This window comes from Pinus tabuliformis, chromosome 8 (assembly GCF_031772625.1).
Source record: "Pinus tabuliformis cultivar Carrire ecotype Pingquan chromosome 8, CPIR1, whole genome shotgun sequence".
In the NCBI taxonomy this organism is placed as follows: Eukaryota; Viridiplantae; Streptophyta; class Pinopsida; order Pinales; family Pinaceae; genus Pinus; species Pinus tabuliformis.
In genome coordinates, this window is record NC_142294.1 from 605,848,341 (window position 1) to 605,992,519 (window position 144,179).

Genomic DNA, 144,179 nt, shown 5'->3' on the forward strand with positions numbered 1-144,179 from the left:
GTTCTTCCCTTCTTGAAGCTTTGAATGGATCTTTTCTCATATCCGATGGACCTCCTTTTCTCATTTCGAAAGCAGTTAATATTGCATGCAGCTGTGTCATAGTGATACTCTGAAGATCCTGCTTTTCTTCTATGGTAGAAACTTTTGATTCAAACTTAGTAGAAAAGGATCTTAAAACCTTTTCAACTAAAGTAACTTCTTTTATCTCTTCACCCAAGTTCTTCATGAAATTAACAATATCATATATACGTAAGAAGTAATTAGCTATACTTTCATCATTGTGCATTTTGAGAGTTTCATATTGAATTCTGAGAGATTGCAGTTTTGCACATTTTACCTGATTGTCTCCTTCATAGATTAGAACAATCTTGTCCCATATTTCTTTGGTGGTTTTGAGCTGCATAACTTTGATAAATTCTGATTGTGATAGACTCCCCAATAATGTATTGACAACCTTGGCATTAGTTTCATATAGCTTTTTACCTGCCGAATTTGTAGGAATTACTGATGGAAATGTATATCCTCCTTCCACAATTTCCCAGACATTTGTTCCAAGAGATTGAAGATAGTTTGTAGTTCTTATCTTCCAATAAATGAAGTTGCTCCCATCAAAGATTGGTTGTCTAATGGATCCCTCTCTTTCATAGTTACTCATGATCATAGATCTTCCTTCAAGCAATCAAGCTTCTTCTGAAGGACTTGCTCTGATACCAATTGTTGGAAATAATACTGAGAGGGGGTGGGGGGGAGTTAATCAGTGTTAGCAAGTCAATAATATTTCATTTCCATAATCAGATTCATATACGCTACTTCTGTTAATTAAACTTGTGTGTATATGCAACTATATGTAAGGCAACTAGCGTATACTCTTCAAACTTATAACTTAGTTAATTTATCATATGTTGATCTTTAATCTATGTATCATAACCATATAAATGGTAACCCGGTGCAGTAAAATAGAACATACAATCACACACATGAACACAAGATATAAGGTGGAAACCCAATGTGGGTGAATACCACCTGCTGCAATCGTCTCTATCTTCTTTTAATAAGAAACTTCTTTTTACAATTTTTGTACTGGTATAGACTTATAATAGTATGCAGGCTTCTACCTGCAGAAGGCTATAACCTTCTCTCGTTCTCCATCTTCTCCTAGAAGGGAGCTACAACCCCATAGCTCTTGTACTAGCTATTGTGTTTACTAGTACGTATGTGCAAGCCTACAAAAGGCTACAACTTTCTCTTTTCTTCCAGGGACCACGTTTCATAAATTTTCAGACTGGATCCATCAATAACATCAATCAACCATCAATTATATCTGCATCAACCAATCTCCTTTTCAGCAACCAAAACTGAATCAATTAATCACTTCTCAGAATGCTATAACCAGAATACATTAACAGTAACTGGAACCCAGGCCAGAACCCAAAACACTACAACAGTAAACAGAAGTAGCTAAAGCATATTTTATTAGGTATACGCTACTTCAATGTGTCGAACCTGCGTACATATGCCGTTTTCTCAAGGTGAACCTGTGTATACGCTGTTTTGATATGCAGAACCAACGTGTATACGCGCCTTTGCTAAAGTGAACCTGCGTACAGATCTGTAAATGATGATTTAAATTTTACAACAATTCTAGACATTAGTTATACCTAGATCATCATATTTACAGATTACAACATGCGCCAGTTATTTAGATAAAAGATCAAAACCACAAAAAGATACTTCTATTCAAGCCTTAAGGTCTTGACCCATCAATATAACTTATCCTTCATCAAATGCTCAGGTTCATCCTTTATTTAGATCTAGCTATGCACCATAACTCAATAACCTGTATTCTAGATCTTGCTCTTCATTAGATATTCAATTCATGACTGCCTTTGCCTAATGATCTTCTCCTCCTTTTATAGTCTTAGGCCTTACTCAATACCATGGTCCAAAACCACTTAGAACCAATACCTTGGACCAAATACCTAGGGTCAACACTTCGGACAAGATACCTTGGACCAATACCATGGATCAAAATACCATGAACCAAATACCACGGACCAAAACTAAGTTTTCCAACATGTACGCGCCTTTCCTTCTATGAAAGTGTGTGTGTATGCTATATGCACCTTTTGGTCTGCGAACCCGCGTGTACATGCGGCATGGTCAATGGGAAACTTGCGTATACCTCTCTTTCTTCATTTTGTGAGCCTGAACTGTGATTTGTCATTTGTGTGAGTTGCCATCAAGGAAAACACCTGCGTTATAGTGCCAAATCTATATCATAATGTGACCAAATAATGGACTGTATAGAGTCATAACTCACAATTTAGAAGCCTAACTTGGTCATGGGTGTGGTCATTAGAATTCTATATCAAAAGGAAACATTTTTTATGGTTAGCTCGTGGAGAAGTGATTTAGAATTCCTCAAAATATGAGAAGATGAAGAAAATGTTATAGACTTAGAATTGAGATGTATTTGACATTTTATTGGTATGTACACTTCTTACAGAGTCAAAGCTACAACAAGGATAAGTAAATAACAATTTTGAAGAATATTGTTAAATGGAAGACATGGAAGATGGGAAAACACCTAACATATATGAAGAAGTGATAGGCATGAATATCATGATGAAAGAGATAGATTTTGAAAATTATAGAGTGAGAATGGAATCAATGGAGTTGGTAGAAACTATAAGGAGCTTGAAAATTGATATGTAGAGCTGATAATGAGAGGATGTTGAAATATCAAGAGGAGAAAAATTGTATAAGAACTCAACTATTATATAGCGTAAATAATTGACAAAAATAAATTAATAATGGATTAAGTTCAAGGTATGAGGAAGGAGATAGATTCCATTTGAGAAGAGAAAACCATGGAAGATCATCACACATAAGAGGTTCTACAAGGAATCAAAATAATTATTACTCATTGGAACATTTAAATAGGAATCCATACGCATATAAAGAATCATAGAGAAATCCATAAGATGGGAGAAGATGATGATTCTTGGTTTCTAGGAATAAGGAAATACTTTATGTTGCATAACTACTCATAGAATCTAGAAGCAACAATTGTTATATACAATTGATAGGGGAAACATTATATTTTCTAGAATCAATCGGTGCATGTTAAGAAAATCAATGAGATGATAATTTCCTAGAAATGGCTCAATAAGCATTTCTAGTAGCAATATATTTCTAAGCATTACTATGAAAATAACATGAAAACATTTTTCAAGCTCAAGATGAGAAGTATGGCCATGAAAGAGTATGAAAAATGAGAAGGAAAAGATACATATATTGTTAAGTGGGTTTCCTTCACTTTACAAAAATAAAATTCAAATTGATGAACGTAATATTGTTGAAAAGACAATCAAGAAGACCAAATTCTTGTATCACTAGAGCAAAGGAAAAGAAGAATTTAAAATTCCTTAGAGAGATAAGAAAAAGGGAAATAAATATTACGGGAGAAAGGGATTCCATCCTCCATTCTTCAAGAATGATCCTAGTACATATTAATAGAGCTATCTAGCTCAAAATGAGTATATGATGGAAACTTTCTTGGGAAAATGGGGAAGGAAAACAATAAAATGTTAGGATGTGAAGGAAATATTGTGTACGAATATTTCATTCGAAAGGAAATGTAGAATTAGGAGCATGCACAACATACACGAGGAAACTATAGTGGAATATGTGGGTAAGAATATCCCAAGAATATATGACATCCTAGAAAAGTGACAATAAGACCATTAGCCACACATGATTGAGGTTAAAGGTAAGGTTACCAATCAACATATTACAATTTTAATAGATTTGGGAGGAATTCATAGTTAGATTTCCCTTGGTTTGGATAAAATATTTCATGGAAGTAAGCATGAGAAACCATGTTTAGATCGACCTTATGCTAGAATTAAAATTAAGGAAATTAATGAGATTGGGGTTTCCCATTAGATATGGATGGTGTCACTGATTATTACATAACTAAACATGATACCACTTTGTTCATATGGTGCTCTTATTAGAATGGATTGGTTAGTTGCTCATAATCTTATCCTAGATTGTCATAATAAGACTTTCACTTGTCTTGATCAAGAAATAAATTTGAGAATAGTGAAAGGAATTCATAGATAAATTTCTATAAGGGAAATTTAATCTTTACAAATGAATAAATGTTGGATTGTATGCAATTCACGTGGAAGAGAAAGTAAAATGTATAAGCCCAAACCTTGAGGGTTTTCCAATGGTAAAAGCTTGTGAAATTGTATTGGGGAGATGTTAGGTTTACCACAAAAAGAGATTGATTATTCTATTAATTTGCTACTTGAAGCTGCTTTAGAATATAAGCCTCCATACATAATTAGTGCAGCCAAATTGGAGTACAAAATACAGTTAAAAGAATTGTTAAAGAAGTGGTATATACACCTATGTGTCTCTCATTTGATATCACTAGGACTATTTGTAATGAAGAAATATGAGACTTTGAAACTATGCATGGATCTTAAATAGTTGAATAAGGTCAATGTGAGAAATAAATATCCTCCTATAATAATTGATGAACTATTTGATTAGTAAAGAGGATAAACACTCTTTTCAAAGATATATCTAAGGTTATACTACTATTAGATAATGAAAAATTATTAAGGCATCAATAAGATAACTTTTAGAACTAGGTATGGACACGATGAATTTGTAGTGGCACCATTTGGATTAACAAATGCACTAGTTACCTTAATGTGGTTAATGATTCGAATAATTAGAAATTATTTAGATATTTTTTTCATTTATTCCTAGATGAAATTCTTATTTAATCAAACTTGGGGGAGAACCATGAAGAGAACTTAAGGATAGTACTACAAGTACTAATAGAGCATCAACTATATGTAATGTTAAGCAAAAATTTCATTTTATAAGCCTCCATACATAATTAGTACAACCAAATTGAAGGAGTAAAAATTTAGTTGAAAGAATTGTTAAAGAAGGGACATATAAACCTAAGTGTCTCTCATTGGTGATTGCTAAGACTATTTGTGATGAAGGAAGACGAGACTTTGCAATTGTTCATTGATTTTAAATAGTTGAACAAGGTCAATGTGAGAAATAAATATTATCTACCAAGAATTGATGAGTTATTTTATTAGCCAAGAGGATCAAAGGTATTTTCAAAGATATATCTAAGGTTAGACTACAATTAGATAAGGATAAAGGATGAAGAAATCAATAAGATAACTTTCAAAACTAGATATGGACACCATGAATTTCTAGTGGCACCATTTGGATTGAAAAATGGACCAATTACCTTCATGTGGTTAATGAATGGAATAATTAGAAATTATTTAGATAAATTTTTCATTTATTCTAAGATACATTCTTATTTAATCAAAGTTGGAGGAGAAGAATGAAGAGTAGTTAAGGTTAGTATTGAAAGTACTAATAGAGCATTGACTATATGAAAAGTAAAGAAAAAGTTCATTTTATCAAAGGAGAACTTATTACTTGGGACACATTGTCTCTCAGAAAGAATATAGTAGATCCAAAGAAGATTAAATCTATTAAGAAATGGCCTACATCTAAGAATGTATCTGAGGTAAGGTCCTTGATGGGGTTTTCTAGATATTATAAAAGGTTCCTAGAAGGATTTTCCAAGATTGCTCATCGTAATATATATTTACAAAAGAACGGAATTAAATTGGAATGAACACAAAAGTGTGAAGAAATATTCCAATTGTCAATGAAATTAATTACGAGTGCATCCATTCTTAGGATTACTAACCCAGATGAAGATTTTGTGGTATGTACATGTGCTTACAAATCAGGACTTGGCATGGTTCTTCCTTAGAATGGGAATGTGATCTATTATAAATCCTAGAAGATTACGAAGAATGAAAAGAAAATATGGCACAAACGACTTAGAACTCATTGCAATATTTCATGTGCTAAAGATGTGGAAATATTACTTAACAGGGAGAAAGTTGAAGTCAAGAACATAGCATAGTGGTTTAAAATATTTATTTGAATAATAAACATTAAATTCCAAGGAAACAAGATGGACATAATTTCTAATTGAATGTAAAATTCATATTAAACATATTAAACAGATGGATAACAAGGTTACGGATGCACCCATTGTAGGAGTACATGTGTTGTGTTCTACAACCATCAATATATGCAAATTTCTTTTGAGGAATATAATTCTTAAGCCTCTTACCTCTAGTGAACATTATATTTAGACCAAAGAAGGCTTACAATAGAAGAATGCATGAAAAAAGAACCATGGTTATAATTTGGAAGAGAATGGAATTTGTATACATAAAGATACAGCGCATGTTCCTAATTCTTATGAATTATAGAAACTAGTTTTAAAATAAATCCATAATTTTTCATAGGTTGGACATGTTATTTACTACAAGAAAATTGAGAAATAAGAAGTCAATATTTTTTGGATATGAATGAAGAAGGATGTGACAAATTATGCATTCAAGTGCTTATAATGTAAAATACTAAAAAGTAAACATAAAAATCCAATATGTTTTTTGTGACGTCTTCGGCGTCCAGTCAGGAAACACCACTCAATAGTACTACACGATAATAATTAAATTAATGTGTAGAAGTGTATGCATTAAATTTAATCCATAATGTAACTTGTGTCTCGAAATTATAATTATTATAAAATATTGCACATCATTCCCTATATGTAGTACTTAATCACATATAAAATATAAATAAATAAACAGTGGAAACAACATCGAAGCGGAAGTAAAATATTCCTCAAAAACATATTAAATGAAATCCATAAACTAGGGTTTCAATATAAAAAGCAATAATTAATTATAACTCGTACTTAAGTAGATATAGAAAGAACTGAGGCACTTCGTAACGTCCTCAGCCGCCAACCATGCAACTCTACATCACCTCAACCAAAACTCTATTCATAACTCATCAACATTTGTACGGAAGCTTAATTAATCAAAAAAATTTATTGAGAGTCTCTATGCACATAATTATAATACAACTAACACATAATTATAAATTATTGCACAATGGAATATTAACATAAATTTGTACATAAATCTCCATTATTTATCATATAAATTTGTACATAAATCTCCATTATTTATCATATTAGATGCATAATTGTACTTGGGTGTAGAATTGTTAGAAAACAAGAATTAACATAAATAACAAAAGCTAATTACATATCCCAAAAGCAGGTTTTATGACCATTTCATCCAACTAAATACATTCTTAAATTAATCAATCTATCAGTTGAAGCACAATCTCGTAATTAGGGTTTCAAGCATTATAATACTACACATTAACACAACACATAAGCATGAATACTTATTTGTATAAATGGTCTAGTTGACTATTGGCTCTCCAAATTCCTCCCAGTTGTAGGGTATGTGGCTCATAATCTCAACCATTGGTCACCGCCAAGTTGGGGTAGTAACTCCAGGAAACAACTATAAATCAACAAACAAAAACCTAGGCCATGGAACCAACCCCAACAACCTACGTCTCTAACCACAAGTTCATCGCCCAATGATCAACACCTAAGTAATGCAACCTAAAACTCTTAGTGGTTCTTACCTTCCAAAATGACTTACAACTGACCAAGACAGTCCCTGCCTACAACTCCAAGATCCCTACTACTTCCAGGTGTCTAAGTTCCAAACAACTGAATCGAGATAAAAATCCCTCAATTGGTGCCAGGGTGCAAACCAAGACTCTTTTACCATCTACAAACCAAGCTCCCAATAGGAACTCCATGGCCACGAAGCCATAAATATAACCAACAAAACATCAAAGAGATAAGCTCCTGAAGGAAACATAGGGGCTCACATCATAAATCATATGTATCCATGCAACGCATTGAACATAATAACCAAACCCTCTCCAGTTCCAAAGTTTAACACTAGGACTCAGTGGCCATTAGTCACCAAGCCTAAATTTCCTCTCCATCCCACCATATTTGGCTGAATGAAATACCTGAATCTATGCATGAATAATAATCATTCACCCATGCCTTTATAGGAAAATCATAACCTCTTTAAATGTGTGCTCAATTCGCTAAGTGGAACTCACTAGAGCCACATTGATCCTAGTCACACTTTCCTAAAAAGAAACCCAATTGTTGCCCTTTTTTTCTCTGTAGTTTCTACCCCCCACACCCTTTTCGTGGAATGGCTCTATAGCCAGCCTTATTTTATTATTAATGATATTTAATTACAATATAATTACAATCTAGGCTCTAAAACCTCATAGCCTTTATAGGCATAACCATATGAGAACATTGGCCCCACAATCTATTTATCATCACTACATGGGCACATAGAACCCATAATGTCATTTCAAATAACCAACCTATTAGTCAAATACATCAGGCTCACTAGCCTAAATATCAATGTATATTTTATTACATAATAAATAGTGGGGGTATTACATTCCACCCCACTTTATTTATGCACTCTCCCCATTGCATGATAGTCCAAAACTGAATCTTCTACAATAGAATCTCAGAATCCATGTTCTCTTCCTCAACCTCCTCCTCGGCTTCCTCCATACTTTCGGTGCCCTCCGCACAACAACTGGATCGGTAGGTCCTTGCTACATTGATATGGTATTCCTCTAATACCAACATTACCCAATATCTTTTCTTTAGTTGATGTTATCAGAATTGCATGAAAGAGCATGTAAATACCATATATGCAAATACTTAAAGAATAAGAAACATAAAGGAGATCATGAGATAATGCACACAAAATTTTGGTAAGAGAGTTTGTCGAGTGTGGATTACATCTCCGAGCCTTGTTTTAGTACTGGGGAGATCACTTCATTAATATCATCAAATAAGACAAGTTCATGGAAAAATACATCATTATACCTCCATTCCTAGGAGTGACTTAAAATTCAGCTACCCAAATCGTAGTAATCACCCCACTAGCAGGTCTGCCTTGTCCTTCTGAGACTTTTGACTATAAACATGACCCATTTTTCGAAGGCACATTGTTGTCTCTAACTTCATGCCCAACAATTAATGATGAAAGCGGGTTTAGGCCATGACCCGTAAAGTTCACTTTTCATATGAAAAAAATGATTGTGCCATTGTGATGCTTGCAAAATTCTGGTTAAAATGAGTATAAACTTGACCCCATTATTCCATTGTCCATTCTGGGCTCCTCGAGAATCTTTACGATTCCTCATAACTTCTAAAAAGAATATACTAGGAATATTATAGGGAATTTTCCTTAGGAATATTCTCCTTGGAACCATACCTTTGGGGTTCCACATGGCCTAGTTCCACTCTCATCCGAGTTCTTCATTGCTCCATGTTACTCCTCCACGCTTGGTTCCTCTCCATGTGAATGAAAAAATGTGTGTATGGAAAAAGTAAACAAGGAGTTTGTTAGCCCACTTTGCTGGCATGGATTTGTGAAATCGTAGTGGTTGGGGAGGTCCTAAGGTCAAACCTCATGGACTCTCTCATTTTGGATTTATAATCAAACTCATACTTTAATAAAGCTTGACCATATGTTTTAATAAATTTTGTTGTTAACAAACCAAGCATACACATGAAACATGTTCAAAATTAGATAAATTTCTCATTGTGAATCCCAAGACCACTTGGCCTTTTTGGAGGTGCCATGTGGCAGCCTTTTATTAGCCATATTCTACCAATTGTGTCTATACAATGAGGACATGTGCCACACATTTGTGATGCCACATGGTGCATTTATGGAGATGCCATGTCACTTGTTGTGGATCCCACCTACTGACTGTGCTACCACATCATATCCATACAATGATGAGTGTCATCTATATGGATTGCGGTGTGGAAAATAGGTTTGACTTTCACTTTTACTTTTCCCCAATTTGACTGAAACTTCAAACTATAACAACTTTTGCATATGAACTTGGATTGAGCCATCATTCATGTCATTAGAAATATTGCATTGAGCTCTTCGATCTGGTTCTGGTTTCACTTCAATCCAAGGAATTTGATTTTTGAGGTTTTCCAAAGCCACCTAGATCATTCCTCCCCACTAAGGAGCTTTTGGTGCTCCAAAAGCATGAACATTACTACAATATTGATCTATTTAAAAAATCTCTTCGAAAGGCCACACTTTATTCTCCTTCACCTTTGTACTTTAGAGCCTTAAGTGTTGAAATCGACACATGTATCCATATGCAAATATGTGGCCACCAATAGATATCTAACTTGTAAGACCCAAACAAACCATACTTTCCAAGAGTTTATAACATGCTCATGGTCAAGTTTACATTAGAAACCATACCCCATGTTATCCAACTAAAGGCCAAAATATCACTATGTTGCATACACAAGTGATTCTATAAATTCATCACTTTTACAAGCAAATTTGGAACATGTGATTTACAATGGTGGCCATTCCAAACTACTCAAAAAGGATTCCAACTCTGGATGGATCTCCCAACAGGTAGCTCTATAGTGTCCTTTCTTGTTGCAATGGATGAAATGGCTCTTCTTCCTCCATACTTTCTTGACCTTCTTTCAACCCTGACATGGAGAATGATCCTCATGTCATGACTCATTGGTAGACTTAACATTCCTCGAAAGATTAGTTATGGTTCAAGTTTGAAGATGAGAGCTTACATTAGTTCTTCCTTTGGAATTCTCATTGAAAGGTGGTGATGTGTCCCCATTCTCTTTCACTATCTCAAACTTGTCACTTGAGGACTCTCTCGTCTCTTCCTTTCTACAATAGCCCAATCATGCATATCAAGGTAATCCCACCACTTGGATGGGATTCACAATGCCCTATCCATTAAAACCTAGGCCCTTTCCTTGATACCCATCTTCTTCTTGAGCTTCAAACCAATACCTACGGTGTGTCTTTGAAAGGCACTAAAATAATCATCGTAATGAAAACATGACACTGAAGAACCATTCTTTCCCTCAATTGTCAATTCTGAAGCTAGTGATGATGGTTTTTCTAAGCCTCTAGTACATTGCAACTCTTCCAAGGCCTCTTCCATGGCTCCTAATTAAAGATGCAAGCCCTGCTTTTCCTCGTCTTCTTCTCATAAAATTCTCCTTAGTTTAGCATTCTATACTTGAATTCTTTGATTTATCTCCTCAATTTCTCGAAGCCATGTTGTCTTTTGTTCTCTTCTCATGTTTGGTGCAACACCTGCTGCAATCTTTGTCTCATCGGCTAAACCAAAACCCAAGTCAATTTGTCCATCTCCTACAATCCCAATAGTTGTGATCTTCATCTCATCGTCTCAGTCAGAACCCAAGTCAATTGGTCCAACACCTACAAATCCAACATTTGTGACCTTCACCTCATCGTCTAAATTGGATTCATGGTCTTGTTACACAGTAGAAGTAATATTCTACTTCCTTTCTTTGTCATTCCTCTTGGCTTCAATTCTAGATGCAATATCGAGCAATGCTCCTCATCATGCCCTTCTTTCTCGCAATGAGTGCAAGAGGGATTTGCTTGTTTTTTTTCATCAATTTCTTTTTTGCATTATTTTCTTGCTCATACCTTCCCATGCTTTCAAGGTGAATGGATTTCAAACTAGCTGAATCGATAATAGTGGTTTCAAAAAATAACAAAGAATGCCAAATATAATTATGTTAGGAAGTAATATATTTCATCAAAGTGTCAGGTGAATCCAAAGGAATTCCCAATGCTAAAGCTTTCTTCCTAAAACATCTTAACCTTTTCCTTGCTTTAAATTTTTCCATTGCATCATGGCTTTCTGTTGGTATGCCAAAGGATAAAATTATCCTTTCAAATTATAAACAATTTTTTATGAGGAAGAAAGGATTTTACCCACATAATTGCTACCTTTCTGAAGTCTTCTCTCCCGCCATATGAGAGTGGTGCCTCGTGATTGAAGGGAATCTAACTAGATCTTGGACTCAACTTCTTCATTATGTTTAATATGACAATAAAGTTCAATGTATATAATCTAATTGTTTAACGTTTTTGCAATAGATTCTCCATTAAACATAGGAAAATCGATCTTTACATCAAACTTAAAAGAAGTATTTGGAAAATCATTTCTATGTTGTGTATTATAATGATGGGAATGAGATGATGAAGAATAAATTTCACTTAAAGATGGAGATGGAGGTTCAGGAGTTTCTCCTCCATTTTCATGTTTTTCTAAAGCACGATCCTGTTCTTTCTTTTTCTTCTTTTCCAATCTCCTCTCATAATTTTCAAACGATTTATCTACCTTATTTTCCATGATGTAGAAAGGTTTTAAAAATATTTCTCATTCTCAGTACGAGCATTGTCATCTATCATTTTCCTTCTTCATGTTGTATGTCGAATCTCTGGATCAAAGGAATTAAGTTTACCTTCACCCTTTCTAAGCTTGTTCCTGTTTATTGTTCACAATTTTAATTCATGTCAGCAGGAAGAACACTATGTTACCAAACATGCTATGGTATTCCTCTAATACCTACACTATACAAGATCTTTCTTTAGGTGATGTTAGTGGAACTGCATGAAAGGGCATGTAAAAACCATATGTGCAAATACTTGAAGACAAAGAAACATAAAGGAGATCATGAGACAATACACGCAAAAGTTTGATAATGGAGTTCATCTAGCATGGACTACATATCAATGCCTTGTTTTTATAGTGGGGAGGTCATTTCATTGATCTCATCAAAAGAAAGGAAAGTACATGGAAAAATACATCATTATACCTCAATTCTTGGGAATGAACTAAAATTTGGCTACTCAAATCGCAAAAATTACAACACCAACAGGTTCATCTCATCCTCCTAAGCTGTTTGATGGTAAACATGACCCAATTTTGGAAGGCACATTTATGTCTCAAACTTCATGCCCAAAAATTAATGATGAAGCTAGGTTTCTACCATGACCTTTAAAATTCGCTCCTTAGATGCAAAACTCACTACACCATTTTGATCCTTGTAAAACTCATGTTAAAATGAGTATAAACTTGACCCCATTCTGACACTGTCACATCTAGGCTCCTCCATAATCTTTATAATTCTTCACAACATCTCAAAGGAATATATTCAAAATATTCCAAGGAATATTCTCCTTAGAAAGCGCAGGGTCGAACCATGGACCACTTGAACCCATCATACATCCCCAGGGTGCGAAACCTGGTTCTAGCACCCTCCCATACTAGTTCAGGTGAGACCTTAGTCTGCGCTCCACGGACTGTTGCTGAAAGGGCCAGTAGTATTGGGATTTGTTTGGCTAAATCACCTCTGAACCTGGGTCAGGCCCCAACAAGCCAACAAATGGTTCTGTTGCCAAGACCAAGATCTGCATAAGGGATGTCTGATGTCGTGTCACTGGAATCCGATGAAGAAAGAAATTGAAGGGTGGTTAGATAGAAAGATTCACTAGTTTGCGGCACAGGAAAACAGGGATCCGTGAGTATCAAAGGAACAGTGGTTAGAGCGCTACTTAAATACTGAAATCCATGAAATTTTCTTTGCATCCTTCTCCTCTGAGTTGTATGAGTGGATCATGAAGTTAGCAGACAGTCAGGGAAGGTGTAGGCTTGACAAACCAATTGTGTGGACTCCAGAATTGGTGCACAGACTAGAAGCATCGGAAGATAAGATCGTGCGCATTATGGACCATTGGATCGATCGAATTATAGGAGGGTTTATCACCGAGTTCATGGTAGACATGACAGGCAGCTACAGTGAGGTGGAATGATGCTTCCTCAAAGGGCCGCGAGGTAAGTACATTAAATCTTTGAACACTTGGATTAAAATGCTACTGTGTGAAAATCAGGTTATGTGAATAAATTAATGTTTGGGGCTACGTGAAGTGGGAGGATCTATAGAAATGAAGGTAGCACAAAGATAGAAAAATATCCCCTTGATTTCACCTCGGTAGGAAAGCGAGGAAGATCTCGCGAAAGTTTCACCAAGAAGTGTGATTAGTCTGATAAGGCAGGGAATTCCGTGCATACAACCCCCACCTACACCGCCACTGGTTTCACAACTATCACCCCCATCTCCACCCACACCGCCTCTGCCAACGCCACAGCTCAATATGGCAAGCGCGATAAAATTTCTGGTGTTCAAAGGAGTAGGGAACGAAGATCCAAACCAATTTTGGTTCGAGGTAAAGGCCGTATGGGAAGCACAAGGATTCATTGATGACAATATAAAGAAGGAAATGCTGGTAAGCGCGTTGCAGGATCGTGCACTAACATGGTACATTAAGCATTCTAATTACCATCCAAACACGGGGATCGCAAATATCCAAGCTGCACTGAACAGATAATTTAGCAGGCCAAAGTCGGAGACACAATCTATTATCAGGTTTAAGGAAATCGCGATGCTTCTAGGTGAGACTCCATGGGATTTGGATCAGAGACTAAAGAGTATGATTCATGAAGCCAACATGACATTGATGGATGGATAGCACCGCACATGGTTTGTAGCATCACTAACGCCACATTTAAGGATGGTGTTGTCTCAGTAGAAGTTATCCACCCAGGCTGAAGCTTTGGAGATTATAATGAGACTGCACGAGACGCCAATATAATATCCTGGCCTGGGAGTCCAACAAATCCACGTGCAACTGCAAAATTTGTGTCTGGAAATGCAGATTTTGAAACAGGACAGGACAAATCACCTAGAAGCGCGTGAGGAAGTATGGTGCATAAAATGCAAAGGCTAGGGGCATGACAAGGACCATTTCCCAGTCTTCACGAATTACTTAGTGGGATGAGGGATGATGCCATTAAGACCAGAGGCACAAGCAAGATAGAGCGCGACACCTGCATTATGGTGCACAATTTGTCAGATAGGAGGAAAACACGCTACAGATAACTGTCACCTATTACAGAAGTATAGACAAACATCCCAACAATTGTTCTGCAATTTCTGTAGGTCGGTAGGCCATGATGAGCGCAGCTGCAGAAGTTACGAGTTGATTATGGATCAGACTCCTGCCTACAGAGTGCAGACCGAAATGCGAGCCCTCGGTCCAAATGTAGGGATGGCGCGTGCTGGATTTCAGGGACGCGGACGAGGTCGAGGTGGAACAAGACTAGGAAGGGGTTGCAGACAGTTGATCTGTTACAATTGTAGAGGGACAGGGAATTATGCCTGAAATTGTACAAATCCAATGAGAGCATCGTGTTTATATTGTACTCAATTTGATCATGACACAGAGGACTTCCCTACACTAATAGCAAGGTTGTACGATAAAGGGATACTCCAGCCTCCCCCGACTTAGAATTTGAAAATGATGAGGTTTGAGCAGAGTGGAGAGGACCTGAATGTAAACATCATGTTTCAAAGTGGTATCACGATAGGAGATGACAAAGGTAAGCAACCTAAAGAAATTGCATGGGTTCACAAGGCTCCTAGAAAGGAACCTGAATTTTATTTGGAGTGCATGAAGGAGACATTCATGGAAGCTAAGAAGAGCTTCACGGAGGCCTCCACTTCAGGTAGTAAGGATCAACAAGAGTCGGAGATGGATCCTCCATTGCTCACTACCTTTCTGGAGACATGTATGAAGTTGTTGTGCGACAACAAGGTTTTGAAAGGACTGCAGGAACTTATTACTAGGTGTGATGGGTCAGGAGAACTGCACGTAGTCTCGAAGCTCAAAAAGCACACATCGCGAACAGGAAGGGAAATTAGATTGACTGCACAAATCGGGGAGTATGAAATGGATCAAGTAATTCTAGATCTAGGATCAAACGCGAATGTGCTGCCAAAGGAGACATGGGAGAGCATAGGTAGGCCCAGGCTGCAATGGTCCCTTATTTAATTACGAATGGCGAACCAGCAGAAGATCTTACCGATGGGAAGATTGTAGGGGATAACAGTAGACATCAAAGGTGCGAGCGCGCTTGTAGATTTTGAAGTGATAAAGATTGTCGATGAAAGAAATCCCTATCCTATGCTACTGGGAATAGATTGGGCCACTGATATGAATGGAGTGGTAAATCTAAAGAAGCACAAAATGATTTTTGAGAAAAAGGCACTATGCGTAGTGGTACCTTTAGACCCTGCGGAAGGAGCGTCCTACACAGAGCCAGTGCACGACAATGAGAGAGATGATGAACTAGACTATATCTACAAGATAACCACTCGAGAATAGGATTGGGTTAATCCTATAGCAGATGGCTGGATTTCGTGGGAGTGCGAAAGCTCCTGCACATCAGATTCGGATGAGGAAATAGAATGATGGAAAAACTAGTTACACGAGGTAACCACGCTCAATTGCAACATGATGTTAAGATCACTGTGCCGCATGACAATAGAGGTAAGGGATCTGCCTATGTATGACAGGTTGACAATGGTAGATTAATTCCTGAACAAATTTGAAAGCGCAGTGCTAGAATAGCAGCGGTTCGATGCTCTGAAATGGGCACTGCGCGCTATGCTCGCAAGGTGGTGGGGTAAGCATCAGAAAAGCTTTGAGGACTGGTGCAGATGCAAAAGGATGATGTGCCTACAATTTGGGAAACCGTAGATGTGGCTAGCAGAAAAGTATGACGGGCGGGATGATCCACATACACAGCTCGTGAAATGGACCAAGGTCTACGGGAAGGAGCCACAACCAGAATGGGTGCATATGTTCTGTCATACTATGGATGTCATACCCATGAATCGGTATACTGAGACAGAGCTCCACCATGGCACGAGCGAATGGGATATCTTATGAGAAGGATTCGTGCTAACCTTCACGTTTAAAGATTGCTGATGGGATACTGTTGATGATGCGCTACAAGTAGTAAAAGTAGCTATCTTCAAAATACCCCAGGAGCCAATGGAAGTGCTTCTGTCAGAATGGGTGACACATCTGAGCTACGCGCTAGAGTGTCAGAATGTAAATGTTGAGGAAGACGATGAGGACCCACGAAATATTAACATCCCAGAAACGGAAGGCTATCGCGAGGTTCGAGGACCATTTGTTGAGGATCCCGACATCACCGCGTCGCTAAAAATGAAGCAGGTAAGCATTGGAATGGAGGCAGAACCAAAGTATGCAACACTTGGAGAGTACTGGGATGATGCGATAGTGGATAAGGTTGCTGAGTTACTCCGCGAATACCAAGACTTGTTCCTGACCAAAATTATGGATTTAAAAGGGATCGTTGGTGACTTAGGGATGATGAAGATCACCCTGCAACACGACCCGAAGCCGGTTAAGCAGAGGCCTGACTACTTGAATCCGAAATATAAGGAAAAGGTCCGCGAAGAATTAGACAAAATGCTCACAGCTGGAATTATTGATCTAGTGGAAGAATCCGACTAGGTGAGTCCTATGGTGGTGTAGGAGAAGAAGCAGAAGGGTGAAATAAGAATATGCGTGGACCTCAGGAAGCTGAATGACGCTTGTGTACACGACCCATTCCCAACACCGTTCACAGATGAAGTATTGGAAAATTTTGGTGGCCAAGAAGCATACTCGTTCACGGATGGGTTTTCAGGGTGCCATCAGATCAAGATCGTGCCGGAAGATAGGAGAAAAATGACCTTCGTAAAGGAATGTGGCTGCTTTTAATACACCATTATGTCGTTTGGATTGAAGAACGCGCTAGCCATCTTTTCGCGCATCATTGTTGCTGTGTTCAAAGAATACATCCACAAGTTCTTGGAGGTCTATCTGGATGATTGGACTATCTTTGGATTAGTTAAGCACCATGTAGCAAGCTTACGCTTGATGTTGGATACTTGCCGATGACACTAGATTGCGTTGAACCTTAAGAAGTGAACATTCCTCATTCCCTTTGGAAACCTGTTGGGACATGTGGTCTACAAACAAGGACTGATGGTGGACCCTGGGAAGATTGCTATTATTCTAAATTTAGAAGCACCATGAAGTGTTAAACAGTTGCACGCTACCTTGGGACACACCGGGTACTACAAAAATTTCATCAAAATCTATGCCTAAATCATCGCGCCGATGGAGAAACTATTGAAAAAGGATGTTACATTTTGTTGGAATGACTATTGCGTGGAAAGTTTGGATGTACTGAAGGGGAAACTGGCCTCCGTTCCAATCCTGGTCTTCCCAAAATGGGATGTGGAGTTTCATGTCCTTGTTGATGCATCATGTATCGTGCTGGGAGCAATACTCACATGGGAGGGCAGGGAAGGCTTGGATCACCCTATCACATTTGCAAGCCGGGGGTTGTCCAAAGTAGAGAAGAACTATTCCACCACTGAGCGGGAGGGGTTGGTGATGGTGTACGTGCTCCAAAAATACCGACACTATTTGCTCGGAGGACATTTCAATATGTATACCGACCATTCCGTGCTGAAATACCTGGTCAATAAGCCTGTGTTGGGGAGGTGCATATGCAGGTGGCTCTTCGTGTTCCAGGAATATGATTTTGAGGTCATAGTAAAGGTGGGATGCCTGAACGTAGGACCGGATCATCTATCACGCATTGAGATGGGTTACGAACCCACTAATCTGGAGGAATGATTACCTGATGCACAACTCCTTGTGGTGTGCATCGCGGATAGGAACTTCGAAGATATAATCCATTTTCTAACAACAGGGACTGTGCCAAAAGGAATACTTCATCCAATAGAAGAAGGAATTGGTGGTGCGTGTGACAGATTTTTTGGCGTCACAGGGAACCTATACAAAATGGGAAATGATGGGATATTGACAAGATATGTACCTGAATTTGAACAAAGTCAGATCCTTCTGAAAGCACATGGGGGTGCTGTAGGAGGACTCTATGTAGGATGAGCAAGTGCACAAAATATTCTCCGCACAGGGTTGTGGTGGCCAACCTTGCACTAGGATTTGAAAGCGCACTGTAAGGCCTGCGATATATGTCAAAGGACTGGAAAACCATTGCGAAGGGACGAGATGCCATTAAATCCACAAATGACACTACAACCATTCGAAAAATGGGCAATCGACTTTGTGGGACCCATAAAAGATCAGGGAAAGACAGGCACGCACTACATCATCACCATAATGGAGTATCTGACATGATGGACGGAAGCGCAGCCGGTCAAAGACTGCATGGCCACTATGGCTACGAATTTTTTGTTCGAAAACATGTTGACCCGATTTGGATGTCCAAAAATCTTAATGAGTGATCGCGGAACAAATTTCCTGAACGAAACTATTAGCGCGCTCACAGAAGAATTCGAGGTGTATCATCAGAAAAGTACACCACACCACCCATAAGCCAATGGGATTGTAGAAGATTTCAACAAAATATTGGAGACTGCGCTGACCAAAGTGTGCAATGCACAACAAAATGATTGGGACCTGTGTGTACCTGCCATGCTATGGGCTTCAAGAAAACGTGCAAGAAACTGACGGGACGGACACCTTTCCGGTTAGTTTATGTCATAGAAGTTGTCATGCTGATGTAATATATTGTACCTAGTCTGTGAATAGCAGTGCTCACAGGGATGATGGACCGTGAAGCTCTGGAGGAAAGGCTCGCGCAATTAGAAGAACTTGAGGAAGAATGGTTTTTGGCTGGATTTCATCAGCATGTACAAAAGCAGCATGAAAAAGCCTGGCACGACCGCCATATCAAGTTACGCACCTTCAAGGTAAATGACTTAGTGTTGTTGTATGATAGTAAGTTTGAAAAATTTCCGAGAAAATTCAGAATGCATTGCCTAGGACCATACATGGTTAAGGAGGTCACAGATGGAGGTGCGATCTAGCTAGTCAAACTAAATGGAGAACCTTTCCCAGGCAAAGTAAATGGCAGCTGCTTGAAGCCCTACACGGGTGGGCCGGCTATCTGACTAACCAGCCGAAGCACAGTCTTCGCGACCCGAGGAGCCAGACAAGGGCACGGGACTATAAACATACGCAGCAAATGCTGGTACAAATGTAAGGACACAATTCATACATGGAGGTCTCAGAAGAACAGGTGCAACAGGTTCAACAAGCAGTAGCTCAGTGCACTGTGGACATCAAGACCATTCGAGACCAGTTTGAGGGACTCCGTGCCATGATCACTGCACCAACTGAGTGACTCAAGGGTGAGTCACGATGTTTGTGTTGGTGACGTTTTGGGCATGGAATCCCCCCACAACATGTTTTGGGGCTCAAAGCCTAAGTTTTGAGTGATATTATTATATATCTCCGCAAATTGCGAGCGCGAAATGTATGTTAGAGTCATAGGGCTATCCGCCCTAAGTTGGAATGTAATGTCGGCCTACCCATGGTCCAAGAACCATGGGATTATATAAATAGAGCGAGGTTTTGAGTTGTAAAGACATAATGAGGAGAATAGAACCAAATAGATAGAATGAGATATCAAAGCATAGAATAAAATTCTAAGTGTGTCTTGGGTCGTAGAGTAGGAGAAGGCCCTGCAACTGAGTGTGAAGAGGCTGAGTTGTCCACAGCTGAGTGCGTAGACCCCTGCATCTGAGTGCAAAGGGCGAGATAGAGTCTGTAACCAAAGGAAGAGAATAATAAAGAGAAGTTTTATCTGAATTATGTGTATTTGTTCTTGAATTATTACATGTTTGATATCAGTTGCTAATGTATTGTTTATTTACTATTCACACTTGTATGAATGATTTATATTGCTAAGTATATGTTTCACATGTCAGTAAGCTAAGTTAATCAACTAATATCGGGTTACTAGTAAGGACTTGGGCAATAACACTGTTTGGCCCCCGAGTAGGGTTGTGGAAGGCAGCATCTCAGACTGTGAGGTACGGGTAAGTGAGCATAACAACATGCGCGTAGGGTTGAACCACGGACCACTTGAACCCATCAGACATCCCCAGGGTGCAAAAACCTAGTTCTAGCACCGTCCCATACTACTTTGGGTGAGACCTTAGTCTGTGCTCCACGAAATATTGCCGAAAAGGCTAGTAGTACTGGGATTTGTTTGGCTAAATCACCTCTGAACCTGGGTCAGGCCCCAACAAGCCAACAGTTCCACGCAACCCAGTTATGCTCTCATCAAGGTTTTTCCTTTCTCTACATTCCTCCTCCACTCTTGGTTCCTCTCCATGTGAATGACAAAGGGTTTTCATTATAATGTATGGGCAGAGTAAACAAGGAGTTTGTTAGCCCACTTTCTTGGCACGACTTTTTTGGCACAATTTTTTCCCTTGGCATACTGACATATTTTGCATCTCTTTACAAAATTATGCACATACAACCTAATTTTTGGCTAAAAATAATGTCTCTTAAACAAGTCAGAAGTCTTTCCCTATCCAAAATTTCTGCCAAGGTCTCCACTGTGTTTTTACTTAATCAAGTTCTCGCTCATGGAACAATTAAGAATGCACAACTAGTTTTTTTCAAAAAGTGGCCAATCTTGAATCATGTTGTTGGGTGTGGGATCCCCCCAAGGCAAGTTTTGGGGTTTAAAGCCCAAGTTTTTGCTAAGTCCATTGTAAAGACTCGACAATTTGTGGGCGTGGAGCGTGAAGTTGTAATAGAGTCATAGGGTTGTTCGCCCTTGTTTTTGAAATGTAATGTCGGTTTGAAAGATCTACCTATGGTCCGTGGACCATGGGATTGTATAAATAGAGCGAGGCTCTAAATGTAAAGAGATAATCTAAGGATAAAAGAAACAATGAAGAAATGAATCTATGAAGCATTGAGTCGAAGTGTAAGTTATGTCTTTGGGTCGTAGAGTAGGAGAAGGCTTTGCAACTAAGTGCGCATAGGCTTAGCAGTCCGCAGCTAACTGCGTGGACCCCTGCAGCTGAGTGTGCAGGGCAGGTTGAGTCTATAATCAAGTAAAGCATTAATAAAGAGAAGTTATACCATATTTTTGTGTATCTTTTATGTTTTATTGCATTGAAGTGTATTGGGCATGACTTGTAAGTTTACTGTTATTTTAGTGCATGAACTTATATGAATGTGCTAAAGCAAGTAACTATAATATAAGGCATTTGTTTACGTGAAGATAACTATTTTTTATAAGAAGATAAGTAATATTCGTGGCGGAACTTAGGGAAATAGCACAGACCGCTGCCCTAGTAGTGCAAAAGCCCCACAACCTCTGGTTAGGGCTGCCCAAAGGCCTCAAAACTTAGGAAAGTGGTGAAGTGACCTGCGTGAAGGTATTCACGGTTGGACTAAATTGACCCCTCAGACATCTTAAGGGTGCGGAAACCTATTTCCAGCATCCTCCCATACTTCTTCAGGTGAGACCTCAGTTTGGGCTCAGCAGACTGTTGTCGAAAGGGCCAGTAGTACAGGGATTTGTTTGGCTAATTAACTCCAAACATGGGTTAGGCCCCAACAAGCGAACAAATGGTTCCATTGACAGGACCAGAATCTACATAGAGATGTTTGATGTCGTATCACTACAATCCAACTAAGAAAGAAATTGAAGATTGGGTGGATAGGAAGATTCACGAATTCGCGGTGCAGGAGAACAAGAATCTGCGACTATCAAAGGAAACATGGTTAGACTACTACCTTTACATGGAAATCCATGAAATTTTCTTTGCATCATTCCCTACTAAGTTGTACGAGTGGATTGCAAAGCTATAAGATAGCCAAGGAAGGTGGAAACTCGATAATTCTATTGTGTGGACTCCAGAGTTGGTGCACAGATTGGAGGCATCAGAGGATAATATTGCGCGCGCTGTTGATCACTGGCTCGATTGGATTATAGGGGGATTCATTACTGATTTTGTGGTAGATACTTTAGTAAACTATAGCAAGGCAAAACGACACTTTCTCAAAGGACCGCAAGGTAAGTACATTAAGTCTCTAAGCACTTGGATTAAAATGCTACTGTGTGAAAAGCAGATTATGTGAATACATTGATGTTCGAGGCTACGCGAAGTGGGAGAATTTATAGAAACGAAAGTAGCACAAAACTAGAAACTGGCCCCTTGATTTCACCTCCACGAGGGGACGAGGAAGAGCTCGCGAAGGTCTCACCAAGAAGTGCAATCAATTTGATCAGACAGAGGATTCCGTGCATACCACCCCCACCCACAACACCACTAGTTTCACCACCTTCACCCCCATCTTCATTCATACCACCTCCACCACCACTGCGAGTTGATATAGAAAGCATGAGAAGGTTGCTAGTATTCAAGGGAATAGGAAATGAAGATCCAAACCAGTTTTGGTTCGTGATAAGGGCTGTATGAGAAGCACGGGGAGTTACAGATGATAATATAAAGAAATAAACGTTGGTCAATGTTAGGTCCCTACAATACTAGTGATTACTGCATTACTATTGTAGTTGTATCTCTTATTAATATTGTTGTGCCCCTATTGTCCCCATATTGTTATTACTGTGCCCCATAGAATCCCTCTGTTGTTATTTTTGTGCCTTTATATTATTATTGTTAGGTCGGATGGGTTATATTGTGACTCCTTAGACTCCTATATATAGAAAGGAGGTTTTTTCATTTGAATCATCAAAGAATCATTCATTTTTGTAATGTAAATGAGGTTTCCCCCTTGAAGAGGCTGAATTCTAAGGCGTTGATCTATCCTTTCTATCTTTTTGTGAGCTAGTTTCATAACATTTGGTATCAGAGCTTTGGATTCTAGGGTTTCGCTGCTCCAAATAGGTCATCGTGGAATTTTCGCTATAACTTTTTTTCTGTGGCGTTTCAGAAGTGAAAATAAGAACCCATTTGAGAGGAGATTACATGGAATCTCAGGTCTGAATTTCAGATATTTTCACGCTATATTTACGGAGATATGATCTGAGGAAGTTGGTCTTTTTGCAGACTTCTGAATTACATTCCAAACAGGTGACCTGGGGAAAATCGTCATAACTTTCTCTCTAAGCATCGGATTGAAATTTAGTAAGAAGGTCTAGCAATAGGATAGACTATAGTTTCTTGTATATAGTTTTCATATCCAAAGGTCGAAACAGGGACACGGGCATGTCATACAAGTTCACTCTACTGAACTAGTCTATAATCAGGTCACTGTGGGAGATTTGGCATAACTCTTCCTTGGAGAATCCAATTTGGATCAGACTGGTGGCATTGGAAAGAGGACACAGATGGCTACTGCAGGTCACAATTTCAGAACTGGATGATCCAAAATTATAGAGATACATCAGAGGCAATATCACGCTCCTACAAAGTGAAAAAAAGTGTGTAGATTTTTTTAAATTTTTGCTTAAGCTTGGTTTGAAAAATTATTTTGATGGAATTCAAAGGGCATATTAAAGCATTATTATCGATAACGGATGCCCCGAGTAAATAAAATGCAAACATCTAGTAAGCAACCTAAAAGCTCTAGCATGACTCATGAAGAAGAGGAAGAAATGCTACATAATATATCAAAATTACAAGACCAAGTGCAACAAATGTCACTCTCACAAAAGCTAACAGAAGCTAAGATAAATGGCGTGGAATCTAAGATAAAGGGCGTGGAAGCTAAGATGAATAGTGTGGAAGCTAAGATGGATGATTTGAAGATAGATTTGAAGACAGACATGACAGATTTGAAGACAGATTTGACAAATTTTCTACAAGAAATACTTACTAATGGTGAAAGGGTAGTAAAGGAAACTCATGATGCGAATAAAAGAAATTTTAATCATGATTTCATAGACTTTAATGTTGGATCGAAGATCCACCATATTCCAAAAATCGATATGAGGAAGCTTGATGGCAAGGATCTCGCAACATGGATATTACAGATGGAGCAAATTTTCGATCTCAAGTGCAAAACACACAAAAGGTACGTATTGCAACTTTATATTTGGAACCAAATCAGTTTGTATGATATCAATGGCTTTGCTCTCGTAAACTAATTATCACTTGGGCAATTTTTATGAAAGAATTGACAGCACATTATGAGGATACAAAAAGCAACACTTTTTTTAGCCAATTGATAAGTCTCAAACAAAAGGGTTCAATAATGGAGCACATTGAGGAGTTACAAAAATTGAACATAAGGGTAAAAAATATTCCAGAGGAGCATAGGATTGATGTGTTCATAGGGACTTTAAAGGATAATATCCAACATGATGTTTGCCTTTGGGAACCTGATTCATTAGAGAAGGCATTCAGGTTAGCAAGAAAAATGGAAAGCAAAATTATGGCAACCAGGAAGCATACCACTCACAACTATAAAGATGGAAGTGTTGTTGCCCCTAGTCTTCCACAACCTGTAAGGTTGACACCAAAAAAATTGGAAGAAAAAAGAGAAAAAGGGCTTTGTTACAGTTGTGATAGCCAATACACTAAAGGTCATAAGTGTGCTGAGAAGAAATTATTCTACATAGATTGTGAAGAGGAAGAAGAAAAGGAGCAAGAAAGGTCAAAAGAAGAGGATATACTCCAGGAACAAAGCCTAGATAAGGAAGAAATGAATCCTACCATATCTTGTAATGCATTGGCGGAAATTACCACTCCTCAAACCATCAAGATAGAAGGACAAGTCAAGAAGAAAAAGGTAATAATGTTGATTGATTCAAGAAGTACCCACAATATTATTCATTGTAAGGTAGCAAAAGAGTTGAATTGCTTCCTATATCCAGCACCAGAGTGTCAAGTGATGGTTGCAAATGGAGGAACAATAAATTGCTCTGGAAAGTGCCATAATATCAAGCTATCCATGGGAGAATATGTATTGACTAGCGCAATGCTTTCCATTCCAATGGGAGATGCTGATGTTGTACTAGGAGTCCAATGGCTACAATCCTTGGGTACAATAGCTTTTAATTTTCAAGAACTTTTCATCAAATTTTTAGTGGAAGGAAAGGAAGTTGAATTTAAGGGGTATTACAGGGAAACTGGGAAAGATAATCAACTCTAATGGTATGACAAAGCTTCTAAAAAAGGAACAAAGAGGTGTAATTGAAAAATTATGTTCGCTATATGTTTCCACATCGAAATCATCTATTTCTCCAGATCTCCAAAAAGTCTTCGACAATCATTCCAAGTTATTTGAGAATCCCAAAGGTCTCCCACCTATTCGTGATCATGATCATGCTATTCATCTAATTTCAAGAAGTGTTCCTCCAAACATCAGGCCGTACAGATATCCATATGCCCAAAAGAATGAAATTGAACGTATGGTTACATAAATGCTAGAGGCTAGTATAATTCAACCTAGTTAAAGTTCTTTCTTTGCTCTAGTAGTATTGGTGCATAAGAAGGATGGATCATGGCGCATGTGTCTAGATTATAGGGAGCTCAACAAGCTCACTATTAATGATAAGTTTCCCATTCCTGTCATTGATGAATTACTGAATGAATTGCATGGATCAATTTCCTTCACCAAGTTGGATCTTCGTTCAAAATATCATCAAATCAGAATGAAGACTGAAGAAATTCTGAAAACAACATTTAGAACTCATGAGGGTCATTATGAATTTTTGGTCATGCCTTTTGGCCTTACCAATGCACCTTCTGCATTTCAAGGTTTGATGAATTCCATTTTCAAACCCATCCTTAGAAAATTTGTGTTAGTATTTTTTGATGATATACTAATCTACAACAAGTCTTGGAAGGATCATGTTGAACATGTTGACAGGGTGCTACAACTATTGGAGGAGAAACAATTATATGCAAAAAAATCCAAATGTTTCTTTGGAGTACAAGAGGTGGAATACCTGGGTCATATTGTATCTCATGAAGGAGTTAAGGTAGACCCTAGAAAAATTAAAGCCATTAATGAATGCAAAATCCCCACATCCATAAAGCATCTGTGAGGATTTCTTGGGTTGACAGGGTATTATCGCAAGTTTGTTAAGAATTATGGGAGAATAGCAGCACCTATAACAACATTATTGAAGAAAGATGCATTTTCATGGACTCCAGAAGCAACAAAGGCCTTCAAACATCTTAAAGAGGCAATGTGCCAAGCACCGGTCTTAGCTACACCGGACTTCACAAAAACCTTTATTGTGGAATGTGATGCTTCAGGAAATGGAATTGGTGTCGTTTTAATGCAAGATGAAAGACCCATTACTTTTGAAAGTCATCCAATCAAGGGAAAGTTTTTACACAAAGTTATTTATGAGAAGGAAATGTTGGCAATACTACATGCACTTAAGAAATGGCGACCCTAACTAATGGGAAGACACTTCAAGGTAAAAACGGATCATGATAACCTTAAATACTTTTTAGAACAAAGATTGTCCTTGGAAGAGCAACAAAGTGGGTCACAAAGATGTTCGGTTATGACTTTGAAATCATCTACAAAAAAGGGAAGCAAAATGTGGTGGCAGATGCACTCTCAAGAAAGGATGAGGATGTGGAAGCATTGTTGTGCACCATTTCTATTATCCAACCAGATTGGATAAATGAAGCAAGGGAGGAATGGAAGAATGATGAAGAAGTGTGGGCACTTATTCGAAAGTTACAACAAGATTCCAGTACATCTAATACATTTAGCTGGAAAAATGATTCGTTATGGTACAAAGATCGCTTATACCTCTGTAAGAATTCCCAACTCAAACAAAAGATTCTTATGGAATTGCACACTTCTCCCTTAGGAGGGCACTCAGGATTTTTAAAAACTTACCACAGGGTTAAGAAGGAATTTTTTAGGATGGCCTTAAATCGGATATTAAAAAGTTTGTGGCAGAATGTTTGGTTTGCCAACAAAATAAAGTTGAAACAATTAATGCCCCGAGTCTATTACAACCTTTATCCATCCCAAGCCAATGTTGGGAGGAGGTTTCAATGGATTTTATCACAGGTTTACCCAAGTCTGAGGGAAAGAGTGTCATCATGGTGGTAGTTGACAGACTTACCAAGTATGCACACTTTTGTGCATTATCACATCCATTTAAATCCAGTACAGTTTCTACTGCATTTATGGAAACAACTCAAAAGCTACATGGAAACCCAAAGATTATTGTAAGTGACAGAGACCCCATTTACACTGGAAATTTTTGGACATAATTATTTTCTTGTCTCGGTACTCAGTTAGCTCATAGCTCATCTTATCATCCTCAATCTGATGGGCAAACTGAGATAGTAAACAAATGTTTGGAAGGATATCTTCGTTTCTTTGTATCTGATAAACAGACACAATGGGTCAAATGGTTGCCTCTAGCTGAATGGTGGTATAACACTTCCTTCCATACAGCAACAAAAATGACCCCATTTATGGCACTTTATGGATTTCAGTCACCATCCATCACATCATGTTTAAGAGAAAATTCTAAGGTTCAAGGAGTGAAACATCACATCGAGCATCAACAACAAGTCCTCCAACTCTTAAAGGATAACGTCGTGTTGGCGTCGAATAGAATGAAAGAACAGGTAGATCAACATTGCAACGAAAGAAGTTTTGATGTAGGTGATTGGGTATTCCTACGGCTACAACCAGATAAACAAATGTCCCTCAAGCAAGCTAAGAAGGATGATAAATTATCACCAAAGTATTATGGTCCGTACAAGGTGTTGCAAAAGATTGGTACTATGGCATACAAATTGGAGCTTCCTGTAGCTTCTCGAGTGCACCCAGTTTTCAATGTTTCATGTTTAAAGAAGGTTATAGGCAAAAAGCTCCCAATTCAAACAAAATTTCTAGAACTTGACGAGGAAGGAAAAATTATATTGGAACCTGATGCAGTCACAGAAACAAGAACTTGACAGCTACGAAATCGATCAATTTCAGAGTATCTCATAAAGTGGAAGAACTTATCCACTGAAGATTCCACATGGGAGGATGAGAATTTTATACAGAAGCATCCAAAACTACTCAAGCGTTGAGGACAACACTTTTTTGAAGGAGAGGGGCATGTTAGGTCCCTACAATACTAGTGATTACCCCATTACTATTGTAGTTGTATCCCTTATTAATATTGTTGTGCCCCTATTGTCCCCATATTGTTATTACTATGCCCCATAGAATCCCTCTATTGTTATTTTTGTGCCTTTATATTATTATTGTTAGGTCAGCTGGGTTATATTGTGACTCCTTAGACTCCTATATATAGAAAGGAGGTTTTGTCATTTGAATCATCAAATAATCATTCATTTGTGTAATGTAAAGGAGGTTGCCCCCTCGAAGAGGGTGAATTCTAAGGCATTGATCTATCTTTTCTATCTTTTTGTGAGCTGATTTCATAACAGTCAATGCTCCGCAGGATCACGCGTTGACCTGGTATATTAAGTATTCTAATGAAAGTCTGAATGCAGGGGTTGTGGATATCCAAATTGCGCTGAACAAAGAATTTAGCAGGCCAAAGTCAGAGGCACAGTCGATCATCGGGTTCAAGGAGATCACAGTGCTACGAGGCAAGACTCCTTGGGAGTTGGATCAGAGAATCAAGTGTACAATTCGCGAAGCCAATATGACTTGGATTGATGGACATCACCACGAATGGTTTGTAGCATCACTAACACTATATTTAAGGAACGTGCTATCACAACAGAGATTAATGACTCAGGCAGAGGCCTTGGAGATCGTGATGAGGCTGTATGAGACCGCGATATAGGACCCTAACCTGGGAGTTCAACATATCCACGCATAGTTGAAAAAATTATGCCTTGAGATGCAGAGTCTGAAACAAGATAGGACAGCTCACCCAGAGATGCGTGAGGAAGTATGGTGCATAAAGTGCAAGGGTTAGGGACATGACAAGGACCACTACCTGATGTTCGAAAACTGCCTCATGGGAGGAGGGCTGATGTCATTAAGACCGGAGGCACAAGAAGGACCTAGAACGACACTTGCTTTGTGGTGCGTGATTTGTCAAATAGGAGGAAAGCATACTACGGACAATTGTCATCTATTGCAAAAGTACACGCAGAATTCACAACAGTTGTTTTGTAATTTCTGTAGATCAGTGGGACATGATGAGTGCACCTGTAGAAGCTATGAGTTGATGATGGATAGGACTCCCACTTACAGAGTTCAAGCTGAAACGTGGCCCCTTGACCATAACGCAGGGATGGCATCAACTAGATTTCAAGGGCGCGGACGAGGCCGATGTGGAGGAGGACCTGGAAGAGGTCGTAGACAGCTGATTTGTTACAATTGCAGGGTGCCAGGACATTATGCCTGTGATTGTATGAATCCAAAGCATCCATCATGTTTGTAGTTACCTTGTTTTATCATGGGACAGAGGATTGTCCCACAGTGATAGTTAGGTTGCATGAAAAGGGAGCACTCTAACCTCCCCCGACTCAAAACCTGCAAATGATGAGGTTTGAGTCGCACAAGGAAGACCCTAACATGAACATTGTGCTCCAAAGTATAATTAAGACAAGAGATGATAAAGGCAAGCAGCCTGAAGATAGTACTTAGGTTTGCAAGGCTCCGATGAAAGAACCAGAGTTTGATTTGGAGCGCGCTAAGGAAACCTTCATGGAACCTAAGAGGAGCTTCATTGATGCCTCCACTTCAAGAGGTAAAGACAGACTGGAGCCAGAAATGGATCCATCGATGCTCACGATGTTCCTAGAAACATGCATGAAGCTACTGCACAATTGTAAGGTTGTAAAAGGATTGTAGGAACTCATTAATAGATGCACTGGGACAACGCCATGAGAACCATGCGTAGTCTGAAAGATTGGAAAGCAGGCGACGAAGATGGGAAGAGAAATGAGGTTCAATGCGCAGAATGGAGAATACGAGATGGACCAAGTGATTTTGGACCTAGGATCATATGTGAACGTTCTACCGAAGCAGACATGGGAGCGCATGGGGAGGCTGACGTTGCAATGGTCTCCTATCCAGCTGTGAATGGCGAACTAGTGAAAGATAATACCTATGGGGAGCTTGCAGGGAATCACAATGGATATTGAAGGAGCAAGTGTGCTAGCAAACTTTGAAGTGATAGAGATTGTTGATGACAACAATCTATACCCCGTGCTATTAGGAATAGATTTGGCCATTGACATGAACGGGGTGATAAATCTAAAGAAGCGCAATATGATTTTTGAGAAAAATTCCCCATGCGTAGTCGTTCCTTTGGACCCTGTAGAAGGATCATGCTAAATGGAGCCGGTTCGTGACTATGAAAGTGACGACGACTTGGACTGCATCTACAAGACAACCGCGTGAGAGCAAGACTGGGTAAATCCCACCATAGATGGACGAATCTCATGGGAGCGCGAAAGCTCCTGTACATCGGATTCGGATGAGGAAATAGAACGATGGAAGAACCGGTTACATGAGGTAACCATGCTGAATTGTAACATGATGACAAGATTGTTGCATTGCGTATCGACAGAGGTAAGGGATCTGCCTGCTTATGATGGGTTAAGTGAGGTAGGTACTTTCTTGAACAGATTTGAAAGGGAGGTGCTGGAATAGCAACATTTCGAAGCTTTGAAATGGGTACTGTGCGCTATGCCTGCGAGGTAGTGGGGTACACACCAAGGAAGCTTTGGGGACTGGTGTGAATGCAGAATAATGATGTACATGTGTTTTGGGAAACCTCAAATACGATTAACAGACAAAAATGCCAGACGGAATCGTCCACGTGTGCACCTGTCCACGTGGGTACAGACATATGTTAAACAACCTGTGCGGATGTACACGAACATCATGTTAGGGGACGTAGTCAATAAGCATGTGCGGGTGAGGCAATTGCCAAAACGACCCCTCCAATTGGGATGACGGACTGTGGAAAGAACAAGTGTGCAGAAGATTATCCACGCAGAAGTACTTAACAAAATACTGGAGACTGGGCTGACCAAAGTATGCAACATGCAGCGGAATGATTGGGACCTGCATGTACTTGTAGTATTATGGGCCTATAGAACAACCTGCAAGAAACTGATGGGACAGACACCTTTCCGGTTGGTCTATGGAGTGGAAGTTATCATGGCAATGGAGTATATTGTGCCTAGTCTGCACATAGAAGTGCTCACAGGTATGACGGACCATGGAGCCCTAGAAGAAAGGCTTGTGTAGTTGGAAGAACTTGAAGATGAATGGTTTTTGGCTGGTTTCCATCAACAGGTACAAAAGTAGTGCGAAAAGGCTCGGCACGATCGACATATTAAGTTGTGCACCTTCAAGGTAAACGATTTAGTGTTACTATATGATAGTAAGTTTGATAAATTCCCCAGAAAATTCAAGATGCATTGGCTAGGACTGTACGTTGTTAAGGAAGTCACAGATGGAGGCACGGTGCAGCTGGTAAAGCTAAATGGAGAACCTCTCCTGGGAAAAGTGAATGGCAGTCAGCTAAAGCCCTACACGGGTGGCCCAGCTATCTGACTAGTCGACAGAAGCACAGTTGTCGCGCTCCAGGGAGCTGAAAGAAGGCGCGGGACTATCAGCAGATGCAGGGTATGTAGGAACAGATCTAGGGAAGCATTTCCAACACTGCGGTCTCAGAACAATGAGTACAGGAGATTCAACAGGCAGACGCTCAATGCACTGCCGACCTTGCATCTGTTCGAGCAGAGTTGGAGGGTCTCTGCGCAAAAATCTCCGCACCAACAGAGTGACTCGAGGGCAAGTCACGATGTTTGTGTTGGGGGTCTGTTGGGTATGGGATCCCCCCAAGGCAAATTTTGGGGCTTAAGGCCCAAGTTTTGACTAAGTCCATTGTAAATACTCCGCGATTTGTGGGTGCAGAGTGTGAAGTTGTAATAGAGTCATAGGGTTTTCCACCCTTGTTTTTGTAATGTAATGTCAATTTGAAAGATCTACCCATGGTCTACGGACCATGGGATCGTATAAATAGGGTGAGGCTCTAAATGTAAAGAGATAATCTAAGGATAGAAGAAAGAATGAAGAAATGAATCTATGAAGCATTGAGTCGAAGTGTAAGTCGTGTCTTTGGGTCATAGAGTAGGAGAAGGCTCTACAACTGAGTGTGTAGAGGCCTAGTAGTTCACAGTTGAGTGCACGGACCCCTGCAGCTGAGTGCGCAAGGTAGGTTGAGTCTGTAATCAAGTGAAGCATTAATAAAGAGAAGTTTTACCATATTTCTGTGTATCTTTTTCTATTTTATTGCATTGAAGTGTATTGGGCATGAATTGTAAGTTTACTGTTATTTTACTGCGCGAAATTATATGAATGTGCTAAAGCAAGTAAATATAATATAAGGCATCTATTCATGTGAAGATAACTAATTTTTATAAGAAGATAAGTACCGAAGTGGAACTTGGGGAAATAGCGTAGACTGATGCCCTAGCAGTGCAAAAGCCCGACAACCCCTGGTTAGGGCTACGCGAAGTCAAAGGTGCGAAGGCCTCGCAGGTCACGAAAGTGTGCGAAGTGACCTACACAAAGGTATTCACGATTAGACTAAATCAACCCCTCAGACATATCAAGGCTGTGGAAACCTGGTTCCAGCATCCTCCCATACTACTTTGGGTGAAACCTCAGTTCGCGCTCCGCGGACTGTTGCTGAAAGGGCCAATAGTACAGGGATTTGTTTGGCTAATTAACTCTGAACTTCAGTCAGGTCCCAACAAGCCAACACATGTAAACAAGCCATGGACTCCTATCTTGCGTAACTAAACTTTTAGAAGATTGCAAGGCTTCTTTGAATTTTACATCTTCCTCATACAAATCCTTGATAAAATCAAATCCCAATAGTTGAATTTGACTTGTCTGCAACAAAAGTCATCTCCTAATGAAATAATCTGTAATTTTGTTAGGTTGACCATTGATATGCTTCAAAACAAATGTAAAAATTTGTAGGTACTTAACCCATTTAATATGTTTTTGATTCAATTTATACTATTGCATTATGTATTGAATACCATGATTATCTATATACAAAATAAATTCCCTAGACAACAAATAGTGCCTCGACTCCTTAATAGATTGAACCATCCTTGTCATAGGTTGAGTAGTTTCTTATGGCCTCATTCAACCTCTCACTATAATAAGTTATCGATTTGTCGTCCCGGCTAAGTACTGCTCCAATTTCTTCATTTCTTGCATCATTCTTCACTTAAAGAAGTTTATTAAAATTTGTAAGAACAAGTATTGGATGTTCTATAATTTTCTTCTTCAACATTTGAAACCCTCTTCTAACTTCATCAGTCCATAAAAATGGTTGTTGACTCTTCTTCACTGTCTCTACAATTAATGCAATCATATTTCTAAAATTTATAATAAACTTTCTGTAAAAACTCGCCAAACCATGAAAACTTCTAACTTCAAAAACGCTTTTGGGAGAGGGCCATTCAAGGACAGATTTCACGTTACCTAGATCCATCTCCAATCCTTCTCTGGAAAATAAAAAATCCAAGATATACAAGCTCTAACTTAAAAAAGGAACATCTCTTCAAATTCACAAGAAAATTTTCTTGTTGTAACTTCTTTAGTACATATCTCAAATGTCTCAGATGCTCTTCTTTCGACTAATTGTACACTAGAAGGTAATCCAGATAAACAATCACAAACTTCCATATAAATTCCTTTATTACTTCATTCATCAACCTCATGAAAGTAGATGTGCATTGGACAAACCAAATTTCGTTACCTTCATTCATACAAAACCTCACTAGGTTTAGAAGAAGTCTTCCACTCATCTCCTTCTCTAATTCTGATTTGATGATATACACTCTTCAAAATACTTTTAGAAAACCAACTAGAATCTCTTAAACAATACAATAAATCATCAATACGTGACAGGGGAAAATGATACCTAATAGTAATTTTATTTAAAGCTCTGGAATATGGATACATGCACCATCCACCATCATGTAGGTTTTAACCATGTACAGAAATTATCTGCATACGAATTCTAAAATACATAAAATAAACAATGCGAGAGCATAACACATAAAACACATATACATAGAGATTTTCTCTCGGATCCTAAAACCAGGACTACCAGATTGATTTTTCATTATGTTCCTTTTAATGTTACAATATGTTATCACTCAGATTTTCCTAGAAGTTGTAAGAAGAGGAAAGGGGTCCGAGGTAACCACAAACCAACTTTTGGGTACATAATCTAGCCAATTTGTACCTAGAGAGGGATCTCTCTTTTAAATTTAGCTTTATTTTATAAGGTTTTAGGCTATTTATGAAAGCTTTGAGATTTGATTGGATTCGGTGGTGAAATTCAATAGCAGGTGGGTAGAACTGAATATTTCATGCCATTGGGCTAATGGAGTCAACAGAAGATGGCTCAACTAGATTTGGTTTTTCAACAAAGGATGGCTTCACAGGGCAAGATAGCTAAAACAAGGAGAAAATGGTAACTTGAAAGGATGGGATGGGCTCAAAAGGGAAGAAGGGAAATTAAGAATCCTTCCACATGTTTTGAGAAGAGGGAATTTAGATGATCACCAATAAAAAGAAATTAAGGATTTTTTACTAAATGATCTAAATGATAAACTAAGAAGCAGGAGCAATTAAGAATTCCTTGCCTATGATAGTTTAGAGGAAAACATTAAGAATAAAAACGATTGAAAACAGATTGCACTTAAGCACTTTCTAAATTATACTTTTTCATTTTAATATTTAGATATGGAACATAATTGAAATATTAAACAAGAAAACAATAACACATGGGATATAAAATACTTATTTGTTCGGTGTTTTGCACATGAATCCTGTGAAAAGTCCTTTGTATTAATCCTTCCTCCAGCCGGCCATACAAGAGTTTGTCCAACAACACTTTATTCCAAAGTAATCAGTTTTGCAGAAATATCTAAGAATCCGCCCTCAATAGGGCCAAATGGTCTCGTAGATAACAGATAGAGGCAAACGAATGGTTTGTTGTCCCTATTCTTGAGAGTGTGCTGGAGTTAGGCCCTATGATTTGGCATATTGCTATCTTTGATGTAATTCTGTGCTGGCTGCTCTGTTTTTATCTTCTTACTGATACACTTCAACTTGCTCTGATACTCTTTACCTGTTTGATCTCTGTTTATCCTCTTTACCAACTTTGACTGTAGTAAAACCAAAATTTACTTTTTACCAAAGACAAGTTACAAAATTTCTAACATTTCTTCCCACCATTTTTGTTGTGGTATTCTAGTTTTTTGAAGTTTTCTGAGGGTTTCATCAGTTTCAGTGTACCTGAAGAAGGTAGGCTGAATTAGAAACAAGTGTTTAGTTCATGCTCGACATAGAACAGGTTCTCTATACTGTCATAAAAAACTCTGCTTGTAGGCAGTGCCTTTGATGCTGATGCACTTGTTGATGAACTTGCCTAATTGCTTGCATATTGATTCAATTTGTCCACATAATCTATATGCCTCATTAATTTGTCATTAATAACTAAAGGACCAGGTATTCCTTTACTTTGCAAAATACCAAATTTCTCCATAAAAGCATTAATTTCCTCTTGCATGTCATGGCATCTTCTTTCTAAATTTTGCATCAGAGTCCTTTTAGTTAATACCCTTTTGACTTCTAGAATGGTCCCTGTTCTTTCTTCAATGCCCAGTTCTTCAAGCTGGTACATATTCTTGTTATTCAAAAATTTATGAGCCTGGTGGCTTCCTCAGGCATCTTTCCTAATTCTACTCTTGTTCTTTGAATCTCTTCTCGGGCTGTCTTTACCAAATCAATCTGCTCAAAAATTATTTGGATTGATGGCCAAACATCATTTATTGATTGAGTGATGTTTTCCCAAAGAATTTTTCTAATATCTGCGAGAGGCTTGTCAAATGTAAGGTCTTTTTCTAATGATTTTACCTTGTTCTCTAATCCTTTAATTTCCCTTGTCTTTTCCGCAACATTTATTTTTGAGAGATCATACCTCTGTTCTAAGTTGACATACTATTCTTTTAACTTTTTTAGCTCTGAAACTTACAGTTTCATCTCCTCCATTGATTTTATTAGCTCCTCTGTATTTAGATTTGAAATCCCTGCTGATGTTGTTCCTGTTCCTGTACCTGCTTCTGTGGTTGGACCTGTGACTACTTCAGTTGTGGCTGCTGGAATGTTTGGTGCTAGAGCTATTCCAACGGTTGAAGGGACTGCAGTTGAGACTACTAGTATCACATTGGGAGGCTGAGAGGTCGACTCTCCTTGCTTGTCCTTCAATGATTTTTCTAGTTCTTGTTCAGTCTCGTTTAGTCTTTCAGTAAGTTTTAAGACTAAATCCATTAGCTCTTCTTCAGACCTTTGTTTTATAATCTCAGCAGTCTGTGGATGTCTTGAAGGAGGCAATTTTAGCTACTTTCTTAAGGCAGCTATGTCTTCATGTTTCTTTTTGATTAAGGCTTCTACAGCCTTCACATCTTTGGGATCATGACCCAATCCAATAATTATTTCTTCTAAAGATTTTATCTATTATCTTTAGCCTGTGAGGAGGATTTCTCTAGCTGTAGTTGGGAAGTTGTGTTATTCAAAGAATTTTCCAGTCTTTGGGCCATCATAGCCTTACCAGTCAATGTAGAATAAATCATCTCTCCAATTTGTTTGTGCAACTCAATTTGATCCAAAGGATGAATATCCTTTGCCATAACCTCAAAATTGGTTTTGAGATAATCTGCTGCTGATTGAGGCTGTTGCACTTTAGGTTTGAAATAACTCAGTATCATTTTACCTTCTTTGATGTCATAGGCTGACATCAATTTTTTTTTATTGGTGGGAGCAATTTTCAAATATTGGTTGTAAACCTAGAGCCTTAAAGGATCATTTCTGGCTTTTATTTCTATGAACTCTTCTTGATATCTGAAGTGTCTTTCCCTGGTGGCCTGAAAGATGATACCTCTGCACTTTGTTGTCTTTCTAGCTCCTGACTCTGTGAGCTAGTGGATGTCCCTCCTACTGGAAAATTTTGATGACTATCTGCTCCTCTCCTTTGACTATCAGTAGTCTCTTCAACAAATTCTTCCTCTGAAAGGGGATTTAGCATTTGCCTTTTGGCACCAGGGTATTCTGAAGGTCCACTGGCAGGGGTAACTAATTCCCTGTCTCTCTTTTTATTTCCTTCCTCATTTAGAGGAGTTTGTAAGATTGGAGGTTCTCCCACATTTCCTTGACTAGGAGGAGTGTGTAGTTGGGCCTGTTCCTTGGAAGTTTCAGGCTATTTAGACATTGTAGATTGTTCTGTGGCTAGAGTGCTGGTCTCTGGTCCCTTACCCTTGGATGTTTCTGTCGCTGGTGTACTGGTCTTATATGAATGCTGCTGAGAGGTTCCAGCTGTAGAGGCACCAATCCTTGTCCTTTGTACGTGCCCAAAAGAATCCAGGTCAAGTATTTTCTCAAGATCACTTATAAATTTTTTTATATTGACCTCTTCACTATCAGTTTCTACTAGGGTCCCTTCCCTCCATTCATCCATATTGGCAAATTGTTCAATCTCTGGGATCCTATGGGGTATGTATGGTGACAGCCTGTGTTTCATTCTTCTATCACAAATAAAGCTATGAGGGTCATATGGCATCCACCCAAAACTTTTGTGTGACTTAAGGTGATCTTCTAAAATTCTTTCTGCTTCTCTCCGTGCTTCCCTAGTGTTGTAGACGAAAGGGCCTAATTGATTCTTGATTCTGAGTTGAGCTTTCTTTTTGGAATTATAAAAATGGACAAAGTCTGAATTTATCATCTGTCTGAAATATTCCAATGCAAACAGTCTCATTGGAACATATTTTGATAACTTGAAAGGGCAGAGATCACACCCATATATCCTGATTTCTTTATGGTTCTTGTATAGATACCAATCACCTATTCTGTACTGCTTGGAGAGCTGAAGGATCTTCTTAATATCACCACTGATCCTAGGATGGGAAATTCATGTCAATAAGATGGTTGCTGGATGAAAAAATTGATCAATGAACTCATTGTAGGAGTAAGGGGAATCAAAGTATTCATGGAAAATGGGACTCCAAAAGATGATAGACCTTGGATTTCCTTTGGTATCAAGTTCCATGACAGGGAAAGGGAAGTTCTCTGACTGATAATACAGCATAAGGTGATAGATGAAGGTGTATACTTGAAGACTCCTTCATTCTCCAGTCTCAAGAATTGGTCATGAATCTTATTAGCAATATAGGAGGCATAATCATACTTAACAGCAGGGGGCTGTCCAGGAGTAAAAATTGACAACAACACTAGGGTTATCTCATCAACATACTCACTAGTGTTGAATCCCATAACTAAAGATATCATATCAACTATAAGTCTTCCCATATCTGTAAAGAAAGTTTGTAGATAAGGAGGTGGGCCCTTAGGCTGATGATTATCTAACATGAAGGTCTAACAGAGGCAATTCAGTTTTGATTGGGATAATTGAGTTGATTTCTCAAGTCAATATCCAATGGAAAGGGGGGTGAGGGCTTAACCGAGGAAAAATTGCAACATTTCATTGATGGATTCAGCAGTTATTGGGAAAAGGACTATTTGGCTTGGAGACATAACTGCTCTGCGGTTAGGATCATAATTTGCATGGCATTGGTGAATTATATCAGGGAAAACATGGATTGAGGGGAGAAAATACATGGGAAGGTTATATTCCCATAGTCCTAGGATATCAGAGCCATTCAGGGAGTTATATCTGCTTTTGCAAAAGACCTTGAGGTGATTTTTATCATTGGCTAAGTCTTTTATCTGGAAGTATTTATCCGCAAGAGGCAGATAGTCTAAGTCTTTATGAGGAGAATTTATGGGTGCAACATTCAAAGCAACTAGGGTTTCCATTTCTGGTTATTATGGATTCAGAAAAGGAATTTAGGTTTTCTTTGAAAAATGGGCAAAACAGAGGGTCTGGGAACTTATATGATGAAAACAAAGACGGAATTGTAATGAATTTTGGTCTTTTTCTGTTACATTACAGTGGAAAACAAGAACTTGCGGGGTTTTGTCGAAAATTTGGATAAATAACTGTGTTCAAGGGATGAATAGTGAAATTCAGGTACTGGTAGTGGCTAATAGGCTCTGGGTTGTGTCAGCTACGAGTTTTTTGAGCAGGTTGGCGGTTGAAAACCTCAGACTGTTGACCTCGATGTTCTTTGCATGGGAGCATAGGTTTACGGTACAAAGCAATGAAAATGAAATTTGTTTGTTTTATTTACAAAGTCATGGGTTGGTGGCGGTTTTTGGTTTTCAGGTGGATGATGTCAACAAGGAGTGGAGTAACTTTTTTGTTGTATGCGGGAAAGTGGTAAGTGGTTTCATATCACACCGCTTTTGGGGATGGGTGGTAATAAGCCGAGAGCCAGCGATTCCATAGGTTTTTCGACGCGTGGCGGAGGCGCTGTGTGAAAACCACTTTGTGATCGCCTGCTAACGCGTGGTCACAAAGGGTTGCGCGATATCGATAATAGCCGCCAGATCCTGAAGACCTGATCGGACAGCTGACGGGAGGCGCGATGCGATGGGATTTAATAAAAGAAGGCCCAACACAATTAAGGGTTAATTAATTATATCGGGGTTGACGGGATTGGACGGGGAGGTTGTTAATTAACCGTGAGGGTTAATTAATCCCAATTAAGAACGTATTAAGGTTATATTTTAACTGAGGGGCGGGATATATAGGAATTTTGGGTTTTACATAGTTAGAATAATACGGGAGAGGGTAAACATTATGCGAGATTTATTTAATATAAGTTAAAAATTAATATGGTAATGCAATGAAAAGTGCTAAGTATGAAAACATTTAATGAGTGTATTTACCTTAGGCTTAAGTGAAAAAAAGGGTTTTTATGAGAAATTGTGTAATTTTCCCAAGTAGAATAGGATTTTACTTAGGAAAAGGCTTATGAAGGTGAATGAATGATTTATGAATGGTTTTAAGTACTTAGGCTTTTAAATTATTGGGTCGAGGGTCCGGTCCCTCCAGAAGTCAGAGAAATGCTCTGAGCCCCTCCAATTTAGCAAATACCTTAGTACTTAGGGGAAATTAGTGAATAATTAGGGAAAATGAGAAGGGGAGTTAATTATTCTGACTTTGCTTTGCTTGAGATGTTTTCAATGTACTGTATGCCTTGGCCTTGTGATGAAAGTGAAATATTAACACATTTAGAGACATCATTCATCACATATGATTCTGCAACATCAACTACCTACCCTACCTACTTTAACCTAGCATTTTTTCTTCTTTATTAGGGTGCACTTAGACTGGAAAACCCTTATCAAATATTTCTTTTCTTTTACATGGCAAAGCCTATCTAAGTCTGCACTTATTACATCCAAAGGCTCATATTAAACTGTTGAGCTCCTTTTATTTACTCTACCTATCTACTCATCTGCCAAGATTACACTATTTGGTAAGATATTTATTCTCTATTTCTACAACATGAAATTGAAAAATGAATTAGCCAAGTTTAAACAATTTGACTATTCATGAATTGTGGCATAAGTGACAATTTGCACACAATATTTTATTGCACAATGTGAAAAAGTAGTGGCATTTAGACTTGCACACTTTCCTGGTCTATCTTTTTGTTGGGGTTCATTTTCTTTTATTTTTTGACCATCTTTTATTTTTTTTACCCTTTGATTTTTCTTTTAGGGTATACCCTCTTTACATTTTTTAATTTTTATTTTTATTTTTTGAAAATATGGAAAACCTTTGCAACAAGAAAAGATATGAACATATTACATAGCTCATCAAGTCAATCATGACATATGACACCTATTGGTATAGGGGCCTAACAGTGGCTCCACTTGGGGATGGCTTTCCCTTGTGGAAATTCAAGAACAATAGATCAGATGGCCTCTGAATGACTCTGACTGTATTATGAAATCTTCTTTTGCTAGTTGCTTTATTTTATGTATGACAATGATACCTCTGAAACTTAGGGCCTTCTCTTCGGGCTTCAACTCCACAAGTCACTGTCCACCCAAAACTTGACATTACAAAGGATATAGTATGTACATGTTAATCATCATGATAAGTCCTAATAAGTAGGATCAAAGTAATGTTTTAACATTCGACCATTGACTGGTCCTTCTTCTGTTGTTGTGCCATCCAAGTTCTTCGAATAATATGTATTGTTTCCTTGTAGGGCATAGATAATATATGGTCCTTTCCATAAGAAGTCAAACTTCACATGTTTCCCCTTATCCTCTCTTTTGGAATCCCATCTTAGCACTTTGTCCCCAGGATGGAAATCTTCTGCCTTGGTTCTTCTATCAAATATTTTCTTGAGCTTTTCCTGCCATATTGGGGATCTTTGGTACACCTCCTCTCTAATATGCTGTAAATTGATGGTCTGATTTATCCTCCTTTGGATATCATTAGGTTCCACTTGAGCTTCTTAGAGTAATTTCATAACAGGAACTCCCAATGATGAAGGAAATAAGCCTCGATACCATACACTAACTCATAGGGACTGGTGCCAATGGATTTTTTGGTTGTCAGCCTATCTTCCCATAGTGAATTTATTAGTTTCTTATGCCAAGTCTTTTTATTTTCTTCCAACAATTTTTTAATGATATTAATGAGACTTTTGTTGGAAGATTCAGCTAAACTATTCCCTTGTGGGTAATAGCCAGTAGAATGGCCCAGGGTAATATGGTACTTGTGGCAGAAACTGATCATCTTTCTTGATTTAAGAGATGCAACCTTATCAGTTATGATTTTGGTGGGGCAGCCAAACCTAGACAATATATTGGTTTCTAGGAAACCTATGATTACAGTGTCATTGCCCTGTGTAGAGGGGGTAGCCTCTATCCATTTGGTAAAATAATCAGTGGCAATAAGAATACATTTACGTTGGCCAAAGGAGGGAGGATGGATTTCTCCAATGAAGTCAAGACCCCATTGTTGAAATGGTTTTTCAGTAGAAAAGGGTTTCAGGGGTAAAGGTAATAGTTTTCTCTTGCCCTCAAAATTTCGCATTTATGGCATGAATTGACAAATTTCTTTACATCAGCATACAAGGTTGGCAAATAGAAACCAACCCTTAATATTTTATCAGCAGTTGATTTCCAGTAGAGGTGTCCACCACAGTCACCTGCATGAAATTCTTGAAGAGCTTTGTTAGCTTCATATTTTAGTAAACAATTTAATAAGATTCCTTCATGATTTTTCCAAAAAGGAGGATTATCTAAAATACAAAACTTTAAGGCTTTCATCTTTAAAAACCTATTTTTTGTTCTGGATAACCCTAGAGGAGCCTACAGGTTTTGTAACACATAAATTATATCAGCATACCAAGGTGAATCTAAAAAGGCCTGGCTGATTTGTGGAGTCGCCATCTCCTATTTGTCATCCAGTTCATTTATATCCAGGGCTTGACAATTGGTTTCTGCCATGAGTTTGGCCAATCCCTGTCCTTTTATCAGTTTGGTAGGTTTTATTTCAATATCATACTCTAAAATGGTAGCAATCCATTTACCTCTTTTGCCCTCAATTCCATCCTGAGTCAGGATGTCCTTGACAACAACATTTGGTACATAAGCTATCACATGAGAATATAATATGTAAACTATGAAATCCTTAATTGCTTTAACAAGTGCAAATGCTTGTTTTTCCATGATCTTGTATTTCAGTGATGCATCTCTAAGTACTTTACTAAAAAAGGCTATATGTTTTTCACATCCTTAGTCGTTCTTTTGTAGTAAAACAACTGCTATAGTGTGCTCTGAGGCAAAAGAAAAAAATTATGAAATCTCTATCAAATTGGCGACTTGTGAGGACCGGTGTTCTAGTTAAAGCCATTTTAATTTCTTCAAATGCGTGTTTGGCTTCTACTGTCCATTTTGTGCTTGAATCCTTCTTTAACATGTTATTAAGTAATCTAATTAGTTCTCCTAAGTTAGATATGAATCTTCTCAAAAAATTTATCTTTCCTAAAAAAGCTTGAAGTTCTTTGATACTTCTAGGATGAGGTATCTGTAAAATTGCTTCTATTCTAGCAGGGTCAATTCGAATGCCATCTTTTGAAATGATGTGACCTAAGAGCTTACCTTCTTCCAGGCCAAATAAGGACTTCTTAGGATTTAAAGAGATACCATATTTTCTGCATTTGAGAAATACCTGTCTGAGATGATCCAAATGCTGCTTATCTGACTTACAAAAAATAGTTAGGTCATCTAGATATATGACAACAAAATCATGAATTTCTTTAGCAAATGCAATACCCATTGCTCTCTGGAAAGTAGCTTCTGCATTTTTAAGTCCAAATGGCATTTTGATATACATAATTGTGCCCCATGGTGTGGTAAAGGAATTTTTTTCTTGGTCATCAAGATGAACTAGAATCTGGTTATACCCTGAAAATCCATCTAACAAAGAAATTCTAGAAGAACCTACTACTTTGCAAAATATGGTCCATCTTAGGTAAAGGGTAATTATCCTTCATAGAAACCTTATTCACATTTCTCAGATCTACACATAATCTGATTTCCCCAGTTTTCTTCCTAGTTGGTACTAAATTAGATACCCACTCTGAAAATCTTATAGGTGCAATTATCCCTGCCTCATACATACGTTTAATTTCTTTTTCAATCAGTGGTAGCAGCACAGGGTTGATTCTTCTGAGTTTTTGTTTGAATGGTTTCTGGTCTTCCTTCAAAGGTATTGTATGCTGAATTATTGAGGTGTCATATGATTTCAAATCCTCATAACTCTAGGCAAAAACATCCTGGAATTCTCTCATGAGTTCAACATATTTTAACTTTTGGTCAGGAGGTAAGGACTTTGATAATTTTATCATTTTTGGGTTTTCTCCTGTCCCTAAGTTATATTATTCAATGCTTGCTTTTAGTGGTTCCATCTTTGGCTTCTTTGGAATGTCATTCGAATAAAAGAGGTCTTCTAGAGGGTTAATCCTTTAGGCAGATGATTGTCTTTTAAGTCAATGACCTCTGCTTCTTCTTCATTTATCTCATCAATGTCCATCTGTTTGAGATCTTGCACTTCTTTTTTAGTAAATTTTGTGGGATGTAGCATTTGAATTGCATTTTTTTCTGAAATGTCTGTTTCTATCTCATCTATCTGCTTAAATTTTCTGACTGTATCAACATCTATGTGACTGTGAGAAGATTCTTTGTCTAAAGTTAGAAAGTTATTAATCTGTTCATCATATTCGAAAACTTGCCAGTTCTTAAGATTGTCAGGGATAGCTAGCCTATGCCTAATTTCAGCAGTAAACTAATGATTAGGTTTGAAAGGTAATTTACAGATACTGGCAAACATGGCCAAACTATGGGCATGTAAGTTGTGTTTCCTAGGTACTACAACAAGCTTAGTTTCCAAAAAGGTATTAAGAATCTCTATAATTTTTCCTCTGTAGTACCCTAATCTAGGATCCCTAGTTAAGTACTTCCCTTTGATCTATTTAATGATTAATTCTGAATCCCCTATGACAAATACCCTAATTGATCCTAATATTTTTACAAGTTTAAGTCCAAGCAAAAGAGCTTCATACTCTGCCATATTATTGGTGCACTTAAAGTTTAATCTGTAGGCATGGCCTTCAACATGGTCATTTTCTAAGTTGTGCACCCAAACTCCTACCCCTGCCCCTAACTTATTGACTGAACCATCAAATTCTAGGTTCCAAAGAATTTCATGGACATAATCAGTGTCAGGGGTGGTGGGAATTTGTTTAGCAGGGGGATTTAGTTTTTTGTTCTCATCTGATTTTTCTTTGTTGTCCAAATCATCATTGGTATCTAAAATATCCTGAATTTGAAGACTTGATTTTCCATTTTTAATTTCTTTTGGTTCTGCTAGTAAAACATGTTCATTGTTGGCAGGATTGGTTTCGGAATTGTACAGAATAAATGAATCCATATCAGAGTGTATTGAGTAGATAGGGAAATTTTGTGGTCTTTCCTGACTACTTACTACATATTTCATTAATGTCTTTTTGTATAGCTTCTTAGGTTGGTTGAAAACAGAGATAGTAACATAAGACATGTTCAATTGAAGCGACCCTTGAAGCTTAGCACCCTAGGACCTGGATAATAACATTCCATATTTTGGAGGTATATCTGCTACTACTATATCCATCAGGATTGTTTTGGTAGGGTATTGAACTAAAGAAACACACAAGTCTTTTATTAATCCTAAACATCTCAATTGGCTTGAATCAAAAGAAAAGAGATAATTGTAAGTCCTAGTGATGTCAAGATCTAATTTTTCCATTACTAACTTAGGCATTAGGTTGTGAGATGCCCCAGAATCAAACATAGCATTGTGGAGGATTTTATCATGAATATTCAAGCTCACATAGAAGGGAGGAACACTTCCTTCTAAATGTTTACCATTTACTTCAGGGCCAAAGATTAGTTCTGGTTGGTCATCAAAAACATTAACAGAATCTTCAGTTCCAGTGATGTTTAGTGATCTGTTGATTTGACCTCAATAGGCATCATGTTTAGCTAATTATGATAATGGAATAACAATCTTTAGCTTGCCTACTTCAGTTTCCAGATTGAAAGGTTTTTCTGTTTGGGCTTTGGTGTTTTGAGTAGTGGTATTCTCTTTATTTTCTGTGTTTTCAGTATTTTCTATTTTTTTCTCCTTCTCAAGAGTAGGATTATGATTAGCAGTTTCTCCTAAATCAACTTCTGGGGGTTCTTCCACATTTCCTCTGGAAGGAGGAAGAGTGGAGGAATGTCTATTATTTGGTTGACTATCAGAAACATCTTCAAATATTGGATTAGAGGGATTATTGTTAGATCTAGACAAAATTTGTACATGTGGAGGGACTACTTTACCTTTGATAGGCTATTTTGGAGTCTTATGTTTGTTTCTTTCAAGAACATCAATTTCCCTACTCCTTAAGTTATACTGCTTGTGCACTTCATAGATAGCTGTATCATATCCCTCCCTGAAGTCAAACGATTCTCCTGACTGAGTTTGAAATTGTTTGATAATGTCAGTCTCTTGATCATCTTGAGTTAGGAAGACTTATCCTTCATTGTTAAGCCCCATTAGATTTATCTGAGTGTCTTCTGGTGCATCTTCAGAGGTGTAAGCTTCTACATAATTTTCTTGGAAAGGGGGTTTAATGTTTTGATCTAGGCCAGTCTTTCCAGGATTCTGGTTTTGGTTTTTTGGAAATTTGGGTTTCTCCCTGTATTGGATGGCTGACCATCCCAAGGGGATTTTCTTTCTATGCTTTCCACTCTATCTCTTAGTCTTTCCATACCTTTGATTATAGCATCCAGTTTCTATTCAACAGGTGAGGCTTCTTCTTTTATTGGTATCCTTCTTTCACTTCTAACCTTGGCACGTTTTGACATCAGATTAGCTTCAATACTGACAGCTATACTTTGCATTTCTCCAACGTTCTAGGGGCTCTTTCCCTTAACTGAAATGCCATATCCAAATCAAATCCATCTAGGAATTTGATTAGGGCCAAATCAGGTGGGGGTCTAAGGTTTTGAGGAATGGCGTTGTAAACAGTATTGAACCTAGTGCAGTAATCTTGTACAGTTTATTGGGTTCCCCTCTTGAGGTTTTCATACTCAGATAGGATCTGTAAAGGATCTTTCTTCTTTTCCCAACGGTTCAAGAATTGTGTATAAAGGGTTTCTACGCTATCTATGATGTTTGCTCTTAGAGCCCTAAACTAGGTTTTGACTTCACCTGTTAGACTTTGAACAAATATCCTCATTCTTACATCATTAGTATCAATCTCATATATTTCAAAGTAGTCAGTCATTTTTTTGGTATGTTGCTAAGCTGTGTAGGTACCAGTACCATCAAATGGAGTGATTTTACTTTGATAGTCTTGAGGCATGGCACCTAAATTGGTTGGTAAAACTAGGGGGTATATCTGTTTGCCATGGCTAGAGGTAATGATGAAACAATAGATGGGGTAGGGGTGACAATAGGAATGTGAGTTGTGGATGGAGGGGTAGAAGGAGGGGTATGTGGTGGAGTGGCTTGGGGTTGAGATGTGTGAGGGAATAGTGAGGAACTTGCAGAAGCAACAGTAATAGTAGAGGGATTAGTTGTTCTTTCAGAAGTAAGCTCAGATTGAATTTAACTCTGTAAATATTTTTCTATTGAGGAACTAACAGCTTCAAACTGTAATTCTTCAATAAAAAGTGGGTCTGGAACCAAGTGGATCAATTCAGACTCAGAAAATGTTACAAAAAAAAGGTCTCAAATTTCTCATCAAAGGGTTCATCCTCAAGATAAACCCACTTTACAAGGCAGGAACTTGATCTGTAAATGGGCTGAGAACTAGCAGTACTTTCTTGACTTTCCTGTCTCCTAAGAATTATGGGGATTAGATTGGGATTCTCAAACATAGGTGGTGGATTTGGGTCAGGATTTGACTTGGTGTAACGAGTCCTTTCTAAAGCCAGATTTCCTCGCTATGATTTTCTAAATTAATATCAATAACAACTTCTGTGTCTTCTTTTAGGATTTTTCAGATTTGAATTTAAAATAGTCCTAAAGATTTGCTTAACTGAGAAACTGGTTCATGCTCAGTTCATAAACTAGACCAGAGATAGACTAAAGTAGCATTCATCTACTTATGCTCTTGCAAAGCAAGAGCAGTTTGAAGGCTACCTGGCTAACTTCAGGCTTCGTCTATAGTTTATAAAGTAAACAACAATAACAACAAATTTTCGTTCCCCAGTGGAGTCGCCACTATGTTATCACTCAGATTTTCCTAGAAGTTGTAAGAAGAGGAAAGGGGTCCGAGGTAACCACAAACCAACTTTTGGGTACAAAATCTAGCCAATCTGTACCTAGAGAGGGCTCTCTCTTTTAAATTTAGCTTTATTTTATAAGGTTTTAGGCTAGTTATGAAAGCTTTGAGATTTGATTGGATTTCGTGGTGAAATTCAATAGCAGATGGGTAGAACTAAATATTTCAAGCCACTAGGCTAATGGAGTCAACAGAAGATGGCTCAAATGGATTCGGTTTTTCAACAAAGGATGGCTTCACAGGGCAAGATAGCTAAAACAAGGAGCAAATGGTAACTTGAAAGGATGGGATGGGCTCAAAAGGGAAGAAGGGCAATTAAGAATCCTTCCACATGTTTTGAGAAGAGGGAATTTAGATGATCACCAATAAAAAACAATTAAGGATTTTTTACTAAATGATAAACTAAGAAGCAGGAGCAATTAAGAATTCCTTTCCTATGATAATTTAGAGGAAAACATTATGAATAAAAATTATTGAAAACAGATTGCACTTAAGCACTTTCTGAATTATAATTTTTCGTTTTAATATTCAGATATGGAACATAATTGAAATATTAAACAAGAAAACAATAACACATGGGATATAAAATACTTATTTGTTCGGTGTTTTGCACATGAATCCTGTGAAAAGTCCTTTGTATTAATCCTTCCTCCAGCCAGACATACAAGAGTTTGTCCAACAACACTTTATTCCAAAGTAATTAGTTTTACAGAAATATCAAAAAATCCACCCTCAATACTCTAAATGAGGGAGTATTTATACAAAAATTACACAATAAAATATCTCATAACAAAGTGAGATATATTCTAGGATGACTAACTATATGTTACATGAAAATAGGGCCAGATGGTCTCGTAGATAACAGATAGAGAAAAATGAATGGTTTGTTGTCCCTATTCTTGAGAGTGTGCTGGAGTTAGGCCCTATGATTTGGCATCTTGCTGTCTTTGATGTAATTCTGTGCTGGCTGCTCTGTTTTTATCTTCTTATTGATACACTTCAACCTGCTCTGATACTCTTTCCCTGTTTGATCTTTGTTTATCCTCTTTACCATCTTTAAATGTAGTAAAACCAAAATATACCTTTTACCAAAGACAAGTTACGAAATTTCTAACATTTCTTCCCATCATTTTCGTTGTGGTATTCTAGTTTTTTGAAGTTTTCTGAGGGTTTCATCAGTTTCAGTGTACCTGAAGAAGGTAGGCTGAATTGGAAACAAGTGCTTTATTTCATGCTCGACATAGAACAGGTTCTCTAGACTGTCATAGAGAACTCTGCCTGTAGGCAGTGCCTTTGATGCTAATACACTTGTTGATGAACTTGCCTGATTGCCTGCATATTGATTCAATTTGCCCACATAATCTATATGCCTCATTAATTTGTCATTAATAACTAAAGGAATAAGTAGTCCTTTACTCTGCAAAATACCAAATTTCTCCATAAAAGCATTAATTTCCTCCTGCATGTCACGTCATCTTATTTCTAAATTTTGCATCAGAGTCCTTTTAGTTAATAACCTTTTGACTTCTAGAATGGTCCCTGTTCTGTCTTCAATGCCCAGTTCTTCAAGCTGGTACTTATTCTTGTTATTCAAAAATTTATGAGCCCGGTGGCTTCCTCAGGCATCTTTCGTAATTCTACTCTTGTTCTTTGAATCTCTTCTCGGGCTGCCTTTACCAAATCAATCTACTCAAAAATTTATTTGGATTGATGGCCAAACATCATTTATTGATTGAGTGATGTTTGCCTGAAGAATTTTCCTAATATCTACTAGAGGCTTGTCAAATGTAAGGTCTTTTTTCTAATGATTTTACCTTGTTCTATAATCCTTTAATTTCCCTTGTCTTTTCTGCAACATTTATTTTTGAGAGATCATACCTCTGTTCTAAGTTGACATATTGTTCTTTTACCTTTTTTAGCTTTGAAACTTGCAGTTTCATCTCCTCCATTGATTTTATTAGCTCCTCTGTATTTAGATTTGAAATCTCTGCTGATGTTATTCTTGTTCGTGTACTTGCTTCTGTGGTTGGACCTGTGACTACTTCAGCTGTGGATGCTCGAATGTTTGGTGCTAGAGCTGTTCCAAGGGTTGAAGGGACTGCAATTGAGACTACTAGTATTACATTGGGAGGCTGAGAGGTCGACTCTCCATACTTGTCCTTCAATGATTTTTCTAGTTCTTGCTCAGTCTCGTTTAGTCTTTCATTAAGTTCTAAGACTAAATCCATTAGCTCTTCTTTAGACCTTTGTTTTATAATCTCAGCAGTCTGTGGATGTCTTGAAGGAGGCAACTTTAACTGCTTTCTTAAGGCAGCTATGTCTTCATCTTTCTTTTTGATTAAGGATTCTACAACCTTCACATCTTTGGGATCATGACCCAATCCAATAATTATTTCTTCTAAAGATTTTATTCTATTATCTTTAGCCTGTGAGGAGGCTTTCTCTAGCTGTAGTTGGGCAGTTGTGTTATTCAAAGAATTTTTCAGTCTTTGGGCCATCATAGCCTTACCAGTCAATGTAGAATAAATCATCTCTCCAGTTTATTTGTGCAACTCAATTTGATCCAAAGGATGAATATCCTTTGCCATAACCTCGAAATTGGTTATGAGCTAATCTGTTGCTAATTGAGGTTGTTGCACTTTAGGTTTGAAATAACTTAGTATCATTTTACCTTCTTTGATGTCATAGGATGAAATCAATCTGTTTTGATGGGTAGGAGCCATTTTCAAATATTTGTTGTAAACATGGAGCCTTAAAGGATCATTTCTGGCTTTTATTTATATGAACTTCTTCTTGAGATCTGAAGTGTCTTTCCCTGGTGGCTTGAAAGATGATACCTCTACACTTTGTTATCTTTCTAGCTCCTATCTCTATGAGCTAGTGGATGTCCTTCCTACTGGAAAAGTTTGATGACTATCTACTTCTTCTCTCCTTTGAATATCAATAGTCTCTTCAACAAATTATTCCTCTGAAAGGGGATTTAGCCTTTGCATTTTGGCACCAGGCTGTTTTGAAGGTCCACTGGCAGGGGTAACTAATTCCCCATCTCTCTTTTTATTTCTTTCCTCATTTAGAGGAGTTTGCAAGATTGAAGGTTCTCCCACATTGTCTTGAGTGGGAGGAGTGTGCATTTGGGTCTATTCCTTGGAAGTTTTAGGCTGTTTAGACATTGTAGATTGTTCTGTGGCTGGAGTGCTGGTCTCTGGTCCCTTTCCCTTGGATGTTTCTGTAGCTGGTGTGCTGGTCTTCTGTGAATGCTACTGAGAGGTTCCAGCTGTAGAGGCACCAATCCCTGTCCTTTGTATCTTCCCAAAATATTCCAGGTCAAGTGTTTTCTCAAGATCCCTCATAACATTTTCTATATTGACCCGTTCACTATTAGTTTCTACTAGGGTCCCTTTCCTCCATTCATCCATATTGGAAAATTGTTCAATCTTTGGGATCTTATGGTGTATGTATGGTGACTCTGTGCTTCATTTTTCTATCACAGATAATGCTGTGAGGGTCATATGGCATCCACCCAAAACTTTTGTGTGACTTAAGGTGATCTTCTAAAATTATTTTGCTTCTCTCTATGTTTCCCTAGTGTTGCAGAGAAAAGGGCTTAACTGATTCTTGATTCTGAGTTGAGCTTTCTTTTTGGCATTATAAAAATGGACCTCGTCTGAATTTATCATTTGTCTGAAATATTCCAATTCAAACAGTCTCATTGGAACATATTTTGATAACTTGAAAGGGCAGAGCTCACATCCATATATCCTGATTTCTTTATGGTTCTTGTATAGATACCAATCAACTATTCTATACTGCCTGGAGAGTTGAAGGATCTTCTTAATATCACCACTGATCCTAGGAAGGGAAATTAATGTCAATAAGGTGGTTGCTGGATGAACAAATTGATCAATGAACTCATTGTAGGAGTAAGGGGAATCAAAGGATTCATGGAAAATGGGAATACAAAAGATGACAGACCTTGGATTTCCTTTGGTATCAAGTTTAATGACAGGGAAAGGGAAGTTCTCTGACTGATAATACAGCATAAGGTGATTAGAGATGAAGGTGGTATACTTGAAGACTCCTTCATTGTACAGTCTCAAGAATTGGTCATGAATCTTATTAGCAATATAGGAGGCATAATCATACTTAACAGTAGGGGGCTGTCTAGGAGTAAAAATTGACAATAACACTAGGGTTATCTCATCAACATACTCACTAGTGTTGAATCCCATAACTAAAGATATCATATCAACTATAAGTCTTCCCATATCTGTAAAGAAAGTTTGCAGATAAGGAGGTGGGCCCTTAGGCTAATGTTTCTCTAACATGAAGGTCTGACAGAGGCGATTAAGTTCTGATTGGGATAATTGAGTTGATTTCTCAAGTAAATATCCAACGGAAAGGGGAGTGAGGGCTTGACCAGGGAAAAATTGCAACATTTCATTGATGGATTCAACAGTTATTGGGAAAAGGACTGTTTGGTTTGGAGACATAACTGCTCTGTGGTTAGGATCATAATTTGCATGGCATTGGTGAATTATATCAGGGAAAACATGGACTGAGGGGAGAAAATACATGGGAAGGTTAGATTCCTATAGTCCTAGGATATCAGAGCCATTCAGGTAGTTATCTCTGCTTTGGAAAAATGCCTTGAGGTGATTTTTATCAGTGGCTAAGTCTTTTATCTGGAAGTCTTTATCTGCAAGAGGTAGATAGTCTAAGTCTTTATGAGGAGCATTTATGGGTGCAACATTCAAAGCAACTGGGGTTTCCATTTCTGGTTCTTGTGAATTGAAAAAAGGAATTTAGGTTTTCTTTGAAAAATGGGCAAAACAGAGGGTGTGGGAACTTATATGATGAAAACAAAGACAGAATTATAATGAATTTTGGTCTTTTTCTGTTAAATTACAGTGGAAAACAAGAACTTGCGGGGTTTTGTCGGAAATTTGGATTAAGACCTGTGTTCAGGGGATGAACAATGAAATTTAGGTACTGGTAGTGGCTAACAGGCTCTGGGCTGCATCGACTGTGAGTTTTTTGAGCAGGTTGGTGGTTGAAAACCTTGGACTGTTGACCTCGACGTTCTTTGCATGGGAGCACAAGTTTACAGTACAAAGCCATGAAAATGACATTTTTTTGTTTTATTTACAAAGTCAAGGGTTGGCGGGGGTTTTTGGTTTTCAGGCAGATGACGTCAACGAGGAGTGAAGTGACGTTTTTGTCACATGCGGGAAAGTGGTAAGCAGTTTCATATCGCACTGCTTTTGGAGATGGCAGTAATAAGTTGGGAGCCAGCGATTCCATAGTTTTTTCGACGCGTGGCAGAGGTATTATGCAAAAACCACTTTGTGATCGCGTGCTATCGCGCGGTCACAAAGGGTTGTGCGATATCGATAATAGCTGTTAGATCCTGAAGACCTAATCGGACAACTTACGAGAGGCGCGATGCGATGGGATTTAATAAAAGCAGGCCCAACACAATTAAGGGTTAATCAATTATATTGGGGTTGACGGGATTGGATGGGGAGGCTGTTAATTAACCGTGAGGGTTAATTAATCCCTTTTACGAACGTATTAAGGTCATATTTTAACCGAGGGGCGGGATATATAGGAATTTTGGGTTTTACATAGTTAGAATAATACGAGAGAGGGTAAATGTTATGCAGGATTTATGTAGTATAAGTTAAAAATTAATATGGTAATGCAATGAAAAGCACCAAGTATAAAAACATTTAATGAGTGTATTTACCTTAGGCTTAAGTGAAAAAAGGGTTTTTATGAGAAATTATGTAATTTTCTTAAGTAAAATAGGATTTTACTTAGGAAAAGGTTTATGAAGGTGAATGAATGATTTATGAAGGTCTTATTTACTTAGGCTTTTAAATTATTGGGCCGAGGGTCCGGTCCCTCCAAAAGTCAGAGAAATGCTCTGAGCCCCTCCAATTTAGCAAATACCTTAGTACTTAGGGAAATTAGTGAATAATTAGGGAAAATGAGAAGGGGAATTGATTATTCTAACTTTGTTTTGCTTGAGATGCTTTCAATGTACTGTATGCCTTGGCCTTGTGATGAAAGTGAAAGATTAACACATTTAGAGACATCATTCATCACATATGATTCTGCAACATCAACTACCTACCCTACCTACTTTAACCTATCATTTTTTCTTCTTTATTAGGGTGCACTTAGACTGGAAAACCCTTATCAAATCTTTCTTTTCTTTTACATGGAAAAGCCTATCTAAGTCTGCACTTATTACATCCAAGGGCTTAGATTAAACTGTTGAGCTCCTTTTATTTAATCTACCTATCTACTCATCTGCCAAGATTACACTGTGGTCAGATATTTATTCTCTATTTCTACAACATGAAATTGAAAAATGAATTAGTCAAGTTTAAATAGTTTGACTATTCATGAATTGTGGCATAAGTGACAAGCTGCACACAATTGTTTATTACACAAAGTGAAAAAGTAGTGGCATTTAGACTTGCACACTTTCCTAGTCTATCTTTTTGTTGGGGTTCATTTTCTTTTTTTTTTTTACCATCTTTTATTCTTTTTACGCTTTGATTTTTCTTTTAGGGTATACCATTTTTAAATTTTTTTAAAATTTTTTGATTTTTTGAAAATATGGAAAACCTTTGCAACAAGAAAAGTTATGAACATATTACATAGCTCATCAAGTCAATCATGACATATGACACCTATTGGTATAGGGGCCTAACACAATACATAAATATACATGTCAAAGCATCCAATACCATGGACCGAAAACCATCGCACCCATAACCATGTGCGAAAACCATGCACAAAACCATAGGTAGGTTCACCCCACCTAATATAGGGTCCGAAATAAATTTCCCTGGGGTGCTGCCCTGGACCTCATAGAGGGGGGCTACCCATCACCCTCAAACCCTTTGTGACCCCCCTTCTGAACAATCGAGGCTAGTCATGGAGATAATATAACACATCCTTCTTTGTAGTCAATATTGTGGGTACAACACATGGAGTAAGAATTTCTCTAATCAATCCCTTATTTAACACCTCCTACACTTGCTTTCTGATTTCTTCATTCTCTTTAGTTGTCATTCAATATGAATATTTATTCGACAAGTTTTCTCCTCGTGTGAACTTAGGATGATGATTGATACTTCTAATTGGTGATAGCTCATTTGATAGATCATCCACCACAGTATCATGATATTCTTCTAGAATTTTTTGAATCTATATAGGAAAATCAGAAATAGTACTAGAAGTGAGAACTACTCTAGGCTTGCAAACAATAGAAAAAATTACCTATTTTGATTCCAACTGTTACAACAATTCCTTGCCACTCATCAACAACGCCTTTCAATGACTACCTCTAGAGGTCCCTTCTTCCTGTAATGGCAACTAAATATTGTTGATGTCATCCTTCTGGAACAATAAGTATTTTTCTTACCATCATGCACCACATTTCAATCAAACCAACATGGTCTTTCTAGCAAAATGTGACATACATCCATCGACATCATTTCACACAAAATATTGTCTTTGTAACTACTAATTTGTAGCTCTATCTCACACTACTCATTTACTAAAATTGAATCTCCCTTCTATAGCCAAGACACTTTATAGGGTGTTGGATGCTTCTCGTTCTTCAGCTTTTCTACAACCTTTATGGACACTATGTTATCTGTACTACCACTGTCAATCACTATCTTACAAAATTTTCCCTGGATTTTGTAAATAGTCTGAAATAATGTTTTCCTCTGGTTTGAATATATCGCTTCCTTCTTCTGTTTGATGACTATCTTCTTCATCATGATTGCTTCTCCCATCTTTATCACATTTTTGACTTCTTGCACCTCTACTTCCACTTTTTCTACTATGTTGCAAAAATGTTATTTTGGCCTAGTTCTCTATTCTTTGGACGTTAATAAGCGATATGTCTGAGCTTTCCACACCTGTAGAAACAAACCTCTATCCTACCTCTTCCTCGTTCTCCGGAAAAAGGATCTTCAACCTTTAGATTCTCCTTCATGCTGTTGTTGTGGACTAGAACTACTTGCCCCATATATTGGTGGAGTAGATATTCCTTTGCTATGTTCTTGTCCTCTCCTTATAACAACACTTTTACCTCTTCCAACTTGTTTCCTTGCAATATTATCCTCTTCTTTCAAAGAAATTTTGTATGCATCCTATACTTTCCTTAGTGATAATACACTAATTTCATCCTGGATATCCAATTGAAGTCCATTTCTGTACCTTTCATTCTTCTTACAGACTCTTCCACATATCCAACTCAAATATTCAATTTATACAACTCATTTGTATATTCTCAGACTTTCATACATCTTTGTCCGAGTTTTGGATATTCCTAAACAAATTCAGTTGATAATCCTTTAGTAAAAAATTCCCTCTCATCTTTCCTATCATTCTACCCAATCTCTTGATCTTTTGCTTGATCTTTCTTCTTCTCTTTTTCTGCATCCAATCCCACTGGAGAGTTGTATGTCCCTTTAACCTTGTTACTACAAACTTGAATTTATTCTCCTCATATATTTATTCATATTCAAAGAAATTATCCATCTTTGTGATCAAGTTGATAATCACTTCTAGATTCATGCTACTAATGTAAGAAGACAAATCAAGTTTGGGTTTCATAATAGATCCCAAAACTTCTTTGAATATCTTAGCCTTCATTGGTTATTTTGTCACTTCTTCTTCTTCTGAAGCTTCTTCTTCCTCAAAACTCACATCTCTAGCTTCTGGTTCTTGGTGTCATCAAGTCTCCATTGCTTCCATTCATTCTTATAATTTCCACATTTCTTTGAGCACTTATTTGTTAGCAACCAGTCTCTGTCTCTATCCTCTAGCTTCGCCTCGACCAACACCTCTTACAATTCTAGGTAGAATGATCTTTATTTAATTACTGAAGCAGATGCATGGTCATATCTCATACCAATTGATGCAAATATAACTAATATTTTCTTAAAATTGACCCCTCTCTAAGTTAGGTCCCCTTAGTAGGCGCTCCATCTAAATACCCTATCTAAATCACTATTTAAATCACAATGGTAAACTTTAGTGCAACATAAAAAATGACATAAAATAGGGTAAAAAAATTGTCGACGTTTCTTGGTTCTCAGGTCTTTGGAATGTTGGGTCCTCAACTTTTAACGATCTCAGAACATCAACTTTCTCATAATATTGAGACCTCGTGTCTCTGGTTGTTTAATGGAATTCAATTAAAAGAAGTTATTAAAGTTTTAGCCTTAGATATGGCCCCACTCCATGTTATAAGGAATCATGCCATAGCACTTGATGGGCTCAAGGAATGGAAATATTTTCCATTTCCATCACTTGACAATTTCGATCCCAAGGCTTTTAAAGAATTGCAATGTTATGAAGTTTTGAGACTCTTATGTTTTAGTTTTGGTTCTCTGTTAGGAGATCCATGAGTAGATGATCTCAGCTTTGGCACATGACAAAATTATCTAAAAATAAAAATTTCTAAGTGTTAGATTTTCTCAACTTCCTCTTGGATCAATTCTCTGACTCCTTTCGATCCTCTGCACTCTTTTGGTCTCTCTCCTTAGCTTTCTCCTTTGTCTCTATTCCTCACTTGGGCTCTCGCTCTTCTATGTTCCTCCCGCAATCACTCTGATGACAATAGAAATATATATTTGGACTCTCGGGTCCATTTAATTAAAATATTGGCTTAGAAAACTATGTTAAATCAACACATATTAGAGAAGGAGTGGTTAAGTGAGCTCAGATCTCTCAAGCAAAAATTTTCATGCATAAAAAAAAACTATCTCCTCTCCCATTATTTGGTTCAGATCCTCGAAGATAGGATCTAAACACCCATTTGGGGAAAATTAAACTGAAACTACACTTGTTGCAACAAATTATCTAATTTAATTAATTAGATGCGCAATTAAGTAAAATCCTAGCCTAATAAACTAGAAATTGAGGAACCAACTCCTCTAATAAAAGTTATTTTTTTTTACCTCTCGGTCAAAGAGAATTATGGATGCCCCTACATCAAAAGGCCATGAAAATTCATAATAGAAGAAAGAGGAATATTCTTTATTTGATCAAACTCATCATGACCTTGGATGTGGAATTTGAAAGTGATAGGTCTATTTTGTCTAGATCGAATGACTTCTTCATCACTCATATTTTCTTTTCTTGAAGGCTCAGGGTTTTGAATTTTATTGAAACCTTTAGAACTTTCCAATTCCTCATCCAATTTAGTTTCTTCCCTTTATGATGTTTCCCCCTCGGTGGTTTCCATACCATACTATTTTGAAACAGAGTGACATTTAAAGTATTTTCCTTTCCTATTTTTCTTTCTAGAATGCTAGTTCGAGTGGATCCTATTGCACTATGTGGGTTCTTAGTGGGATTTTTCTTCTTTCTATCTATGGTTTTCTAGTGCATCTATCATTCCCTAAATGTAGGATATTCAAGATGTAGGTTACTAAAAGGGAATAATTGAAAACTTCTCTTTGATCACATCTACTCCTAGTATCATTCATATTTATCCTAAATTAGGGAACCTAATACTCTTGAGCGCCTCCCCAACAATGGCACCAAAAATGATGGTATGAATATTTGATTCCTCTATGGGGGGTGTTGATTTTTAGTTATCATTTAATTAGTCGACCCAGAGTCTAATGACTTGTTGTAACACCCCTCCCGTGTGTGTTAGACTATTATAAACCTAAGCTAAGAAAAGCTAGGTATAATGTGTCATATGAAAAGCAATTATATTATTAAATAATGAATAATTTGATCACTTGGAAAAGCAAGACACCAAGAGATGAGATTCTTGCCAAATCCCATTGAGGAATGGGATAGGATAAATATTTCATAATAAAGCTTCTAGATGTGATTCTAGATAATCTTGGATGGATAGGAGATAAATATCCATTGGATGGATTGGAGATAAATATTCATTAATGAGAGAACATAAAAGCTTTGCAGGAGATAAAGGAACGATTTTATGTGGAAAAGCCTCGTGGGAGATAAAGGCAAGCTTTTCCATTAAAGGCCTAGGCAATTGGATGGAAAATCCACCTAAAATTGGGATGCCGCTTAAGGAAACTATATCATGAAAGAGGGTATTAAATACCCATTGCATAGATCAATTTGAGGCAATTGATCCATGTTAAGCACCTCGGCTCGGAGGGAATCCGAGCTTATTCATGGTTGGGTGGTGGTGCTCCGCTCTCCCAGGGATGTTCTAATAGGTTTCATATGCATGGAATGTTTTGTATGTTGGCTTCTTACCTCTTTGTTGTAATTGCTTTCGCTTATGAGAGAATTTATTTGAGTTTTCCATGCTATATTAAAGTTTAAAGGAGTTTCATGCAACTGACATACATGAATCGATGGCGATGATGAGATGATTTCATGGTTGCATTTGATTCTAGTTACGAGATTAATGTATTTCTATTTATGGTTATGAAATGTGGATCCTATGCAATATGGATTTTAACTTGTCTTTTGGTAATATGGTGACTAGTCTTGTTTGTTTGTTATGCAATTTGGTTAACTATGGTTAAGGCTCAACAGTAGTGACTATGATGCATATTTTTGTGCATAATTCTTAATGAACACATGTTAACCTTACATGAAATTGTGGCAAGAGGATTAAGGATTATGTATGATGAATTATTTCATTGTTATGCTTGTGACTCTCATTACATAAAGGGGTAGTAGCATAGTAGGTAGGCGCTATAGCTTGGGATTATAGATCCATCTTACTCATTATGAAACCTGCATGGAACCATTATGCCGAAGTGGAACAGATTCCAATAACCTTTTTGTGGGATATACATATATGGATGTAAGAGAAATATAGTAAAACTAAATGTAATCATAATTATGTTAGTAAAAGAAACATAGGATACCTGTCGTTAAATGGACAAACATTCATGCATAAAACCATGGTATATGAGGAACCCGTATGGTATAATCTATTGTTCTGGTTATTTATGCTATACGTTGGGACTAGTTTAGCTAATCCTGCGTGTTGAATGAAAGTTAAGAAAGTAATATAAGGCTTTATCAATGTCTGCATGGAGACCTGGAAGAAATTTGTGTAGTTCATACCATGATGGATGCCTTTCTCCAAGTTGGGGCTTGTGCCCAAGGGCTGATCTAAAGAGTCATTGTGCATACATGTTTGTGATAACCATTGAATATTAAAAACTCACGAAGAAATCTTAATATTTAGGAAGACTAGGAGCTAATTTCTTGGGTAGGCTCGGGAGGTACTTTACAAATGGTATCAGAGCATAAGTTCAAACACGGAGGCCTATGGACCAATCCACCTTCATAGAGTTTTTGTTGATGGGTTTTAAATTTTAAAAAAAATTACAAGAAAAATAATTTATAAGCCGCTATGTTGAAATTAGATGGAGTCCTTACTAAGGCCTGAAAAATAAATTTTGGGACATGTCTTTTGATGATCTAGTCTATTCCTAAAAAGTTATGAAAATTTACTGAACATGACAGATTTTAAGTTAGTAAAAAGGAATATTTAATAAGGAGTTAGAGCCCTATATTACCTTTCAAACAGGTAACTAATTCCAGAAAGGAATTGTTTAAAAACAAAAATAGTCAACATGTGATTATTGAAAAATCGGTGCAATCAGAATAGATCGCATGCGTAGTCCGGGTAGTATGCACAGTTCTTGCTGCATGCATTATAAATAAGAGGTATTGATGATTGACACTTGAATTGTTTGTCATAGTACGAATTCGTTGCAAGTTGTTCTAATTAGTGGGTATGTGCGAGCAGTAATTTTTTTTACTAATAGCCTTGTCGAATAAATAACGATGATAGATAGTTCCGATTATCTAACCCACTGGTCATGTAAGAATATCAATTTTCTATACGGGATGGATTAACCTATGAACCTAATTAATGGATGGTGTATTTCGCCTACAACTGTGGGTATAACCTGTTATCTCTACTCTCACAAAGAGGTTGACGGCTTGATGCGGTATTTTCCTTGACCGCTTTGCAGAGAATGATAGTTGGATGTATTTAGGTTTGACAAAATCGCATAACTTGAAATATCCAAGGTCACACAACCACGGATATGGAGTGCACAGATCAAGACGAAGGGTCAACATCCTAGCAGGAGTGGGGTGGAAGAACGCTGAAAAAGAGACCATGAAATATTTGTCCATGGATAGGATGAATGTCAAACATTGGCTTTTAGGTTGTTTTAAAATCTGGTTAATTAAACATAAAGCAACAACATTACAATGACACCCCTCCAGATCATTGCACTAGTTGCGGATAGTATTACCTCCAGTGCAGGAAATCAAGAGAGAAATAATGAATCATTGTAAGATTTCTATTTTTTAGCTAAGGCGCCCTTTGTCTGCCGAACTATTAGCTTAAGGCTATCCATTGATAATGGTTATCCGCTAGCTCCCAAAAAAAAAACAATAATTCCAGATGGATTCCAGATAGGTTCAACCATATTTGTGACTTGAGTAAAATCCAGGAGAGATTGAACTCGTCCAATAAATCAGAGAGGTTTATTTCTAAAGGCCGACTTTCTGCTTATGGAGATAGAGATGTTATCTATGATCGCGCTCGTAAAAGTAGTCAGAAGAAGAAAAAAATAATTCTTTTAATGATATGGATTATCTGAAATGATAAGAGGTAAGCCTTCCCGATAATCATTATCTAACCACCATGACATATAAACCTTATGGACGTGGAGGCGATAGCTTCTATTCTGATTGTTTTAGGAGGATGTGATGGAAAAAGTTGTAGGATTTTGATTCATGCCAACAATCGAATTACAAAAAGACATACGATTCTTCTTATCGAACTCCTCCCTTGTGACCTGGTGCCTAAGTTGTTGGTAATTGTCCCGGGTATGATTCTTTTTATTCTCATGCATTGTAGAGAAAGCAACAATTTATTTTGCAATTAGAAGTTTTCGCAAATAGAATGCAGGTTGGGCTGAGTGTTTCTAGGCCCATTTTTTATGGGTAAAGCAACAGTGCATGCCTAATTAAAGGAGAAAGGAAATCACGGCTATTTTTTCCCTTCTAAATACTGCCTTTCATATCTTCTTTATCAAAAAGTGGAGGTATGCGAGTTAGCCAAAGAAAACGATAAGGTTTTTATGAGGGATCACAAAAAATATCTAGCGTTGTTTTCTTGATTGACTGGAAGAACCTATCCATTGTGGTGAAGGAGATAGGTTGAGATGATGATTATCCTCATTATCGCTCTTATTCGGATTAAGTTATCCGTAAAACATTATCTTACCTTGACGATAACCATAGCTAGGAAAGGGTAAAATCAGGAAAGAAAGGATAATGATTATCCTCATGGTGTGCTTTATCCTCCAATGCATAGGCGTTACAAATCATTAAATAAACTAGATCGATCTTGAATGAATTACCTTGCTCTATAGCTGTGGGTGTCGACCCGGATTTCTATAGGAGTTTAAGAGGCTATAAGCAGGAGGCTTCTCATAAATGAGTGAGCAAGATCGATCTCTGTAGACCTCAGACAACATGGGTAAGTATTTCTTTTTCACTTGATTTTGGTTTTTCTTGAAAAATCTTGATATTTATATATGTATGGATAGTGTGTTATAAAAACTATTCTAAAATAATTATTTTGGAGATTGCGAGCATCGACTGTGGCAGATTTGGCATCTGCAAACTCTCCACACTAGGATAAAAATTTTGGCACTGTGTGCTTGATATATAAAGGTGGAATGTGTGTCAGTTGGAAGCTGTACAACTTTCTCTGACAGTGTGGGTCTTTTGTCATGAGCATAACTCATAACAAGGGGCTTCAAAAGATGGAGCACGTGAACGATCAAAAAGTATGAGGTTGCTTACCCTCTACTAAAAGTGTAAAAGTAGGAGGATCGTGCCATCAGTTATGTGGAGTTGAGGATGACATGAGTATTCTTTCCTTTTAGTTTTTTAATAGTTTTATTAGGATCGAAATTGGATTAATATATGTAGTTTTTCTGCTAACTGTATTACATGTTGAATAATTGTGTTTGATGCCAGAAATGATGAGACATAGCTCATAATTCATCAAATTAATCCATTGTTGGAACCTCACAATTGTACCAGTTAGTTTGCAGCAAACGAATGTCTATGATAAGGGAATCGGTGTGTTGATATTGATGTCCCAGGATTCGTTTTTGATAATGGTTGTGACAGATACGTAGAGTGTATGGGTGGTTATTCATTTCATTTTGATGTTTATTACAATATAAATTAGATGAATATATATTCCCTCTCCTATGTTGATGGTATTACAGTGAACATTGTTTTTTTTGAATTTAGATAAATTCCCATGAGATTGTAGATCTCGAACAAAAAAGGGGTTTTTGTTGCCCATAAGAGTTTTTCCATGTTTAATTTATCAATTTTAGAGGTTCATTAAGTGAAACCATCCGTGACTTTTGAATAATCTATGATATTATGGTAGAGGAGAATTTGAAAAAAAAAAATTACAGCTAAAATAGTGGGGATCGCCACAGTTGTTGCTGTAAATGTTGACGCATTATGCACAGACTCTTCCCACCTGTCCTGTGCCTTGGCGCTTGTTGTGTTGGATTGACTTGCATGAATTGCTTGAATGAATGGTGGAATGGGACATTGTTTCCTGAAGAAGAAAAGTAACTGCATAAATGTTGAGTCTTACTTTAATTGCTGAAACAAAGAAGTAAAGAAATGTTAAAATTAATGTTGCATATCATAAGTTAAAAAGGATGTGGTTTGGAATTATTATGCATAATTGTTAAGAAAACAGGTTAAGACCAAATGGCATGAGGTCATTGGAGGTGTAGTACATGCAGCTCCTTTCATGGGATTTTCCTTACATTATATCTTGATTCATTGGCTTATGTGATGTTGGCGGTAAATTAATTTGTGAAATCTAAACATTATGTTTTTTATTTATTATTTCTACTCAGGCCACAATAAGAGGGAAATGGTTTTATTAATTAAACAACGCATGATTGTACGTAGAAAGACCATGTTGTGGCATGGCATTTTATACTGTAATGAGTGCCAACCTCAACACATGCGATGATCTTCGCAGGAAAACAAGTATTGTTAAGTTTTCAAACTAAGTTAAGAATTGGTTCACCATAGGACCTTTTGCCCAGATCAATCATATTTGTAGCAATGAATGGAAAAATCAATGTGATATATCAATGCCACAGACTTTGGTTTTAATGGCGACCGAAATAGGAACAAAGAGACACATATGAGGAAATGAATTTAATTAACCATGTATAACAAAAAGAAACAAAATGAAGAAGAAACCGCATGTAAAAGATTACATGTTATTTTTGTAAATATGGTTGTTATTGGAATTGTTTTGGAAAATTCCATTGTTTATGTTCATAGTTGTTTCCCACATTAGAAGTGGATATACAGGAAGGCTGGAACCTTAAACGATCTAGTTTCTTGTCATGGATATTTCAAGGAAACTGGCCTATAAATTTTCTTATATGTTGGGTGTGGAGCCTAATTATCTTCTGTATTCAAAGGTATCGCCACATTGGACCCCAGTTCGAAATGGGGTGGCAACGCTGCCCGTAAAATATTCATTGCAGGGGTCCAGGGGCTTGGCAGGGGGTTTTGAGGGCAGCGCTCCTGAAACTAAGAATAGATGTAAAATTGCCTTGTAAAAGTACCGTAATTTCTAGTTAGTCTGGGTCGTTCATTAGGCGGAGATCTGACAGTAGAAGTTATGTTTAATTTAGGGTTTTTTTCCCTAGAAGGCAACCCCTCACTATATATGAGGGAATTGTATTGCGTCTATGTAGATCTATATTCTGAATGAGGAAGAGAGAGGAGATTGAGAGCGAAGAGGGTGTTACAACAGATTTTCTATAGGTTGCATCTTTTCAGTTTCCTGGATAATATAAAATAAGGACTGGCTTTTTCTCTGTGGACGTAGCCCAAACTGGGTGAACAATGTATAGTTGTGTCTCTCTTATTTTATGCATTTTCTATGTTTATATTTCTACAATATTTTATGTGTTCCATTTCTTTGTAATATAGAATTTTCTAACAACTGGTATCAAAGTCGAAGGTCTATTTGGTTGTTAAACTCGCAAGAGAGAAGGGTTCCTGGTTCGAGTGGGAGCAATGGTGGAAGATGGTAGGTTTAGGGTCAAAAAATTCAATGGCCAAAACTACCAGCTGTGGAAGATGCAGATGAAAGATTATCTATATCAGAGAGATCTGTAACTACCATTGAGCGGAAAGACAAAGAAGTCGGCGAGTATGACAGACATAGAATGGGATATTCTCGACAGAAAGGCACTTGGAACAATATGGTTGTGCCTAGCGGCGTCGATAGCATTTAATATTTCAAAGGAAATGACAACAGTGGGTTTAATGTCAGCATTGGCCAAACTATATGAAAAACCCTCGGCCTCAAATAAGGTATTTCTTAGGAAGCGTTTATTTAATATGAAGATGTCAGAAGGTGGATCTGTTGCTGATCATTTAAATGATTTTAATACAGTTACAAGTCAGTTAAGTTTTGTAGGGGTAACTTTTGATGATGAAGTTAGGGCTCTGTTATTTCTGTGCTCATTGCCAAAAAGTTAGAATGGTTTAGTTATGGCCATTAGTAACTCCATCTCTTGATCTAGTACTTTAAAGTTTGATGATGTTGTCGGTGCAATTCTTAGCGAGGAAATGCGACGGAAAAGCTCCGATGAGACATCAGGTAATGCTTTGATTGCAGAGACTAGGGGAAGAAAACTGGAAAGAGGAAAGAGCCCTGGATATCACAGTAAGTCAAGAAAAGGCAGATCCAAGTCCAGATCGGGGATAGTGTGCTGGAAATGCGGGAAGAAAGGCCACCTGAAGAAAGACTGCAAATCTCGGAAGGGAAAAGAAGGAGACGCACAGCAAGAAACTAATCATGAAGTGAATGTAGCAGATGATGTGTTGCAAGATGCTTTGATTCTTTCACTAGAAAATATTATTGATGCTTGGGTGGTAGATTCAGGGGCCTCATTCCATGCCACACCTGATAAGAAACATTTTCATGATTATGTTCGAGGAGATTTTGGACTGGTTCGATTGGGTGATGATAAACCCTGTAAAATCATTGGAATGGGTACAGTTTTCATAAAACAACATAATGGAAATCAATGGCTATTGAAGGAGGTAAGGCATGTTCCAGATCTGAAGAAAAATCTGATTTCAACAAGGTAGTTGGGAGGTGAAGGTTGCGTAACTACTTTCACAGATAAAACCTGGAAGGTCACTAAAGGATCCCTAGTAATAGCGAAAGGATAAAGGGTTGGTACAATTTTCTTATGCAGTGGTATTTCTGATTCTGTTAATGCTTTAACCTCTACATGAGAAGATACAACATTGTGGCATCATAGGCTCGGGTACATGAGTGAGAAGGGGATGCAGATTCTTCACTCAAGAAATTTGTTGCCAGGTTTGAAGCATGTTGATTTAAAATTCTGTGAGAATTTTTTTTATGGAAAACAGAAGCGAGTCAGATTCCTTAGAGTTGGGAAAGAAAAGAAGAGCGAAATATTAGAGCTTGTGCATACAGATGTATGGGGACCTGCTCAGGTATCATCTCTTGGTGGCTCTTGTTATTATATTGCTTTTATTGATGATGCAACCAGAAAAACTTGGATTTATTGTATTCGAAATAAATATGATTTATTTGAAACTTTCAAGAAATGGAAAGCTTTGGTTGAAAATGAGACAGGAAAAAGGTTGAAGTGTCTCAGATCAGACAATGGAGGTGAATATTGCAGCAAAGAGTTTGATAGGTACTGTTCAGAAAATGGAATTCGTAGAGAGAATACAGTTCCAAGAACACCACAAGAAAGTAGTGTGTCAGAAGGGATGAACAGGACAATCATGGAGTGTGCAAGGTGCATGAGATTGCATGCAGGATTGCCTTTACAATTCTGGGCAGGTGTTGTAGATACTATTGTTTATCTAATAAACAGAGGGCCTTCAAGTTCCTTGGATGGTGGTATTCCAGGGAGGCATGGATAGGTAAAAAGGTAAAATAATTTTTTTTAAAGACTATTGGTTGTGAAGCCTTTGTCCACATTAACAAAGAAAATAGAACAAAGCTTGAGGCAAAATCAAAGAAATGTACCTTTATTGGATATGGTGTTAATGATTTTGGTTATTTCTTTTATGATTATGAAAAACATAAAATAATTAGGAGCAGAGATGTCATATTCAATGAAAAGGTTTTGTATAAGGATCAGCTGCAGGAAAGGAAATAGGAAGAAAAAACAGAGAATACACAGTGCTTGATGATATCACAGGAAAAGTGATGGTGCCTGAAAATCATAATGATCAACAGCCAGAACAACAACCACAACAGCAACAAGCACCTCAAACACCTGAAAGTGATGTTAGAAGATCTACCAGGATAAGTAGACCCCCTCAATGATACTCTCCTTCATTATATTATGTGTTGTTGACTGATTCTGGTGAACCAGAATGTTATGAAGAAGCAGTGCAAGTAGAAACTAGGAAGAAGTGGGAGGAATCCATGAAAGAAGAGATGGACTCCTTAGCACATAACTATACTTGGGACTTAGTCAGGTTGCCTGCAGGTAAAACAACATTGTAGAATAAATGGGTTTACAAGTTGAAGGAAGAAGAAGGAGTTAGAAAAAGGTATAAAGCTAGACTTGTGGTGAAAGGGTTTGCATAGAAAAAGGGTATAGACTTTGATGAGATATTTTCTCCTGTTGTGAAAATGACTTCAATCAGAACTATTCTAAGTCTAGTAGCAGATGAAGATTTGCATCTTGAGTAGTTAGATGTAAAGACAACCTTTCTCCATGAGGATTTGGAGGAAGAGATATATATGCAACAGCCACAAGGATATGAGGTAAAAGGGAAGGAGGAACTAGTGTACAGGTTGAAGAAGAGCTTGTATGACTTAAAACAGGCTCCAAGGCAGTGGTATCTAAAATTTGACAAGTTTATGTCTGAACAAGGTTATACTAAATGTCACTTTGATCATTGTGTTTATCTCAAAAGGAAAAATGATGGTAGCTATATTATATTGTTATTGTATGTAAATGACATGCTTGTTGCAAGTTCTGACATGTAGGAAATAAATGTGCTCAAAAGGAAATTAGCAAACTCATTTGCAATGAAGGATTTGGGTGCTGTAAAACAAATCCTTGGTATGAGAATAACTAGAGACAGGAAGAATTGCAAATTAATATTGTCTCAAAGTGAGTACATAGAAAAGGTGTTGAAAAGGTTTAATATGCAGAATGCAAAACCAGTTAGTATACCTTTGGCTAGCCATTTCAAATTAAGTAAGGAGGAGTGTCCCAAGACTTAGGAAGAAATGGCTCATATGTCTAAAGTTCCATATGCATCAGCAGTTGGAAGCTTAATGTATGCAATGGTCTGCACAAGGCCTGATATTGCACATGCAGTGGGAGTTGTAAGCAGGCACATGAACAATCCAGGAAAAGAACATTGGATGGCGGTGAAGTGGATTCTCAGGTATTTGAGAGGTACCACAAATCAAGCATTATGATTTGGTGGTTCAAAGATTACTCTACAGGGATATGTTGATGCAGATATGGTAGGTGACAGAGATAATAGGAGGAGAACTATAGGATATGTATTTACTGTAGGTGGAACATCTGACAGTTGAGTCTCAAAACTGCAAATTGTTGTTTCACTCTCAACAACAAAAGCAGAGTATGTTGCTGATACAGAGGCTAGTAAAGAAATGATTTGGTTACAAAGGTTTCTAGATGAATTGGGTAAGAAGCATGAGTTGGGTAGGTTTTACAGTGATAGCCAGAGTGCCATACATCTTGCAAAGAAATCTGCATTTCATTCCAAGACTAAGCATATACAGCTCAAGTACCATTTCATATGGTCAGCATTAGAAGATGGACAGTTGAAGCTGGAAAAGATACACACTAGCCAGAATCCTGCAGATATGTTAACAAAATTTGTAACCAGGGAGAAACTGAGAATCCGATTAGTTTCAATTAGTCTTCAAGTATGATGAAGAAGACGAGAAACAGTCAGGTCCAAAGTGGAGTCATTGTCCAGAAAATGAAGCAGCGGTGGAGTTTCTATAATCAGTCTCCAAGTGGGATATTGTTGGGTGTGGAACCTAATTATCTTCTCTATTCAAAGGTATCGCTGCATTGGACCCCAATTTGAAATGGGGCAACAACGCCACCTGTAAAATATTCGCTGCAGGGGGGGTCCAGGGGCCTGGCAGGGGGTTTTGAGGGTAGTGCCCCCGAAGCTAAGAATAAATGTAAAATTGCCTTGTAAAAGTATAGCAATTTCTAGTCAATCTGGGCCGTTCATTAGGCGGAGATCTGACGGTAGAAGTTATGTTTAATTTAGGTTTTTTTCCCTAGAAGGCAACCGCTCACTATATATGAGGGAATTGTATTGCGTCTATGTAGATCTGTATTCTGAATGAGGAAGAGAGAGGAGATTGAGAGCGAAGATGGTGTTACAATGGATTTGATGTAGGTTGCATCTCTTCAGTTTCTTGGATAATATAAAAGAAGGACTGGCTATTTCTCCATGGACATAGCCCAAACTGGGTGAACCATGTATATCTGTGTCTCTCTTGTTTTATGCATTTTCTATGTTTATATTTCTGCAATATTTTATGTGTTCCATTTCTTTGTAGTATATAATTTTCTAACATTATATACCAGTGATATTAAGCACCCAACACTTAGACAAATCAGATTCATATAATCATGATTATTTTCTCTCTCTAATAGTGGAATAAAATAATAGCAAGAGGTTGCATTCAACAGACCTCCATACAACTTTTTCTCTGGTTATCATTGACGATAGCACACCCAACGCTTAATGTGGTGCTATAAAGTGTTTTAATGCTATTCTCTAGGACTCTGAAATCTGAGTATGCTCATCTTAAATTATCTTTACACTATGTTCCGAAGGTGATAACATAAAATAAGTTAGTGGTACTGAGTAGTTACCCAATATACCAATCGGATTCATGAGTTGGGTGTTGTGTTTCCATGTGGTGGCAACATAGGAACGTAAAGAATAATACAAACAATTAACCTATTTATTAATATCAATAAGTTATGAATATTATTGAGTTGCTTGAGGGTTGTATCCTAGCCTTTGCATGTGTGTGTATATATATATATATATATACATATATATATATATATATATATATATATATATATATATATGTATATATGTATATATATATATATATATAGATATATAGATATATACATATATATATATATATATATATATATATATATATATATATATATATACATATATACATATATATATATATATATATATATATATGACTTAACATGTGCTTATGATAAGCAACAAGGGAGTGCATGACCAAATTATGAGCATTTTCTCATGTCAAAAACCATATATTTAAGACATCATGGAAGGGATATAGTAAGACTTGATGAATAACCGAATAGGTATTAATCCCTACAGTTATATGAAAAATTCTTACAACTAAGTTATTATTGCATTCTTAAGAGAACACAAAAAAACTATATGTCATAATGACAAGTGGCTTAAAATGATGATGACAGATTTTATTTAAATAAGTATGGTTATGATATACAAATATGGCATGAATAATTGATGATATGTTATGTTGCATATGGCTATTATAATTTGTTCATGATTGGATGAATAAAATTGCTTCCTTGATATTGATGAGATGATGCTCAAATAGTTACTAGGATATTTCTTGGTATGATTACATGCCAAAGTGAAGAACATGTTATAAAGTTACTTTTATTGAGTCCCCTCCTAGATGAGTTTTAAATATTGTGAAAGTTCAAAACTTAAGAAATGGATAAACACTCTTATGTGGACACCATGACATGATGGAAAGGCGATGCTTCCAAATATGTATAGTAGTCATGGAAAAGCATGGTCATCAGACTAATACAATATTAATTTTGTTAACAAGTAATGAATATAGGAGAAGAATATGATTACTTGAGTTGTACATTACCTATGTAACTTGCATGTAGGACTCATTTTGGGATGAAATGAGTGAGTTGTACATTACCTATGTAACTTGCATGTAGGACTCGTTCTGGGATGAAATGAGTTGCATGGATGTGCCTTTATATGTGAAGGAATCACAAATTCTCACAACTAAACTATGATAAAATCAAAGAAGAAGTTACCCTGTATGTGGGAGAACTTGGGGTGTAATTGGTTTTGGATAAGAAATCCAAGATTAAACTATGATGTCTTAGCAATCATTAAATGAATATATGAGAAAAACGGAAACTAATCATTACACAAATGATAATCATACAAGTTGTTGGATAGTTATAGTATGGGGAAGAGAGAATCCCTGGAAAACTATAATGAAACAAGATCTAAAAATCTAATGTTAGCATTAAAATAACACATGCATCAAATAAGATAAGAGAGGATAACCAATCTCTTGGTCTTAAGGATGTTAAGTGGTGAATAGTATAAGTTTCACTTATAACTCCTATTGGAGAATATATGCAGGTGCATATTGTTTATTGTTGGAAATAATACTGAGAGGGGGGGTGAATCAGTATTATCAGATCAATCAAACTTTTTCAATGCTCAGAAACATATACGCTACTTCAGTTAGGTGAACCAGCGTGTACACGCTACTGTGACTAAATAAAACAGCGTATAAGAAGAAAACTCATAATTTAGTTAGCTTATTCTTCAGTTAAGTTCATCAGGACATTATTCACCACATTAACAGTAAACAGGTGCAGTATAACAGAACAGATCAAAAGCCACACACATGAACACCAAGATATAAGGTGGAAACCCAATGTGGGTGAAAACCACCTGCTGCAAGTTGTCTCTATCTTTCTTTAATATGAAACTTTAGTTTACAATCTTTTGTACTGGTGCAGCCTTATACCAGTACGCAGGCTACAACCTGCAGAAGGCTACAACCTTCTCTCGTTCTCCAAACTTCCTTGGAAGGGAGCTCCAACCCCCTTTGCTCTTGTACTAGCCAAGATACTAGTACGTAGGTGCTGACCTACAATCTTCTTTCCTTCAGGTACCACCTTTCATACATTTTCAGACTGGATATTCCTGAAGCACAACATTACAATCTGTAGACCCCAATTCATTCAATTTTCACAACAGATCATTGAAGCATAAAACAACCAAACTTTGAATCACTGAACCACTGAACCCTGTCAATCACCAGTTACCAGAACACAGAGCAGACTACAGAACTCTGCAATAACAGACAGACCCCACTGTAAACCCAAAATCAAGCTTGAAAAGATATACGCTACTTCAATGAGCAAAACCCGTGTATACACGCGCTTTTACCGAAGCCAACCTGCGTACAGATCTAAAAATAAACTTTCTCAATTTGCAGCTGTACCAGACATCAGTTAGACCCAGAACATAACATTGCGACAATATGCAGATCTAGAAATACGCATAATCAACCATATCATGATAGTGCATTTCAAACCATTAGATCCCGATCTATCCTTAGATCTAGTCTTCCATCAACCGATGTGATCTCTCCTTGGCTTAGATCAAGCAACCCAGAACCTGCATATCAGATCTCTTTCTCTCTTAGATATTCAAGCCTTGTCGAAAGATGATTTTGCCTAATGATCTTCTTCTCCTTATATAGCCTTAGGCCTTGCTCAATACCAAGAGCCAAAACCATAGTAACACAATACCATCAACTTCAAAACTAGGGATCGACACGCCCGTCGAGACACAATGGTCCGAAATCATAGGCACAACTTCCAAGGACTAACCACCATGGACCAAAGGTACTTTTCCACATACACGCGCTTTTTCTGAATCCAACTAGCGTGTACATGCGACTTGGGCTTAACGAACCTGCGTATATGAACTTTCTTGGCATGCTGTACTAAGATCTGTCTTCTGATTAAGTTGCCATCACCTGTACCAACCTCTGAGCACCTGTACCAACCTCTGAGTGAGTTGCCATCAAGGACAACACTTGAATCATAATGCCAACAATCTCCCCCTTTGGACTTGATGGCAACCACCACACCAAGTCACTCTCCCCCTTTGACATCAAGGGCAAAGGGCTGTGCTCCCCCTGAGGACATGCTGATACCTCTGCTTGGCTGTGCTGACTCATGCTCCCCCTGACAGTAGGCCAGATCTGTAAAAGATGTTCTTCAACAAGAACCAAGACTTATACACCATAAGGGACCTTCCTATCACCAAAAGACTCAATACATACATCCATACTCCCTACCAAGAGGGGACATATCAGAAACACCAATTATATTACAGCATTCATCCCAGGCATAGTGGGGAAACCAACATAGGCCGTTACATGACCTTGACACTATAAAAGAGATATGACAAGAGAGATACATGACATAGAGACAACAGATCTAGACCAAGACTTATGAAAGTCACCAGCAGCATATGATAAACATCTTTTTAGATCAGCAACCAGGATTTCTTTCTGAGCTCCTTTTCCTGAAATCAAAAACCAAAACATCTGAATGCCAACAATGCTTTATGAGACTTTTAAGCTGCTCCCCCTGAACCTGTGCCTGAAGAATTCTGACATACCCATTGCTGTTCAGAACTCCAGAGTTTGCCCTTGCTGTTCAGAACTTTATATACGCGATTTCTCCTGCATGAAACAACGTATGGACGCGGATACAATCTCTGCAACAGGCGTACACCTTACACGCGACTTTCCCAGAATAAATCCGCGTGTATACGCGGATATACCTTTCGTAACTTGCGTATACAAATTTTTCTGTAGAACAGACAAGCTTCAACAGCAGGATGAAGCATCAACTACTCCCAGCTTTTGTCTGAGATATTCAAAAGTTTCCCTGGGCAGTGGTTTTGTGAGAATATCAGCAACTTGTTCCTTAGAAGGAACATACTCCAACTTGACCTTCTGCTCAAGCACTTGTTCCCGGAGAAAATGGTACTTGATTGGTATGTGCTTGGTCTTTGAGTGCATGACTGGATTCTTTGAAATGCTGATTGCACTAGTATTATCACATAAGATAGAAACTGGTGGAGTGCAAGTGATTTGAAAGTCCTGCAAGGTCTGCATCATCCAAAGAAGTTGTGTGCAACAAGATGCCGCAGCCACATATTCTGCTTCAGCTGTAGATAAGGCAATCGAACTCTGTTTCTTGCTGAACCAAGATACTAATCTGGAACCCATGAAGAAAGCACCACCACTTGTGCTTTTCCTATCATCCACACTTCCAGCCCAATCTGCATCTGTGTAAGCATGAAGAGTGAGATCTGTATTTCTAGGATACCATAAGCCATAGTTTTGGGTCCCTTGAAGATATTTGAAGATTCTTTTGACTGCCTGAAGATGAGTTTCCTTTGGGTTGGCTTGAAATCTTCCAACCATTCCTACTGCATGTGTAATATCTGGTCGAGTACCTGTCAAATAAAGCAAACTCCCAATCATGGATCTATAAGTGGGTTGGTGAACTGCTGCTGATTCATCATTAGCACTGAGGCTGCATCCTGTAACCATGGGTGTACAAACTGGCTTTGACTCTTCCATGCCATACTTCTTCAAGATCTGCTTGAGGTATTTGGTTTGAGACAAGAAGATACCTCCTTCATTTTGTTGGATTTGCAATCCAAGAAAATATGTCAATTCTCCAAGAAGTGACATTTCGAATTCTTTCTGCATAACCAAGGCAAAGTTTTGACTCATAGTCTCTTCATTGCTGCCAAAAATAATATCATCTACATAAACAACAAGAATTAGCAATTTGTTATTTTCAACTTTTATATAGAGATTGCTATCTGCTGATCCTTTTGAAAAGCCTTGTTGGTGAAGATATTTGTCCAACCGATAGTACCAAGCCCTTGGAGCTTGTTTGAGTCCATAGAGTGCCTTTTTCAATCTGCATACAAGGTTTGGATCATTCCCAAGAATGAAACCATCTGGCTGCTCAATATATACTTCTTCTTCTAAGTCTCCATTCAGGAAGGCTGATTTCACGTCCATTTGAAATACCTTGAAGTTTTGAAAGCTTGAGAGAGCAAGGAACATTCGGATGGCCTCAAGTCTTGCCACAGGAGCAAAGGTCTCTTCAAAATCTATTCCTTCTTGCTGTGCATACCCTTTACAAACAAGTCTGGCCTTGTTTCTAATTACTTCTCCATTTTCATTTAATTTATTCTTGAAGACCCATTTTGTTCCTATTACATTCTTATCTTTTGGTCTAGGAACTAATTCCCAAGTGTTGTTCTTTTCGATTTGCTCAAGTTCTTCATCCATTGCTTTGACCCAACATTCATCTTTGCATGCCTCTTTCACATTTTGTGGTTCAGTGGAGGAGAGTAATTCCAAGTAGCTTGAAGCTTCTGCAAGTGTCCTTGTTTGTACTCCTGCTTCTTTCTGCCCCACAATCTGAGTTTCTGGATGATTCTTTTGAACATATCTGGATGGAGTCTTCTCTTCTATTCTTGTCTGCTCCTCTGGTTCTTCTTGAGATTCTTCTTCTTCTTGAGGTTCTTCTTCTTCATCATTTCGCCTTTGAGAGTAACCTTCATCTTCTTCAATGTCTTCATGATGAACTTGCCTAGGAATATATCCCTTCTCATCAACCACTATATCAATACTGTCAACAATTCTGCCAAGTCTTTTATTGTAGCACTTGTATGCTTTGCTATGTGGAGAATAACCAAGAAGAATGCCCTCATCTGCTCTTGGTTCAAGTTTGCCAAGTTGCTCATCAGTATTCTTAATATAACATTTGCTCCCAAAGATTTTGAAGTGCTTCACGGAAGGAGTTTTACCACTCCAAAGCTCATGAGGTGTTTGAGTGCTGTTTACTCGGACATTTGTTTTGTTAAGAATAATAACAGCAGCATGTGCAGCTTCACCCCAGAAGGTTGCAGGAGTACCTGATTCATCGAGCATAGCACGAGCCATTTGTTGGATAGTTCTGTTCATTCTTTCCACAACCCCATTTTGCTGAGGAGTTCTAGCTGTAGAGAATTCTCTTCTTATCCCATGTTCATCGCAGAAATCGAAAAATTCATTTGATGTGAACTCCCCACCTCTGTCAGATCTGAGGCACTTAATTTTGTGTCCTGATTCATTTTCAGCCAATGCTTTGAAGGATTTGAATTTTTCGAATGCTTCATCTTTGTGCTTCATAAGCCCTAACCAAACAAACCTTGAGAAATCATCAATGAATAATATCAGATATTCTTCTCCTCGAGGTGTCCTTTTCCTAAATGGACCACATACATCTGTATGGACTAGCTCAAGAGGCAAGCTAGCTGATCCTTCCTTCTCTGGAAAGTTAGTTCTGGTTTGCTTTCCAAACTGACAAGATTTGCATATGGTGTTGTCTGGAATTTTGATATCTGGAAGATCGCGAACTGCCTGATATTTGCATGCTTTCCTTATTTGTGAGAAGCTTAGATGTCCCAACCTTCGATGCCATAACCAGTGCTCTTCATCCTTGCTAAGATAGCATTGTTGTTGTCCTTCTTCAAATATGTACAGATTATTTGGAGTTCTTTTGCCTTTGAGAACTGTTTTACCTGTATCAAGATCACGAACAAGACATCCATTCGATCTGAAAATAACCTCGGTTTTTTGATCACACATCTGGCTGACACTTAGTAGATTATGCTTCAATCCATCAACATACAAAACATTTCCAGCCTTGACCTTTTCTTTCAAAGGAGCAATACCTTTTCCTTTTATAGTTGCAGGAGTATCATTTCCAAAAGAAACTTTCTTTCCCTTTTCTAAAGTAGAATAAGATTCAAGTTTTTCTTTATCACCTGTCATATGTTTCGAACATCCACTGTCAATGTACCATAGATTTTCCTGTCCTTCTGCATAAAATGCTATCCCACATCTTTCTGTTTGAGGTTCCTTTATTCTCCATGTTTTGGTGCTCGTGGCTTGTTCCTTTTTCTCCTGAAACCTGCTCCTGCATTCAGAGTCTTTATGACCAAAATTATTGCAAATAGAACATTCAACTTCATTTTCAAGAACCGAAAAGTTGTTATAGGTCCTTTTTGTAATCCCTGTCATACTTCTTTGTTTTTGAGCTTCCCTAGTCATGATTGTTTTATATGCAACACATTGAGCTGCTTTGTGACCAAAGTTATGGCAAGAAAAGCATTGTCCATTGAAGAAGCTTCTGCGGTTATTGAATCTACCAGCCAACTGATTGTAATTTCTATTTTCATCTATTCTTGAGCCAAACTGAGAAGATTTTACCTGTGGTTGGTTGTAGCTTTTGTTCACCCTTAAGAAGGATTGTCCCTGATAGTTTCTGTTTGTAATTCGTCCCTGCTTTACCTGATTATCTTCATTGTTCTTCTGCTCATTTCTTCTTGCTGCATCAAGATAACTTTTTGAGGTGGATGCTTGAGAGGTTTCTCCATTATAGCCCAAACCTGTCTTGTTTAGAGGAGACCGCTGCACATTGATAATCTCATCCAAAGTTTCAGATCCTTTGACAAACTTAAGATTAATAGCTTTTGTTTTCTCAATTTCTTTTCTGAGACCAACAATTTCACCTTCTAGTTTTTCAAGATGTTTTTCCTTTTCATCAATTTGAAATTGCAAAGTATCAATGATCACATTCTTTTCTTCTATGCATCTCTTGAGTCTAGTAATTTCATTATAGAGATTATCCACATCTACAGCATCCTCATAATCATCATCTTCAAATGCCATTAACAGCTTATATTTATTACCTTGTTCATCTTCATCACTGTTTGATAAGCCATCACTATCTTCATGGGTGTAGTAGCTTTTCTTATTTGCACTTTGTTTCTTGTTCCATCTAGCAGGTTCTTTTCCTTTATCCTTATAAGGACATTTTGCAGCATAATGACCTACTCTTCCACAAGCAAAGCATTTGAAAGGTAGCTTACCTCTGAACCTTCCAGAACCCCTTTGAAGATTTCTGACAAAATTTGATTCTTCTTCCTCTTCTTCTGGAACATGGCTTGCTTCATAGTAATCTTCTTTTCCTGATGCCTTAAAAGCAGCTTCCCTTCTGTCAGATGGACCTCCCTTTCTCATTTCATAAGCAGTTAGAATTCCATGTAGCTGAGACATAGTGAGAACACGGAGATTTTCTTTTTCTTCTATTGCAGATACTTTAGATTCAAACTTGGGGGATAATGATCTTAGAATCTTTTGAACTACTATAGTCTCTTTTATTTCTTCACCCAAATTTTTCATACAATTAACAATCTCATCTACCCGAAGAAAATAATTAGCCACACTTTCATCATTATACATCTTGAGAGTCTCATATTGAATCCTGAGAGTTTGAAGTTTAGCTTGCTTTACCTGTTCATCTCCTTCATAGCTAGTGATCATTTTGTCCCATATCTCTTTTGCTGATTTGAAGTGCATGACCTTCATGAATTCTGTTTGGGATATACTTCCTAATAGAGTACTGACTGCTTTTGCATTTGTTTCATACTGCTTTTTCTCAGCTGGATCTGTAGGAGTAGCTGAAGGAAAAGCATAGCCTGTTTCTACAATGTTCCAAACTTCTGTACCAAGAGATTGAAGATATGCAGTAACTCTTACCTTCCAATAATTGAAATTTGTCCCATCAAAAATCGGTGGCCTGATTGATGCTTCTTTCTCGTAGTTGCTCATGATGAATGATCTCCCTTCAAGCGATCAAGCTTCTCTGAAGGACCTGCTCCGATACCAATTGTTGGAAATAATACTGAGAGGGGGGGTGAATCAGTATTATCAGATCAATCAAACTTTTTCAATGCTCAGAAACATATACGCTACTTCAGTTAGGTGAACCAGCGTGTACACGCTACTGTGACTAAATAAAACAGCGTATAAGAAGAAAACTCATAATTTAGTTAGCTTATTCTTCAGTTAAGTTCATCAAGACATTATTCACCACATTAACAGTAAACAGGTGCAGTATAACAGAACAGATCAAAAGCCACACACATGAACACCAAGATATAAGGTGGAAACCCAATGTGGGTGAAAACCACCTGCTGCAAGTTGTCTCTATCTTTCTTTAATATGAAAATTCAGTTTACAATCTTTTGTACTGGTGCAGCCTTATACCAGTACGCAGGCTACAACCTGCAGAAGGCTACAACCTTCTCTCGTTCTCCAAACTTCCTTGGAAGGGAGCTCCAACCCCCTTTGCTCTTGTACTAGCCAAGATACTAGTACGTAGGTGCTGACCTACAATCTTCTTTCCTTCAGGTACCACCTTTCATACATTTTCAGACTGGATATTCCTGAAGCACAACATTACAATCTGTAGACCCCAATTCATTCAATTTTCACAACAGATCATTGAAGCATAAAACAACCAAACTTTGAATCACTGAACCACTGAACCCTGTCAATCACCAGTTACCAGAACACAGAGCAGACTACAGAACTATGCAATAATAGACAGACCCCACTATAAACCCAAAATCAAGCTTGAAAAGATATACGCTACTTCAATGAGCAAAACCCGCGTATACACGCACTTTTACCGAAGCCAACCTGCGTACAGATCTAAAAATAAACTTTCTCAATTTGCAGCTGTACCAGACATCAGTTAGACCCAGAACATAACATTGCGACAATATGCAGATCTAGAAATACGCATAATCAACCATATCATGATAGTGCATTTCAAACCATTAGATCCCGATCTATCCTTCGATCTAGTCTTTCATCAACCGATGTGATCTCTCCTTGGCTTAGATCAAGCAACCCAGAACCTGCATATCAGATCTCTTTCTCTCTTAGATATTCAAGCCTTGTCGAAAGATGATTTTGCCTAATGATCTTCTTCTCCTTATATAGCCTTAGGCCTTGCTCAATACCAAGAGCCAAAACCATAGTAACACAATACCATTAACTTCAAAACTAGGGATCGACACGCCCGTCGAGACACAATGGTCCGAAATCATAGGCACAACTTCCAAGGACTAACCACCATGGACCAAAGGTACTTTTCCACATACACGCGCTTATTCTGAATCCAACTAGCGTGTACACGCGACTTGGGCTTAACGAACCTGCGTATATGAACTTTCTTGGCATGCTGTACTAAGATCTGTCTTCTGATTAAGTTGCCATCACCTGTACCAACCTCTGAGCACCTGTACCAACCTCTGAGTGAGTTGCCATCAAGGACAACACTTGAATCATAATGCCAACATTTATTGAATGAGATTTTATCTAAATCAACAAGATGTTGAGGCGTGAAAACGGCAATGGTAAATCACATGAGATAAATTATTTAAGTATGGAGTATTGATTAGATGATTATTAAACTTAAAAAAAATTAAAAGAATCTATGAGTTAATAGTCTACTTTATGATTAAGTAGAAGATATGTTCATGATTGAGTTGTAGTGTGCATGATAACTTTTATGATATTATGTTGATATTGTTGCAACCACATGAGACAGGAAAATGATTATTTGAATGGTATGACATAAAACTTCCTTTGGTTGCAGAAATGGAACATGTTCATGAAAATCCCCTATAAACTGGGCACAATTGTTCTACTTACTAGAAATAGATGAAGGAATGTTTGGCATGATACTAACATGGTTGGAAACATGTGGATAAAGTGTATGTCATGCAGGTGATGCTACGGGCATGGTATGATGTGCAGTGGTAAAAATTGTACTATGTACAAGAAGTACATATGGTACCAGTATGACTACATGTATTGCATGATTAAAACATGATATGTATATCTATGTGTGTAATACACCTTGTGTGCAAGTATGCATGAAGACAGTCAGTAGGTGTCTGGCAAGGAAACTAACCTGGAGGTTGCACAGAAGAAGGAAATTAAGAAGTGGTTCAAGGATAAGTAACAATGGTTTATTTGTAGTTGGCATACATATGATTATGATGAGAATATATGGTTATGATGGTTATATGTGAGCTAACCTATTATGATGTTTTATGCATATTGATGTGGCAAACATGGTAACTTGTTTTATGCAGAGAAACTACATGAAGCAAGTGTTTGACAAGAACACAAAGGCTTGGAAGAATGCAGTGGGAGAACATGCATTCTTTAAATAAAATGAATAATGGGAAATATAAGCCATAGCTACTTTAGTAGTATTGTGTATCAAAAACTTTGTTGAATTTCTCCATCAAAAATTTCTTACAAATTGTTTGGAACCAATGTTATAGGTAGCTATGGAAGGAGATGTGATGGGAGCACTACTTGTAACCGTTATATATATATATATATATATATATATATATCGGTATATTTGCATCAGATGGGAAGGCCATAGAAGATGTAGATTCAGAGACAACTACATGTGAATGAGGGTGCAGTAATACATCAAGGACAGTGTAAAGTTTAAGGGCGGGGGTATGTAACACCCCTCCCTTCTGTGCTAGACTATTGTAAACCTAAGTTGAGAAAAGATAGGTAAAATATGTAATATGAAAAGAAATTATATTATTAAATAATGAATAAATTCATCACTTAGAAAAGCGAGACACCAAGAGATGAGATTCTTTCAAAATCACATTGAGGAATGGGATAGGATAAATCTTTCATGATAAAGCTTCTAGATGTGATTTTAGATAATCTTGGATGGATTGGAGATAAATATCCATCGAATGGATTGGAGATAAATATCCATCAAGGAAAAAACATAAAATCTTTGTGGGAGATAAAGGCAAGTGTTTATGAGGAAAAGCCTCGCGGGAGATAAAGGCGAGCTGTTCTGAGAAAGGCCTAGGAAATTGGATGAAAAATCCACCCAAAAATGGGATGTCACTTAAGGAAACTATATCATTAAAGAGTGTATTAAATACCCATTTCATAGATCAATTGGATGCAGTTGATCCATGGCAAGAACCTCAGCTCGGGGGGATCAAAGGTGATTCATGGTTGGGTGGTGGTGCTCCGCTCACCAAGTGATGTTCTAATTGGTTTCATATGCGTGGAATGTTTTGTATGTTGGATTTTTACCTCTATGTTGTAATTGCTTTGGCTTATGAGAGAATTTGTTTGAGTTTTCCATGCTATATTAAAGTTTAAAGGAGTTTCATGCAACTGACATATATGAATCGATGGCAGTGATAATAATTTCATGGTTGCATGTGATTCTACTTACGAGATAAATGTAGTTCTAATTATGGTTATGAAATGTGGATCTTATGCAATATGGATGTTAAATTGTCTTTTGATAATATAGTGACTAGTCTTGTTTGTCCGCTATGTAATTTGGTTAACTTTGGTTAAGGCTCAACAATAGTGACTATGATGCAGATTTTTGTGCATAATTATTAATGAACACATCTTAACCTTACTTGAAATTGTGTAAATAGGATTAAGGATTATGTATGATGAATGATTTCATTATTATTCTTGCAACTCTCATTTTATAAATGGGTAGTAGGAGAGTAGGTAGGTGCTATGGCTTGGGACTATGGAGCCATCGTACTCATTATGAAACTTGCATGGAACCATTATGCCAAAGTGGTACAGATTCCAATAACCTTGTTGTGGGATGTATATATATGGGTATATAAGACCATGGTATATGAGGAACCAGTATAAAATATTAAAGAGAGAGTCCATACAGGTTGGTAGAATTTTATGTTTGTGGAAAAACCTATGAACAGTTTTTGAAACCAACGTTTCGGACTAGCTTAGTGAGTCCATCATCAGGGTAATGTGATTTGTATTTTGAGAAGAGAGAGCTTGAAATTATGGAGCTATTAATAGTTATTTGAGAATTATTTGATGTCTTTTTTAATGTCGACCTAGCTGATTAATACTTATTAATATATATATATATATATATATATATATATATATATCTTTAAAATTTAATTTTTATTTATTTATTTTAGTAGTATAATATAATCTACTATTTTGGTTATCTATGCTATACATTGAGACTAGTTTAGCTAATCCCGCTTGATGCATAAAAGTCAAGAAAGTAATATAAGGGTATATTAATGTCTGCATGAAGATCAGGAAGAAATTTGTGCAGTGCATACCACAATGCATGCCCTTCTCCAAGTTGGGGTTTGAGCCCAAGTTTTACTCTAAGATTCATTTTGCAAACATGTTTGTGATAACCGTTGAATATTAACAACCACGAAAAATTTTGAAGATGAAAAAATATCTTGAAGTTTAAAACATTGATGAATCTCACTAGTCCCTAATATTAAATGTTTATTGATTTTATTTGTAAAATTATTCAAATTTATAATGATATTATATATATTCTCTATATAATGTTGGCGATTTTTAAGGTAAGACAATTTTATATTATAAAATCTAGGTGAATAGTTTTTAGAAAAAATGGAAATTGTCGACTCTTGTTTCTAGAAAAATCATGGAAAATTAGCCCACCTGCGAATATTAGCCCCTAAAATTTTCCCTATTAACAACTCATGAAGAAATCTTAATATTTAGGAAGCCTAGGAGCTAATTTCCTAGGTAGGCTCAAGAGGTATGTTACACTTGTGAGGCTCTTGGTGTTGTATGCACAAACATCAAATTTCCTACCACTCCTATGTGTAGCAAACTAAAATCAAGGAAACCTACTAGTGTTACGAGGCCTAAGTCTTGACAGGGCATAACTAAACACTTTTTCTCAGCTGCCACTAATTTTGTACTAATGTGATTTCATAGGAAAACTATGAAATCATCACCCTACATACTCTCAAAATCAAATCATGGCCTGAAATGGAAATTCAATAAACCATTCAAAAATCCAACACACCATAAACATGGAAATTAACACACACTACTTAATCATTTAAACACGATCATTACTATCTCTTTGCAAGTAAAACATAAGATAAATTATTCTATGCTAAAAGGAATAGGAAATACATGTAGCACAACGCTTTAGCACGAGTTGGACCAACTTAGGGTTTGGCCTATGCTTGAGATCTTATAAAGTCATTAGCACAAGCTTGAGAAACTAGTTTATAATATCCATGGGAAATAATCTTTTATATTAAAGGAAATCATCATTAAAGAGCATGTCACACGTTGTCTCTATCTATTATGCATATCATCAAAATAAATATTTGTATAAATGGGAATCTAAGTCCTCACAAATGTTCGAGATACCATTTGTAATTTGAAGAGGCTAACTAAATTAGCTAATACAATTATTTTCACATGTAAAATATGTTGTCTAAATAAAGAGGCAACTTAAAAATTTATTCCAATTGATAATAACTACTACACTCATGATGATGGAATGACTACTATCCACCGTGGCACCTTCGGTTGGGTGTGTAACAATCCATATGATAATAATACAAAAAAAACCAACTTGGGGTCATATTGAATCTATTTCATAATGAGCTTGATGGAAAGAAAATTGCACACAACATCTCCCACAATGGTATGCAAGTGGTTGTGACATTATGTACTATGTTTTGTACCATATGATAAATATGGCATTGCTCCTCTCCATGTAGCATACTCATGAGTCCTCCCAATCTAGAAATCATGCCACCTATTTCTTTTCTAATTTATGACAACATTATTGGTCCCTTGATTCAAAACATGACACATGATTATAATTGTTGGTTGTATCTTTGCAATCACATAGTTAACATCCATTTTATTCCATACATTCATAATATATTAATACAACTCTTAAAACATTTGTTATTTCTAGTCCAAAAATGATAATAAGGGAACTATTTAATAATAAATATTACCTTGAGCTTCCCAGGATATATATACAGGATTTTATGATAATTTAGTGTGGAGAAAGGGTGGTTTGATCAAAATAAAGCATGGTAGCTTCATAAAAAAAGCCATAATTTTGCATCTCATCACAAAGATTTTTCATCCCCTACCCTGCCTCCGTAAGACTTATTGGAAACAATAGTATGGGGGAAGCTCACCTTACACCACCCACTAGAAAATAGGGTCCAAATGTAGCTAAAACTAAGATTTATAAATCAAGAATATCACTCAATCTCCATAATGAACAATTGGATCTGAGATTGAACAATTAGATGAGGTTCAAAATAATCCAAATACCAAGATATTTAGATATGTGGATCAATGTAACATATCCATTGGAATATTAAATCAACTATAGAGTCACTCGCCATGTCATATGTTAACATTGACATGCCATCCTACATTTCTAAGTTGTTGATAATATCAAGTTCATTTTTTTGTAGGAGTAAAGCCAACACTAGGCTCAAAAATTACTAGAGCCTCTAACCAAGGAGCTCCCAAAAAATATGGATGCCCCATGGGTTCGCAAATGAACCACCAAAGCATCAAAAAAGGAACAGAACCCCCATATTACATCCAAACTAACCGTCCAAAATGATAATAAAAAAAATGGCGCAAAGGGCCGCATACAAAAAAAATGGGTGCATAACATTACAGGGGGCAAAACCCCAAACAAGAAAATATTAGGTGGAGCAAAAAGGTCCAAATACTTGAGACACACAAGTGTAGAACTTGTATAACCTGAACATTTTGATGGGAACCTCCACTCACAAATCCAAAAAGAGTGTCGAGGCAAAGAGACTTAGCCCAAGGAGCAACGGTGAAGGCACAAACTCATAGCAAGACATTAGATGACATCAGACAAGTATAGTGGAAAATTGGTGACCCATCAACACAAGGTAAGCTAATGATAGGATGGAGTGATGATAGTGGAGAGCCTCAAAAATAGCATATTGTGAACCACAAAACCCTAAAATCACGAGCCACACAACCGCCACACAATTGCAGATAGGAGAAACCCTACAACGTGAAATAAAAGAAAAGAGAAGCACTAACCAGAGGGAAACGTGACTAGGGTTCCATCCTTTGAGCCCTTTTTTCCCTCAATGCCCCCCCAACCCCCACCCGAATGAAATAGTTCCCATATCAACCTGTAGAAATGTTATTAATTGACAAAATTAATTAAAATATTTTCTCATTAACGTTCGCTAAATTATTGAAGATTTTGTATTAAAAAATATCTAAGAAATTTGAGCAAACATATGAAGTAATAAACTCACATAAATACCAACTTTCACTAGGAAAGTGATTGGAAAAAATGTAATCAAGCATGTATATTTATCAATTTGAATATAATTTTGAAGACATGTAAGTTGGAGAATCCAAAACTTTGTAACACACCCACTTACCCCAATGGGATTTCTATTGCTAATTTGATTTCTCTGTTACTGTTAGAAATATGGGATATATCTATATATATATATATATATATATCTATATATATATATATATATATATATATATATATATATATATATATATATATATATATATAATTATAATATTATGACAAAGCATCTAAAATGTTTTGATGTTTTAAAAGTTTTTTGGATGAACAATTTGATGACCAAGTTAAGGCATGTTCTTAAACCTTATTAGTACTGCATGTTATGAAAGGGTTGATTCTTTACCTATGAACATTAATTTGATTTAAAGTGTATGAAAAAGGTAGAATTTTAAGAGGCTATAATTTCCTAAATATTCAGATTGAATTTTTAGTTAATCATAAGAAAGCATGCAAGTAAACAATGTTTACAACTCAACAAAATGTATTTAACCTTATGAAGATGGTTGAAAATTTATAAATGTATAGGATATTATAAATACAAACAATCCAATAAACTATTCCCTAAAATAGATTATAACTTCAAGGGGATTTAAGATAGACTGATATTCAATTTTTTCTTACCCAATTACCCTCATAAAACTTAAATACATGTAGAATAATAAAAAATCAAGTGAAAACATTAGGACGAACTCACAAAGTAACAATATGTTTGAAGCAAATCTAGAATCCTTTCATTAATGTGAAGTAATTTCAGTCTAATACAATTTTGCTTTAGAAAAAACTCATGCAAGGATTCAACCCTTAATACATCGAATCACTGCTTATTTATACAAAAATATGGATTCTAGAAACATCTGAACTAATTTACAATAATAACACTAAGATGTAGAACTTCTTAAATTGTTGATATGCTAGTACTATCCTCAAGGAAGTTGTTGATGACATGGCCCCCCCAAAATGTTGTCTTGTTGTTTTTCTATTGCAGGTAAAAAAAATTACTCATTGGTACCAAATAACTCATCCCACCTTTCACCATTCGGTATAGAAAGATTTATTAGCTTTCTATAGACGTCATCTAATTGAGTGTACTTCTCGAAAGATGGCTTGTTGATGAAGATATGATTGATTTCATGTTTGATAGTTAAATCAAATTCTAATGCTTCAATAAATGTTTTCCCTGTGACATATCCCTTAATACTTTCAAACTTTGATGTATCTGTTGCAATGGTGTAAAGATTTTCACAATAATCTTCCAAGTTAATTAGTCTATCATTTGGTGCTACTAGCCCTGGAAATCCTCTTTGATTCAACAAATTGAATTTAGTATAAAATATTTGGACAACATTTTCCACAGTTTGAGACTTAGTCTCCAATAGGTCATTAAATTGCTTTTTTGTAATACCTTTTTGATATCCAGTATGGTCTCTATTCTATCTACACTTTGAATTTGTTACAACTCTGACCTAGTCTTTGAATTCAATATTCTGATAATGGAAGTACCCTCTGCTAGTTTTTGTCCTAGTGTTGTTCTGACATGTTTAATAATTATTTTTCATCTATCAATTGACTCTTCTTGCTCAAATATAATCTGGATAGATGGTCAAACCTCTATTATGGCATGATTTATATCCACCTAGATCCTTTCTTTGGCTTGGCCCAAGGTGTGAGCCATTAGTTACTAATTTTCCAATTGGTCAATCTTCTTGGCTAGTTGGTGAGATTTTTACATCTCTTCCACCAAAACAGAATCATTTTCTTATCTTTTTTGCTTCTATATGCTTGAGCTTTTGATTGAGCCTATCATTTTCTTTTCTCTGAGGAGATAGGTGCTGCACAACTTTATTTAAATCATCAAGTGTTGATGTTGAATCTCTGGCTGTGTCTGCAACTGTGATTGGTATGGTTTTCACTAGAGCTATAATTAATTGTGAAACCTCCTCTTTCTCCTTAAGAAGTTTCTGAATATGTTCCTCTATCTCATTCATCTGTATATTTTACTCAATGATCAGTTTGAGCATGTCTTCTTTATGATGTTCACTTTCTTCAATCTCTTTTGTCAATGTATCTTTTGTAGAAGGAAATTTTAGTTGTTTCCTATGTGCTGCAATGTTTGCATTCTTTTTCTTGATGACATCCTCCATTTCTTTGACATCACTGAGATCATATCCCAGTTTGATCATAAAATCTTCTAATGTTTTTATTCTGGTGTCTTTTCATAATGAAGAAATTTTCTCCAATTTCAAATGATTTTGGACATTTGTGGGAGATTTCCTTAACTTTGAAAGCTCTATGGTAGTGTTTGTCATGGTGGAGAAAATCATTTCTCTAGACAGTCTATGCATATCCATTTCATCAATGAGATGTATTAACTTTGCATCAAATGAAAAAGTAGTCTTGTTATAATCTAAATTTTTTTTTGGAGATGGTACTTGAGCTTGTAACAATTCCATTTGCATTCTTCCTTTTTCACTGTCAAATGTTGTTAACAACCTATGCTAGGAGGTAGAAGTGTGCTTCCAAAACTAAGCATAGGTGCTAGCCTTTGGTGTTTTAGTTTTCTTTTAATCTTCAAAAACTTGCTGAAGATATTGGGATCATCAAGTTCACCCAATTCTTTTGATTGTGATTTTCTGAAGGATTCTATGAGGTGGAAGAGGATGGGGTGTCAGGGAGGTGTTCTTCTGACCCTCTGGAAAATTGTAAACCACTCATAAAAATATTCTACTTATCTTCCTCATTTTTAATGGTGACATCTTTGAGCTGTGTCTTCTGCTTTTTCTGCTAAATAATGAATTCTTGAGAACTTATGTATGCACTTGTTGGAGATGAATTTTCGTCTCTTGGTCGTTTTCCCTTTTTATCTTGAGGTACTAAAGTGTCGAGGATAGTTGTAGACAAAATCTTCTCTTCTGCTTCTTGAAGTGTATTCTCCTCCCATTGGTCTTGATTCATAAATTTCTCAATTTTTGGCATACGGGTATGATTATAGGTGTGGTTTTGATTTCCACCCTTATATTAGAAATAATGTTGAATGGATCATATGACCAGGTGAAACTAGGTTGAAAGTTGAACTATATGAGAATCGAATCTGCCTCATCACCTGTTGTTCTAGTATTGCATATAAATGGTCCTACTTGAGTTTTGATATTCAATTGTGATTAACTTTTCCCTGAAACAAACTCGATTTCATCCATGATTATCATCTGCCTTATGTATTCCATAGAGAAAATCCCCATTGGAACATACTTAGGAAGTTTATAGGGAGATAGCTGATGAGCACTAGTATTGCAACAAGAATGTTGTAACTTCTGAGGCTACCAACTTTACTTTATCAACCCGGGGTTCATACAAACTTGGAGGTGACAATGTTGTAGACACAAGTAAATTTGATGGGTCTGCTCTTTGTCACTATTAAGCTAATGATAGACCACTAAGGTTCTTCAAACCAGACTTTTATTGATTCAGAAGAAGCTTGATTGCCAATGAGGAAAAGGGAAATCTACACTAAAATAAATCTTGTCTGCTGCAGTAAGGAAAATAATGAAAATCAAATGTTTAAACACACCATTCATCTAATATAACTGCTAAGAGGCTTTGGTTCATGAGAATACTAAGTTATCATATGTGAAATCCTACTATCCTAGGCATGCAATTTGAAACATCAAACATTCTAGTGTTGTGCATGTAAATGAACAAAATGACTTCTTTTCCTTTTTGTATTTTTTGTGTGAAAGTGTGAATGCTAACTTGTTTTGGTGATGTGGCAGGTGGATTAGGGATGATGGTGGATGGTCAGATGGCTTGGGAGGAAAGTAGGGGTGATTTTGTAGCTTCTTAGGTGATTTTTCCGCAATTTAGCCTCAAAACATACCACTGCAGGTCAACCTACAGGATGTCCTAATGCGTCCTACAAGATGTCCTAATTCTCCTACAGGATCCCCTGTATTCCTACATGATACAACTGAGAGAAAGAGGAGGAATTTGGAAGGTGATTTAAGGTTTAGGGGAGGTAAATGGTGGATGAAATGAGGCAAGGGAGTGCCTAGCACTCCTTTAGAGCTCAAAACTATAGTTGTGAGATGGTTGGATTTGCTCAACAAGATTGGAGGAGTATTATTGTGGAATGATGAATTTGGTGAGGGATCTAGTGAAAGAAAGTGATAACCATGGATGGATGAGGTTAGGATGGGGATTCTGATCATGAAATCTCTCTATACTACTGTAACTCTTGCACTGTATCAATCATTCATATTTATCCATAAATCATGTAAACAAGAAGCTTTTCAATTAATTAAGGAAAATAGAATTTCATGAGCTAGTTGCCTATTTCATGCATGGGAAAACTTGCAGAATAATAGGAAACCTTGATGAGATCTGATGCAAGACTGAAGATAGAAGAAATGAAAATTTAATCCTATTCTTGAAAACTAGTAAAATGCTAACCTAAGTAATAGAAAACCCTCAATTCCATGAGAAATCAGAATTCTGTCTTTTTGGGGCTGCATAGGGGATCTTTCCTCAAACCATGGTCCATAAAGGGAGGAGTGAGGCCAAATCCACCTCCTAATATATTTTTTATATTCGTTTATATTCTGAATCTAATGCTGAAGCAATGCACAAATGAAAGAAAACTAATCAAATCCCCAATTACTTGCAATGAAATGATGTTAAAGACAATTCAACCATTAATGTATAAAATCAAATAAGCATACAAATACAAGAAGAGAAGCCTTTGCTGTTAGGGTTGGGACCTAACCCAAGAGATTTAGCCCTCTAAGTCAACTTAGTGTTGGATCAAGGAAATGCTCGTTCTCATCATCAAAACATAAAATTACATAATAATGTCTTCCACAAGTCTTGAACTCGACAATTCCTAGTGTTTTTTACATCAGAAAACTAAATCCTAATGAGGCTCTAGGCCTCCTTATTTATATAATTGAATTCTCCAATGAATTCCTTAAATCTAGGGAGGCTTGGATCCCAAGATTGAGATGAGCTAGCTCTTTAACTATCACTAGCTCGACTACCTTTTGATCTTCATGACTTGGTCGCTTGTAACTCCGAGCTAGTGTGATTTGATGGAGGAATATTCGAATTGGTGAGGATTAAATGAGGATGATCTATCCCATAAAATCTCTCCTCCTTGTCTCATTCGAGTTTCAACCCTTAATTAGCCAAAAGTTCAATGAATTTCTCTCAAAAACTCCAATCAATGCACATTAGTCCACTAGGGATAATATCTCTCTTTGACTCATCTCATTAAGTAAAATATAATCAAAATATGTAAGAAATTATGATAACGGTTGATTTGAATAAGCTAGGAGGTGTACCAAGGTCATATAGTTACCCAACGATGAGGCTCATCATCACCCCCCTACTGAAAGTGTTGCTCATCCTCTAAGCAACTCAATACATATCTATGTCTTTCATTGCTCTAGTGGCCTCCCTGACATCCCATGCTTCTGTTGTAGTTTCCTCCTCATGTGCATAGAATCTTGCCTTCCTCTCTATCTCCTCCCACTGCTTTCTTTCTTCCTTTTCATTCCTTCCTTCCAACATCCTAACAGCAGTGGTGGACTAAGTCTCAAGCCAATCCAATTGAATTTGAGTCTTTGAAGAGCTTTCTTGTACATGGGTGTTCTGTTTAGGGCCTCTCTCATTCTCGGAAGAGAATGGTACTCTTTGATTTTCAAGCCGTAAGGAAAAGTGTTCCATCTCCTTTGGCAAGATTGCATGTTGTCATCCCCTAACAGCCTGAACATGTCCTCAAAGTGTGTGATTGCTTGCTCTTGGGAAGCAAGGTACCTACGTGCAAGTTGAGGGTCATTTGTAATCAAGTTATGGGTGATGATGATAGCTATTAGATTTGATTGCTCAACTCTTATCATGAGGGGTTTTGTTTCTCTCTTTCCACTACTTTCTTCATTTTTGCAGCCCTTGCTTCCTCATGATTCATCCAAGATGTCAAAGCCATTAACTGTAAGTCCCCTAGTTTTGAATTTGGATCCCACACATTCAGATCAATCAAGGCCAAGTTGTGGAGGTAAAACTCAGACATTTTAGCTCTATCCTCCAAGGTGATTTGATCACAGAGATCAATGAATTGTCTATAATATTAGAAGGGCATAGCGCCTCTGTGTGCTAAAGTTTTGAGTTGGAATTGCACCCATTGTTCCTTAAGATACAATGCATAGGACTTTGTTGGCATCCTGCACTAGATTGCCTCTAAGGATAGACTGGCCATGGATGCCAATTGATTCTCTCTCTCTTGTAGCTATCCCATTAACCATACATTCTCTTCCTCCAACTGAGCTTTCATCATTGCCTCTCTGTCCCTCAGGCTTCTCAGTTCTCTGCCCATCTCCTTTACTTTCTCCTCCATGTGACCTATGTCATCCACTCCTTTAGATTTGGAAATTTGCATCGACATATGTGTTCTTACCCTTTCTTTCTCAAGCTCAAAGAATAAGGAGATGGAAAATTTATGTGGAATGACCCTACCCCCTTATTGAAGACAACATCGTAGCCTTTTTCCTCCAACATTGCAACCGATACCAAGTTCTTCTTTAGTCCAGGCACATATTTCACATCTATCAAGGTGATAGGATCTCCATGCTCCTATGAAAAGAAACCGTGCCAACTCCTGAAATACTATACCTCTCGTCATCACCCATCTCTATGCACATCTTGAGGTCTTTATCCTCCAAGGCACTAAATAAAATTTTATCGTCGGTCATGTGGAATGAGGCTCCACTGTCAAGATACCAACCACAACCCATCATCGATGACACCATGTATGCAATGAGAGTAAAGTCCATTTCGAACTGAGAGGCTAATGCTTCACCTTTCGATCCTTCTAAGGATCCCTTCTTAGACTTCTTTGATGGACAATTAGTTGCATAATGACCCATCTCGTGACAATTAAAGCATCTCACTTTAGACTTGTCAACCTTCTTCCCTCCATGAGAAGAATTCAATTCAGAATGGGATGCCTTCCCCTTCCCTTTCCCTGCCTTACTTGTGAAGGCCAAATTTTCTTCATCATCATCCTTGGATAGTGAACCATCTCGAGTGCTCCTCCTAATCACCTCCTGCATGAGATCTGATCACAGTTGTTCTCAATCCGTTAGTTTCTCCCTTCCATTCACAGAGTCCTAGTAGCTATTCGATCGCTTTGGAAGGACAAGGAAAGCGAGGCTCACCATATCATCATCAACAGTAGTTATTCCCACACTTCCAAGCTCATCTCTGCAAGTGGTGAGCTTGTTTAGATATGTGGAAATAGTATCGTCATTCTCCATCTTGATTCTTCAAATCTTATCCTTCAGTGCCAATTTCCTCTGGTCGCTACTGTTCTGGTAGAGGTCCTTCAATGTCTTCCACATTGAATATGGAGTATCCTTCCCATGGAAACTCGAGACAATATGGTCTCAAACTCCCTCAAGGATGATTCGTCTCACCCTCGCCACACACTTCTTCCATTCAGCCAACTCTTGTGCATTAGTTGAACATGGCTTTGGGATTTCTTAATCAATGAAATCCTTCAAGCCGTTGTCTTCTAATACAACCTCCATGCGATCTTTCTATGCTATGTAATTCGAGCTACCTTCCAAGGCATACTCAAGTCTCAAGCCATAGAACACCATTGGCCAACCTTGAAGCGCAATAAGAATTCAATTTTCAGCTGCAACCCCGAACTTCAAACTTTGAATTCTCTTCTTTGTATACTGTTCACAGCTTTGGTAAACTAGGCTCCAATAAAATTGGCTCTGATACCATGTAGTATTTCCTGCAAATTCTCTACAAATCTCCCTCTGAGATCTCTGTAGAAAATCTGACTATAGATTAACCTGATAATACAATATACCAAAGCAAAATATTATAATCTACTTCTACTATCAAAATTGCAGAATCTTAAAGATAGAGAAAGAATCGAGCTGAACACATATAACTAGAAGAAGAAGAATCAATGCACATGAAACACAGAGAATACTCAAGGGAAAGCCTCAGCTAAGAACCTCACTATCTGTATTATCATACAAGGTGGAAATACATCAGAAGTATACAAAGCCTTAGCTCTCACAGTTAGCCAGCTCTCAGTACAATCCTCTTGGATGCTCACAGGCAAACAAAGCTTCTCACAAGCCTTCTCCTCTGCCCTCAAAGCTCGTATTTCCTTGTGTAGTTGCCTCTGGGATGATCTCCTTCACCCAGTGTAACACTCCTCTCACACACTGCTCTAAAACACTATCCGAAATGCGTAGTCCTCAAGGAACCATTCCTTTATTGCATGGACGAGTTTCCATTATAGGAAAACACATGCAACTGTAGTAACCTTTCCTTGACATTTAGCTCAACTAGGTCTTTCTCAGAATAGACATGTATGAGTTTCTGATGAGGTAATCTTCAGTTATCTGGAGTTCACTAGTTGAGTGCATGCATGCATCAATTGACTGATAACTCACAATTAGTTCCTCAAACATTTTGGAACTAATCTAACTGGACTTAACTCAGTAAACTGAGCTAACTAATTACAACTTAAATATAACTCAATCTTATCTCCTTAATTAAGGGATAATCTCCTTAATTTAAAGGATAACTGTTGCATGACTTCAGAAAGACTTCTAACTTGAATTTCTCCAACTAATTAATCCATAATGAATTAATTAATTATTTCCAAGTAGCTGGTGAGACTAAATTCAAATTTAATTCACAATTTTAATTCAAGGACAAATTAAAATTGGAATATTTTGGATTCTATTTTTATCATTTCTTGTTGCTATTTTCAACATGTAGAATTTCCTACAAATTCTCTACAAATCTCCTTCTAAGATCTCTGTAGAAAATCTGACTGTAGGTTAACCTGATAATGCAATATACCAAAGCAAAATACTATAATCTACTTCTACTATCAAACTTGCAGAAGCTTAAAGATAGGGCAAGAATCGAGCCAAACACATATAACCAAAAGAAAAGGAATCAATGCACATGAAACATAGGAAATACTCAGGGGAAAGCCTCAGCTAAAAACCCCACTATCTGTATTATCATACAAGGTGGAAATACATTAGAATTATACAAAGCTTTAGCTCTCACAGCTAGCCAGATCTCAGTACAATCTTTCTGGATGCTCACATGCAAAAAAAGCTTCTCACAAGCCTTCTCCTTTGCCCTCAAAACTCCTATTTCCTTGCACAGTTACCTCTGGGATGATCTCCTTCACCCAATGTAACACTACTCTAACACACTGTCAGAACTACTCAATCCTCAAGGAACCTTAATCCTTCAGCATGCATGAGTTTCTTTTATAGGAGAAAATGTGCAACTGATAGTACATTGTTCTTGAAATTTAGCTCAACTGGGTCTTTCTCATAATAGACATGCATGAGTTTATGATGAGGGAATCTTCAGTTATCTGGAGTACACGGGTTGAGTGCATGCATGCATCAACTGATTGATAACTCACAATTAGTTCCTCAAACAATTTGGAACTAATTTAACTGTACTTAACTTAGTAAATAGCTAACTATTTACAACTCAAATACAACTCAATCTTATCTCCATAATGAGAGATAAGGAATGCTTTGGGAGCCGAAGATGAACCCCATTCGCATTGTTGCCGCCTCCTTGCCTTCGGCCACTGTCTGGCCTCTGCTCGGCCCTGCCGATGATGGAGATGCGCGATACAGTCAGGGAATGCAGGACTATTCTTTCATTTCTAATACGCATGTTCTCAAATATCTTCTGAGAGCTCCCCTCCCTCTCATTTCTTTCGCTCTAGGCATTGGGGCAGCCAGATCTCGGCCCTCTGCTGTTGCATCTCGTAACAGTGCCCCCATCAGATTACAGATGAAATGGCTAAGGATGAACGTGCAGAATATACTCTCGTTTCTCCTCAGGCGGCGGCTCATAGGAAGAAATACTTTTCTCTGGAAGGCTGCTCATCCCTATTAGTACCTTCTCTGTCCCCCCAGAATAGCCAATACTCTGTATTTGATCTTCAGAATTCTTTAAGCTTCCTGGATCTGCCTGGATGGAGCATCTGGAAGCCCTTTTGGGCAGAACGTAATGACAGATTCAATAACCTTTGGACTCTCTCCTCATCTCCTCACAAACCCCTGCGGCAAGTTTAGGAAAAGAAGGCCCTTCAAAGCTCCAACCTCCTCTCGTCTCAGATCTGCAGCAGAAAGCAGAACTCTGATCTCTCTGCCTCGTTCCAGATCCAGATCAGGCTCATCTCTGGCAAAACTCTTCTACAATGGGTGAGCTCGTCGGATCTTGTGCAGGACCTCAAGCATGCTCTGGAACTCAAGCTGGGGATTCCCTTTGCAGCTCAACGACTTCTCCACGAAGGTAAAAAACTTGAGGATCTTTACCCCCTGTCTTTTTACAGCATTAAGAGAAATGCCTCCATTAATTTTACCCTTCATTTGAGAGGGGCAGCTGTTGGACAGTCATCCTCACCTGAGGCGTTTTCATACAAATATGTTGTCCATGCTCAAATGCCTAAGAAAACAGCTCCACCAGTTTAGGTTCCCAAGCCTTTTTTGGTGGACAAACTGGAGGAAACCCCTTCCATTGAAATAATGCATCCAACGCTGGATGAGCAAACCCAAAATTTTGCAGAACATGCCATTATTTGCAGGTTCAATGGGCTATGGCCTCGCATAGCAGACCTCTACCAATGGATTCACTCTAACTAGACCAACAATTGCAAGGTTTTGTTATGCTCAAAGGGCTTCTTCATTGTAGTGTTTGCTCTCGGTGAGGACTACCAAAAAGCTTCAACTGCGGGCCCATGGTTTTGGGGCTCAGCAGGTCTATTCCTCACCCCTTGGTTCCCAGATTTCGATCCCTCTACAACAATCATCACCACGCTCCCCATCTGGGTCAGACTTCCAAATCTCCCGACGCATCTATGACACTTTGCTGTATTCCAAGGGATCAGCAATTCTCTAGGCCACTTTCTAGACATAGACATCTCTCGAGGGGAAAAGGGCTTATACACCTTCGCCAGAATTTGTGTAGAAATAGACATGAGCAAAGGTCTCCCTGACCAGCTCAATCTCAAAATTGGAGACTTCCATTGGACTCAGGCCTTGGATTACGAGAACACAGCCTTTTTCTGCCGAAACTGCCATCACACAGGGCACCTTCAAAGCTCTTGTCCCACAATGCCTGCCCAAAAGAAGAAAGCCAATCCTAAGTAGAAATCCAAAAGCTGGAAGCCTCATGATCCTCCCCCCATGGGAAATTTTAATTTCAGCTCGGATGAAGAGGAAGAGGATGAGGAAGGAATGGAAGCAAAGCTGGCACAGGATCTGCCCTTGACCGGTCCTGTGGATTCATTTGTCACACCAATCTCACAGAAAAGGAATCATGATTCCTCCACCTTGGATTCAGACAAGGAGTCCTCCCCGTCAGCACAACTCAATTTGCAAATCATGCTAGCTCAGCAGAGTCCTCTTGATTAGGTCAAAGTTGGTAAAAAGAAAGGGAAAAAATGTCGAATAGTTGATTCTACACATGTTGGGTAGAATCCTTTGTTCTTCTCTTGCTCCTCTGTTCTTCTTGTTTCTTCTTGCTCAGCACTACTCACTTCTCTTTTTCTTTTAGGGGCCGAGGTGGATAGCCTATCCTTTTCGACAGCCTTTGTTCTTGCTTCTCTTGGTTGTAACTTCTTATTGTACCATACGTCCTCTTAATAGAATTAGTTTTTACTGAGAATAAAAAAATCTTATCTCCATAATTAAGGGGTAATCTCCTTAATTTAAGGGATAATTGTTGCATAACTACAGAAAGACTTCTAACTTGAATTTCTTCAACTAATTAATCCATAATGGATTAATTAATTATTTCCAAGCAACTAGTGAGACTAAATTCAAATTTTAATTCAAGGACAAATTAAAATTGGAATATTCTTGTTGCCACATTTCGACACTCCCTCTCAACAAGAAAGGGATTATTTTCCACCCAGATCATGTCTCTATGGAACTTGAATTTACACTTTGACAATGCCTTTGTCAAAATGTCAACATCTTTCTCCTCTGTCAAAATATACTGCAGCAACATGATCCTCCTCACTACACAGTCTCATGTATTCAACCTCAGCCGAGTTGAGTGAAACCGAACTCTATTTTCTGCTATACCAAGAAACTTTCGTTGACACAAGGTTGAAAACCCCTCCTGATGTGCTCTTTCGATCTGATGGATTCCCTGCCCAATCTGCATCAGTGAAGCCCTGTAGCTTCACTCTCTCTGTCCATCTGCACCATAATCCATAATGAGATGTGCCTCTAAGGTATCTCAATACATGATTTGCTGCCTCCCAAAACATCTTGGTAGGTTGAACCATCGGTTAACTCAACTGGTTCACCGTATAGCACAAATTTGGTCGTGTGTTCACTAAGTACATCAGTGAGCCCACAAGCTACATATATATAGTAGCCAACACTACTTCTCCTAAAGTAGCATCCTCCTTCCTCTAGTTACTAGCTAGAGGATTCTGCATGGGCCTGCACTTCTCCATGTGGAATCCCTTGAGTATCTCGTTGGCATACTTGCCCTATGACACAAACAACTCCCCATCCTTTTTCCATACTTCCATGCCAAGGAAGTAATGCATGAGACCCATGTCTTTCTTCTCGAATTCTCTTGCAAGGTCCTGCTTGCAAGACACAATCAACTGATCATCAACAGTCAATATGAGATCATCAACATAAAGAACAATGATCAACAACTTACCTTCCACCACAAGGTTGTACAGGTTCACATTCGCTTCACTCTTTATGAATCCCAATCCAGTGAAGTAGTATTTTATCCTAATGTACCAAGCACAAGGTGCTTGCTTCCACCCGTACAATGCTCTCTTGAGTCAGCACACGTGCGACTCACGATCGAAGGTCTCAAAACCTTTTGGCTTCTCTATGTATAGCTCTTCCTCAATCTCGCCATTGAGGAATGCAGTCTTCACAACCATCTGATGGATCTTCCAACCCATCTGTGCTGATAGCGCCAACATAGATCTGATAGATGAATACCTTGTGACAGGAGCAGAAGTCTCATCATAGTCAATCGTCTCGACCTGTGAAAAGCCATAGGAAACAAATCTTGCCTTATGCTTCTCCATACTACCATGAGCAGCTTTCTTTACCTTGTAAAGCCAACAGCAACTCACAACTGACTTGTTCTCTGGTCTTGGAACCACGTCCCAAACACTGTTACGAACTATGGAGTCATACTCCTCCACCATAGCATCAACCCAAATTGGCTACAACACTGCTTCCTCAAAGGAAGATGGCTCGATATCAACACATTCCCTAGCAAGGTCCATGTATCCAGTGTACCTCTTAGGTGACCTCCTCTATCTATGCTGAGAAGATGGAGCTCCCACATTCTCTCTCACATCCTGCAACAATCTGTCAGCTTCTTTTGTGTGCTTCCTTCCATCTCTGGAAGACTCTACTTGAGTGGATGTCTCCACTCCTACAACCTCTGCATACGTCTACTCCACATTAGTCTGAGGCTCCTCCTCCTTAGGAACCAACTGTTCCTCCACAGCCTTTAGTTGGAGCTCCCCCTCAAGGGAAATTCACATGGCCTTTTCCTCATCAAACTTGAGATCTCTGTGAACCATTGTCCTCCAACTAGTAGGTAAGTACACCTAATAGTTGTGAAGTGTATCAGTGTACCCCACAAGTATCCCCAACTCTGTTGTTAGCTCAAGCTTCTTTCATGCATCCTTTGTCACATGGAAATATATTGATGAGCCAAAGATCCTGAAGTGATCGACATTTGGTCTCTTACCAGAGAAAGCTTCCTCTGGTGTCTTCATCTCAAGTATGTGATGCGGGCTTTTATTCTGCAAATAGACTATTGTGTTGCATGCCTCAACCCACAAGTGAAGTGGTAGGCCTTGGTCATGCAACATCACCCATGCTGCCCCTACAATAGTTATTTTCTTCCTCCCGGCCACCCCATTCTGCTATGGGTTATGAGGTGTCGTCAACTCCCGTTTAATTCCTTCCACTACATAGAAGTCCCTAAACTCTCAAGAGACATATTCTCCACTGTTGTCACTTCTCAAGGCCTTGATCTTCTTCTGTGACTCTTTCTCGACCAAAGCTTTGAGCTCACAAAACTTTGAGAAGGTTTGGTCCTTCTTCTGCATGAAATAAATCCAACATTTACAAGAAAAATCATCAATGAAAATCACATAATACCTTTGCTTCTCTGTGGAGTTCGTTGAGAATGGTCCACACACATCAATATGAACTCGTTCTAAGGTAGCCTTTGCTTGACAGTATCAATAATGAAAGGAAGACTTGATGTACTTTCCCAATGTACAATCTTTGCATGTGCCAACTTGCTCAATTTTACCTTTGGGAAGCCCTGTAGATATCTGTTGCATTATCTTTAAAGCCCCATCATGCAAATGGCCCAATCGCCTGTGCCACAACTCGCCAATGTCTTGGCTTTGCACCAATTATGCTTTTGTACTCATTATTACATAATCATCTACCTCTAGTTTATAGATTCTTCACCCGAATCCCTATCCTCTCGGTCTGACCAGTGTCTATGTGTCTTAGGAACGCCTTTCCTTTACTGAAGACAACATCGTAGCCTTTTTCCTCCAACATTGTGATCAATACCAAGTTCTTCTTCAATCTAGGCACATACATCACATTTGTTGAGGTGAGACGAGCTCCATGCTACCTCTTAAAAGAAACCATGCCCACTACTGAAACACTATACTTTCCATCGTCACCCATCTCTATGCGCATCTTGAGGTCTTTCTCCTCTAAGGCACTGAATAAAGTTTTATCGTCAATCATGTGGAATGAGGTTCGACTATCAATATACCAGACACAACCCATCATTAATCACACCATGCATGCGATGAGGATAAAGTCCATTTCAAACTGAGAGGCTAATGCCTCACCTTCCGATCCTACCGAGGTTCCATTCTTGGACTTCTTCGATGGGCAATTAGTCGCATAATGTCCCATCTCATTTGAAGTATGATATGAATTTGATTTGCACCTGCAACCCAAAACTTCAAACATCGAATTCTCTTCTCAGTATATTGTTCACAGCTCTGATAAACTTAGCTCTGATACCATGTAGAATTTCCTACAAATTCTCTACAAATCTCCCTCTGAGATCTCTGTAGAAAATTTGACTATAGATTAACCTAATAATGCAATATACCAAAGCAAAATACTATAATCTACTTCTGCTATCAAACTTGCAGAAGCTTAAAGATAGAGCAAGAATCGAGCCAAACACATATAACCAGAAGAAGAAGAATCAATGCACATGAAACACAAAAAATACTCAGGGGAAAGCCTCAGCTAAAAACCCCACTATCTGTATTATCATACAAGGTGGAAATACATTGAAATTGTATGAAGCCTTAGCTCTCATAGCTAGCCAGCTCTCAATACAATCCTCCTGGATGCTCACAAGAAAACAAAGCTTTTCACAAGCCTTCTCCTCTGCCCTCCAAGCTCCTATTTCCTTGTGCAGTTACCTCTGGGATGATCTCCCTCACCCATTGTAACATTGCTCTCACACACTACTTTAATACACTGTGATAATTGTGTAATCCTCAAGGAAACTTAATCCTTTTGCATGCATGAGTTTCCTTTATAGGAGAAAACATGCAATTAATAGTACAATGTCCTTGACATTTAGATCAACTGGGTCTTTCTCAGAATAGACATGCATGAATTTCTGATGAGGGAATCCTCAGTTATCTGGAGTAAACTGGTTGAGTGCATGAATGCATCAACTGACTGATAACTCACAATTAATTCCTCAAATAGTTTGGAAATAATTTAACTGGACTTAACTCAATAAACTGAGCTAACTAATTACAACTCAAATATAAATCAATCTTATCTCCTTAATTAAGAGATAATCTCCTTAATTTAAGGGATAATTGTTGCATGACTACAGAAAGACTTCTAACTTGAATTTCTTCAACTAATTAATCCATAATGAATTAATTAATTATTTCCAAGGAGCTGGTGAGACTAAATTCGAATTTTAATTCAAGGACAAATTAAAATTGGAATATTCTTGTTGCCACATTTCAACACTTCTCAGTTGTCTGCCCATCTCCTTTACTTTCTCCTCCATGTGACCTATGTCCTCCACTCCTTTAGATTTGGCAATTTGCACCCACCTATGTGTTCTTTCCCTTTCTTTCTCAAGCTCAAAGAATGAGGAGATGGAAAATTTATGTGGAATGACCCTACCCCCTTTAATGAACCTGTAGTAGAAGTCAAGGTTGGGTTGAGGACTAGGTTCACTCAATTCTGGACCCTCCTTCTTTGTTTCTTGCTACATGACCCCTTCTTTGTCCAATTTTTGAGTTTCCTATAGGTTTAGCATAGTTTCCTGTAGGATGGCCTCTGCTTCCTGTAGGTCCTTCTGTGTCTCCTGTAGGAGACCTTTTCCTTTGCATGAGGCAGATCTGGTGACATGCCTCCTAACATAAGTGATAGGAGACTCAGGAGAGGCTTATCCTGATGGTCCTTCTCATTGATTTTTCACAAAAGGAGCTATCTTTTCCTACTTTTTTGGTTAGTCTTCAATGACAATAGGAACCTTGGTGGGTGTTTTAGGTTTTCCTTGTCTGATCCTTGTACTTTTTCTTGTCCTAAAGTACAATGGATTTTGTCTCTGTCTCTTCCCTTTTTACTTGATACGGGTACTTAGGGAAGTGAGGGAAAATGCTTCCTTTTTCTCAGTGGGTTTTGGAGATACCCTTGGTGATTCCTCCCCTTATTTTCCTTGCATTGTATACCTTTGTTCTTATTTGTATTATGTCTCCTCTTTTCCATTCTCCTTCTCACTCTTTTGTTTCTCCTCTTCTTCTCCCTCTATTTCCTCACTATGTTCATCAGTTTCTTGCTTTGCATCTTCTTATGTCTCTTCACCGCTTTCCTTCTCATTTTCTTTCTTTTCTTCCCCCTCTATTTCCCCTTTATCCCTCTCTTTTTCGTCTTCATCCCATTCACTGGTAGTGGGGCTTTTGTCATATTCAAGGGTTTTATGTCTTCCTTCGTCTACATGTCTCTGAAAGTTTCCCATGTGATAGGGAGTCTTAGGTTTTGGAGGGCATCTTCTATGATAAGTCTAATTAATTGATGATTTGCTAGTTGTTGATGGTTTCCTCCCTACACCTTAATGCTCATATCTATCACTGATTGAAGGAGAAAGTAGGGTATTCTTAGTTTGTTTTGAGGAGGTGTGTCTGCTCCAAACCTTAATTCTTGGAGAAGCCTAAAATGGTACCCATATACCACACTATACCTACCTTCACATGATATATATTGATGAGGTGGTAGGTAATTTCATTCCAAGGATATGGCATGCTTTCTCTTCTGACCCCATTTTTTTCTTCCATTTCCTCCTCTAGTTCAAAAAAGAATTTCTTCTTTGCAATTTGGTTGCTACCCTTATTTTCCTTTCTCCAAGGGAACCCTAAAGGAAGTGTGGTGATTCTGCCTATGATTTCAAGGGTGAGTTCTACAAAGAGGCCTTTCACCACAATAGTGACATGGGTCCTAGTCAGTGGTATGAGGGAGAGAGCAAAGTCTCTAGCCACTTCATCATCATATCCCCTAAAATTTTCAAAGAAACCCATCCAATTGTGCCTTGTGAATATCTATAGTATAGGAGGGTGTTGATGAAATCTCACTATATTTGTGGGTTCCCTCTTGTTAAATCCCCCTGTCATTTTTCTCTGATGGATGTGGGGGGTTGTATATGTCTGACATCAAATTCTAATGGATGAGGAATTTTAAATGAAAATTATGTGTATAACTCCCCTAGACTGCAATCTTTTCAACAAAATAGAAGGCTTTTCTATATATTTTTTTACTTAGAAAAGGTGGGAAGGTATAGCTCCTACCTCCTTGTCACTGCTTGATCAAGCCAATCTTTAGTTTTTCCCTTTAAAAATGCTCACTGCCAATCCTGTAGGTAACTGTTATGTATCTTGTAGGATGTCCTGTAGGATCCTGTGGGTTTTCCTATAAGATCCTGTAGGTGCTCTTGCACTGGAAAAAACTGCTCATTATATTTCCTGTAGACTGTTTCAGGGGCCAAGATAAACTTTGATTTGATGTAGCCTTAATATTGTGAATGCCTCTATGCATGGGAATCAACGTTTTATTTCCTCATATGGGTGAGTTGAGTGGGATGGTGTACCGGAAACCGAGGTATGAGTATCCATTTTTGGTCTGTTGGTCCCACTACCACAACAACATTCTCCTTATCTTGTAATTAACTCCCACTTCGGGCATCCGTAACTTAACTACTTTCAACCTCATCTCTCCTTTCTCCTAACTTGATGGCTGCCACGTGTGTAATGAACTAATTGTATTCTCGTCGTTGACTAATCGAAGGTGGCCAAGTTAACTGGCTACCTTTTGCTTATAAAACCAACTCTTTCACAAATTTACATGTTTGATCATATTATACTAACGAGAGAGTTGAAGCAAGAGACATACCTGTGGTGAGATCCTTGATGCTACTTATTGGAGAGTGAAGTCCTTGCTGTGTATTTGCTGCATGTGTTTTTCCTTCTTCTTTTTATTGTCCTCCTTTGATGTTTTTATTTGATGTGCAAGTACTAAATGGAGATGCTGATGATCCTACTATTGCTACTGCTAAGCTCTGGAGGAGCTTCTTTGACCTCTGGATCTCCATGCTAAAGTTGACTCAACCTGTGATTTTTTTTTTTGTGGGATAGGTTGCTACAGAATTTCCTACAAGATGTCCTGTAGCTGCCTCTCCCTCAAATTTTTTTTAATCAATCCTTCACTTCTCGAGCATGAGGATGTTTGGCATGGGTAAAGAAGGCGTCTAGGGATTGGTGAATGAGAGGTATCGCTTTCAGGTGTTTTCTCCTTGTTTTATGTCTTTATCCTCTTTTATTTGGTTTTTTTTTTTTAACTGTAATTTTTTGAAACTGACTTTATTGGATGAATGCAGGGATGATCATGGCGGAGAGAGACATGATGATGAGATGGTGAAGTAGATACTTATTTTTTTGATATAAGTAGGTCATCCCCTTGCCCTAAGGTTTTCCTTGGGATTCCCAAGCCACTGTAATTCCTACAGGATCATCCTGTAGGTTTTCAGGGAATCTTGTAGGTTTACAGGGAATCTTGTAGAAAACACAAAATCCTTGCAACCTGAGCTAGATGAGTTATAAAATGGAGGGAATGATGGAATGATGAGGATATGGAATGGAGGAATAAAAACATGAACTGTATAGTTCCTTTTGATCCCCTATTATTGTTCTAATTCTCCTCCTGTTGACCTGCAAACAACATTTTGAAAGTTTTCTTTTCTCTCTCTTTTTTTTTTCCTCTTTTTTTTTTTTGGAAACAACTAGTCCACCTCCTAGAGGTTTTCATCCTAGCTACTTGCCATGGGTGCCTCAAAAGAGGTTTTCACCTAGAGATCTATTTTATCTCTTTTCTTTTTTTTAACACAGTTGGGGCGCCTCAAGAGGTTTTCAACCCAATAGTGGGACTCAAGTGACTCATTGAGGTTTTCACTTGAGTCTCCTTATTTTTTTCTCTTTTTTTTTTTCTTTTTTCTTTTTTTTCTTCTTTCTCTTTTTCAGTGACTTGATGGGGTAGAAGCTGAGACTTGCTCCACTACCATCACTGTCTTGCTGATTCCATCCATGAATTCTTGCTTTGACAAGGGCTTCTTGTAAACCTTCAATCTGTGCCCATTGACAAGTAAAGGAATAACCTCTGCATCAATGGTTCTTATCTGCACTGAACCATTATCATGACATTTCTCTATGATAGAAGGCCCTAACCATCTAGTCCTTAACTTGCCTTTAAAATCTTTGTATCTGGAGTCATACAACAAAGCCCAATCACCTTCTTGAAATTGCTTGTCCTTTATGTTTGTGTCATTCCAGATCTTCCTTTGAACTTGAGTAACCTCTCTGTGTAGGAGGGCGTGCATTCTAAACTCATCTAACCCATTCAGCTGGAGAAATCTCTTTTGTTATGCACTGGTGAGATCTAGATCTAGTTGTGCTACCATTCTCAATGTGTTGTACTCAAATTCAATGGAGAACAGGGCCTTTTTCCCATAGACCAAGTCATAGGGAGTGAATCTAGTGGTGGTCTTCCAGATGGTATTGTAGGCCCAAGTGGCCTCAACTAATCTATCTGCCCAATATTTTATGCTACTGCTAATCACTTTGGTCAGAATTCCCTCCAACACTTTGTTGGTCACCTCCACTTTCCCATTAGCTTGTGGGTGGTAAGGAGTGGATGTTCTATGCTTGGTCTTGTGCTAGCTTAGCTTTTCAATCATGTGCAATGTAAAATGGCTGCCTTGGTTTCAACCCACTTGGTCAAATAGTCAGTGCGCACAATGATGTGCTTATTTTTACTGGATGGAGGGTCAATAGGTCCAATGAAAGCCATGCCCCACTTGTCAAATGGGTTGTGTTGGGTCCCTATAATACTAGTGATTACCCCATTACTATTGTACTTATACCCCTTATTTATATTGTTGTGCCCCTATTACCCCCATGTTGTTATTTCTGTGCCCCATAGAATACCTCTATTGTTATTTTTATGGCTTTATATTATTATTGTTAGGTCGGCTGGATTATATTGTGACTCCTTAGACTCCTATATATAGAAAGGAGGTTTTGTCATTTGTATCATCCAATAATTGTTCATTTATGTAATGTAAAGGAGGTTGCCCCCTCGAAGAGGTTGAATTATAAGGCGTGGATCTCTCTTTTCTATCTTTTTGTGAGCTGGTTTCATAACATTTGGTATCAGAGCTTTGGATTCTAGGGTTTCGCTGCTCCAAACAGGTCATCGTGGCATTTTCACTATAACTTTTTTCTGTGACGTTTCAGAAGTCGCAAAAAAACCCATTTGAGAATAAATCGCGCTGAACCTTGGGTCCGAATTTCAGAGCTTTTCGCGCAATATTTGCAGAGATATGATCTGAGGAAGTTGGTCTTTTTGCAGACTCTTGAATTACATTCAAAACAGGTGACCTGGGAAAAATCGTCATAACTTTCTCTCTGGGTATCGGATTGAAATTTCGTAAGAAGGTACAGAAAGAGGACGGACTTTAGTTTCTTTTATGTGAGTTTTAGATCCAAAGGTTGAAACAGTGACTCGTGTCACGTCGTACAATTTCGCTCTACTGAACTAGTCTAAAAGCAAGTCACTGTGGGAGATTTCACATAAATTTTCCTTGGAGAATCCAATTTGGGTCAGACTTGTGGCATTGGAAAGAGGACGCAGAAGGCTACTACAGGTTGCAACTTCAGAATTGGATGATCCGAAATTACAGAGATACATCAGATTCAATATTAGGCTTCTATAAAGTGAAAAAAGGTGTGTAGTTTTTTTTTTAAAATTTTTGTGTAAGCTTGGTTTAACGGAATTCAAAGGGCATATGTTATAGAAATTTTTGTGCCTTACAACATTAAGCATGAAATTTCCATAATCTAAGGGATCCAAAGTCCCTAAACATGTTGTTCCTACCCCTAGAGGAACAAGGCTAACAAACCACAGCAATTCACAGAAGTTCTCCACCAGAAACTGCTCAAAAACAAGTCAATTCAGGATCATTTCAGTGGCTACACTAGCTGTTTGCGCTGAATGTCAAAGCCAACACTGGCTACCTGCGTTGAATGTCAACTGGAACACTGGCTACCTGCGCTGAACGAGAATGGACATGTGGCAGGCTCATTTCTCAAGGTGTCAAAACCCAGGAAGCTTCCAAAATGACACTTGCCTCAGGGAATTCGACTGGTGATGAGTAAGAGGTTCCAAATCTCCAAGTAGAAGCAAGAACCTCCAAGTGGACTCAAGAACTGATAGAGGGAGAGGACACTAGTCAGATCTCAAGCTGACTCATCCTCTCTCCAAACATCTATATATGGATCTCTCCTCCATGAGATCTAGAGGTTGGAATTTTGTTATTGCAAAGAATTGCTGTTGGTTTGAGATTGGAATCATTGGGTGCTTAATGCTTTGAAGGGGGTGAAGATAGGAATTCCATTTGCTGGGAAGGAGATGTTGGATTGGAGCCCTCTGGGTTGTATCTCTTCCTGAACCTTGTTATTCATCAATAAAGCTATCTTGGTTTCTCCTATATGCTGATGTATTTTTGATGTATGAATGCATTAGTATGTTTAGTTTATTTCTAATCCTAAACTAGTTATGAATATGAATCCATGTCTTGTGTAGTGTTCTCTTCTTGTGATCTTGCAGAAACCTCTTGAAGCTGGGCGAGCGAGAAGGCAAGTAGCTGGGAACTCTCCGAGAGAAGAGAAGCTGGATCGAGGGACAAACGGAAGACACCGGTTAGTCCACCCATCTCTCTCTTTATTCTTAATTCATAAAGGAAGAATACTAGAATAGCTGTCTCTGTTTGTTGCTAAGGCATTGTCACACCTTAGGTGGATAGGATCGTCCTGCATAGGCATTTTTCCCCACAACAGCATAGTAAAGCATTATTATCAGTAACTGATGCCCCGAGGAAAGAAAATGCAAACACCTAGTAAGGAACCTGAAAGCTCTAGCATGACTCATGAATAAGAGGAAGAAATGCTACATGATATATCAAAATTACAAGAACAAGTGCAACAAATGTCACGCTCACAAAAGCTAACAGAAGCTAAGATAAATGGCGTGGAATCTAAGATAAATGGCGTGGAGTCTAAGATAAAGGGCATGGAAGCTAAGATGGATGATTTGAAGACAAACATGACAGATTTGAAGACATATTTGAAGACAGACATGGCAGATTTGAAGACAGATTTGACAAATTTTCTACAAGAAATACTTACTAATGGTGAAAAGGTTGTAAAGGAAACTCATGATGTGAACAAAATTAATGTTAATAATGATTCCATAGACTCTAATGTTGGATCGAAGACCCACCATATTCCAAAAATCGATATGAGGAAGTTTGATGGCAAGGATCCCGCCACATGGATATTACAGATGGAGCAGTTCTTCGATCTCAATAATGTGCAAAACACACAAAAGGTACGTATGGAAACTGTATATTTGGAACCAAATCAGTTTGTATGGTATCAATGGATTTGCTCTCATAAAAAATTTATCACTTGGGCAATTTTTATGGAAGAATTGATAGCACATTATGAAGATACAAAAAGCAACACTTTTTTTAGCCAATTGATAAGTCTCAAACAAAAGGGTTCAGTAATGGAGCACATTGAGGAGTTCCAAAAATTGAACATAAGGGTAAAAGATATTCCAGAGGAGCATAGGATTGATGTGTTCATAGGGTCTTTAAAGGATAATATCCAACATGATGTTCGCCTTTGGGAACCTGATTCATTAGAGAAGGCATTCAGGTTAGCAAGAAAAATGGAAAGCAAAATTATGGCAACTAGGAAGCATACCACTCACAACTATAAAGACACAAGTGTTGTTGCCCCTAGTCTTCCACAACCTAAGACACCACAACAATTGGAAGAAAAAAAAAGCAAAAGGGCTTTGTTACAGTTGTGATAGCAAATACACTAAAGGTCATAAGTGTGCTGAGAAGAAATTATTCTACATAGATTGTGAAGAGGAAGAAGAAATGGAGCATGAAAGGTCAAAAGAAGAAGATATACTCCAGGAAAAAAGCCTAGATGAAGAAAAAATAAATCTGACCATATCTTGTAATGCATTGGCAGGAATTACCACTCCTCAAACCATCAAGATAGAAGGACAAATCAAGAAGAAAAAGGTAATAGTGTTGATTGATTCAGGAAGCACCCACAATTTTATTCATTGTAGGCTAGCAAAAGAATTGAATTGCTTCCTATATCCAGCACCAGAGTGTCAAGTGATGATTGCAAATGGAGGAACAATAAATTTCTCTGGAAGGTGCCATAATATCAAGCTATCCATGGGAGAATATGTATTGACTAGCCCAATGCTTTCCATTCCAATGGGAGGTGCTGATGTTGTACTAGGAGTCCAATGGCTACAATCCTTGGGTACAATAGCTTTTAATTTTCAAGAACTTTTCATCAAATTTTCTACGGAAGGAAAGGAAGTTGAATTAAGGGGTATTGTAGGGAAACCAGGAAAGATAATCAGCTCTAATGGTATGACAAAGCTTCTAAAAAAGGAGCAAAGAGGTGTAATTGCACAATTATGTTCGCTAGATGTTTCCACATCGGAATCATCTATTTCTCCAGATCTCCAAAAAGTCCTGGACAATCATTCCAAGGTATTTGAGACTCCCAAAGGTCTCCCACCTATGCGTGATCATGATCATGCTATTCATCTGATTCCAGGAAGTGTTCCTCCAAACATCAGGCCGTACAGATATCCCTATGTCCAAAAAAGTGAAATTGAACGTATGGTTGCAGAAATGCTAGAGGCTGGTATAATTCAACCAAGTCAAAGTTCTTTCTCTGCTCCAGTAGTATTGGTGCACAAGAAGGATGGATCATGGCACATGTGTCCGCATTATAGGGAGCTCAACAAGCTCACTATTAAAGATAAGTTCCCCATTCCTGTCATTGATGAATTACTGGATGAATTGCATGGATCAATTTACTTCACCAAGTTGGATCTTCGTTCGGGATATCATCAAATCAGAATGAAGATTGAAGACATTCTGAAAATGGCATTTAGAACTCATGAGGGTCATTATGAATTTTTGGTCATGCCTTTTGGCCTTACCAATGCACCTTCAACATTTCAAGGTTTGATGAATTCAATTTTCAAACCATTCCTTAGAAAATTTGTGTTAGTATTTTTTGATGATATACTAATCTACAACAAGTCTTGGAAGGATCATGTTGAACATGTTGACAAGGTGCTACAACTATTGGAGGAGAAACAATTATATGCAAAAAATCCAAATGTTTCTTTGGAGTCCAGGAGGTGGAATATTTGGGTCATATTGTATCTCATGAAGGAGTTAAGGTAGACCCTAGCAAAATTAAAGCCATTAAGGAATGGAAAATCCCCACATCCATAAAGCATCTGCGAGGATTTCTTGGGTTGACAGGGTATTATCGCAAGTTTGTTAAGAATTATGGGAGAATAGCAGCACCTCTAACAACATTATTGAAGAAAGATGCATTTTCATGGACTCCGAAGCAACAAAGGCCTTTGAACATCTTAAAGAGGCAATGTGCCAAGCACCGGTCTTAGCTACACCAGACTTCACAAAAACCTTTATTGTGGAATGTGATGCTTCAGGAAATGGAATTGGTGCTGTTCTAATGCAAGATGAAAGACCCATTGCTTTTGAAAGTCGTCCAATCAAGGGAAAGTTTTTAAGCAAAGCTATTTATGAGAAGGAAATGTTGGCAATACTCCATGCACTTAAGAAATGGCGACCCTACCTAATGGGAAGACACTTCAAGGTAAAAACGAATCATGATAGCCTTAAATACTTTTTAGAACAAAGATTATCCTCTGAAGAGCAACAAAAGTGGGTCACAAAGATGTTGGGTTATGACTTTGAAATCATCTACAAAAAAGGGAAGCAAAATGTGGTGGCAGATGCACTCTCAAGAAAGGATGAGGATGTGGAAGCATTGTTGTGCGCCATTTCTATTATCCAACCAGATTGGATAAACAAAGCAAGGGAGGAATGGAAGAATGATGAAGAAGTGTGGGCACTTATTCGAAAGCTACAACAAGATTCCAGTACGTCTGATACATTTAGCTGGAAAAATGATTCATTATGGTACAAAGATCGCTTATACCTCTGTAAGAATTCCCAGCTAAAACAAAATATTCTTATGGAATTGCACACTTCTCCCTTAGGAGGGCACTCAGGATTTTTAAAAACTTACCACAGGGTTAAGAAGGAATTTTTTTGGGATGGCCTTAAATCAGATATTCAAAATTTTGTGGCAGAATGTTTGGTTTGCCAACAAAATAAAGTTGAAACAATTAAGACACCGGGTCTATTACAACCTTTATCCATTCCAAGCCAACGTTGGGAGGAGGTTTCAATGGATTTTATCACAGGTTTACCCAAGTCTGAGGGAAAGAGTGTCATCATGGTGGTAGTTGACAGACTTACCAAGTATGCACACTTTTGTGCATTATCACATCCATTTAAAGCCAGTACAGTTTCTACTGCATTTATGGAAACAATTCAAAAGCTACATGGAAACCCAAAGATTATTGTAAGTGACAGAGATCCCATTTTCACTGGAAATTTTTGGACAGAATTATTTTCTTGTCTTGGTACTCAGTTAGCTCATAGCTCATCTTATCATCCTCAATCTGATGGGCAAACTGAGATAGTAAACAAATGTTTGGAAGGATATCTTCGTTGCTTTGTATCTGATAAACAGACACAATGGGTCAAATGGTTGCCTCTGGCTGAATGGTGGTATAACACTTCCTTCCATACAGCAACAAAAATGACCCCATTTATGGCACTTTATGGGTATCAACCACCATCCATCACATCATATTTAAGAGAAAATTCTAAGGTTCAGGAGTGGAACATCACATCGAACATCAACAACAAGTCCTCCAACTCTTAAAGGATAACCTCGTGTTGGCACAAAATAGAATGAAACAACAGGCAGATCAACATCGCAGTGAAAGAAGTTTTGATGTAGGTGATTGGGTATTCCTACGGCTACAACCATATAAGAAAATGTCCCTAAAGCAAGCTAAGAAGGATAATAAATTATCACCAAAGTATTATGGTCCGTACAAGGTGTTGCAAAAGATTGGTACTATGGCATACAAATTGGAGCTTCTTGCAGCTTCTCGATTGCACCCAGTTTTCCATGTTTCATGTTTAAAGAAGGTTATAGGCGACAAGCTCCCAGTTCAAACAATATTGCCAGAACTTGACGAGGAAGGAAAAATTATATTGGAACTGGAAGCAGTCACAGAAACAAGAACTCGACAGCTACGAAATCGATCAATTTCAGAGTATCTTATCAAGTGGAAGAACTTATCCGCTGAAGATTCCACATGGGAGGATGAGAATTTTATGCAGAAGTATCCAGAACTACTCAAGCGTTGAGGACAACACTTTTTTGAAGGAGAGGGGCATGTTGGGTCCCTATAATACTAGTGATTACCCCATTACTATTGTAGTTATACCCCTTATTTATATTGTTGTGCCCCTATTACCCCCATGTTGTTATTTCTGTGCCCCATAGAATCCCTCTATTGTTATTTTTGTGGCTTTATATTATTATTGTTAGGTTGGCTGGATTATATTGTGACTCCTTAGACTCCTATATATAGAAAGGAGGTTTTGTCATTTGTATCATCCAAGAATTGTTCATTTATGTAATGTAAAGGAGGTTGCCCCCTCGAAGAGGCTGAATTCTAAGGCGTGGATCTCTCTTTTCTATCTTTTTGTGAGCTGGTTTCATAACAGGTTTAAAGTCACTTGAGGTTGTAGAGGCATTTCATCCCTTAGAGTAGGCTTTTCCATCCTTTGGCACCGATCATACTGACTAATATACCTTCTCAGATCCTAATGAATAGTGGGCCAATAATACCCAGCTTGTAGCACCTTGAATGTTGTCCTCTTGGCTACAAAGTGACCTCAACAAGGCCCATCATGACATGTCAGAAGGATTTCAAAGGCTTCCTCCTCCCTGACACATCTCCTTAGAATTTGATCCAGGCCTAGTTTGAAGAGGTTTCCCCCAATCCAAGTGAATGGGGTGCTCTTCCTCACAATCTTGTTTTTCTCTTTGGAGGGAAAATTCGGTGGGAACTGTGCAGACACTAATTAGTTTTCTATGTCAGTGAAACATGGAGAGAGAATTGAAATGGTTAATAAGTGTTCATCCGGTAACTAATCATCAACCATTTCCTCCTCCCCTGTAGGCAAAATTAATCTGGATAAAAAATCTACAACAACATTCTCCTTGCCAGGCTTATCAATAATAGTTAGATCAAATTGTTGTAATAAAATTAACCATCTAATAATGTAGTCATTCACATCAGGTTTATTCATCAAATATTTAAGTGCAGCATAGTCAGTATGTACAAATGTTTGGTAACCTGTAATGTAATTCCTAAATTTTTTCAATGAATGCACAACAACTAGGAGCTCCTTCTCAGTTATTGTATAGTTTAGTTCGGCCTTTCAGAGATTCTTACAAAGGAAGTAAATGGCATAAGATAACTTGTCATCTATCTAGCCTAGAGCTACTCCTATGGCTTTGTGAGAGGCATCATCATGTATATGGAAAGGAAGGGCCCAATTTGGGCCTCCAAGAAGAGGTGCAGTGGTCAACTTGTCCTTCAGGGTGTCCAGGGCCTCTTGACATCTTTTTGACCATAAAAATTCAAAGTCTTTGGCCAATAACATCAATAAAGGAGAAGCTAACTTGATGAAGTCTTTTATAAACCTCTAATAGTATCCAGCTAAACCTAGAAATCTTATGACATCTCTCTATTTTTTCGGAGTTGGGACCCTTTGTATGATGGCTATTTTATTTGGGTCCACCTGCAATCTTTTTGGGATATTGAATGACCTAGAAAAGTCCCTACAGTCATCAAGAACTCACATTTTTTTGGACTAAGGGATAAGTTCATTTCAATGCATTTGTTAAGCACCTTACCTAAGTTGGACAGAGCCTCCTAGAAATCACACCCATAGGGTGTAAAATCATCCATATAAATTTCTACTGCATCGTGAACTAGCTCAGCAAAGATCTTCATGACTTCTCTCTCGAAAGTGGTAGGGGCATTGCATAGGCCAAAAGGAAGGACCCTATAGGAAAAATTATCTCAAGGACAAGTGAAGGTGGTTATATCCTAGTCTTCTAGGCTAATCTAGATTTGATTGTACCCATTAAACCCATCTAGGAAAGAGAAAAACTTTTTCCCTACTAGGCCATCTAGCAGTTGGTCAATGTAAGGTACCGGGAAATGGTCCTTCTTTGTTTCTTTTTTTGAATTTCTATAATTGATGCAAATCTTCCACTTCCCAATTTTCTTTGGAACCAACGCCAAAGGAGAGACCCACTCACTGTCCGAGATAGGGTAAATGAATCCTGAATCTAGCAACTTTTGTAGTTCCTCTTTGACTATATCTTTGAGAGATGGATTCATTCTCCTTTGGGTTTGTCAGACTAGCTTGCAACCTTCTTTGATATAAATGTGGTGAGTACACACCAAGGGGCGCACTCCCTTCATTTCCTTGTAACTCCAAGCAAAGGCATCTAGATGTTCCTTTAGCATGTTGCACAACTTTTCTTCTTGGTGTACAGAAATAGATGGGTTGATTTTCAAAGTTCTCTCGGAGCCAAATTCTATGGTTTTGACATGAGTAGGGTTTGAATTAGTTAAGCATAGATAAATCTGATGGTTGTTATGGGTTTCCTTTACTACTTCCTCTAAGGACAAGGTGTTGGGAGTTGGACTTTGGAGTATGTGTTCAATTAAATCATCTTCATCCGGTTGTCCTCCTCCCATGGTTGTTTCTAAGGTATAGAGTTGGGCTGAGTAGAGTTCATATTATTCCTCCTCTTCTAGCCATAAGGGTAATTCATGTTCTAGAGGTGGTTGAGCAGGAGGGTACAAGACTAACTTCTTGGACATGTGCCCATTTTTTATAGTCATATTTCCAGCCCTGCAGCTGATGTAGGCATCAATAGTGGCTATCCGAGCCTCCCAAGGATGAGAGGATAACCAGTAAGCTTAGCCTTAGGCTGGAGGACTAGGAAGTTTTCAGGGTACTCCCAAGAGTCAATGGAGACCATCACATCCTCCACAATCCCCTCAAGGGTCACTGTGCAACGTTTGCAAGTTGCAAGACTATTGTGGTCTTCCTCAATGAACCATGGAGATTGAGCTTGAGCATGGTGTACTTAGTCATTACATTAATGGTAGCCCCAAGGTAAATCAAAGTGTGTGGGAAAATGGTGCCATTGATGTGCACATCTACTATAGTGCTTCCAGGTCCAAGTACTTTGGACAAATTACCTGCTCCAACATTAATTCAGATAGCTATCCAATGACATTATGGTAGGGGTGTCTCTTTTTCACCTCCTTGGATGTTTGAAGCACTTCTCCTTAATCAACTTGTTGTAAATAGGTACATCCTTTATGGCTTGAAGAAGTAGAATTTTGACACATAGATTTTTCAATTCATCTAGAAGTTCATTCTCTTCTAGGGTAGGCTGGACTAGTTGAGTTAATCTCTCAGGAAAGGGTGGTGGATTTACTCTAGGCATGCTTTCATCTCTTTCCTCCTCACTCTCCTTAGGTGGAGTTTAGTTGTCTCGGGGTAATCTCCTATATCTCAGGTTGATTTCTTGAATCTACACAGCATAAGCGGGATAGGACGTATCTCCACTGTACACTTGTGCTTGTTTATTGTTCGGGGTCGAATTAGGCTGGGCAGGCATCTGAGGTTGTTTAGGTGGAGCAGGGTGTAAGAACTTTGGTTGAGTAGGTGGTGAAGGCAATAAAGTAGGAGCATTGTTTTAAGGGGGCCTCCACCCCTGGAGTGGTCCATTCCATTGAGGCTGTGGCAGAGCATATGGTTGAAATGACTAGCTGGTTGGCTGGGAATGGTAGTGAGGTGCAAAAGACCAAGGAGGAGGTGTAGAACAGGAAGGATGAGCAGGGGGCCCAAAGAGGGAATGGATGTGGTCTAGTTAGGGTTCGAATATGCATGGGATGACCCTTACATGCCCTACTGGTATGGCCAAGGCCCATGAGGTCTCCCTTGATCTATGTAGTAGAGCTATTCAGTCACCCCTTCAGATCCCTGATACACATCTTTTAGTCTAGGTAGAGAAGGGCACTTGTATGTGGAGTCATTTTCTTTATAGACCAAGCAAACTTCAATCAGATTCAATGTACATTCATTCCTAGGGTGCCTGCTTGTGCATCTATGGCAGAAAATGACTAAGGCTCTCTTTGCTTCCTCCTGCTTTCTCTTCATGTGCATAGTGTCCATCTATAGGGCAAGGGTTTCCAACATTTCACTCTTGAAATCTTCGAACATATTTCCAATTTCACCTTTGATGGATGTATTGGAAGAGGATGGATTGGCCATTGGTTGACTACCCCTACCATTTTTCCTAGCTCCCCTAGAATGGTTCCTACAGAAAATCTTGATATCATGATAGGGTCACTAGTAGAGGTCCCCTCCTGCTAGAAGGTTTAGGGTATCCAGAAGATCTTCCCTTACCCCTCTGAGGAGGACTAGCTTCAATGACTCAGGATGAAGTGTGCACTTGGCCCTTTTGTAGCTAAGTTGGAATCATTATTCATAATCCTTTCGGGATTCATCATGCCCTAAGGTGATCCAATTTTTTTTGTCTTTAGTGTATTTGGAAATACAGTAGTCTCGATGCTTGTTGTTGAAGGATTGCTACATCTGAGCCCAAGTTGTGATGCTATCCCTAGGTAAACCCATGAACCAGTGCAAAGTTGCATCCTTGAGAGTGGATGGGAATAGTTTCAACTTCTTCTCATCATTGGTGTAATCATAAGTTCTGCATATGACAACAAACTCAAACAAGAAAGTGTATGGATCTTCTGAGTTCAGGCCATGGAAATGAGGAAGAGAAGAGGGGCTTATGTTTTTCATCTTGGTATCCCCATTAGTTTCTCTGATGGGAAAGGCACCCTCAATTCTTTCTCTATCTCCTCTATCATTTATATTTTCAGCCATTAGGTCAGTTGGAATGGGTTCTCCTTCTTCTTCTCTCCCTGTAGGCTCTTCAAATATCTATGGTTGTTCACCTAAGGGGTCCTCCAATTCACAGCCACTGAAGAAGAGGGAAGGCTGGTTATTTGAAGCAGTGGGGGTATTTGGTAGAAATTTTCCTAAGTTATCGCTATTACTACGAGGCATGAAAGAACTATTTTTGTTTTTTTTTTCAAGCTCTGAGAAGAATTGCAGAATCGAAATCACAAACTTAATGGAAACTAATTGACTCAATGAAAACTAACTGCTTGAATGAAATCTCACTTGCAGAATGGAAAAGAAAGCAAAAAAATGTAGAATGGAAAATAAAGCAAACTAAATTATTTTTGCAGAAATGAAGCTAATAGGATAATGTCAGAGATAAGAAATGGAAGAAAGAAAGCAGAAATCACATATTACTCAGACACCTCCCTGGCAACGATGCCAAAAAGTGATGAGCACCATTATTGCAGCAAGAATGATGCAACTCTTGGGGCTACTAACTTTACTTTATCAACCTGGGGTTCGTACAAACTTGGAGGTGACAGTGTTGTATACACAAGTATATGTGATGGGTCTGCTCTTTGTCACTGTTAAGCTGGTGATATACCACTAAGGTTCTTCAAACCAGACTTCTATTGGTTTAGAAGAAGCTTGATTGCCAATGAGGAAAAGGGAAATCTACACTAAAATAAATCGTGTCTACTGCAGTAAGGAAAAGACTGAAAATCAAATGTGTAAACACACCATTCATCTAATATAACTGCTAAGAGGCTTTGGTTCATGAGAATACTAAGTTATCATATGTGAAATCCTACTATCCTAAGCATGCAATTTGAAACATCAAACATTCTACTGCTGTGCATTTAAATGAACAAAATGACTTCTTTTCATTTCTATATTTTTTGTGTGAAAGTGTGAATGCTAACTTCTTTTGGTGATGTGGCGAGTGGATTAGGGATTATGGTGGATGTTCAAATGGCTTAGGAGGCAAGTAGGGGTCTTTTTCTAGCTTCTTAGGTGATTTTTCCACAATTCAGCCTCAAAACAAGCCACTACAGGTCAACCTACAGGATGTCCTAATGCCTCCTGCAAGATGTCATAATGCTCCTATAGGATCCCCTGTATTCCTACAAGATACAACTGAGAGAAAGAGGAGGGATTCGGAAGGTGATTTAAGGTTTAGGGAAGGTGAATGGTGGATAAAATGAGGCAAGGGAGTTCCTAGGACTCCATTAGAGCTCAAAACTAGAGTTGTGAGATGGTTGGATTTGCTCAACAAGCTTGGAGAAGTATTCTTGTGGAACGATGAATTTGGTGAGGGATTTAGTGAAAGAAAGTGATAACCATAGATGGATGAGGTTAGGATGGGTTTTTTGATCATGAAATCTCTTTGTACTACTGAAACTCCTACACTGCATCAATCGTTCATATTTATCCATAAATCATGGAAACAAGAAGCTTTTCAATTAAGTAAGGAAAACATAATTTCATGAGCTAGTTGCCTATTTCATGCATGGGAAAACTTGTAGAATAATATGAAACCTTTATGAGATCTAATGTAAGACTGAAGAAAGAAGAAATGAAAATTGAATCCTATTCTTGAAAACTAGTAAAATTTTGACCTAAGTAACAGAAAACCCTAAATTCCATGAGAAATCAGAATTCGGTCTTTTTGGGGCTGCATAGGAGTTGTTTCCTCAAACCATGGTCCATGAATGAGGGGTAAGGCCAAATCCACCTACTATATATTTTTGATATTCCTTTACATTCCTAAGCTAATTTTAAAGCAATGCACAAATTGAAGTAAACTAATCAAATCCACAACTACTTGCAAAGAAATGATGCTAAAGACAATTCAACCATTAATCTACAAAATCAAATAAGAATAAAAATACAAGATGAGGTGCCTTTGCTTCTAGGGTTGAGCCCTAAACCAAGAGCTTCAGACCTCTAAGTCAACTCAGTGCTGGATCAAGGAAATGCTCATTCCCATTATCAAAATAGAAAATTACATAACAATCTCTTCCACATGTCTTGAACTCGAAAATGCCTAGTGTTTTTTACATCAAAAATTCAAATTTGAATGAGGCTCTAGGCCTTGTTATTTATACAACTTAAGTCTCCAATGACTTCCTTAAATCTAGGGAGGATCAGCTCCCAAACTCTAGAAGAACTAGCTCTTTAACTTTCACTGGCTCGGCTGCCTTTTGATCTTCATGACTTGGCTACTTGTAGCTCCGAGCTAGTGTGATTTGATGGAGGAATATTTGAATGAGTGAGGAGTAAATGAGGAGGATCCATCCCCTACAATATATCCTCATCCCATTCGAGTTTTAGCCCTTAAATAGCTAAAATTTCCTTTAATTTCTCTCAAAAACCTATAATCAATGCACATTAGTCCACTAGGCATAATATCTCACTTTGACTCATCTCATTCAACATAATATAATCAAAATATGTAAGAAATTATGATGAGTTGATTTGAATAAGCTAGGATGTGTATTAAGGTCCATATATTTACCTAATGATGAGGTTCATCACTAGCTCTCATCCATATACTCTTGTTTGTGTATAATTATGGTATAAATACCAGTCTCTAGACTTTGTCTTCTCACTCAAGTGTAAAACATTTTTCATTTCAACACTAATCCTTGGCTCATTTTGATTGCTAAGAATCCCTGCAAATGAATGAACAAAAATATCAATGAATTCTACAAACTTAAACTCTGTTGAGTTTCTCCTGACTAACGAGGTTCACTGGGTCACTGCTTGATTGATGTCCTGATCATCTTGCCTGTGCATATTTATTGGAAACTTGTCTCCCTGCTAAAATGGAAACATGTAGGCTAGTATAGGCGAATAAGTAAATATGCCTTCTGTAGTGATCTTCACAATCTATTCATGCATATCATTAGCCAAAAATTGGCTAAAATTGTACATGAATGTTGGCAAGTGCTCATTGGAGAAAATTGATAGAAAGCCTAATATAGGCTTATCTACCAATTGGTCTGATGGATACCCTAAAAGGAAAGAAATAAAGGTAATTATAAGATTGTCTTTCTCTGGGAACATAGAAGTTGGGTAAGGGGTATTTTTCTTAGGAAGTTGAGAGTCTTTAGGAAGGAAAATCTTGAAAATCTAGGCTCTTTGGGGAGAGGTGATCTTATGATACAAGTCCATAAGAACTGTTGTAGAAAAATTGTTGAGGGAGTCATTTTGAGGAATCAACATCATCTGGTTTATGGTTTTTGGTGTCAAGGAGATCAAAATGCCTCCATTCTAAGCCACAATTGTCATTTTTAGTTGATTATAACTGGGTTGACACCACATCACTAGATCATGGAAATAATGTGTCTGAGGAAAGATAAACATAGTTCAGATGGATTCCCAAAGATTAAGGTCATCTTGTTGGTCTAGGTAATTTTTCCTTAGCCAGCGATGTAATTTGAACAAGTCGAATTCACACTCGATGTCATCAATAGTAAAATATTGGTCTGCTAATGGCATATGATCTAGGTCTAAGGTAGTAGAGGTCTTACGGTTATCATCAGTTTTAACTTTACTGCTCTAAGATTGGGTTTTCCCCTTTGATTCCATTACTGAGGATTTTGGGAAAGAAATTGATATCAGAGGAATAAATTTGGCTTGAAAAGATGCCTAGATAAGAAACTACATCCCTGTCAAGAGTGTCTGGGCTTTGAATTGCTGAAATTGATAGATGTTAAATAGTAGGAGTCGCGGAAACTCAAAACAGTGCCTGAAATTTTAAAATAGTAATCAAAGTAGCTAGGAGAGTAGCGTGAAATATGTTAAAGTGATTTTATAGGCCTCGAGCGATTACCATTGCGATGGAACCATTACCAAACAAGATCTAGGTGCAATAATGAATAACAGGAATATGATAATGAATAAGCATATAACAGGAAAATGATAACGAGAATAGATTTGGGAAAATGATAGATTGATATGTGGTGAGATGTGATTAGCAGAGGGAAATGCACGGGAGGTGACGTCCTCACCATTGGTGGGAGCGGAGGAGTGATGAGTGGATTTTGGAGGGGGGTGGCAATGGTTAGTGGTTTAGGATGAGGGGGGTGCGAATTCATAAGAGAGTGCCATGTTGTGTGGGGCCTGAGAAATACAATACCACCTTTCGGACCCCCGTGGTATTAATGTGAAATAGGACGAGGGAGTGTCAATTTGTTTCCTCGCCATTGATCGGAGCAGGGAAAATCATGGTTGTTAGAACGTGCCCTTTGGATATTACAAAATGACAAAACATCATATCATCTCCTATCTTAAAATAAAACTCAATTTTAAAGCTTATTAGATGGCACTAATCATGTTTAAATGACATGATTAGTTTATTTTTAACTAAAATAAATCAATCAAAGCATAATTAACAATTCTAAAGGCACATTTAATCAAACATGCCCTTTTTATTTCCTAAGTAACTCTTAACACTATTCTAGTGCATAAAATGAAATTGACAAAGATTAAATGCTCTGGTCACTTTTCCCTCTAATCTATCCTAACTTCTAATTTTAACAACATTAAACAGTTTGGTTGAATTATTTTCTAATCCTAAAACATAAATTTAAATAAGTTTGATCATGATTATACTATATGATTCAAACATGATTTATTTCAAGTGGCATTTGAGCTTGCTCACTTGTGCACTTATTTTTCTTTTGATAGGGTTTATTTTCAAATTTTCCTTCTTTTCTTATATTTTTTGTTTTTCTATTTTTTATACCCTCTTTTATAAATATCTAACTTATCAAGACTATTTATGTTACAACGTTGGCTCGAACTGGGGACTCCTTCCTCCTACAGGATGCAGCGAACTTGCAGATCCATGTCCCTTCTCCTCGAGCTAAAGCAGTCTCTGTTGAAAACAATCACACACAACATGTAAAAATTAAAATAATTTGGTGATGTACAAATGATGAATGAATGAAGGAATCTCAATATTGGATATAATGCTTCAAATATTTCCCATTGACAGACAAAGAGGAATATTTTCCTTCCATGTTCTACAAGATAAAATTATTGTTTCCTTTAACCTTTTCAATGCTAAAAGTTCCAAACCAAAGATTATCAAACTTTCCATGTTTTTCTTTATCTTCCCTTATTGCATGCCATCTTAATACTAAATATCCTTCTTTAAAATCTCTTTCTGTAGCCTTTCTGTCAAATGGAATCTTCATTTTTTTTTGATATTTCTGAAGCTTATAATGAATTTCTTCTCTATTTTTATTAAGTTCTATAATATGATTGATTCTCCTAGAAAAATCATCAGGTTCTTCATTTTATTCTTGTAAAAACCTCATGACAAGAAAAGATAGATGTGTAGGAAATATGGCTTCCTTACCATAGATATGCTGAAATGAAGATTTACCTGTTGACCTCTTTGGAGATATTCTGTTTGGCCAAATTACACATATGAGATGGTTGTCCCAACTCCTTTTATTCTCTTCCAGTGTTTTCTTAATGACTTTAACCAGGTTCTTATTTGAAGACTCTCCTAGTCCATTTCCTTGTGGATAGTAGTGGGTAGAATGATGCAACAAAATTTGGTATTTCTAACAAAATTCAATTATTTTGACACAGATGAATGCTACTACATTGTCTGTAACTATCTATTGGGGGGCATCCAAATCTAGGTAGTATATTTTGTTCAATAAATTTAATAACTACAATGTCAGTTGCATTTCTAAATGGAATTGCCTCTACCCATTTAGTAAAGTAATATGTGGTAGTCAATATCCATCTATGTTGGCTACTTGATGCTGGATGAATTTCCCCAATGAAATCCAATCCTCATTGTAGGAAAGGTGCTTGAACTAGTACTAGAACTAGAGGCAGTGTTGTTAATCTTTGTTTTCCAACAAATAGCTAGCATTAGGTAGAGTTTCTAACCATTGCCTCTACTTGTGCAAATGATTCGGGCCAATGAAATCCTGCTTTCAAAATCTTATATGTTGTAGCTTGACAAGCATAGTGTCCTCCACAAATACCTACATGAAATTGATTAATAATTCCTTCTATCTCGCTTTCTGTCAAGCAAAGTAAAGTATGTTGAGTGGCCTTCCAATATAGATTTACATTGATGATACAATATTTTATGGCCTTGAACTTTAGTGTTTTACATTGATTCTTTGTAAATTTAGATGGACACTCAAAATCTCTATGAAAATGTACAATATCAATGTACCATTCAGATAACAAAAATTTCTCATCAATATGAATAGGAATTGATTGGATTGAAGATGAAGGTTCTTGTGGATTCTTCTCTATTGAAGATTGAGAAGGTTCTTGTAGATTCTTCGCTACTGAAGATTGAGAAGGTTCTTGTGGATTATTCTCTATTGAAATTTCAGAAATAGAATATATTCCCAAGACTTTACAGTTTGACTCAGGTAAGAGTTTAGCCAAGCCTTGACCTTTTAACAACTCTGTAGTTTTGATAATAAGATAAAATTATAATATATTAGTAATCCATCTTCCTCTTCTTCCATCTGTATTAGGTTAATTTAACACAGTTTTAACAACACTACTGGGAACATAGGCAATAATGGAAGAATGAAGGACATAGACTCTAAAATATTTTAGTGCTTGAGCTAAGAAATAGGCCTGTTTTTCAATAATATGATATTTGATTTCAACATCTCTCATAACTTTACGGAAAAATGCAATAGGTTGGTCATCTCCATCGTTGTTCTTTTACAAAGGAACATCAACTAAGGTAGTTTCAGAGGCAAAGGAAAAGATGCTAAATGGTTTAGAATAGTTTGGAATGGCCAATATTGGGGCCTCCGAAATAGCTTTTTTAATCTAGTCAAAAGCATATCTTGGTGGATTTTTCCATTTAACTTCACGATCTTTCCTTAACATATCAGTGATATCCTTAACTATTTCAGCATAATTAGGTATAAATCTTCTTAAAATGTTGATTTTTCCAAGAAAATCCTGAATTTCCTTCTTATTCCTTGGTAATGAAAGTGTTTGGATAGCCAAAACTCTTCTAGGATCAATGACGACTCCTTCCTTAGAAATATTATGGCCAAGCAATTTTCCTTTGATTGAAAACAAGGATGTTTTAGGATTAAGTGAAATCCCAAACTTCCTACACCTATCAAAAAAACTTCTCAAGTGCTTTAAATTTTTTTGATCAGAATTTGAAAATACAGTCGGATCATCAAGATAAATGAAAACAAATTTATTTGTCTTACCCACAAATGCTAAATCCTTAGCTCTCTGAAAGGTAGCTCTAGCATTGGTTAATCTGAAAGGCATCCTTGCATATATAAATGTACCTAAATTAGTTGTGAATGTTGTCTTTTCTCTATCTTCTGGGATCACCATGACCTAATTGTATCCATAAAAACCATCTAACATAGAAATTCTATTAGCACCTGAAATTTTTTGAAGCAATTGGTCAATCTTGGGTAATGGATAATTATCTTTCAAAGATGATTTATTTAAGTTCTTGAAATCTACACCGAGACTGATTTCATCATTTTTATTTCATATTGGAAGTATGATATTGGCATCAAGTAGCTTTTTAAGTTCTTTCTCAATGGTAGGAAGAAGGACATGATTAATTCTCGTTAACTTTTTCTTAAAGGTTTTAGCTTCTGGTTTTGAAGGGATTTTATGTACAATGAATGTTGTATGATATGTATTCAAATCACTATAGGACCAAGAAAAGACATCTTTATAAGATTTAAGGAGATCTAAATATTTATCTTTCACTTCCATTGGGAAAGATGTAGATATTTTAATATTTTTTATTTCTTCTAAAGTTCCAATATTACATTCTTCTATATCTTCTTCAGGTGAATTTGATAATGGATTTTTAGGAACATCATTATGGTCAAACAAATTTTCAAGAGGGATCAAACCCTTAGGAATGAAATTGTTAGATAACTGAATGATACTATGATCACCAATTCTTGAGTCAAATTGTGAAGTTTGATTTTCCTTATTCAACTCATTATTATCTAGTTGTTCTTCTTCAATTTGTAAGGCTGAAAATTCATCAATTACTTGCAAAAAGGATTTCAACTACTCATCATCATCAAATATTTTACAATGTTTAAGATTTTCAATAATTGAAGGCCTATATTTAACTTGAATTTTAAATTGCACAAGAATTTGATCGGGATTTTTAAAAGAAGTAGCTGAAATAGCTAAAGGGTCTACATGAATATTTTCATTCATTTCAATAGCATTGAAAGGACACTTGCGAGAGCAAAGGTGCAAAAAATAGAGAGGTTGAAAAACTGACCAGAATAAAAGTACCAACATAGCCGAAAGTGAGAGATTGTCAATGAACATGTGCACTAAGTGTCAACATGGGTTGATGATAGCACAAACACTGTCTTGACGGACTACGCTAGGCATATTCAAGATTGCATGAAAGATTTATCTAATGAATTCATTATGGATTGAGCATGTGTAAGCAGGTGGATTTGACACTTGAAATCCAAGAAGGGAGCTCGAATTCTTAAAAACTCATTGCTGACCGAGAAGTGACTATGGAAAGACCAATCACAAGATCCACTATAGGCACCAAAATTTGAGTGTAGGAAAATTTTTGGAGGGTGTATGTCACAGTGAAAACACATTCGTAGGCAACTTCATAACTTACCATTCCATAGGAACCACTGAAAACACTAAAGGTATAGGTGGAGGAATAGTGGCATCCCATTGCCAAACTTAGCTCAGTTGTGGGCAAGGGAATAATGTAAGAAGTATTTGCCTCTTTAACACAAAAGATCAATAATGCTTGGGAGGAAAAATAGGCCCTTTCAAAAGTACTCCTTGATGTGTAAGAAGAAGCATAGACTCACTATATGGTTCTAATAGATATTCGGGATACTACCTCCCATCACGTCCAATTGGAAAATGCACTCAATCCCACTCAGTAAACTATGACCATTGAAGCAGTTGAGAAATTTTCCTAGGTTCTCCAACAAATATAGGGTTCAGAAATTTTATACACTCGCTCCTCACCAAGGTCCCATAAATTACATAATTGGTCAAATTGTAAGTACAGTTCCTCACTTGAGAATGGCCCAAGTATTAGTATTTGGAGCATGTTGGCATTAGGAGATGGCCAAAATTTTGATAAGTTAGTCTCTTCACCAAGCCAAAAAAACCACGAGTCATTGCACCAAGGGGAAATACATTGTTCAAAGACACGTTGCACAAAATGTGCATGGGAATTAAGCATTCTGGTCTCACATCTAAGGAATCTTGAGGACTTGTAATGAATTATGATTCTATTTGTATCATCTTTATAATTTAGTGGCAAGTTAGTGTGTTCCCCATGCAGAACACACTATAAAAGGATGTAAGAATAAAGGAATAATGTGGTGGGATAGAGTGCATCATGCTAAAGGTATAAAAATTATTATGATACTCTTTTATCTTTAAAACACTCAATGACACATTGCACAAAATGTGCATGGGAATTAAGCATTCTGGTCTCACATTTAAGGAAGCTTGAGGACTTGTAATGAATTGTAATTCTATTTGTATCATCTTTATAACTTAGTGGCAAGTTAGTGTGTATCATATTTAAGCTTGGATTATATGATCATTTTGTGTTATGTAGATTGAAATATTTAGCATATTATCATAGTATTCAATGGACATTTAAAGAATATTGTTCTGAATGGTTATATAAGTCTATAATTTTTCCATGCTAAAATATTTCATATTCTACATATGATCTTGATTAGAAGGTTCTAGAATCCCTATAAGTGTCTCAAGTGAGACCTCTAGTTCTCAGGGATTGAAAGTGTTTACTTTTACGTGACATTTCTTGAATAAGGGAATTAAACCATAGGTCAAAACCTTACACCAACATATAGGGACATGAAAAGGTCCTTATCCTTGGCCTTCATTACTTACTCTTTCTTGTGAACCAACTTGTACCAAACATATATCAAGGATTTATAGTGTCTCTTTTAAAGTAAAGACTAAATATCTAAGGTTCAACCTACATTATTCCTTCATAAGGAGGTCTAGAATCCAGAGGTTCCCTTATCCTAAAATTACTTATCTTTTAACTTTATTAATAGAATTGCATCGATTTATGTTGAGAAGGTTGCAAGAGTCTCTCTTTTATAGGAGGCCTCCCTTATTCGCTTCTAAACTTATTTCAATTCCATGTAACTAGGTTACACTTGCAATAACCTCTAGTGAAAATAATAGATTAAGTGTCCTTAAGCTCCATCATTATTTACCCAAATACATAGGTTTCACTTACTAGTCTACAAGGCATGTATTTTATAACATATTACTCCCATGGTTGGTTTCATATTACACATGGATCATTTCTTTCTACAAGAAAACTAAGTCTAGTGAAATCTACTAAAGTTGTACTAGTCACAATCAATTCAAGTATCAAACAACACATTCCTTACTAAGAAAATGGTCTAATTACTAACATAGCAATCATAATGTAACAATTTCTACATCTATCCCATACATAAAATTTCCTTTCAATTTCATGTTTCATTCTCTTTTTATTTATTAGACATGAATTTCATAACAAGGAAGTTTCAAAATTCAAGTTGTTATCAAATCTCAACAGATTTCCAACCAACTAGCTGAGGGTGAGAAATTCGAACCAACATAAGCATTGTTGCACCTTATTTATCTACAAATCGCCACCCCCTAGCGAAACTATGATACCACAAGGGATAAATCTACGTAACTATGAACAATTGTGCATCATGACCACTTGACAAGGAATAATTTCACAAGGAAAACTAGTCATTGTTGAATCTTTAGAGCTTGCAAATTCCCTTCACTATGAGTATTTCCTCTTTCTGTCACCTTCTTGTGTGCACCATGGGGAAAAAATGGTCATTATTGACTCTTTAGAACTTGCAATTCTCTTCACTATGAGTAGTTCCTCTTTCTAGAACCTTCTCATGTGCCCCAAAAGGCCCTGATTTTATTGTCCCATAATCTAGTATTTGTAATTGTACCAAAATGGTTAATATTATGAATAATTGCAAGGACGTTGAGGAAATTAGGTAAAATAATAATGTTTCTTTCGAGTTCTCAATTCATTAGTGTAATGGAGATAAAAAACACCAATTAATAATTAAACTAATGGAAGTTATAAAGCCAAGGTGTTCAATCTAAGACTTTGAAAATATATTTAAACAAAAGGAGCGAAACTTAAAATAATGGATACTCACCTTGTTGACTATTATTGGAATTAATTTAAAATTTTATTTTAAACTTCGTTAATGATACTCATGGTTTTGACATATTCATTGTGATGATTAGGTGCTCATGGTCTAGTATTGTTTGGAGAAGTACACCAACAATGTAAACATCTTTATTCTATCTTTAGATATCCTATGACATGTAGAGTTCTCCCTATGGTGAGTACAGTTATTCGAAGAACAAGAAACTTTTAGTTAAGGAGTTGTTTCCTTATGTGGACATTGTATATTATTATGAAAATAAAAATTAGTTAAGGTGTAACTACAACAAAGTGTGGACGAGATGTAAGTTAATTAAGTTTTTTCTACAACATGTTATTGATAAGATGTGTAATGAAACACTAGAATACTAAATAAAATTGGAAATCATAAAAATTAATATAAAAATATCAAATACTTAAATAAAAATAACATAATAGATAATTAATGAATATAAATCCATCTTAACCCCAATCCATGAAGCATCGATAAGGATGAGGATGGGTATGTGCCTATATTTTTCTCTCCATTAGGGATTAATAGATCCAAAGTTACATTTATCAATACTAGTTTTAAAATTTTTGCGTTGGGTGATCTCCATGTGACTTATAACTTGGGTAGCACATGTGGGAATTTCTTATTTTTCAAGATGATAATATTGTTCTTTTGGTATTGATAAAATTATGATTCAAGTTTATATTTTGGTATTTTTTCCACTTTCATTTCAATACTCCTATGGTTACTAACTAAAACTTAACATGAAAATGTTTCCAAGTTCATATTGATTGAATTTTCACACAAGTATAGCAAATTCATTTTTGTTGCAATTTTTGGACTCTTCTTCACTAAAATGCTAAGATGTTGATTTGTAGGAAAGGCTATAATTTGTTCAAAATTTTCTTTGATAAAGGGGATTATGGATTGTTAAATTTTAATGGATCACCCTCTTATAGAAAATAAATGCTAAAAGGAAAATGTGTCCAATCAATGAGGAGGACTCCATAAAATTAGATGCTTTTGACTGAAATGTTGATAAATGAATAATCAAATCCCAACCTTTAGGGCACTATCAATAGTTTGTCATGTCTACCGTCACCATGCAAATAAAATCAAAGGATGGAGGCACATGTTTATTAAAATGAGCTTTTAATGGAATAGAGGTTGACCATCACAAATGAGAAAATAAAAATCTTGTTCAAATTAGAGAATTCATTTTATTAGCATGTTAAATGTTAATGAATTATATCTAACAATAAATCTCATATAGGGTATAGATCATCAAACCTTTTGTCTCTTATATATACTAAGGACACCTAGTCTTAGGATCATCAAATATTGTCTTGTCCATTGTATTTATTGTAAAATGAGGTTTCCCCCTGAAATGGACTATAATTACTGGTTTTTTATCATTTTTAAGGCGCAAGTATCAAACAATAGGGGATTAAAAAAAATCACCCAAGGGGAAGAGAAAGGCAAAAAATTAACTTTGGGGATGATAATTTTGAAAGAATAGTTGAAAAAGGTATGGTTAGTCTTGATGGTGAAAATACTAAAACACATAAAGTCTTGTATGTTGAAGGGTTAATATACAATCTTCCAAGTGTCAGTCAAATGTGTGATCAAGGCCACAACTTCACATTTCATGGTCCAATGGCCCTAAAATTACTTACCTTATAACTTTATTAATAGAATTTTATTGATTTATTTTGAGAAGGTTGCAAGAGTCTCTCTTTGATAGGACGCCTCCCTCTTTGATGGTTCAACAACTTTGCTAGTTATAGGTGTCATAGAAAACCAACAAGGGTGTTCCCCTACATGGGAGGGGTCTGTAATAGCCTAAGGTTAAAAGTTCATGTAATTAAGTTAATAAAGGAAAAATAACACCAAGATCATGAGACAATTATTCCAAGCTGAACGTTGGGAAAAGCATCCTAGTGGGCATCACTTATAATTTATTATGGCTAAGGGAAAAATGGGAAAGGCATTGGAAAAGGATTTAGAAAGGAAAAAGGCATTTTATTTATGAAAATAAAAGAAAATAGGAGAAAAGGGGGATGAAGGGTCACAGGTTGCATGTGAGGAGGAAATTGAAGGAAAATAGAGGAAAAATGAACAAATTAGAGGCATCAATAATAAAAAGGCATAACAGCGTCAATTTGGAGCCTTTTGTCAATTTAGTTTTGGAATTGGTCTCAAAGAGGAGAACAGAATGAAGAGGAGGAAAGAAAGGACAAGCAAAGGAAGGATAAAGAAAGCAAATGAAACAAGGATAAAGTAAGGAAAATTTGCATCAAGCAACTTCAATAGGAATACTTGCAAGTAATGGGTTGCATGTATGATTTCCTAGCTAGTTTGTGCATGCATGGCTTATGCATGTGTGTATTTGGTTCTCTTGATGCCATCGGCTTGGGTTTTTCCAAGTTTGATAGTGGTTTTAGCCTTGCCTTGCCATTTTTGGATAGCCACAGTGTGATGGGATTCATTCTTGGTTGAGCATTGGATTACTAGAAGGTTTTGGATCTGAGTGAGGTGGTCTTAGGAAAATCCCAAGGATTGGGGGTGGAGATGGTTTTCTATGGGAAAACCTCAATGGGTGGGTGGAGACAAGAAAATTCCTCGAGGGATGGGGAAGGAATTTTGAGTCATCCTAGCTCGGTTTTGTTTTGTGATCTTGGGACTAGTGTAAGTGAAATCACAATATTGTAAGGGTGGAGGTGGTTTAACCTTTGGATTCCCTTGTTTATTTATGTTTTGGGTTTTCACATGAGATCCCACATTCATGCTTGTAATATGGCATGGGGGTGATTGGCTAAAAGAAAGGGTTGGTTCATCCCAATATATGGTTAGGTGGTACGTGGAAGTCCTTGACTTGGTTGGATTTTGCATAAGTTAATAAGAGCCAGTTTTGTCTTGTATTTCATGAGTAATTGTACTTTTTATTATGTGGATTTAATGGTTGTTCTATCATTTTCATTTATCTGGTTATATGGTGGTTATAAGCATGGTTTTATGACAGATTCTAGTTATGGCTGTTATCATGTTTTGATTGGTAAATGCATGACATAATAGATGCTATTGTAGCTATGCTAAGAGGGAATTAGACCTTCTTAATGATTATAAAATAAGTATCAGATCCCCATGTTCAGATATGCACTCATGATCTATAGATTATATGTTCTCTAAGTGTCTAACGAAATGTCTTTCATGGCTAGGCCTAGGTAGGCTAGGTCTATGGTTCAAATTTGTGTATTTATCCATTTCATGGATTTACTTATCATTCTGGAAAGTTATACCATGTTTTTGGAAGAGGTATGGTTACTGGCCCTGAAAAAGTATCTCAAATATTGGGGTTGCATGCACGAAAATAGGAAATTAAACTGCAGTCACTAGGAGGAAGGGTCATCCATACGACTAGAGGGTTAAAATTGAACTTATATAGTGCTATGCCTGTGGCTGGGAGTTTAAATCACTAAAACAGAAATTTAACTCAGGGTTTGGGCACCTGGAGTGGTTGTTCACCTCCTGGGGGTCCTGTAGCACTTGAGTGTAGCCAATAATGTTTGGCTTTGTCAATTCCATTTCCTTAACTAAACCTAGGAGATTGAGTCATGTCATAGTATCTGTTAGCCCATGTTTGCTGGGTGTGGAGCCTGATTATCTTCTGTATTCAAAGGTATCGCCGCATTGGACCCTAATTTCTAATGGAGCGGAAACGCCGCCTGTAAAATATTCACTGTAGGGGGGGCGTAGGCAAGGTCCAAGGGGGGAAGTGCCCCCGAAGCTAAGAATAGATGTAAAGTTTCCTCGTAAAATGTTGTGATTTCGTAGTCAATCTAGGCCATTCATTAGGCGGAGATCTGATGGTAGAAGTTATGTTTAATTTAGGGTTTTTTCCCCTAGAAGGCAACCCCTCACTATATATGAGGGAATTGTATTGCATCTAGTATATCTATATTCTTAGTGAGGAAGAGAGAGGAGATTGAGAGCAAAGAGGGAATTACAACGGATATGTTGTAGGTTGTATCTCTTCAATTTGTTGGATAATATAAAAAGAAGGACTGGTTGTTTCTCCGTGGACATAGCCCAAGCTGGGTGAACCACGTATATCTGTCTCTCTCTTGTTTTATGTATTTTCTGTTTTTATATTTCTGCAATATTTTATGTGTTTCATTGCTCTGTAATATATAATTCTCTAACAATGTTTACCCTGACATCCCAATGAAAGTGTGTAAATGTGGGAGGGGTGGTTACACTAAGAATCTTAAAATGTTGATATTGAAACCGAACGCAATGGAATTCTATGTAATTGTAGTATATTATTGCACATATACATTATCAAATTGATTGAATATGTTATATTATCATGTTGTAGAAACTACAACCACCCTCCAAATTTTTTCCTTAGCTTTGTTTTGGAGCCTCCCTACGAAACTTTCACAGTAGCATGTCTTGCTTCGTCAAATACACAAGCTTCAGTGATTCTCTTGCAGAAAGACAGGCTGACTATCAAATCTTAATGCATTTCCCTCATAGGTTCTTCCTCTAGACTTGGTCCAGCTGTAGGCTGAGCATCTCCCTCAAGAAATTGCACAATTTTGGAGGGAAACCAACCTCCCCTCCAGAAATTATGCAATTTTGTCTGGCAGCCTGATGGGCTCTAGAATTGCCCAAATCTACTAGTCAAGCTTCATCCAGAAAATTACGCAATTCCTCCCAGAAGGGCTGCTTAGGCTAGGAATTGCACAATACTATGTAGTCAGCTACTCTGCCCATAAATTACACAAATCTCCTGGGCAACCAACCCAACTCCCTTCCAGAAATGTGCATTTTCTCCCAGCAGTTGAGGAGACTCTTGCATGTGTAGTTGTGTTGATCAGTTCCATGCGAGACCGAAAAAACCTGACTTACATCCATGGGCTGCTTCTACCAAGGCAACATGCAAAGTCATCCCTTGTTTCAGGGATCTATTTTTAGCGGTTGGAGGTTATAAGCAAGGATCATTTCAGAAACCTCCTACCAAGTGTCCCTTTCCCTATATTTGTGACATGCACGTCTCAACCTTGATTTTACCAAAAATCATGAATCGGATGGTGTAGATCTCATTCCTCAAATCGATCTTGTAGCTTTGACATCCCACATTGCATCTAGGAGTCGTCGTCACATTCAACTCAGCTGTTTTGGGGTAAGCTTGCCTTCCATGTCTTGTGTTGCCTTTCTGGCACTTTTTGCGTTTCTCTTTGTATGAATGTTATCTGCTTGATTTCAGTTATCGTTTTCTGTTGATTTGATACATACTATCATGTACTAGCACCATTTTCGTTTCCATTAACATCTCAATGTTGTTGCATGCATTAAACTTTTTTTCACGAATGGTCACCAATTTGGTGACTCACCTCACCCACATGCATGTTGTTCCATTTTCTACATATTTCATCCATTGTTTCCATGCATGATCATTGACTTATGCTTACACTCAGTATCCCCATCCATTCACATTCACATTCGCTTTAAGTTTCTCGTCAGTGGGTCTAGGTAGCCTTGGCCCAAACTCTGCCTCACCAAGACAACATTGCACAATCTTGAGAGGGAAGGCTTTGTCTTCCTCTCAAGAAATGCGCATTTCTGCCCAGTGATTGCCCTCCAGTCTTACATTGCGCAATTTTGAGGGACAGTGACTACTAACCTAGAAAATGGCGCAATGCAATCATTGAGCCTACAACCATTTCCAGTTGAGATTTCACATTACACAATTCCAGAAGTTAGCAACCAGGCTGGACTGTGCATTGCATAATTTTAGTAGTCAATCAGCCTCCTAACAACCCAGACTGTGCCTTGTGCAATCTTGGCAGTCAGTCTCCTGACCTCTTGGTGGAAATTACACAACCTTCAGGATCAGTCGCAAAGGTATGTTGGAAGTTAGTTCTCAAGTTCATTTTGGTTTTCGACTAATAGATTGCTTGCATCACTGTTTCCATGTCTCCAGGTATCATAGGTGTTCATCTGCTCTCATGAGCATATGTACAATGGTTTCCAGGAGAGCAGAGTTGAAGACACCATTTAAAGCACACTTGAGGATGGAGTCGATCAAGTGTCTATGAACTTTCCTACCTACGAAGAAATCAAGTTGGTCATAGACAAGGACATCAAGATATGACAATCGCAACATCACAACAAGAAAAACCATGAACAACAGTTGAAGGTGGCATACTGAATGCAATGAACGCAAGAGGAAGGTTGTGGACAACACAGAGGTGGAACAAAGTTGCAAGCTCAAGCAGATCTACTTGTGGTGAAATCAATTATGGAGACTTAGGCTATGAGGTGATGACGTGACATGAAGATCATGCGAAGGTAGAGAATGGAACGTAGATGGAGTTGCATGTGCTGAAGGAGCAACTCAAGGAATAACATGAGTTGCATAGATGAGAGAATGAGTTGTATCGTGAATAGGTACAATAGTGGGTGTAACATGCACTCACTCATGAAACTGTAGCCTTACTAGTTAAAGATCCATCTCGACAGCTGGCACTGAGCAAACATGGTGAGCAGTGTTGTTGATCACATGCAAGAGAATTCAGTAGCATGCATTTCATTGTGTGCATGCATGCATTCCCACCCATTTAGCACACTCACCAAGGAAAAGATAAGAAGCAATTCCAACTGAAGCTAAACATGTAGTTGACAATTTATGTACATGACCACCAGCACACACTGGCATATCAATACAGACACTATGCATCAGTGTGTCATTGGTTTGGTTGCACCAAGAAGACCATGCACATGTTAGCATATGAGTTGGATGGAGGAGCCATACCAATGCACCTAGATGCAACAGAGGCCAGAGTTCGCTTCAGCAAGATGTCACCATGATCTGCATGCACACGATCACGAACGATGAAGTTTGGCATCAACTCACCACCTTCACCATCACAAGCATGTCAAAGAGTTGGTCTCACCATAATGGACTGAGTGTCAGTGATGTCTTGCATGGCTTGCTCAAGCCATTTTGTCTCACATGTGCATCATAATGTAATGCCATGTCAATTGTAAGTCAAGTTTCAATAGTTGGATGTAACAGTCATAGAGTAGATGAAGGGTCATGAGGGTAGATGAACTGTCACAAAGGGGAATGTCAAGGGTCAACCCACCCTTTACTATAAATAAAACCTCTTAACTCATTTCAAAGGCCTTTTGTTCAGCCAAGCATCTGATAAGATTATCTTGGGGAGAGCTTAAACAATATTGTAACGAGCCTTGGCTTCTACACTGAGCAGAGTTAGTACATCTCTTTGGAGGAGCAGACGGCTGTGGCTGTAACGTTTCACTATTAGAACTAGTGGTTAGACATGGATGTATTGTATGATTGGAACTTACACTTATTAATATACCAAGAGCGAACACGTTTCATGCATATGTTGTATTGTATTCTATGCTATTTTTTAGGATATTCCGACACATAGGAAATAGTTAAGTATAACTTGGTCTAGTATAGAGTTAGGTAAAGTGTGTTTCTTTACTATGTACTTTTGTAACTTACAATTTGATGGTCAAGATATGTTCTAGACATGAAGTGATCCCATGGTTCATTCTCTCCTCGGTATTACCGACACTTGATCCGTGGCTTAACACCCGATTGGTCCATGATCTCTATTTAAAGAGCATGGAGGGTCATTTGTAGGGTGACCATTCATGAGAGAATCTTATGTAAATTTTCATTCTTTTATTAATAAATTTCCTGAAGTGGTCGTGTTGGCTTAGGCCGTGGACTATTTCCCTCTTTGATGGTTTTAACCACGTCAAGAATACTAGAGTATTGATCTGTGATCTGTCTGTGAGTGGTGTCCTTTGGTATTCTATCTGAGGAACTAGCCCAGTGAATTCCTACATGGTATCAAAGCAATTTGAGGGCCACATCCATTAGCGATCCAAATCAGAAGCTAATGCAACTGCATCTGAGTGTTGTTTCGTAGATCTACTGTTTCTAAATGCTTCTGGTTCGAGAGGACTGCTCTATTGTGTTAGGAGCATTTTTTTCCAGTGAGGAACCCCTTTCGTTTCACGTGAAAAGGTTTCTGGTAGCCCTAGCTACATCATTTTTAAGATCTGGAGGTATACTGTCTTTCTTTGTAGTTTTAACTATTTATCTCTCTATTTATTTTCGTTTATATATCTCTCTATTTTTTATTACAGGATCTATACCTTTCATTTCTATGTATTCTCTTTGTCCCGTGACTTTGTGCGATCTGGCAAATCAAAAACATAAAGGAAGGATTTTTCTCATGCATATGTGCTTTTCTGCCACGGCTTAGTGTGATCTCGGAAAATCAGAAACATTGAGGAAAATATTTAGTTTTTGACAAAAGCTAACTTCAAGCCATAAGGTTTGGTTTTTTTTGTATGTCCATGTTGGGTTTTGTGGTTTTTGTTTTGTAGGCAAAAAGAGATTTTTCAAGTAAGCATGCACCCAAAGATTTAGTGACTAGGAAAACAAAAAAAAAACCCTTTCCTCTTTTCCAAAAATTACTAACCTTTTAAACTAGTTCACTTAGTCCAAAGTTACTTTATGAGAATAGAGGTCTTAAGTTCAAGTCTTTCTATTTTTTTAGTTACTTTTTCAAAAAACACATGTAACTTATGTTTTAAACTTACTTTATGTAAAAGTGTTCTCACCGATTGTAAAAACTGAGTCACTTATAATTCTAAAGCCTCTTTATCTTTTATTTAAGTTATAATTTAGTGGGTAGCTCATAAAGTACCATTATAAAAGTGACTTTCACTTATTTATAAAAGTGGGTCACATAATCTTTTCTTTAAAGTGAGCTAATTAGATTAAGTTTGGAAAGTGGAGGGATTTTTTTTTAATATAACATTATCATTCACTTCCGCACACTCACGCACTTCGTCGGCATCTTCAACAACTTTTCTTCAAAAGGCTATAACTTCTTCATCCAAAAGCCGTTTTTTTTAATTGGCCTAATTTTTCGAGATATTTCCATTGGAACACTTAGTTTCAGCATCTACAGTTTTATTTTATGTTAAAATGGAAAGTCCATGCCAAGTTATTCTTGACAGCACCAACTACTTCCAATGGTGGTCCTACATTGTGGATTTACTTAGAAGTAAAGGTCTTTACAAAATGGCCTCAGGCCAAGAAACTAAACCTAAAGATAAAGGTAAGGCAACCAAATGAGAAAATAGGCAAGATCAAGCACGTGGGTTGATAGGGATGTCTATTTCTCCAGACCTTAGATTCCATATCGTAAAACTTGATACCCCTAATGAAGCAATGAAACAAATCACTAAAGTTTTTGGAATTAAAAATGAAATTAGAGCCCATCAACTCGAAAATGAGTTGCTTACATTGGAACCCAGTAATTTTTCTTCTATTGAAGATTTTTTGTCCAAGTCCATGACCCTTAGACTTCTCTTGGAAGGTGTTAAGGTTAAGAAAGAAGATGGTAGCCTTATCTATTCCATTCTTACTAAGTTGGGACCAACCTACTCTATGTTTGTTTCCACCTTCCATTCTACTAGAGAAGCCTTTATTTCTCAAGGACAAGACTACAAGTCCCCCTCTTTTGATGCCTTTTGTGATTCTTTAATAAGAGAACAAGAAAAACTCTTACATCTTGGTCTTCTTAATTTTGGAAACTCTTCTAAGAAATCTTTAGTTGCCCAACAACAACCAAAATCAAAAAAATCCTAAGAAGAAGTATCCTAAAAAGAATGGTCTAAACCAAACAAGGGTCCTAAGCAATTTCAGTCTCAAAATGAAAAATAAATTCAACAAAATGATAAGGCAAATAAAAACAAAGGGAAGAAGACTGATAGACATTGCAACTTTTGTAATCAAGATGGCCACTTAGAATCCAAATGCTTTAAGAAGATGGAAGCCTTGGAAGCAGCGATCAAGAAGCATAACATCCATTTGGATCATTCTTCAACTTCAACTTCATCTTCAGGAATAACACTTTCTGCATGTGGTTGTCAAGCATCTCGGTCTAGTTATGCACTAAATGTGTCTTCTTCTTCTCATTCTCATGAGTGGCTCATTGATTCTGGAGCTTCTTATCACATGGCCAAAACCAAAGCCATGTTTTCTTCTTTAAATGATTGTAACACCAAAAATATACATGTTGGTGATGATAGATCTCTTAGTGTTGTAGGGACTGGAGTTGTTCATCTAGACAATGGTCAATTTAATGATGTATTATGTGTTCCAACCTTATCCTGCAACCTTATATCTATATATCAGATAACTCATTCAGTTGAAGGTAAAATCGTTGAATTTTCACCTCACGATGTTGTAATTAAGGACCTAAGAGATCCTAGACAGATTTTAGCTACTGGCATTGTTGATGATTCTACATGGTTATATAAGTTTAACAACTTTGGGTCATCAACTCTTCCCTCAGTATTTTTTGCTCATAATGGTGAAGTGAGCAAACTTTGGCATGAGCGATTTGGTCACTTAAACTATCGCTCCCTTAAAAATCTATGTAAAGAAAATATGGTGACACGTCTTCCTATAGTATCTTGCACAGATGGTGTTTGTTTCGGATGTGTACTTCGAAAACATCATTGGGATAGTTTTGAAAAACATGCATGTTGGCATGCCTCAGCCCCTTTACATCTTGTGCATAGTGATTTATGTGGTCCACTTCCAATTGTTTCATTCTCTGGCTACATGTATTTCTTAAATTTCAATGATGATTTCTCCAAACGCAGTTAGGTATACCTCTTAAAACTCAAGAGTGAAGTATTTAACATGTTCTTAGCTTTTAAGGCCTTTGTTGAGAAACAATATAGACATCAAATTCTAAAGCTAAGATCTGATAATGGCAGGGAATATGTTAACAACAAATTCATCAACTTTTGCACTGAGCATGGAATTCAAATCCAACATACTATTCCATATACTCCACAACAAAATGGTGTAGGTGAAACGAAGAATCACACCTTAAAGGAAATGGCTAATTGCATGCTTCAATCTAAAGGACTTAGTCTTAATTTTTTGGTAGAAGAAATTAATTGTGCATATTACGTAGTAAATCGCAATCCTACAAAGGTTTTAAAGAATATCATTCCAGAAGAAGCATGGAGCTCAATTAAACCAGATGTAAGTCGCTTTCATGTTTTTGGAAGTGAAGCATGGGCCTATATTCTAGATGAGAAACATAAAGCTTTAGAACCTATTAGGTTCCTATACCAATAGGAGTCATAATTTTGAATGACTAAGGTTAAGCCTTGTAATATTCTACATACCTTTGCTTTCTGTAAATGTTTTCTGTAATAAGAAAAATTAAAAAATGTAAAGAGGGTATGTCCTAAAAGAAATATCAAAGGACAAAAAGAATAAGAGAAGGTCAAAAAATGAAAATATATGAACCCCAGAAATAAAAAGAGACCATGAAAGTGTGCAAGTCTAAATTCCACTACTATTTACTTTTATGCATAATAATGATTGTGTGTAGCTTGTTATTCATGCCACAATACATGGTAATCAAACTGTTTAATCATGGTTATTTCATGCTTTGAATTTTATGTTTATAGTTAGAGAATAAAATTTGACCAAACAGTTTAATTTTGGCAGATCATTAGATAGGTAGAGAAAATAAAAGGAGCTCATCAGTTTAATCTGAGCCTTTGGATGATATAAGGTTAGAATTAGATAGAATACTTTTCAAAAGAAAAATGGATGATAATGGATTGCTAGTCTAAATGCACCCAAATAAGATGAAGGAAAAATGGTAGGGTAAGTAATGGGTAAGTAGAAGAAAAGTTGCTGAAGTATAATGTTGATAGGGTCAAAACACATGCATCATGCTTAGACACATATTTCAATATGTATGATCAAATATGGAAGAAAAAACAAAGGTTTGCAAGTTAATGTGATTAACTCCTGCTCATTCATTTTTCCCCTTACCTACTAATTTCCTATCCACAAGTATATTCTAGCACTTTAAATCGTTCAAGTCAAAGAGGCTCCGAGCATTTCCCTGACTTTTGGTGGGACAAGACCCTCGACTTAATGAATTATGGACATCAAGTGTTAAAATCCCTTTCATGAAACTCATTTTTCCCTCATTATCCTAATAAAACCCCTTTTCCTAAGGATAAACTTCATTTGCCTAGGAAAAGTGAAAACCCTAATGTTAAATTCTATTTCACTCAAACAACCCACAAAAGTACTTTATCCTAAGTATGAAATGTATGTGAATAAAATGCACAAATTTTACATTATGCTAAGGGTATGCTCACTCCGCTCATTTCATATTAATTTTAACTTTATTATATAAATCCCCATATACCTTTTCCTATGTATTAATTAAATCCCCTAAATAAATATCCCAACCCTTAGTTTTAAATATAAACTATATATTACCCCATATTCCGACAAAACCAATTAATCCCGTCATTAAACCCCGCCCAATTGTTTTAACCCATCATTAACTTATAATTAATCCCATACCACTGAAGTTAAAATCACTGCCCCCCCAAAACCCATGCCCTTATCACCCGTGCACTTTCCTCACCCGACTACCATCCGATCACCATCCCCCTCATCTAATGGTCCACATCCATATCGGCTGCACCTGACGGCTGACCTCTACTCACCCGATAAAGCGGCTTTCGTTGGCCCCTCAAATGCTATGTGTGGAGTGTTGGAGTCGATCGGGTGACCCCTCCTCAATACCACCACCTCCACAAAAGCGATGTGATGGCCTGGGAAATTGCTTCCTCGCTTAACCTGATAAACCGCCCACCATTCATTCATAAATTACCCGCCAAAAAATGACCATTGCTCCATAAAAAGGTTGAGAATCCCTTTTTTTGCCTTTTTCACTCGTTTTCTTTATGAACCTCTGCAAACCAGTGTGATTCCTACAAATGGTGAATTCACTAATTGGACTCCAAATTCACTCTTGAAGAAGCTGTAGAGACCCAATCAACCCCTCAGTCAATACCAGAGTCATTTAAACTTCTGCAACTGTCGAGAACACTGAATTTCAAGACAATTCACCTAATTCCAAGTATTTACAGAGAAATTACCACTCACCCTTTCAAATTTGAAAATGTTATGCCTGTAAAAGTGTTTTAATTAAGTAAAATTAATTAAAATAACTTCAAATTTGAAAGTCTGTTGCCCAAACCCTTCCCAAAACTGCTAGTTAACGTCAAAACCTCTGATACAACCCTACACTACCAAATTCAAATCTGCAAGAACTGAATTATGGCTACCGCTGTCTCCATGGATGTCAGACCTATCACAACTCCCTATCTGGACCTAGACCACCTTCCCCTGGTAGACAAGGATTTCCAAATCAGAGATACCAGTGCATATGAGGTCTGCTCAAACTTCATTATTTGAGTAGGGACAGATATCTGAACCATTCTGATGACATTGGTCTTTGGGAATCCAATTTGCCCAAATACCAATTTCCCCGAGTACATGTTTTTCCATAAATTGTCCATATGTGCCATGCCCATTACATTCCCAACCAAAGGGCTATAATTTCCCCTCACCATAAAGTCTTGTTCACCATCACAGCTGAATCAATCAATGAGATGTTACAAGTCCAACCAGGTCCTGACCTAACCCCACTTTACATTGGGGATCTGTTAGACCTGCATACCAATTTGACCCCCTCTAGACTGGCCCAATTGTTTCAAACTTTCATTTTAGAAGAGCAACACATTCCCAAAGATGCCCCTCCATATGTTTCTGCCATTTTCTCTGAAAGAGGCAAGCATATTGTCACTATGATATCATGTATTTTGGGTTGCACCACTGATGAATTTGTTGATGAGCTTATCCTGGCCTTCATGTCCATTTTCACCCCAGGAAAGCCTCCTTCTACTATATATAATTATGCCCACTTCATAGCTGATAGGATGCATGAACAATTTACTAGAATGGAAAATGAAAGAGTATCCAAATACTCATATGTATTGTACCACATGTTTCTATATTACCAGTCACAAAAATTTCCCTTCACCCTCCAAAAGCTTGATACTAGAGGCCAACCTAGGTCTGTCATATTTTTGACTCCATTATTCCACAAGTATTTATCACCATACACTTATGCAAACTTCATTGATTTGTTTGTCCATCTAGTCATGACCATGCTGACAGGAAGTCCTCCACCTAGAATAAGCCAAGATATAAAAAGGGTCGTCCAATTGTCTAAGCAACTAAAAGTGGGAAATTGGTAACTTTACCAAAACCACACATAAATAAGAATCTATGGGTGCCAGCTTGCCCCATACAAACTCCCCAAATACCTCCCCATGAGGTTATTTTCTCTAGAGTACTATAGGCAAATAATGAATTCTGATGAAGTCAATTTTGTATCATCCAAGAAAAGAACATAGTTCAGAGTCAAAAACTAGTTAGGCCCTTTCATTTGCAACTCTAGAGAAGCAGGGTAGGAGGCAGATATGATTCTGCAACAGATGAAGTTTCAAAATAGTTTTATGTGGAGATATGACCCTCAAGGGTTTTTTACCAGACTTAGACAAAAGGTCAAATTAGGGCCTTACATTCATCATCCCATACCAGAGATTGAAAGATATGCAAATCAATCTGAGTGGTTGGAGAACACTCTTGTAGATAGGGATAGCACAAAGGTAAATGTTGAGAATGCCTTGATTGATTTAGAAAGACAGCTTGATGAAAGCTCGTTTCTGCAGGTACCTGAACAACAAGAGAGAACCATGAGC